General features: G+C 36.2%; 1 protein-coding gene and 2 pseudogenes across 1 annotated transcript; 2 read left to right on the top strand and 1 right to left on the bottom strand.

The window, feature by feature from the left end:
- Window positions 1–1,241: 1,241 nt before the first annotated feature.
- LOC109104137 lies at window positions 1,242–60,173 on the bottom strand (annotated as a pseudogene).
- A 1,040-nt stretch (window positions 60,174–61,213) lies between these two features.
- On the top strand, window positions 61,214–64,916 carry LOC122134004 (dual specificity protein phosphatase 19-like). The gene is made up of 4 exons (XM_019117751.2): window positions 61,214–61,936; window positions 62,596–62,642; window positions 62,722–62,874; window positions 63,613–64,916. Exons 1-4 carry the CDS (start codon window positions 61,714–61,716, stop codon window positions 63,829–63,831), a joined length of 642 nt encoding a protein of 213 aa, XP_018973296.1. The 5' UTR covers window positions 61,214–61,713; the 3' UTR covers window positions 63,832–64,916.
- A 35,563-nt stretch (window positions 64,917–100,479) lies between these two features.
- The window catches only part of LOC109095641, a 61,801-nt pseudogene continuing 40,384 nt past the window's right edge, over window positions 100,480–121,896 (top strand).

Genomic DNA, 121,896 nt, shown 5'->3' with positions numbered 1-121,896 from the left:
CTGGTTGACCAGTAGCCTATATTTTAGCCTGTGTTTTTATATTTTATTTATTTATTTACGAGTAAAATAAGGTTTATGACTAACATTCATTTCACGTTTTACAACATAAAGCACACAGTCATACCTTAGAAGTGATTTCTGGCAAAAAAAAAAAAAAAAAAAAAAAAAAAAAAAATTGTTGGTCGCTTGCAAGTTACTAAACTACAACTACCATAAGGATGTGAAGTTGTGTTCTTGACGAAGCAGACATCTGTTTGTAGTCTTTATGTAGAATTTTTTTAGCATCTTATGTTTAACGGGATATTTGAGAAATGACTGTAGGTAATTTATGTTGTACAATAAAATGTGAAAGTCTCCTCAAAAAAATGTTAACTACAAAACTTAATTTACTCATAAATCGAAAAACTGCTAGGCTAAAATCCCTTTAGAAATTTTCGAGGGAACTCATGACTCAAGAGCTAATTCTCTTCTGGGTTTTAAGACCATAAACAGCTCTCTATTAAGCAAATTAATGAAGTGATATCCGTCCACCAGAAGATACAATCGCTGAAATAATGTCACTACGTACCACAAAACATCAATATGTTATGAGAGCCAGAGACTATCTAGAAGAACAGCTATGTAGCAAATCGTTTGCATGGCGCAGCGCTCAGTTATGGAGTTTGCACCTGGAGAAATATGTTTTTGTTTCAGCAGCAACATAAAAATTAGGTTTTAACTATATACCAAAAAGGGTCATATCCAACTTAAATGTGAAGCTAAAATCAGAGTGCAAACAAAATTTAAAAAAAGTCCATAAAAGTAAATCTAGTCTTTCGAAGACATCTGGACAGTTATGGCCTTTGGCTCAGTTTATGTGAGAAGATTTAGATGAGCAGCCTCCGATCAAAGAAATAGCAATGTTCCGGTCAGCTTGGACTAAAAACAGAATAATAAAAAATACTGTATATAGAAGCCATTTTTCATATTCCTGCATGCAACCTGTTACGGGGTTCCCACTTTTTGACAAATGAATTTCCCATGAACTTTAAAGTTGCCAGTGACCTTTGGATAAGGACTTTTAATCCATCATAATAATAAAATTGAAAATGATCTATTAATAAATCATTTAGACAGATATGTGAATTGGTTTGACTGAATTATTGAAACAAATCAACTCAAAAGTACAATTTCCTGTTATTTCCAGTTATTTCAAAACTACTTTACATCACTTAAACAGCATTAAAGTGGACCAGTCAAACTGCATTTGACCTGATGTTTATTCATGTTATGGAAGATACATTGTCATTTCCAAAAAATCCAAAACATATAAAACCGGTTAAGGGAGAGGAGGGGGGGGGAAACAACTAATAAACATTCAATAAATATGTAAGAATGTTTATTATAGCTCACAGACAGGTACAATGGAGTGTCAATGCCACAAGGCATCATGAAAGTTAGTTAAAAAATTATACTATGCTTTGTACAGACAACACTAGGTTGCTTTTAGAACATGTAGTTATGCACAATTCTGCCGTTTCAATCCAGATGAGATGCTGTTATATCCATTAATTTGGCAAGTATGTCAAAGAAACACAAAATGTAATGAAAATAAATGCAAATTCACAGGGAGGGAGAGAGAGAGAGAGAGAGAGAGAAGCACGCAGTAACCCACACTAGAACAACATCAAAAAAGAATCACGGTTTCATAGAGGCATCTGTTATCGTAACAAGCATTTAGCATGATGTAGAGTTTTTAATAATTCACCCTTGCCCTCCCCCCATGTCCCAACACACACAATAACTATTTCATGTGTTTGTTTCCATGTTTAACCATTGCAAATTAAAACACAAACCAAAAAAAAAAAAAAAAAAAATATTCAAAATTATACTTAGTGTCACTAGTCCCTGGGATCAAACTTGATCACTGTAAGTGGTCGATAAACAAATATTTTTTTTTTCTTTATTCAGTGTCAAAAGTTTTGATCCCCATCAAAAGTCTTGAACGGGTAAGACTATAACATTGGAGAATCCTACAGAGGAATATGGAATGAGGGCTGAAGTATCCGCGGCTCGAGTGCTCGGGAACTCTTATGCAGAAGAAGACACAGACTGCTTGTAGACGGCGTGGTAGGCGTTCCGGAGCAGGACGTACGGGAAGCAGGATTCCAAGAGGTCCATGGTGAGGAATGGTGATTCTTGAACGATCTAGCCAAAAACAATCACGTTCAGAACAGATGTCAGGGTGATGGGATTGGGATGTTCTGCTGCAGCTGACACACGTGGGCTCATGCAGATTGCGCTTCAAAGAGTGAAAAATGCCATGGACAAATACCCCTCAAAGCCTTACAGATCAAAAGAGCTGCGTGACTCTCAAACACAAACAACAGAAACAGTCCTTAGCACATTTTCCCAGTCATCAGAACAAAACGATGGAAATATGGAGAAATCGTGCGCAACCAAAGCAGTTGGTTTGGTTCTTTTAAGTATTTTCCCCATTGATTTTCTCCATAGGGATTTCAAAACATTCTTCAGTTCTAAACACTGAACCAATCTGAGAGCAATTAAATTCTCACAGCATTTGGTTTAAAGTAACAAAGTATATGAAAAAAGATGAATTAATATCTATTCTAAGGAAATTAACTACTCATGAAACAATGTGACGTTACTGACTTTCAGTCCATTGCGAAGCATAAAAATATATAGATATTTTTTTTTTTTTGGCAAGATTTTATATATATATATATATATATATATATATATATATATATATATATATATATATATATATATATATATATATATATATATATATATATAAAATCTTACCAAAAAAAAAAATATATATATATATTTATGCTTCGCAATGACTGAAGTCAGTAACGTTTTATTTATATATATTTTATAAAATCTATTTTATATATATATATCTTATGCTCACCAAGGCTGCATTTATTTAAAAATACAGTCAAAAGAATTATTATTTATGTATTGTGAAATATTATTCTCTATTTAATATATGTTTTAAAATGTAATTTATTCCTGTGATGCAAAGCTGTATTTTCAGCATCATCACTCCAGTCTTCAGAGTCACATGATCCTTTAGAAGATCATACCAATATTCTGATTAGGTGAAACATTTCTTATTATTCAATGTTGAAAACAGTTTTTGCTGCTTAATATTTTGTTGTGGAAATCCTGAAACATATTTTCCAGGATTCTTTGATGAAATAAGCATTTTATTTAAAATGAAAATCTTTTTCCCCCAAATGTATTTTGTTTGAACATGTATTGGGAAGAAGACTTAATCACATCATTCATCAGGCTGTGATTTCTGTTTTTTTATGGTAACAATAACTGATAAGTGGACAGCCTTTTACTTCTGTAAAATTCACTGTGATCTCAAATCTTCTAAAAAGTGAAATAAAAAAAACTAATAATTATTCAAATAAAATATATATATATTAAATTGCCAAATATTTTTTTCTTTTTCAGTATATATCACATAATTAAAAACCTCATAGCACATAATCATGAAGAATAGACTTGATTTTGAATTTTGTCTCGTAATGGAGGAGTGGATTCACTCACCATGTCCAGGAGCAGGTAAACAGACTCCCTGTTCCGTGTAGTGGTTTTATCCGTCTCCTGTCCAATCTTCAGCAGGCTGGAGGAGGCGAGCTGTGGGAGAGAATTACAGGGTTTTATTAAGCTGCAAATTCCCACAGAGAGAGTTGCACAAATTGAGTGTTTATTGTTGACATGTTAACGTAAATGGCATGTTGTGTATTAAAAGTATTGGAAATTAAAAGCTTTAAGCCTGGAATTAGGACAATTACTACTAATAGTTACATACCGGCGAGGAACTCTTTGAGGCGATCCTCTATGCTGCCCTTGTGGATAGTGAACAGAGCAGCAGCAATCTGGTTTATCGCTTTAGCCAGACAGTGAATGTTGTTGCAGTGACCTTAAAAGATTTAGAGAAAGTTAACACACACACACACACACACACGCGATAAATGCCACGCACATTAAAACGCGGCGTTCCAGCGGACCGCAGTTCAAACAGCACAGATGTAATCTGATTTCATTCGCAGCGGTTCAGCGCGAGACTGAAATGTAAAAATTGGTACCTTCTATTGCGGGACTGTACTGTGACATCACATTGCTGGCTAGGGTTGGCATGGAAACGGCCACGAAGACCATCAACAGGCAGGCGATCTTGTACTCCTCCTCTGGGCTAATATTTTCTGTTACAAACAGAGAATTGAGTACATTAGTTTTTTACTTTAGGTAGCTCAGAGAAATACTAATGTGTTGCCATTGTGAGATGGCAGGGAAATTGCATTTCTCTCTCTGGACAGTGTCCGGAAATCTGTGCAAAGAGCCAAGAAAAACGGCACTAGTGTCCAAAAATTAACTCTTATTTATGTTATTAGTGCAACAGCATTTGGGAGTGATTCAATTAAGTCTAGTTTGAGTTGACTCGCTATTTAGATAGCAAACAGAAGACGTTTGGATTTAACCATCAGGGGAACAGAACAAAAACATCAGTGCTGGCCAAGAGGCCCAGGAGGGTCTGGGCTGCTCTGAGAAAATGAAAGCTGTTCACCGGAGAGCTTTGCTCAGTTCTGGAGAACTGCTATGTGGAATGAGATATGTTTAGGTGCACAAGGCTCTTCTCAGGAAGCTGATTCCTCGAACGGGCTCTAATGCCAGATGAGGGTATGATAAGCATTGCTGGACAAATGCATCTGAAAACAGCTGTGCGAGGGAAGCTACTTTGAAACAAACTTTGCAAACTACAAAGATGCACATTATTCAAGTAGTGGTTACTCTTTACAGTAAGGTTACAAAATGTTAAGAATTGTGCGATATAGTGCAATTTTACATACACTACCATTTACAAATTTTTCAGTCTGTAAGATTTTTTTTTAAATGTTTTTGAAACAAAAATACTTTTTTGTAAGAGATTTATATTCTGATGTTATTTGATAAAAAATACAGTACAAATATTGTGAAATATTACTGCAGTTTAAAAATGCAGTTTTCTATTTTAATATATTTTAAAATGTATTCTTGTAATGGTGTTGCTGAATTTTCAGCATGTTGAAAACAGTTCCCTTATTTCTGTGGACATTTTCAGGATTCTTTAAAGAATGAAACGTTCAAAAGTACAGCATTTATTCAAAATATAAATATTTTAATTACATTATAACGTTTTTTTTTTTTTTAGCAATTTAATGCATCCTTGTATCAATTCTTTCTTTCAAAAAAAAAACTCTTGGCGCCACGTTTGAATAATAGTGTAAACGAATACATTTATAACATCATGTTTTTAAAAAATAAAAATAGTTAATTTATGAGGAACAAAACTCCATAGTTATAAATTACATAAAATAAAAACACTTTATATAACTGAGCATAATATAAAAAATATTGTGATAAAACAGTAGTATTTAACTAAAAATTTCCAATAAACGATAATGTAAAATGCCTTGCATAGACTTGAATGAATCAGTGACTCTTTTTGAACCAGTTAACTGGAACAACCTGTCTGAATGAACTGATTCATTAAAATTAAGTTTGTTTGATTAATGCCTCAGTTTGCATGTCTGTAAAACTGCATTGTAATACAGAGCCCAAAAAAATAAAAAAATGCTTGCAGCATTTATAAATCAAGTAGCATTATTTTGTCACATAACATGGTTACAAAAATTTGTTGTTACTGGCAATGCTATTTCGAAGAAAACCAAGTTCCTATTACACTACTAAAAAGTTAGTAGTGTCGCTTTTAGTTAGCTACTCTTCAACACCGAAAATGACACTCATGAGAAACTAAAGTGCAGATCTGCTATGCACAGATATTTGTATTATTTTTAACTCTGGAGGTTGTGGTCAAGATAGGCCTGGCCATGTGAGGTTTTAAACTTTCTCACAGAAATAATAAGACATGGTAAACTGATACTGTGACTGAAGTGACCATGGGTGTGGATGTAATGCATGTTTCTGAGTGTGTATTTATAGTGTGAGGTTACACCATAATCACAGTGCAAGTGAGCATCCTAACACTGCAGTACTTGATCAGATTAGACCTGAAATAAACCATGTGATTCCACTTAACCTTTCAACACAAACCAAACCTATTTTACAGCCAGCTAGCTTGCATCGAAGGTCTTAATACAGGGATTTCTGGTAAATCATTTGGCATGAAATGGTCTTTAGATTTGAGCACCAAAGGCACTCTGGAAAAAGAATTCCTGTTCAGCTTTTCTTTTCAACTACGTGCACACCGACGTCAAACTTTGTTAACTACCTATTTTGTAGCAAACACTGATAAAAGGTGATTTCCCAAAGTGGACACTCTGCGTTTTAACAAATCTAGAGCAAAAACACCTGATGCATATCGACATAATCTGCACTTTCTTAAGAGGCCAAAACCAAAGCACTTCCAGTTACAGCATTTTATTTTCCTCTGAAAGGGAAAAAACTGGGCCAGTTTATATTTTGATGCCAAAAATTTACATCTGGTTTGAAATGGCCTGATGTGCAATACCATTTTGAATGGTCTGAAATAACCTACCAGACTTCTGGGAAGACAAAGCCACTACCAGAGCAGGGTCGATTTCACAGGGCAGGCCTGCAGCAGAAGACAGCTCGTACACGTTCATGGCGACCTGAGAAAAGGGAGAATTTCAGGTCCGGCGGCCCGTCGTTACTGCTGACGGCAAGTCTGAACGTCACCTACCTTCATGTCAGTTTCACGAGGAATGTGGTCTTTGAAGTCTTCCCACAGAGCTCACAAGGAAGGGAATGTGGCAGGAAACCGCACCTGGAGAAAAGGATAAATCTGTGATTAGATCTCATTTGGCCTACAACATCTTCAAACTAAGAACAGTAACCAAACTCAGAATAGTTTACTCAACCTCAACTTTTTCATTCCAATGCTGTATTATATTATTCTCTCCTTCAAACACAAAAATCAGAAGGATGTCTTAGCCGCCCTTTTCCTTAAAAATAAAATGGACAGTGATTTACAGGACCAAGCTTCAATAAGCACAAAAAAACCTACATAATTAGTCTATAAGTGCCTCACTGGTTCTCACTTCCAGTCCTGGGGACCCCCTGCTCTACACATTTTGCATGTTCTTTCACACTGATGCACTATTCAACTTGTCCATGTGACACGTGACAACCTAACCCGAAGTATCTTCAGGTGACACATTTGAAAAGTTTCATTTTTAGTATTATTTATATCATATCACAGTATTTAACAACTTGCATAGCGTTTTATTTTTCTATTTTCAGTTTTACTTTTAAATTAGAGTTTATGTGCTGCTAGCCTTTTTATTAGTTTTTATATTTTATTTATACATTTTGACTTACCGTGTCAAGAAAAAAGATTTTTCCTAATATTGTTTGTTTTAGATATAACAACAGATTTTAAATATATGAGAAGCAAAAAGTAGTACATCTGAGAGCTGCAGAAAGCTCTGTCATTTCACGACTCAGAAGATTCGTATTATGGTGCCACAATGTAATCTAGACCCTCTTATTTGGTGCTTTTTTGGGTTTGGCAGTATCAAATGATCCCCTGTGTTATTTACTGTAAATAAACCAAGAAAAAAGCTTGGAAAATCAGTGTTCAACAAAAAACGTTGGGGGCTTTGAAATTCTACATAACAGCGTTATGCATTTCATGGAAAGAAGAGAACAGCTAATAGCAGGATTTCCAATGAGCAAGATTATTTTAAAACAGCCTTGATACTAATTCTGTTGGGCGGCGCCTATCACAAGAATAGTGCAAGTTGTTCAGCTTGATAGACCCGCGATACGAGACAAGTGTACAGAAACTTTCATATAAATACATGAGAGTATGTGGAGCATGGAGACGATTTCGATATTCCACGCCAGGGGGGCGCTGTGAGTCCGGGTGCCACAACCCGGGTCCAGCCTGCGCGCCGAAATGAAGACAAGCCAGGTTCCAAGTAACTTCCAATTTCAGCATTTCTGGTATGTTATACTCCTGGAGTCTAGGGTATTTTGGGGCCGTGAGAAGTGTGTCATGACTGACCACATTTGTGCTTTTTTCAGTTTCTTAGATTCCTAGCTAATAGGCTGAAGTCTAAATTCTACTGTAATCAGGTAACAGACAGGCCATAATAATAGCTCTTAGCAGCAGTATGGTACATGATTGTGTTTTGAGAAAAAAAATGTTGCGTGGTAGGAAAAAACATAAAAATGTAAATCAGCTTGAATTAAAGGGCTTCTAAACACATACGAAAATTGAGTTGCACAGGAAATTGAACAATGTGGAGCTTGTAGCCTAGATATTCTTTTTTTTCTAATCCATGTGAAAAATCAGCGTGTGATTCTTGTCTTTTTACAGAAAACAATATACTGATTAATTTTTAAGACAGTTTTGTTGTGGGCTCTCGAAAACCTATGTCAATATGCGACCACTTGACGTCAGACATAGAAATCCGATAAAACCTGAGAGAGTGACAAAGGCCTGCATAAGAGGACTGCATTTAGTATTGTCTAGCCTCTGGTGATCAAACGATCTATGTTCCGTCTGATGAGTTCACAAGAAAGAATGTGAGGACAACTATAAATCCAATATGCCATTTCATCTTTTGTAAGATACGGTCCTATTATTAGGCGACAGCACTTATCCCACAAAAGAATGCGCAATAACTCAATGCTGGAGTGCAGTTAAACAGTTTATTAGGTTTTAAATCAAAGCGACTTTCACAACATGATTTTTTTGCATTCATTCCATCCAGTCACACAGTGTTCTCGAAATCCTTTTGATCCTCAAACATTTCTTACGGAAAACAAACAGTTTATCCTGGTATGCATTTATCCTTCATCATCATTATTATTCTTATTATTATTATTACTGTATTATGATTATAATGTGTGTCCTTGCTGAATAAAGTTCTTAACTGTTTTTAGGTTTTTTTTAGGGGGGATAAATTGAAAAGAACAGCAATGATTGTTAATTGTTACAGTTACACTTTAATAATTACATTTATATTATTTTCCAGTAAGTTTTGATGGTATTAGTGCGTATTTGCTTATAGAGTGCTTCCATATGTTCCGGCCTTATTCAAACGTGATTTACATGTAGCGTCGGAACTTCCACGTTGTGGACCATCAAGTCTTTGGAAGGGCGTCTAAATGTAAGATGTTACACGTTATGTGAAAACTAGGTACAAGTATATAAATGAATCTGGAAGCAGACGTACTCATGTTTCTGAACTCTGTGAGATAAGCTGCTTCATTCTTTTTTCTGAGGACAATCCAAAATCTCAAATCTCAACAAAATCACATTTTTGGCGGGGTGATTTTGATTATGGTTATTCCTCTCATCGCGAAGCAAACAGTAAACATAACTAATTTCTGACACAGACAATAAAGTGCGTTGTTTCTGTGGTGGAGAAACATTCAAAAGCCGCGCGCTCAGTGAAACATTGAATCCAAACTGACTGAGCCCGGGGGGGGGGCGGGGCGTGGTCGCATTAGAAGATATGACGTGAGGACGTGAAAAACGGACATCGCGTCATTTGAGCTCTATGCGGGAAAACCTTATCACAGTTATAACGTTGTTTTCAGACAGCACTTGTGCCAGTTTAAAAGTAGACCCTGTCGGCTAATATAGATATCTCTCTCATCGACTCTCGTGGACACCATTCAGTTGTTATCGTCCTTTCAGAACCATTTGATATGAAGACAGCCGCAGACAAAGGCTGCATGACAGCAACATCACTTGTTGTATGCTTATTTTATAGGTGCACACAGTTTTGTTGGTGGTTATTGCCCTCTGTATAACAAAAAAAAAGTACGGAACCTGTTGCAGATTCCATTGATGTAAAAAACTTGATATATGTCATACTTTTTTTTGAAAAACTGAAAGGTTAATTTAGTCTTTTCGGGGTTATCAGAGTAAATACCCCCAAAAGTAGATACGAGTAACCGACTGTGTAAGGGTTAAGGCAAACAAAACACACCCGGAGAGGTTTACGGACAAAATAAAAAAAATATAAGACATAATGCGTTCCAGTTTGACTCCACAAGTCTTCGCCCCTTCGGCTTGAGCCAACTATAGCTGCAAGCAGTCGGTGGCGGGCCGTCAAGCCACAGCGCCAAAGCAACCCTGTGGGCAGTCTAGGTGAAACTGTGCCCCCGCGGGCACAGCATTTACATGTAATTTGTTCCCCTGTTTGCTATTTCACATTCCTGTCACTGAAGCGTTGTGGCCAAAGACACAGAAGGTAACTGAAACAATGCGGTTTAAGTCCAAGGTGATTATTAGGGGTCCAAGCACAATGGTTTGTGTAGATGATGCAGTTAAACAATGGACGTGTCTCTTTTCAAGTAAATTATTATACGCACAACATGAAAATAGATAACAAATATAGTGTCCCTTCTTCACTTTTTCAGTAATGCGTGATAACTTGAGAAATATGTTGTCAATACTATTAAAATAAGATAAAAACGTAATGGTATTTCGGAGATGATAGTTTTTGCATAATTACTATATTGGGCTTTATTAAAGTTTATGAAAAAAGAATGAATGTATATGCATTTTTGATTTATTTACATAAATGAAACATTTTCAAGTCTTTGAACAGATCTGGAAGTATTTGCTGTCCTGTGTCGCCATCGAGTGGACAACATTAGCATTGTGCCCTTCATTTTTTGAACAACATTATGAAAGGGGCCAATATTTTTTGATTGATTATAAATATTTAATGATTAGTTTACTGATAATATACCCCACATTAAAATCGAATTTACTGATTCTGTATCTTATTTCATGCTTAATCATGAGTTTAATTTTCAACTTACATTTTTAAGCAGTGTTGAGTGATTACTATGTGAGTTGCTAAAATTTTTTTGTTTTTTACAATTATAATACATAAACTATATAATGATGAAAAATACAACAGTTATTGTTTTTCATAATATTTACTATTGACAATCGTTATTCTGTATTGTAAAGAAGAAGGTTTTTATGACAACAAAAAATGGTCATTACTAAAAATTAAACACTAATTTAATTCATAGTTTTATTTTTCTATAGGTTAAGAACCTTTTCGTAAATATGGCTGTTTTCCCAGTTTTATTTTTTGTTTTTTTGTTTTTTTTTTTTTTTTTTTTTTTTTTTTTTTTTTTTAGGATTTACATTTAAAAAAAATGAGCCTACTTCAAACATTTTAAGCAGCTTGAACAAAACCTGTTAATATTTATTATAGACCACTGTAACTGTCTATTATCGAAAAAAAAACAAATTTTTATTATGAAAATAAAAGTGTGTACACCAGTTAAACTGGACGATAAAGAAATTGCTAACAATAGTTTAATAGAGCATGTTTTAGGTTTATAAGTGTTTAGATGCAGAAATTTAATTTAATTAAATAACTATAGATTAATTCTTGTTAGAGCAAAAAAAAAAAAAAATAATAATAATAATAATAATAAAAATACAATGAATACATACAAAAAAAGCAGCCAAGACGAATGATTTTCTGTTTTTTATAGATTAAAATTAAAGACAGAAAGCAGCTGGTAAATGCAGTCACTTTAATATTCAAGTCCAGTATCATGATACACTTCAGATTTATTTCTCAACTGTTTATGTTCACGTGACTTTTTTCGTTTATATTCGCCAAGCTATTATGTATTTTGAAATAACCTTGTTCTTGATTTGTTCGTTCTTGCCAGAATCAGCGTCCTCTGGAGCTCGAGAGATCGATGTTATTCTGCCCTTAGACAGTCTCGCGCTGTCAAATAGTCTTTCAATTTTCACAATCAAACAGCTCACAAATACCTGAATTTAGCTCTTGTTGTGTTCTAATGGGTGGATTGTGTGCATTCGCGGTAATATTTTATTTTTAAAAAGCTCTTAAAACTATAAAAATGCTTTTATTGTGAGCTCGTGAGACTGCACGCGCTGCTGATGCAGCGGTGATTTCTCTCTGGTCTTTCTCACTGTTCTGGCCAGACATCAATTATTAATGAGATCTGAGCGGGTAATAATAACATATGTTGGTTCAGCTTGTCAGTGTGAATTAAATGTGTATTTATTTGTCCGTTCTCGCCGAAAAACCATCACCGTGTTCTGGAGCGCAGAGCAATCGATGTGATGTTCAGCCCTTGGCTTAGACAAAGAAAATCTCACAAGCACTCATAAACACTCATTTTCATCTCTATAATATGTTCTTCTAATTGTTTTTTGTTGATTCGCCGCTGTGTTTTAATGTAAAAGGCTGTAGTTTCTGTATGTACACTTTTTTTTCCCTTCAAGTGTTCAGACGTCTCGCGCTGTCAGACAGGCTGCAGCAAATATTTCATTTTAACATGTTAACAGCTCACAAACATCTGAATTTAGCTCTTGGTGTGTTCTAATTGGCGGATTGTGTGCAATCGCCGTAATATTTTATTTTTAAAAGGTCTTAAACAAGAATAAACTCGTTTGTTGTGAGCTCGTTGAGACTGCACGCGCTGTTCGGAGCGGTGACATATCTCTCGTCTATCTCTCTGTTCTCTGTCGCCAGACATCAATTATTAATAAGCCCTGACCCGCTAATAATAAGATATGTTGGTTTAGCTTGTCAGTGTGAATTAAATTGATTTATTTAGTTGTATTTCTAACCGATTTAAAAATGTGAAACTAAGCGAGACTCCTCCCTCTCAGTCCCGGGAATTGCTCCTGTAGAGGCGCATTTTCTCTTAGACAATGAAAGTCTCAGCACACATACACTCCTCACACAGAGCCAAAAATCCATATTCAAATCAAAATAGCCGACTTCCTGTTGGTCGTAGCTAATGACTGTAAATTAGAAAGTTGTCCGTCTTAAAAAGAACAATATATGTACCGAGTTTGGTGTCTGTAGCTAAAACTAAGCCCCCCACTTTTGACAAAAGGTGGCGCTATAGAGTGCCTCCTCCACGCCCTTTTATGACCTTTTGCCAGTGTCTAGCTATCATTAATACTGATATGTGTCCTGAGTTTCATGAAATTCTAAGCATGTTATCTGCCTCAAAATCAGAATATATTATACAGAAAAATATTCCAGTTTGATATGTTGCCATGGCAACACTATATTAGATATCAATATCCCCTCAACAGTTTTACACGGGCCGTGTTTTGTCAATATTCTGATGAAGTTTGAAGCAAATTGAGTAAAAATAAGATGCTGAATTCAAAGCATTTTGAAAATGACACACTTCCTGCTGCCAGTTGGTGGCGCTATAATTTTGACTCCTAATAGTCACATATATGCGATCGGCATCATACAACGAACAAATTGATGAAGTTTAATTAAAATCAGGAAATGTATGTGGATGTTATTAGACACTTCCTGTTTCTCATTTCTCGCCATAATTTCAACGCCTCGCCACGAGCAAACCATTCGAGATATCAAAAATCCCCTGGCAATTTTGCATCCCCAATGTCTTGAGATCATGTTGACCAAGATTTGGTGGCAATCGGGTAAAAAAACCTATGACAAGTATATCAAATTCCAGAGCATGCACTTTTTACATAGCTCTAAATAGCTGACTTCCTGTTGGGCGGAGCCTATGACATGCAATACGAAAAGTTGTTCGGCACAATGAGATCTATATGTGTACTGAGTTTCATATGAATACGTGCAAGTATGTTTGAACTATACATCAACATTTCTGACTGTGTTCCAGGGGGCGCCGTAGAGCCCCTGTGCCACGCCCAGGTCTCAGCCTCTGCAGCCTCCTAATGGCCACAGATTCTAAGGTTTGTGCAAATTTTCAAGAGTTTTTGAGCATGTTAAGGGCCCCAAAAGCCCCCACAACTTTGACGAAAAATAAGAATACTAAACCCTAAATAGCCAACTTCCTGTTGGGCGGAGCCTATGACATGCAGTACGAAAGTTGTTTGGCTTGATGAGATCTATATGTGTACCGAGTTTCATACGTCTACGTGCAAGTATGTATGATATATGGCCCTCCATATTCCAGGGGGCGCTGTAGAGCCCCTGTGCCACGCCCGTGTATCAATCTCTGCCCGGCCCTAATGGCCGCAGGTTCCAATGTGTGTGCCAATTTTCAAGAGTTTTCGAGTATGTTAAGGGCCCCAAAAGCCCCCGAGACGTTGGAAAAAAATAATAATAATAATAATAAATATAGCTGCAAGCAGCGATGGCGGGCTCAAGCCATCAGCGCAAACGCCACCCCGGTGGCATCAGGTAAACTGTGCCCAGCGGGCACATGCATTTACAGTAATCCTCTGGCACTCAGGTTTTAAGGGATACGGCAATTAACGGGTTAATCCAAAGCATCAAGACTTTGAAATCACATAAACAGAACAATATTCATTAAGAAAGTGAAATTAAATGATTAATAAACTATTTATTCGAACCCTTGCTATTTTCTATTCTAATAAGAGTCTTGGCTGTGGAACACCTGTAATAGAGTTGGCTACCTGGATGCAAATAAAGTCATGCCTTTTATTTGTTCCCCTGTTTGCTATTTCACATTCCTGTCACTGAAGCGTTGTGGCCAAAGACACAGAAGGTAACTGAAACAATGTGGTTTAAGTCCAGGTGATCATAAGGGGTCCAAGCACAATGGTTTGTGCAGATGATGCAGTTAAACAATGGACGTGTCTCTTTTCAAGTAAATTATTATACGCACAACATGAAAATAGATAACAAATATAGTGTCCCTTCTTCACTTTTTCAGTAATGCGTGATAACTTTAGAAATATGTTGTCAATACTATTAAAATAAGATAAAAACGTAATGGTATTTCGGAGATGATAGTTTTTGCATAATTACTATATTGGGCTTTATTAAAGTTTATAAAAAAAAGAATGAATGTATATGCAGTTTTGATTTATTTACATGAATGAAACATTTTCAAGTCTTTGAACAGATCTTGAAGTATTTGCTGTCCTTTGGCGCCATCGAGTGGACAACATTAGCATTGTGCCCTTCATTTTTGAACAACATTATGAAAGGGGCCAATATTTTTTGATTGATTATAAATATTTAATGATTAGTTTACTGATAATATACCCACATTAAAATCGAATTCACTGATTCTGTATCTTATTTCATGCTTAATCATGAGTTTAATTTTCAACTTACATTTTTAAGCAGTCTTGAATGATTACTATGTGAGTTGCTAAATTTGTTTTGTTTTTACAATTATAATACATAAACTATATAATGATGAAAAATACAACAGTTATTGTTTTCATAATATTTACTATTGACAATCGTTATTCTGTACTGTAAAGAAGAAGGTTTTTATGACAACAAAAATGGTCATTACTAAAAATTAAATACTAATTTAATTCATAGTTTTATTTTTCTATAGGTTAAGCACCTTTTCGTAAACATGGCTGTTTCCCAGTTTTTTATTTTTTTTTTTTTTTGTTTTATTTTTTTTTTTTTTTTTTTTAGGATTTACATTTAAAAAAATGAGCCTACTTCAAACATTTTAAGCAGCTTGAACAAAACCTGTTAATATTTATTATAGACCACTGTAACTGTCTATTATCTAAAAAAAAAAAAATTATTATGAAAATAAAAGTGTTTACACCAGTTAAACTGGATGATAAAGAAATTGCTAACAATAGTTTAATAGAGCATGTTTTAGGTTTATAGGTGTTTAGATGCAGAAATTTAATTTAATTAAATATAGATTAATTTAATTCTTGTTTAAGCAAAAAAAAAAAAAAAATAATAATAATAATAATAATAAATACATGAATACATACAAAAAAAAAGCAGCCAATACGAATGATTTTCTGTTTTTTATAGATTAAAATTAAAGACAGAAAGCAGCTGGTAAATGCAGTCACTTTAATATTCAAATCCAGTATCATGATACACTTCAGATTTATATCTCAACTGTTTATGTACACGTGACTGTTTTCGTTTATATTCGCCAAGCTATTATGTATTTTGAAATAACCTTGTTCTTGATTTGTTCGTTCTTGCCAGAATCAGCGTCCTCTGGAGCTCGAGAGATCGATGTTATTCTGCCCTTAGACAGTCTCGCGCTGTCAAATAGTCTTTCAATTTTCACAATCAAACAGCTCACAAATACCTGAATTTAGCTCTTGTTGTGTTCTAATGGGTGGATTGTGTGCATTCGCGGTAATATTTTATTTTAAAAAGCTCTTAAAACTATAAAAAATGCTTTTATTGTGAGCTCGTGAGACTGCACGCGCTGATGCAGCGGTGATTTCTCTCTGGTCTTTCTCACTGTTCTGGCCAGACATCAATTATTAATGAGATCTGAGCCGGTAATAATAACATATGTTGGTTCAGCTTGTCAGTGTGAATTAAAATGTGTATTTATTTGTCCGTTCTCGCCGAAAAACCATCACCGTTTTCTGGAGCGCAGAGCAATCGATGTGATGTTCAGCCCTTAGACAAAGAAAATCTCACAAGCACTCATAAACACTCATTTTCATCTCTATAATATGTTCTTCTAATTGTTTTTTGTTGATTCGCCACTGTGTTTTAATGTAAAAGGCTGTAGTTTCTGTATGTACACTTTTTTTTCCCTTCAAGTGCTCAGAAGTCTCGCGCTGTCAGACAGGCTGCAGCAAATATTTCATTTTAACATGTTAAAAGCTCACAAACATCTGAATTTAGCTCTTGGTGTGTTCTAATTGGCGGATTGTGAGCAATCGCCGTAATATTTTATTTTTAAAAGGTCTTAAACAAGAATAAACTCGTTTGTTGTGAGCTCGTTGAGACTGCACGCGCTGTTCGGAGCGGGTGACATATCTCTCGTCTATCTCTCTGTTCTCTGTCGCCAGACATCAATTATTAATAAGCCCTGACCCGCTAATAATAAGATATGTTGGTTTAGCTTGTCAGTGTGAATTAAATTGATTTATTTAGTTGTATTTTTAACCGATTTAAAAGTGAAACTAAGGGGCGAGACTCCTCCCTCTCAGTCCCGGGAATTGCTCCTGTAGAGGCGCATTTTCTCTCAGACAATGAAAGTCTCAGCACACATACATTCCTCACACAGAGCCAAAAATCCATATTCAAATCAAAATAGCCGACTTCCTGTTGGTCGTAGCTAATGACTGTAAATTAGAAAGTTGTCCGTCTTAATAAGAACAATATATGTACCGAGTTTGGTGTCTGTAGCTAAAACTAAGCCCCCCACTTTTGACAAAAGGTGGCGCTATAGAGTGCCTCCTCCACGCCCTTTTATGACCTTTTGCCAGTGTCTAGCTATCATTAATACTGATATGTGTTCTGAGTTTCATGAAATTCTAAGCATGTTATCTGCCTCAAAATCAGAATATATTATACAGAAAAATATTCCAGTTTGATATGTTGCCATGGCAACACTATATTAGATATCAATATCCCCTCAACAGTTTTACATGGGCCGTGTTTTGTCATTATTCTGATGAAGTTTGAAGCAAATTGAGTAAAAATAAGATGCTGAATTCAAAGCATTTTGAAAATGACACACTTCCTGCTGCCAGTTGGTGGCGCTATAATTTTGACTCCTAATAGTCACATATATGCGATCGGCATCATACAACGAACAAATTGATGAAGTTTAATTAAAATCAGGAAATGTATGTGGATGTTATTAGACACTTCCTGTTTCTCATTTCTCGCCATAATTTCAACGCCTCGCCACAAGCAAACCATTCGAGATATCAAAAATCCCCTGGCAATTTTGCATCCCCAATGTCTTGAGATCATGTTGACCAAGTTTGGTGGCAATCGGGTAAAAAAACCTATGACAAGTATATCAAATTCCAGAGCATGCACTTTTTACATAGCTCTAAATAGCTGACTTCCTGTTGGGCGGAGCATATGACATGCAATACGAAAGTTGTTCGGCACAATGAGATTTATATGTGTACTGAGTTTCATATGAATACGTGCAAGTATGTTTGAACTATACATCAACATTTCTGACTGTGTTCCAGGGGGCGCCGTAGAGCCCCTGTGCCACGCCCGGGTCTCAGCCTCTGCAGCCTCCTAATGGCCACAGATTCTAAGGTGTGTGCAAATTTTCAAGAGTTTTTGAGCATGTTAAGGGCCCCAAAAGCCCCCACAACTTTGACGAAAAATAAGAATACTAAACCCTAAATAGCCAACTTCCTGTTGGGCGGAGCCTATGACATGCAGTACGAAAGTTGTTTGGCTTGATGAGATCTATATGTGTACTACCGAGTTTCATACGTCTACGTGCAAGTATGTGATGATATATGGCCCTCCATATTCCAGGGGGCGCTGTAGAGCCCCTGTGCCACGCCCGTGTATCAGTCTCTGCCCGGCCCTAATGGCCGCCAGGTTCCAATGTGTGTGCCAATTTTCAAGAGTTTTCGAGTATGTTAAGGGCCCCAAAAGCCCCCGAGACGTTGGAAAAAAATAATAATAATAATAATAATAATAATAATAATAATAATAATAATAATAATAAAAAATAATCCTAAGGAAAACAATAGGGCTCTCGCCCTCCAGGCTTGAGCCCTAAAAATAATCCTAAGGAAAACAATAGGGCTCTCGCCCTCCAGGCTTGAGCCCTAATTAAATTGCCACCATTTTTGATGGTTTTATGTAAATCCTAACACACAAAAATCTGAAAAATTAAAACAGACAACACAATTTCTGAAAAAATCAAATGCAATACATAGGGCCCTATTATTGTTAGTGAATTACTGTTTTTATTTATTAATTGTTTTAATTATTGTTAGTGTATTTTTTATTATTAAATGTACTTAAACCATTTAAAAAAAAAACTTTGGGGGGAATTTTGGGTAATATTAACATGCAATTTGAGAAAAAATAAAATAACATGCAATTTTGGGTAAACATGGTTTTTATTAAATGCACTTTGAGAAAAAAAAACAGATTTCATAGGGCACTAGTTAAATTTGCGATACTTCATAACCATAAATACTTAAAAAAAAAACTGTTCAAGTTATAATTACATAATTGTTCACGTGAATTAAAATAGACCATTTCGCGCAACATTTGTGTATACTATGTATTTTTATGCTGTTTAGAGCATCATGTTGTAAGCTTGGCAGCATACTAATGCCAAACTGTATTTGAGTTTAGTCAAGGCTTTGTATTAGGAGTGTTTTTGTTGCTTCCTATGTGCTCTAAATGGGTAATTTAAGAGGTTCTTTTTCAGTTAGGATGTCTTAGAAGCCAGCAGTCTATGCATGCAGGACACTTGGTTTTGGAATAGAGCCATTCATCCTCACTCTGTGGCCATTCTGTGATTCTGGGTATGTAGAGTCTCACCAGTTGGTGTAGAGGCTGGTGATGGTTGGTTCTCCATGGCTGTCGAGGTGTTGGGTCTGCTGCAGCAGCACGTTGTTGAACACTCTAGTGATGTCAATCTGCACGTAATTCTCGATGGACTGCAGCACTGTCATGTAGGCCCGCACGCTGGTGAGCAGCTCTGATGGTTTGGCGATTTCCTGTGTGGCCTGGTTGTACATGGTCATACCGACTATGGACCTGAGAGACAGAAACAGTCAACAAGCACTAAATAACAAAAAAGAATCACCCCTACTAACTTTAACGTATGCCTCTGTGTTTTTTTTTTTTTTTAACACATGATTAATTGGTGCATGTACTGCTAAAGGAACAAACAGCTTGTTCTCATAATATTATCAAAATGCAACCTTCTACACCTCAGAGACATGTTCAATTTTACTCAGAAATAGTTCCCATTTAAAAGTCATTAAATTCAACATGAAATGCTGCTTGCAACCCATAAAGTATTTTATAGGATTTAAATATTTTTAAGTATAAACCCATTAAGAGATAAAGTTAAATTATATAAATGATAAACAATCAGTGCTATTTTAACATCACTGAGATACTATATTTCATTACTAGGTAATATAATTGTTATTTAATATTTTGAATCAGTTTATATTTTAGTTTAAATTAAGTTGAGAAATGTTGCTTTGGCAACTAGCTGAATTAAAACCGTTTGTATATTATATTTTCATTTAACGTTTATTTCAAAAAATATATTTTTTTGTATAGTTTTTGTTTCAATTTTAGTTAATAATAACCCTGTAAACAATAAATCTATATTAGTAGAATATTTCAGAGCAAAACAGGATATTGTATGAGGAAAAAATGGAGCAAAAAGCATATGAAAAATCTGTGATATCCAAAAAGAAAAGATTCAAAAGAAATTGGAGGAAGTTATTACATTTTGATAAAGGCTTATGAAGACAAAACATTTTTTTTCTTTGGAATAACATGCACCAATGAATCATTCACAGTAAGACCTGGAGTATATGTTAAGAAAGTAAATGGGGTCAATTTGGACTTGGTTATGTGGTGTTGTTTAGAGAGCAATGCTGGCCACTATAAACAGAGCCATAACAACATTTTTTTTATGCTTTGACCTGAATCAAGGCTATTTACCCTGTCAGATGGAAATGGGTAATAACAGCACATGGTTGGGTGGTGAGATTTGCTAACAGGGTCTCTCACATAGCCACATGAGGGGTTCACAGCCCTGGAGAGAGGGCCAGCTAATGTATCCACGTCAGAGTTTTGAATCCAACAGTGGAAATTACCTGTTATTCCTCTGCCTGATGTTTATTTAGTTGGACAAATGCTATTGTGGAACTGTGTCAAAAATCATGCTAACCCAAACTCTCACTGCTAGTCCAATAAATTACACAAATCGAACAATAAACCCAGGAGGCTCTTTAAGCCGTTGGCTTCTCAGCTTAATTAATAAGGGAGAGCTGGACAACAATTTTCCTTGACACAGAATGCAACAGTAACTCTCCCCTATGAGGCAAATCAAAATGATTGAGGACTGTGGGTAATGTAACCGATAAAACGAGCAATGACGTATATATGCAGGTAGTGGCCAAATTCAGTTCAGGCTATTGGGGTGTTTATACCCACAGGATTCAGGGAAAAAGGTCTGATCCGCATTATAGCATTTCTCACTACATCAGTTTTTAATACTGTTAATATTGCATCGTACAACCAAAGTAAATGTAAGTAAATATTAAATCTATGTATGTACGCACATATAATTTTTTTTAATATCTTTTTTATAATATAAAAAATATTTATCATAAATGCATACATAGTTTTTTAAATTATATAATATATATTCTTAATATATATTTTTTTAATTTTGTAATATAATATATTTTACATTTTATAGAAATAGAAATTTAAAATAGAAATTGAATTAAAAGTGGTACTATTATTTCAAGAATATATTTTTATATAAATACACACAAATATTCTTAATATAATAATACATTTTTAATTTTGTTTAGAAATTAATAATAATATAATTTTTATACTATAAAATACTATAAAAATACACACACACACACACACTTAGGCAACCAGTAGAGATAGAAAGTAAATAAACTCGATTATCCAAAAATTGCATTACCACATGGTTATACAATATATAATACATTCTTTTTCCATAGAATTTCCAGAAATTCATACCATCCAGCCCTATAGGGATGGTAGCTTGACTTACTTAGTGAAGCGGATCTCCAGGTGGGAGGTCAGGTACTCGCGTGGGGTGAAGGTGTGCTCCCAGACCATCATGTTGGGGACGTAGTTGATGGAGAAGCAGAGCTCTGACAAAGCAGTGTGTAGTTTGTCCAGACTGTTTAATAAAAAAAACAAAAAAAAAAAACAACAGACAACAGCCTTAAAAACTAATTTCCTTCAGATTACACAGTCAATCAAGGAAAGCTTAACCAGCACAATAGTGCTGCTCACCATGGGGCCACACCGCTAATATACTGTTACTACTGCTCATGTGTGTCCATGACAGGCTTTAGGATAAATCCATTTTATATTATAAGGAGGATCTGTTTGAATATCTGCCAAATGGGAGGATAATACGGTAAAGGCCTCCAGCAGGGTTTTGTTTAACACAGTGATTCTCAACTTGTAAGATCTAATATTGACTCAGACATGCCCTCATTGATGAAAACCATGAATTACAGAAACCAATACAAGGTAAAAGGAAAACTTGACCCAGACTGAATTAAATATGAGTAACAAGTGCTCGACTAGATCGAAGAGTGAGTTTCATCCTTACTTGGTGACCAGGAGTCTGTTCTTCCTCATGCTCTCAACACCAGGTTTCTCGGTTCACCTCTCCGTTTCACCCCTTCTTCCCCTGCTGCTTTTGTCGACTTCTTGTTCACGGCCTGACTGATGGTTTTGGCACAATGTTTTGGCAGTAGCTGTGCAGAAGAGCAACAGGAAAAAGACATTTTTAAAGTCAACATGAAATCAAAATGTACCCTACTTACTTTCTTAATACAAGTTCATGGTAATAATCTGCACAATTCATCAGTGCACATTATTATAAATAATAACAAATATGAGCATTTAGAGTTGGGAATTGAAAATTCTCTTACAATAATGGAACCGACTGATTTACATACTAAAATGGAAAAAGAAATTGAACCTGCAGCCTGAACACGATGTAATGAATGATTGGGTATCGGGAAATAATAAAGCTCATAAATAGGTCATAAATACATATATTTCTGTTGCATTATAGAAAAAAGCACATCCTGTCTCGCGGCTGACACAGAAGAGCGTACGCTGCCTGCGTACAGCTCAGATTCGCCAAAATGGTGCTATGCTGATGTGGAGTGACACAGAGGAGACAAATTGTTGAATAAAGTCGTAATTTTCTGGACCTTGACAGTGTATTTTACTTGGCAGTCTATGAGACAGTCACAAGCCTCCCTAACAACGATCCAAAATATCTTAAATTGTGTTCCGAAGACGAACAAAGCTTTTACGGATTTGGAACGACATGGGGGTAAGTGATTAATGACAACATTTTCATTTTGGGGTCGAGTATCCCTTTAAATGACTGAATCACTTGCCTTGAAATTAATCTGTGATATTGTACATCCTTGCTTTTTAATACAATTAACAGTTTTGCACATGTTAATTCAAATGAATTGAACCGAAAACCTTTTTCAACACCTCTCCTCCCATCACCTGTAACATCCACTTTTCACCATCCAATCACATTGTGATAGATAAAATCAAGACCTACCTTAAGTCTTTGCCAACCTAATACCTTGTTTCACTTCAAAATATTTCAGATTATAGAAGAAACATGGCTTTGATGTTCACCTAAAGACTGTAATTCCTGTAAATGTGACTTCCACAGTCCAGAAAAGAGCAAAGCGGGAAGTGATTTATGAGTTGCTGTCCTGTTTGCTTACAACATGACAATTACACTCATCAGAGGGGGATGAGAGTAAGTTTAAAGCTGACTGTATGTCATCGAATCAGTGCTGTCAACTGCGTCCAGGAAATCAATCACTGTTTAATTTCATTGTGCAACGGAATGGAACATTCCTTGTGCATTTGCAGAACTCTTTGTAAACCCAGTTAAGTTTGTTAAAATCCCAGATATGACATGGAAAATTCCAGAACTCCCAAAAGTCCCTCTGTGTTTTGGCAGCACTGACCTGGTCGCTCAGGGTGCACTGCTCTGTGCATATGTCTGTGATGAGGTTGCGGGCTTGCTTGGCCATCTCGTCCAGGAACATGTTGCAAAGGGACAGGCTGCGGTCTCCGATGTGGTGCCTCTGCAGGGAGGGACAGACAAGGAGACATTAGTTGAGACTACCCTTTGCACAACCCCAGTGTTAAGCCAGAATTTTGATTTTCAGTACAAGTTACGATTCACTTTGCAGCATACATTTAGTATGGGCAGTGCTAAATATAGGTGTGAAGGTGTCAGTGCATCAAGTGTGTCATTATTGCACCACTAGTGGTACCAAACAGAATTGCAGTTCTATTTGGTCCTATGATACGTACAGAAAATATATCCTTTACCTTTGGTATGAGTTGTAAAAAACAATATGTCTCAGCTGGCCACCTGTTAAAACCATCTCTAAACAAGCCTCATTCTGGCCAAGAACCACCCAGTTAAACAGGATGGGGCCACCCGATGGATGCATGAAACAACCAACAGTGGTGTTTAGGGGCCGATCAATCTGAAATGGCCTATAACTACACAGGCATATATATATGTATATATATATATATATATATATATATATATATATATATATATATATATATATATATATATATATATATAGTTAGTCAAAAGTTTCAAGGGTAAGATTATTGAATTAAGAGTTTTTAAATTAATGCGGTTCTTTTGAACTTTCTATTCAGCTTTGCCATCACAGGAACTGCATTTTAAAATATATTAAAATGGAAATGAATTTTAAATTGTAGAACTTCTTCACTATATTGCTGTTTTACTGTATTTTTTATCAAATAAATGCAGTCTTCCTGTGCATAATAGACTTCCTTCAAAATATTCCAAATAAAACTTTGTATATTCATTTGAATAAATTAAATGACTTGAATTATATGGACCAGGGTGGAGAAATGTCTTATATGTCAGCATGCCGTTAACTGCTGAGTATGTGAAAATGATCCTTGAGTGATCCATGGGCATGCTGTCAGAGGCTGAAACAACTCCAACATAAGCTGCTCAGGTGAATTTTCCTCACAGTGAGGTGCTGTTTGTGACCCGTCCATGTGTAAGTGAGGCTCTTTGTTATGGCCCAGCTGGTCTCGTCGCCCCAACTCCCTCCCTAGAGCAAACAGTGCATACTCTCTAAATTACTAATGCAAAAAAACCTTTGCCCCTGTGTGGAGCTGAACCCTTCGCTCCTGCACCATTTTGACAAAACCCAAACATCATGGAGAAGGCCTGTCCTTCGTCACAACAAACAAAAATTGTAATTTAAAACATTGGTGGCTCAACTCAGATTTGACAAGCGGTTTACCATCGGTTTATAAACCCAAATATTCTGCCTCGCTCTTCATGGGTATCTAAGGGGAAGAGTCTGAGATGGTACAGGTTGGAAATAAAACATCTATCCAACGTGATGCTGAGGCTAACCTCTGCTGAAGCGCAGTGATCATTTGTTGTTTCTCTAAACCACTGTAAAAAGTTTTCTGTGCGAGGGTGGAAATATTCTTGGAAACTTTTAGTGCTTTTCCAATATAAATAAAGCCTGCAGCTGTCCAAAGCTGTGTGGAGTGGACATAGGAGGAAGACCATTTCAGAGACATGCTGAGAGAGGGAGTTTCGTGTTTAAATAAGGGAAACCCAAGCCTTCTATGGCTCAATAAATCTCTTTTATTCCTCTAAGTGCTCTCAGAAAGCTCAATGTTCAGGCCCTGCAATGACATGAGAACTCTCATTGTGCTGTTTGTATTGGTGCCATTTGTCCGCCAATTAGGAGTGAAAATGTGGGTTTATTTAACAAAAATTAAATGTACGATGTTTGACAGGAATAAACACATGGTGAATGTGCCGGCCGTATACCGGTGGGGGGGAAACAGGAATCTGTTGTGCTCCTCGTGTGTGCGGAGGGGCTTCCATATGCCCCCGGGGAGCCTGGGTAGCTGCACCGGCGCATGGTTCAATTACAGATTTAATAAATCATGCTTTTCAGCATTTGGTTTTCTGTACACATCCTGATACAAGGACCACAGTGCTCAATGCTGTGTGTTGGGACATTCCAGCTCTAGTAAACTCGTGGAGCCTTCCGGATTCACAGTACGACTCCATCCTGAACCCTCGCATGGGTCGCGGCTAAGCCATAGCGAGACCCAACTGAGAAGAGAAAAGATCTTTTCCAAACTGCTCTTCTCAAAAGTAACACTGACCATATTCACTAGGGGACATTCACAAACACACAAAATAAAGTTTTTTTTTTTTTAAATACAGAGTCTGCATGGAAACTAAACCAGAGATCTCAGGACAAGGCAAATAGAATAAATAATCGGAATAAATTAAATCTACGTGCTTGGAGCGATCGAATAGGGAATTTGACCACTGCAAAAATGTAAAAGTAAAAATTGCAGAATCACATATTATGATATTTTTTCATGTTATATATGTAGGTAAAACATATGTATGTAAATATGGTTTAATTTTATTTGATGCATTTAAATAAAAATAGAATCATTTGTGTTTATTTAGCTAAATCCTGGAAAATGTTTTTTAATTACATTTTTACTGTATTTTACTTGCATTAAATATTTGAAAGCAAAAATAACACACACACACACACACACACACACACAAATAACTGAAAAATGTCATATGTGATTCTGCAATATATGGTAAGAAATGGCAGGGTTTTTTTTAAACTCACAGTTTCAGACATCAACAATTTGATTAAATTTAAGCTTCATCATCTTCAGAACACTCTTCTCACTCATATCTACAAAAAAGTCACGAATCACTGTTTTCAGATTAGGTTACTAAGGTGAATCTGACATCTGTACTCCTCTTGGGGCATTCTGGGCTGATTCCGGGTCAGTGTGACTCACCTCTTCAGGGCAGAGCTCATGGGTGCAGCTCATAAAGTGGGTGCAGAGCAGAGGGAAAGAGATGGAGTATCGAGACTGGGACGGCAGTTCGAGACACTGCTGGAACATCTTTTCAAAGGCGCGGCTGTAAAAGCTATCAGAGACACAGAAAGAGAGAGAAAATGGGCTGCCAGTTCACTTCACCGTCTGGTACAGTCATATCTAATCAGTTGAACGGACGGCCCTATCCGCTTTCCACCCAGCATGAAAGAGAAATATCTAAAAAACAAGAGGCACAACAGACAGTTGCTATGGCCTTCTGAGAACAGATATGCCTTCTGCCAATTGTGGAGCTGGTGTTAAACAGTGATTCCTGAGCCACTGTTGAATTGACACCATCACTGCAAAAAGGAATCATATTCTACAAGTTATGAGCTTGCAGTCTGAATTAAAATGTAGTTAGTTAAAAATGCCAGGTACCACAAAATAAAACAATTTTACATTGTCTTTGCATGCAAAAAAAAGACAATTAAATGAATAAAAGTAACTAAATTATTATAAATCAGTCAAAAAAAAATTTTTTCAAGTTTGAATTGAAATAACATCATTCAATGAACCTGTCAGAGCATCTGCAGAATTAACATAATAAACTCACATAATGAACTACATGACTTCTTAAGCCACTTTTTGCCTATTCCGTGTTTAACTCTACCACATTAATCTCTTTGAATGATCTATTCTCTCATGTGAGGTCATACCAGAAAATGGAAAGGTCAGAAGTCTCCACAAGCATCTCCACCAGAGAGTCTGCCATCTTGGTGTGAAAGATGATGGTGTTCATCATCTTTCCCAGCTCCCTGTGATCTGCCAGTCCTAGCGAGGCCTTGGACACGCTGGTGTAAGCCTAAACACGAAGAAAGACATCATCGTTAGCATTCATCTTCAAAGTTCATTCATTATTCTGACAACATTTTCGCAATCTATTCTCAAAGGCTGAGCTTGGTGGGCTTTATTTCCATGAGCAAATCCTCAAGCAAATGAAGAGCATCGAATCAGATTGGAAACTGGACCAAGGCAAAGTGCGGTTTGATGTTTTACCATATCATTAACTTCTGAGAAGGATTTCTGGGAAATATTTTTGTAAACTTGATACTGTTAAACCAGACAATGTCCAACCAACACAATTTCCTCTCTAGCATACAAAATCAAATGAAGACGGTATGCAAAACAGATTCTCTTTGGTGTTTAAGTCAAAAAACCCTCTTTTTTTGCAGCGAAACAGCTGTGCCAGCCTGTGTGTTCAGCTTTTGGACAACCTAAACATAAGAAGTGTGAGAAAACTCAAACAAAATAAGGACTGCACACGCCCTGCGCTGGCTTTCATCATCTAAAGATCGGCCAATTCAAAGAATGCGGCATGCCAGGATGATGCCACGTGACATTTAGCAGGTGCTAAACTCACAAAGCTTGTGGTTATGGAGTCTGGGGAATGACAATAAACATATCACACAGCACTGAAGTCCACTGGAGAGTAGAAAAAGCATTGAAAAACGGCTTATTTTTAGATGTACATTTTCAGACTGCTGCTGCTAGTTTAATCGGCCATACAGATAAATAGGACCGCACCTTTGGAAACGCAGAGGCCAAGTGCAGACGAGCAGACATGAACTGAGTGAACCGTTAGTTGTTATATACTGGCAAGTGCTATCTCAACAACCGGTCCATTAAACAAGAAGACAGCATGCTAAATTAAAGGAGAGAAAAGGACATCCCTGCTTCGACCGCAAAGTCAAGGCTGCTCTTCAAACTAACTTGCTGCTATCAAACCTGGAGGAGTAGTGAATGATTCTAGACATTAATGGCATTTTATTTAAAGTCTTAACGGTTTCTTTGACTAAAACAGTCATAAGTTTTAATGATTAGTTTCCCTCTATCCGACCTTTTTTCTTGCTACTATACATTTAAGACTTCTATACTTACACTACTACTCAGAAGTTTTGGGTCGGTAAGATTTTGAAATGTTTCTGAAGTCTCTTATTCTCTCCAAGGCTGCAGTTAAAACAGTAATAAAATTGAAATATTATTACATATTATTATTATTTTACATCTAATATGCTGATTTGCTGCTCAAGAATAATTTCTTATCATAATCAATGTTGAAAACAGTTGTACTGCTTAACATTTTCATGAAATCAGTGATACATTTATTCTGGATGAAAAACAGCAATGATGAGCTCGGATGAGCAACAGCAATGAAAACAGAAATCTTGTGTAACATTAGACACATCTTTACCGACACTATGGATCAATTAACTTGAGGAATGAAAATATTGCTTTCTTAACTATTAGTCACTGTAGTTGTGTCATTAGTTTTATCAAACATTAGAAGACAGAAGGAAATTCTAATTCTGCAAAAAATGTATTTCAGTAATACAATCTATTGTAATCTAATAACTAAAAGAATCTTAAGAGAACCACCAACAAAAATGAACTGATGAATTCAGTTAAAATAAAAACAAACAAAAAAAATGCATTAATAAAAAAAAAAAAAAAAGTTAAAATAACATTTCATTTTTAAAATCTTCTGTGTATAATATATATAATTTTTTTTTTTTTTTTTTGTGGGGGGTGGGGGTGCGACCTGGACATGTTTTAGTGTGATTCAGCTACATAGCTGAATACATACATCCACCCACCCACATCTGTCATCAGCCTCACACACACTCAGCTGCTCTATAGCTGACTGTTTCAATCCTTGAATTTGCTTTGTCCTGGCAAACTGAGAGCAGTCTGAGCTCAAGACCTTGCAGTGAATAAACTCTGCTGTTATTAGGGCCGTTCAGCTGATGGCAGCTTCTCCTGCTGAAGAGGCGAACTGAAACCCTCCTGTGTGAGGAGGTTCAGGCCTGTTTTTGAAGCAATCTTCTGGGTTCAACGCAAATTCAGCTCTTTTTGTGGGATTTGTGGCATTACCACAGGAAATAATCTGTCCAAAAAAGCAAAAATTGTGGTCACTCTACTGGAGGTGCAATAAACACACTGATTCAGTCACATAAGATGGTGTTAGGCAAGTGTGACAGAATCATTTACTAAACATGCCCGTGTAAAATTACATGGAATTTTAAAACATCATGACCACATAATGTCTGTAAACCAGGTAACTTTAACTTGACACTGGCAAGGTTACCAAAGAGGAACTGATTAAATAAAGCAACTTCCACAGACAGGAATTGCATCAGTAATGCACTACAAATTCATCCAAACAGGAAATTCATAGACAACATAACAAATAAAAATAAATAAATAGGTTTAACATTATAAATGTTTTTTTCTGACACTACAGATCAATTTTATGCATCCGTGCCAAAAAGTCTTAATTTCTTTAAAATTTGGAACCATCTGTTTCCATCTGATAAAGATTCACTTTTGAACCCGAGAACATTCTTTTAAGGAAGAGGTCAAATGGCTTCTCTGCTGTGGGACTGGGCAGACCAACACACAGGAAACACATTTGAGCGCTAGCTGGACCATCCCAAAGCCTGCAGTCCAGATCCACGCTCACAGATCCTCAAATCACATGAACAAGCTTGTCTCTCCATCTCCGCTTCCATTCCCACCCACCCACATGCGTATTCCACAGGGACGAAGTCTGATTTATTTGAGCCTGGATGAAAGGCGCGGGCTCTTCTTGAATAATCAGAGCTTCAAAAGAACAGCATGCATTGTGGTTCATTTCTAAGTATTTCCAAATTAAGCCATTTTTTATACAGCATGTAAAAATGTTGCTTTTATTCGGAAAACAAAGGATAAGCAAACTTTTGCAACAAACATTTGTCAGCATGAAACGTTTTGTTGTGTTGCATCTCAAACTGTGAGAGTATTAGTTGCTTTATGTTAACCGCCATCTGCTAATTAGCAAGAGGGAAGCAGAGATAAGAGCTGTTAATTATGTCTGATTAGGATCAGAGAAAGCAAACAACATGTATTGACCCAGCTCAGATGAGAGATATCATTTTACCTGAAGTCTAAACCAGTCCAGCCTCATCCCTCTGAAATCGAACACTTCACCATCTTCAACTGCAACAGACATCCAAACAATTTGTTATATCACAAAATAAAAAATATTAAGTACACCAGCCTTTATTTTATATTATAATTAAATTATTTATTCAATTTGCATTCATAAATTTCTGAAGTCCTTTCATTATAATTTTTTTTTTTTTTTTTTGCTAAATGCAAAATTTGGCCACTGACCATGATTATTTAATATATAACTCCCTTTTGTAATTTATGCAAAAATAACGACATTGTAATCCATGCTGTTACCATGAAATAATATGATGCACAGATTTTACAGATTATAAAACACACCAATAAATCTTAGAAAATAAGACCAGGGACTTCAATTCAGATTTCATGTTTTTAAGCACATTATGAATGTTTAAATAAGAGAGGTTTCACTACCTTGTTTAACACTGAGAGAGGTCATAGTGTTCACGAAGGATGACATAATAATGGACTCATCCTCTGGGCAGACAGACAGGTTCTATGAGGGATGAAGACATGATTTTTTTACCATTCGTGTGTGTATTTTAAAATTAAAACAGCATGACGAGCAAGTTTTGCTCCTAATTGGAGTCTCAAAGCTAAACGGCAATACTAGTTCTCCATCTAGTGGTGAAGTTCATGTATTACTCCTCAGTTCTTTCAGACACCCTTTTTGAGATCCTGTGAATGATTCATAATGTGACTAATGTTCATGTATGAACCACCCAACTGCACATGACTGATTCTAATCTCATGAGAGCACTACAAATAGCAACTGCTCTCATAAGGAATTGTAACTGATCTGTGTCTTTTCTTTTAGTGCAGTAGGAAGGTAATGGCTCCATAGAGCGGACAGTCTCACTGCACTAGCTCATTGAGCACCACAGCATCAAACCCAGACAGGTACTGCACATAGTACCTCTGCATCACCGGGCCGTACTTCCGCACATGTGCCCTCAACTCCTCCATGTAAAAGATCAGCTCTGCGATGTGCCTAAGAAAACAAGCAAAAATTAAGGTAAAAAACAGCCTTGCATTTTTCCCCATTCATTTTCTCCATAAAGACTTTTAAAAAGAAATGTGCAAAAAAACAAAACATCTATTATTGGTTCTAAGCCGTAAACCAAAACGACCCACTCCAAGATTAATCACATGAATTACTCATTACTCCCATGACCCAAGATGCTGTCAGGGTATAACATTACAAATTATGTAAAAAAAAAAATAAATAAATAATAATAATAATAATAATAATGTGCTGAATGATTTAATCAATTGAGAAGTATTGTTATTGTTAAAACTAAAACAATTAAAAATCGCTCTTGGTAATTGCAATAATGCTGAAATAAAATATAAATATGAAAAAATGTTATTTAAAAAACGTAAATGAAAACAAAAATGTTGCCTTGGCAACTAAGTATAAACTGAAGTACTAAAACTGAAATAAAAATAGATATACTAATAAAAATGACAAAATAACATAAAATTAAACTTTACACTGAAAATATAAAAATAAAAGCATATTCAAATTATGAATATATGTGACCCTGGACCACGTCTTAAGTCACTGGGGTATATTTGTAGCAATAGCCAAAAGCATATTGTATGGGTCAAAATTATAGATTTTTCTTTTATGCCAAAAATCATTAAGATATTGAGTAAAGATCACGTTCCATGAAGATATTTTGAAAATTTCCTACTGTAAATATATTAAAACTTAATTTTTGATTAGTAATATGTATTGCTAAGAACTTCATTTGGACAACTTTAAAGGCGATTTTCTAAATATTTTGATTTTTTTGCACCCTCAGATTCCAGATTTTCAAATAGTTGTATCTCGGCCAAATATTGTCCGATCCTAACAAACCATACATCAATGGAATTTTGAAAAATTGACACTTAAGACTGCTTTTGTGGTCCAGGGTCACACGCTATTAACTAAACTATTAAGCTATTAAAAATGATTAAAGGTGCAGTATGTAATATTGACAGCTAGCGGTTGAAATGGGTACTGCAGTCCAAATTCAAAATATTGTTTCTACCGCCCTCTCCTCCTCAGCCGTGTCCAGTGAGTTGTCAGTTTAAAGACACACAACAGGAATGAGCGCAACTGACAATGGAGGGCGACAAGCCTTACATTATAACTGGATGAGTTGATTTATCCTCATTTTAATATGCCTCTGGTCTTAGAACTTTTTAGATTGAATCCGAGGCTTTTTAGGTCGGGTAGAATCTGTGATCTCTGACTCAGTTCGTTTGCTGGCTTCCATGGCTGCGATACACTGTTTTCCGCTCTCTGGCAACCCGGGGTGACAAAATATTATTGGATAAATTGCCAGTGGACAGAATCACACAGACCAAAACAAAAACAGGCATTCCAACACAGAATGCACATTTTTAAAGTAGAATAGCTGGCTTTAGGTTTGATTTTTGGAGAAACAAGTATGTGAACTTGGCATGTTTCCTAAATATCTGCAAATGTATTATGTTGTTTTTGTGCTTTGGTACAGTGAAAAAATGACATACAGCACCTTTATTAAAAATAGTTTTTGTTAATTGGAATAAACCTGAAATAAAATAAACTTGAAATATTAGATTGAAAACTTGCCAACTAACCAAAATGTTAGTTTGGTTTAGAAAATGTGAAAATATAAAAACAAATAAATAAAAGCCAAGTCAAAATTGTAATAACTATATTAACAGTATATTACTAAAATAACATTTGTAATGCACTGTGGGAATAAATTGCAGAAAAAAAAAGTTTTTAATTTTTAAAAAATATTAAAGTGTAGCTTAAAGTATCATTAAAGAACAGATAAAATAAATAATTCAAGATTGAAGTGTAAAAACTGGATTTACTTGTCAATGAAGTCATCTGTGCTTTTCTTTTGGATGTTGTCGGCGTGTCTGAGCAGCCAGATGATCTCATCACGAGCGAAGGAGAGAGCCATGAACACAAACAGAGCCTTGGGACCCAGTAAGCCTGGTTGGTCTGCTAGCACTGTAGCAAGCTCTTTCAAGGCAGATCTCAAGAACTTGCGGCGTTCTCTGTGCATGGAGCCCCTGGATGAAATTATAAGAAATACAGATACCGTAAATACAGATGAGTGATGACTGTTTGGGTTTGGTATCTTCAGAAATACAAAGTTACCACTTACACCTTGATTAGAAATTACTTTATTAAAATTTCTTTATTAGAAGTACCACTTACGCATGTGACAGAGCAGATTCTTTGCATTCACGGATGTCATTGACACGTTTGTTGTAACTGTAGAAGATAAAGAAAACAAACACCATTATAGTATATATACACAACACAATGACATGCTTTATATGAAATGCATGAACCACATTTTGATAATGAAAACATTACATTTATGATACACACAATATGTAAATTAATTATAGAAAATGTGAGAATGTGTGTGCCGGTAGTAATCGCTGACCCGCGAATGTTTACAAAGAGATCCTCTGCAGCTTTGTGAATGTGGAAGACCTCGTCCCTGAACAGACAGAGACAGGAATTGCTCTGAAGGGCCAACTTCCACAGACTGAGAGCTGCGGGGTCAGTGTTCAGAGCCGCATGACACAAGATGAACCCGACTAGGACACAGAACAGAGAAAGAGACTCTTATATACCACATACACTACTGTTACATACAAAGACATTTCCTGTCAAATCAGTGATATTTGTAAAAAACAGCCCCACATCGAATCTGTGTCCACAGAATTGGAAGGGGAGTTGTTCACAAATATTGTTAAATATTTTGTTTAATTTGACAATATTTTAATATATTTAATACATTCTCCAATTTCCTCAAAACTAGCACAGAAAACGTGGGAAAAAACAAACAAAAACAGATTCCATCTGGCCCAGTTAAAAATTGAACCACATCATGTAAATGCAATACTACTAAACAAAAAGACTAGTGAATTTTTTTTAATCAATATTTAAACAATTGTTGCTGTCCTTCAATCTGAGGTATAACAATTATATAACAGCATTCAGAAGAAATCTAACTTTGGTAACATCCATATATGTCCAGAAAAAAAATTCAGAGGCAGAGAGTCATTACATTTCGATGAAAACTTAAGGAAAAATGTTTAAATTAACATGGACAGAGGAATCATAAACTGTATGAATAGGGATACTTATTAAGAAAGTAAAAAGGGTCAGTTTTAAATTTCATGCTGTCTTAATAACACACTTACAGACGATCCATTTCTCCATGGTGTCCAAGGATAAGTATTCACAGGGCATCTGAAACACAATGACAATGAACAATGTTCAGAAATCCAATATCACAGTCATTGGTTTTATTTCATTTCAGCTTTACTGATTGTAGTACTTCAGCTTTAACTTATTTCTGTTACATGCCATGACAAAATGTAAGTTTTTCCATCCAATAATGATTTTACCTCCGCTTTATTTCAATGAATGAAAATTCATTTTAATAGTTTTAATTAGTGCTATCAATCGATAAAAAACACAACTTATTAATCGCACATTTTTTTCTGAGATTTAATGCAATAATTTCACATTCAATCTTTAAATTGATGTACAAACCAACATAAAGACAGTATATTTGTAATACTTGTTTAATGGCATCTTTTTTTTTTAATGACTGAAGGCCAGTATCAGTGTCTAAAGACTCATCTTTTTCGTCTCCACTTAACCAACTAATACTAGTACTTACCTTTTCTTTTTCTTGTCTATCATATTCATTAAAAAAAAAAAAAAAAAACCCTGGCTACGTGTTCTGTACTAGACTAACTGAGACTTGTCATAGCACTTGTATACCGTTGTTGTTCTTGTTGATCTGATTGTTTCTACTGTTCTCATTTGTAAGTCACTTTGGATAAAAGCGTCTGCTAAATGATTATATGTAAATGTATCACTGATACCAATACTATGTCTCTATGAAATTGTTTTTTTCACCCTAATATTTAACCATTGACTATAGCCTTTCAACATCACAGTATAATTTAGAGCTAACAATTTTAACATTTACTAGACTTTTCAAAAATGACTTCTAATTTAAGTAAGCTTAAAACAAACTTCACATAAACCCATTATAATAAATGTCATATTTAGGCCTACCTGTACCCTTTAGCAGAAATATACAGTAATTGAAGTTATCAATCACTAAATTCTACATTAAATATAGATGAATCCTTAAAGCTATATAAAAAGTTATTTCCTCTTTTTTTCTTGTTTTGTTCTTGATGAACAGATATCACAGCAGCTGGGTTATTAGGTTGTTTTGCATGGTTTTCTTAAGGGCTGCCGCTGCTGAACATGACACGGATCTGAAACGCATCGTATTTTCTCACAATTCTCTTTACCGTTTCTGACTCACTTCAGGGCTTAAAGTCTCAATAATGAATGTCTCCGGGTTGATGTGACCGTAAAGATGTTCTGCGACAGAATAAATGCATTTTTTGTCAAGAGAAAAGTGACAGAAACAGCAGTTGTGAGTCGAGTGGCGAGCCCTGGCCCCGCCCCTGCATTAATTGCATTAAAATATTTTTTACGCGTTAAACTTATAAAAAATCAATCACCTGCATTAACACGCTAATTTTGACAGCACTAGTTTTAATTAATAATTACAACACTGGCTTGTGCCCCTCATTTTTAAGCATTGTAAGATGCTCTTTTAAACAGCTTGAAGATACTTAGTTTTGGCCAGAATCAAAGGCATTAGTATACACTATGTGCTTATTTGCTAACTGGTTAGTGAGCTTAGCAACATGCTTACATCAGACTACTGGGATCAACAGAGAGCATTAATTTAGGCCTGTTTGCTTCATGTGAGGAACTCATTTCTATGGTGTGCATGAGAGATGGTTAGCGGAGTTGCTACCCATGAAGAGGGTTTCAAATCAATCGCCAGACCTGACGGTTAAAATGCTGCCTTACAAGACAGCTGTGTATGACAACTGAAAGTTTTGGGACTGATTGGGAATAATTAAGGACTATAGCTTATCCTGACCGTGTCCGACTGAGCTGGGTTGAGCATGGTGCTGGGTGCACTAATCAAACTGAGCAGCTGAGCGTTCCTCCACTGATCTGCAGACAGATTTCGGCGTGGGTACACCATCTGCAGGGAGACCAGTGCATCTTGCAGCGACTGTCAGAAACAGAGAGAGAAATAGGCAGAAAATGGCAGAGAGCTCAGATTAAACCATGTCCTCCATATGTGACGGGAAACAGAGTAATAGGATTTTTATCTCGTTGTAGCAGATTTTACTTTTCCATGAGGGACAAACTCCTCCATCATCTTTTTCAGTGGGTTCTCATAATCCACAATCATCTGTCCAAGCCTGGGATATTCTCTATCACTGAACAAAAAAACATCACACAATATGTGACCTCAGACACAGCTCTGTCATTGGTCACATCCAAACGACGGCATAATAAAATCTTATAGATGTATTACCTGGAACCGTGTGTGTCATTTCGTGGGCATAGTTGTAGAGGCCGATTATCGCTTTGCGCTCCTCAATTCGAGAAAGCAGCATCATCAGGGTAATGTACGTCACCACTAAATCCAGGTAGTTCTTTGTGAGGTCAAAATTTACAGTCTGCATTGTGGAAAAAATACACTTTATTATATCTGACATGTCAGAAAATTCAAAGACAGCATGATTGCCATTAATTCAACTCACAATATCAAAGAAAACTTGACAAGCGTCAATAGTGTTCAGAAGTTCACAAACGTGGTCCTGGAGGAAAAGAAAAGCACAAACATTTAGGTTTTAAAAGACCCTCAATGTGTCTTTTATCAAGTATATTCAATATTAAATAGTATATATAATTACATTAAATTACAAGCTGAAATAAAAGCAAACAAAAATAAAAAAAAATGTAAACGAATTGGAAACTAGCTAGTTGTTGTTAGTTTAGTTTAACTTTAAGTACTAAAATGACCAAAAATAAAAATAAATCACAAAAAAAAAAAAAAAAAATCTAAATATACATAATAAATATAAATATAAAATTTAATATATAAAATAGGCCTGGGTGATATGGCCAAAAAAATGATCACAATATTTTTTGTTCATATCAGTCGATATTTAAAGCTGCAGTCGGTAACTTTTGGGGCTCGCCTCTGGCAAAAGAACATTGTAGCCGGAGCTGCTACTTTCCAATATAAACAAAATCCACTGCTCCCGGCTCTTCTGGTCCAATCAGTGCAGGGCTGTGCCACAGTGTTGTTTTGTGTTGAAAATGTAAAAAATATATATAATGAGCGAGTACATCATGAATACATTTTCCAAACCGTGTTTTTGTCTTATCCTGAATCACTACGGTACACCTATAATAAGTGTTTATATTCAGACTATTTTAGTCTGGTTGGGGTCGGCGACACTGCAGAGTAGCACAGTACCTGCATGACTCGCCATAGATGTAAACAGAGAGAAGTAGCTCCGGCTACAATGTTCTTCTGCCAGACGCAAGCTCCAAAAGTTACAGACTGCAGCTTTAAAGCCAGACCATTAATTTTCCTTAACAAAATAAATATCTAAATAGAAAAATGTATTTCTTAGTTTCTGCATGAGCTGAGTGATGTTGTTTCAAATAAAGAAACAGGTTTGGGTTGCCTGATAATAATAATAATAATAATAATAATAATAATAATATCACTTTTTTTTTAGAAATGCACATTTGATAGTAGCTTGAGTTAGGAGGAGGTAAATTTTGATTCATTATCAAAATCAGTAACATCTGTAAAAATTGTAACAACCTCAGTTTTATATGGTTAAATTGATTCTGACCAAGTTTTGTTGTATTTTTTTATTTTTTAATTAATTAATTCTCCCATAGTAGCATATATTTAAATCATGATAAACCCAGTTAAAACCACACAAATAGCACCTCAATACCATGGTAAAAATATAACTATATGGTTTTTAGGTAGCCTGTTTGTATGAAAACAGTAATCTAAAAAGATTCAGTATAAATGCACACATGCTATAGCGTAATCACAAATACATACTACAATTATATAACATTACTCTTTAATAAAATTCAGTGTGAATATCCTAAATTTCTGCCACAATACCATGGTGCACTGAGTGTTACTACAGTAAACCAATTGTAAATGATGGCGATTTGTAGACTGAAAAGCATTTTGACTGTCTCGTTGCACACAGTGTTTCCCCGTTTGGCTTTAAACTAGTTTAACTCACCGAGTCATTTGTGTTCATCGCTGAATTTAAGTGCTTCACACTGGATCTCACTGTGCTGCTTAATGCTCGCTTGACCGAGTAAACACATCTGCTCTAGTGAGCTCGCGCTACGCGGCAGTTTGGTCCGCGCGGATAAGTGATCATTGTGGCACGATTCAAATGAGTAACACTATAACCAACAAAAATTATATATAACACATACCAAACCACAAAAATAATTTTATCAATCAAAAAATTATCGCAATAATTACCGTTATCGAATTATCGCCCAGCCCTAATACAAAAAAAAGCTAATTCAAAATATGAATACTATAATCATATATAAACAATACTAAAATATCATTGTCACATATAGAAATACAAATCATGCAAGTATAAAAATAAAAATGACATCCACAGGATCTTATTCATGAAACAACAGAATTAATTTGCATAAGTGGTTTGTAAACTCTCTAACTTAAACTGCATTCAATTCACTGCAACAATTTACATGAGAATGATTTTATGAACATTTTACACAGACATTCATTCTGTTGGTGTTTTTTGAATGAGGTCAATAGAGCAGGACTGCACTCATACCTTAAATTCCATAACGTCCACAAAGGTGAAGTAATATAGAGCTAAATTCTTCAGTATTTCTGACTTTTCTTTTTGTAGTTGTGCTAGCTGTTGCTGTAAAATAAAAAACAAGTGCAAATTAAACACTGTCACATAAAACTTAGTAAAATGATTGTGATATCTGACTAGGAAACTTATCAGCAGGGTTCACATTGGATCATCTAAACTGAAAACTCTACACAAATCTCAGCCTGCTGGATTTAGTCTCAGAGCAGGGTTCAGTAATAAGGATGAGTTTCAAGACATTTGCCGGGAACTGTTACTTGCCCTTTTAGGACAGTTCTGCATTGTAACTTATGTTCACTGGTATGCATCTATTTTAAGCCTAGCAAACTTCAACAATTGGATTTTTGTGTTACACTTTACACTGTTGCTGTGAATTGTGTCAATTCAGGTGATTCTTCCGTGATGAGAATTTGTCGAAACTCAAAGACAGCGTTTCTCAGATTTGATTTTTGACAGTCAAACTAGTGAATGAACCCTGCATCAAGTCCTGACACGCACAGGCCTTTACCCTTTGTCTGTCTTTATGATATTTGCAATTCTAGAGCAAAAATGCATTACCGCTGCACCTGTGAAGATACTCAAAATAACAGTATTCTGACATCATTTCAGACATGCACATCTATTTTATATGATGTCCTGCTAATACCATTATATTTTAGTGATGTTTGGATAATATTATGTTAGGTTTAAAAAGAGTTTAAACTCAATTTAAATAAAACGAAAAAATTACATAATTTGTGCAGACTTTTCTCATTTCAGCAGTTTTTGCCAGACTGAAGCGTAGTGCAAATGCGCTCTAGAATCAAGTTAGTGACAGAATCCTTAGTATCTATCAGGATTTCCAGAAAACCAGGTTAGAACTAAAAGAGTTAATGATGCACTTCAGATACCCATAAAGCCAATATCAGAGAAACTACATTTAAGACAGAAGACACAAATTCCATCAAACCACACCATCCCCACCCTGCATTCTTTTACTGGACATATATTCACATCCTATCCTAATGAAGGATATTATTCCATTAGATTACAAGGTTACATGTAAAATGAGTCCGGTATTTAAAAACTGTAGTCCTATATGAGGTAGAGATAATATTATGAAAAACAGCAGAGAGGGAGATGAAACCGTAATAAACGCAAAGACCTGGTACCGCAAGAGTTAATCTTAAAGCAAACAAACATGTTCAGGTCACATTTCGCTCCTAAATAAAAACATTTTAAAAAATATAAAATACTTGTAGGACTTTTAGGACTATAAAGATGATATTTTCAATACAATTAATCACAATTTTTAGCAAATTATGATTTCTATAATGAAAATGAGATTTTAGCTTTTTAGCTTTTATTTAAATTTCTATATTCCCATTATTTAATATGTTACTTTTACAATTATTATTTACTATGTTAGTTTTACTACAATAATAATAATAAACATCAATAATTCAATTATATTCTTTTTATAAATCTGCATCAATTAAAGCCAGTAACACAAATATAATTTAAACAACCTAGCATTGTTTTTTTTTTTTTTACACAATATGACTGCATTATAGTCTTGAGGAATTGTCATTAAATAAAAAAAAAAAAATTAAATTAAATATCACAAAATATCCCCTCTCACTGAATACTGGGGTAAAATATGACCTGGACACATTCTTGCCAGGTTTCATGAGATTCTTCCACAAAACCAAGCAAACTGTAAATCAAAGCTACACTTGGCATAGTTGCATAGCACAGTTTAAAAAGTTTCCTTATCTCCATCTCCGCTCTTTTCAGAGTAAAGTGTGTTGGGGCACAACTATGTAATGCTGTGCACAACAGGCTAAACCTCATTTCAAACTTGTTTTGATCAGAGTGAATAAATATATGGAGGAAAGCATGTAACCATGCAGTAACAGACAAGGGTTAGTTCAACCGAAAATGAAAATCAGCCTGTTATTTACTCACCCTTGAGCCATCCTAGGTGTATATGACTTTCTTCTTTCAGACGAATCCAATCGAAGTTATATTAAAAATTGTCCTGACACTTCTAAGCTCTATCATTGCAGTGGGCGGGTGTTTCTGTAAACGTTAAATAAAGTGTGCGCATCTGTAATAAAACATGCCTCACATGGCTCTGGGGGGTGAATAAAGGCCTCCTGTAGCAAATCCATGCATTTTTGTAAGAAAAATACCCATAATTCAAACGTAATAAACACTTTTCTCACACTTCTGCTGACTGTTGTATACGGAAGCATTCTGGCGGATGACGCAGGATGTATGCATCACACGCACGCCTCTGAGATATGCTAGTCTCACGAGTTTGTTTACAGGAGAAAAAGAAGCAAAGTTTCCTTATTTTAGCAAAGGAAAACCCAGTCTCCTCTTGGCTTATACTGAAATCCTCCAACATTTTTTCTCGCTCTTCACTAATAACTCAACACCGGCGTTTTGTTTTATTCTCTCTCCGCATTCGTCACTAATCACGCAACGCCCAAGTCCTGCATCATCCGCTGGAAGACCTTTCACATAAAATACCGGAAGTGATAGAAAAGTATTTATTATGTTTGAATTATGGATATAATTTTGCATGGATTTGCTACAGGAGGCCTTTACTCACCACCCGGAGCCGTGTGAGGCATGTTTTATTATGAATGCGCGCGCTTTATTTAACGTGTTTTGGACTGTTAAATAGAAACACCCACCCCATTGCAATGATAGAGCCTAGAATAGCCAGGACAATTTTTAATATAACTCTGATTGGAATCGTCTGAAAGAAGAAAGTCATATACACCAAGGATGTCTCGAGGGCGAGTAAAACACAGGCTAATTTTCATTTTTGGGTGAACTAACCCTTTAAAGGAAGCTCAGAACACATCCCAAAATGTATCACAGCTACTCCTAATACAATTGAAGGTCATTATATTTAAAGAGTGATTTAAAGGGCCCATCTGAGATTCCTTTTGTCCATGTAGGTTACTGAAATACCGACATATATATGTGAGTACAACTGAAATGTTAAACTACATATACATAAGAGCAGGAACTAAATAAAGCAAATGGGAATTCACATGGAGTTCAAACTTACCAAAAGAATAATCCAGAAAATAGCCATGTTAAGCATGCAAAAAAATGCAAAAAAACAAGAAACAAAAAAGGAAATATAAAACAACTCTAAAAGGCAACTGAAACACAGTTAAACATGACACAGCTCCACATCATTGCGAGAAGCAGTTAAACATCTTTAACACAAAGTAGAAGGCAAAGCGGCATCTGAAATACAACACTTCAAACGGACATGGTGGTTGGTTATTACAAAGAGACCAAAATGAAAAATAAAAATAACACAAAACACACAATTGAGACATGGTATGAATATACAAATATTGTATAGCACACATGGAAAAAATAAATGTTTGGTTAATTTGTTACGAGACCATTCCATTAAATAAAATTAAGGCAAATCCAAGATGTCACGATGCTGATGATTTTCCAGTTTTTCTAAAAAAAACTCCTTTGTGGCTTATGAACAATATCTCAGGCTATATGTCATCTTTACCCCTTTTCCTCCAAAATGGTGCTGACTGACATTCCAGAGTTTGCGGATTAGGACTGGCACGAATATCCATTTACTTGACAGCCGAACGATATCTGTTTTTATACCACCACATTGCTTTTGATGTAGCATCAAAATTTATGTAAACACAAAACAAATTTATTTGCACTCAATTCACATATGACTTTTGTAAATGAAATTTTATTTATGAACAAATGGGGAAAATAAGTAGTGTCTGTCAACTGACCGTGCATCAAGACACACCAATCGGCTGCTTCCAATGTACGAAATGTTTTTGATTACTAGCGATCTAGTTTTGAAGAAAATCATGCTGGAAATGTGCAGAATTGTGTCAGAATAGGTACTGTCACTGGCACTAGGACCTTGTAGGTGGAAAAGGGGTATCAGAGACAAATAACCAGGAAAAACTACTTTTCCCCATAGTAGTACAAGTCATTTGAGTTGTTCACAGAGACCGTAATAGCAGGAATGTCAGAGAAAAACCAGTAGAGGTGTGAATCTAAGACATGCCTACATTCCTAAAGCAACATGGGCTGTACCGATGTTCCTAATCTTTTCTTAATCTTGCATTTTTTCTCTGGGTTATATGGATTGATCCACACAAAAATGATTCCACATTAACAATAAATCCTATTTGTGATGTTGTGGTCAAGTTAAGTGTGGCCAAAGGTTCCTGGAAAGACCGTCTGTCCTGGGAAAGCTCCTCTCATAAGGACCTCACCTCATGTTCTGACCTAATAAAGCTGACACTACATCAAACATTTGAAAAATAAATAAAAAAATTGGGCTGGATGACAAAACATTGTGTTTTTACAATGACCTCAAATTAAACCTCAATTTCCATATTTTCCAACCATAAGCAGTGATGTTTGAATCACTCTCTGATGGTTGAGGAATGAGCACCATGGTAACCCATGAACAGCATGCTAAACATGCTTCAGAGATGTTCAGGGTTGTGGCAATGGCAACAAAGGGTTACAGAAGGGACTGGGCTTGGTGACTGTGGTTTTGGAGGGGGTATGACGCTAATCAGATGGGAGACTAAAACTGCTGAAACACAGAAAACACATTATTGAGCACTTGTTTCAGTACTACAACAACTATTACACAACACCACATCCACTTAATATCAGCACAGGAGATGTATGCAAAGCTGTATATTTGCTAAAGATCTAAAGTCATCATTTAGAGCAGTGGTTCTCAAACAGGGGGACGGGGACCTTACACAGCTACACATTAAAATCTAAATAGCTCTTATCTAAAATAGAATTCTTAAAATAAACAAATCATATTTGTTTTTATTTTCTCTTAATTATTCTTGAACATGCAGATTTTTAATAGAGAGCTTAACTTTTGGAATCTTAAAATTAATTGTGGTAAATTTATCTAATATATTAAATTAATTAACCACTATTAATTAAGCAGCTTTTTCATAAATACAGTGCAAATACTTAAAAAACAAATAAGGGTTGAGAACCACTGACATAGAGGAACTATTCTCCAAGTATGCTGTTGAACAAACACTAACATTGGACACAGTTAATATTACTATATGTACTTCTAATATTAAACTGGTCAAAATTATCCCTTTCAGCATTTTTTATTTCATCAGCAACTCTGAGAATAGTGCAAAATATCTGATAAGATCCGGGTCACGGCACCAAATTTGAAGAGGGGCAAATTATCTTGTGCATTGATGAGTATTCTTAACATTATGTATTTTGACTGATCTGATATAGGAAAAAATTGCTGAAAAACTGGGATGATCCTTGGTAAACATGGCAATCAAAACCTAATTTACTGATGCACCACTGAAAGCAGGAGAAAACATGCAATACTTTCTTTTAACACTTATCTTGACGGATTAAAGGTGCTGTAAGAGGTTTTTAGAAAAAACAATAAAAAAAAAACAAATCCACTTGCAGCACCTTTAATACATCAAACATCAATTAGAATTATAATCTAATACATGAGTGAACCATTATACAAGCATCAATATCATAACATTCACTCAGAGTCATTGAAGCATACTTGATTCATAAAATGAAGACTTACGTTGTTGTTGCGTGTCTCGACGGCTGGGAATTTTCTAACGATGAATTTCACGGCTGACTCCAGGTTTTTGTCAATCAGGTAAGAAGGGCTTTGCCTTGGGATCTCCACAGGCCTTTACAAACGAACAGGAAAAAACATCAATGCTAAATGTGCAACAGCTCGAACAGGACCACTGTGAACGTGCAGAAAACTGACTGATATTCCACTGATCATGGAACAAAGATTCAAACTGTTTGAAAGAGATCAGAGAGGATGAAAAGTGAGGTAAAGTGCAGGGATTTGATCACAGTTAGAAAATGCAGTGGAAGAAATGTAAAAAAAAAACAGAAAACAAAACAAAAATAAATAAGAAAGAGCCAGAATGTTGAGACTGAAAATAGAGACTGAAAGTGAAAAAAGGACAGACAGAATGGAAAGTAGGAATGGGAATCAAAAGGAATTTAATGATCCAATGGTCATCACGATTTTTAGAACCCTTTAGGAAGAACAAAATAATTGATTCAAACTATATTGTATAACACTATAACATACCAAATATACTTTGTAAAAATAAATATATTTTATTATATAAAGATATAGAAATATTTTTGACTCATTTGATCAAAAACAATCTGTTCAAAAGAGAAATTTGTTTGGGAATCAAACTACAACCAGTAAGTATGATGTAACAAAACATTTTTTTTTTTTTTTAGCATATAATTTTTTTGGGTTTATTTACAATCAATTAAGAACGTAAAAACACATAATTCATTTAGTACATTGCTCAGGGTTTTGTTTTAAAAATGGTAAAGTTCTGGATTCCCAACCCTAATGGAAGGACAGATAAAAAGGGAAAAAGAGGAAAAGAGAGAGGACAGAATTGAAAATGCTCTTCAAACAGACAAGGTGCTGCGTGAGAAGTTGGAGAGCAGTTAGTGGAACACGGACAGCAGTGTATGATCAGAAACAGTCCTGGAGAGAGAGAGAGCAACAGAGAGATGGTGGGTATGCTGGACAGTGCGTCTGATTGGCTGGCTGTTCTGTAAGAGGTGAGTGTCTTACAGAGTGAAGGAGCTGGAACGCGCCAGTGGACGTGCAGCTGAGGCAGGGCGGTGTGTATGGTCACATGACACATTACATGATGCTTTACATGCACCTAGGGCTAACGCAGCATCGAAACTCAAGACCATTCCAGTGTGCACGGCAACACACAGAGGCTCTAGGTGCTGTAAGACAATGTGTTTTTAACGAAGCCCATTAGGTCGTTCCCAAAAAAAAAAAAAAAACGACACCGCATGCCTAGCAAACTGACACTCAGACCCTGGAAATAATGCAAACCGGCAATCAGCTCTGGGTAACAGAACGAAACCCATTAACATTAAATTACATTAGCTCCTGTGCCCGCTGATAATTTAACACAGCCAATCACAGTGGAGTGAGTAAATAAACCCATAGAGAATCTACACTCAAAAAATGGCTGGTTATGTTCTTCCTTGTTCTTTATCGTACTGACATCCAACTGGTGTTTTGCATTTAAAAGAAAAGTTTGTGAAAATAAGGAGGATGGTAAAAATAAAACAAACAAATAAGGGGAAAAAATGGGGGGGGGGGGGAGAAAAATAAGCCTCATGCATTAATAATATTACCCCAACAAATGTAAGCAATGGTTCATAGTTACATATATTTGGCTGGGTGATAGTAGTGAATTGGCCGATATTAGTGATTTTTTTTTTACTTTTGTCATCATATAGCTAGCGCCAGATAACACTAAATTTGAAACATTTTATGAACATTTATTCATATTTCATATTGTACATTATTATGCTTAAGGGATTTTAGGCATCACATTATAATGTACAGTAAAAAAAAAAACATGGATAAATATTAATTGATCTGACACTGACAAAACTATTGATCTTTGTTTTTAGTATAGTATAAAATTTTTACATGAAAAAATATTAGTATTTTAACTAATTGTAATTATACATTTTAAATACACAAAGTAACAATGGCTGTCGAAATAAAGGCTCATAAAAAAAAAACATAAGCTATTTCAGAATAAACATACGAAAAACTAACAAAATTATAATACATAAAAAAATCATAAAAAAAATAAATGAATAATTTAATCAATATAAACCACCAATCACAAACCAATCAACATCTGTAAGACTGGAATAAGTTTAAGACTGAAAACAACAATCAAAACAAAACTCTCTTCGCTAAAGAAACAGAAATAAATCAGTTTAAAGAAAGATTAAACTGAAGAATCCTGCAGGTGTTACGGTTTGGGAAGGGCCTTTTTTGTGAGTTGCGTACAGAAAGATCATGGGACATGAAACTGGTAGGAGAGCGGGGGGAAAGGGGGGGCTGAGATTTTAGGAAGGTGAAAAGCTGTGCAAACCTTCCAAACTTGTCCTTGCTGGGGAAGCATTGTAACAGAAAGAGAGAAAATTACACATAAACACAGGTTCCAACGTCTACCATGCATGTTCACTTCAAAACAAATTAGCTTTGGGAACTAAATGTAAGTCGTTCCAGTTAGTGTGTTGGTTCGGGTCCTAAGGAGGGACGCAAAGGGGTCAGTTGGGTCACACAGTGCATTGAGAGGCAGTCGTTCCCAGAGCTAACATTGACGCCATGCAGAATTCACTCCTCCGGGAGCAGGAACACTGTGGGCTGAGTTCAGAATTCACGTCCATGTTCAAGAAAAGACCAGGAAGTTGGTGATTAGTCAAAGAAACATAATCCATGCAAGTAAAAGGGAACCAAACATGTTCACAAAATAACTGAAATCAGATCTGAACTTAAAGAATGACGAACAGAAACAGACTGCAAGAATAGAGCGAGCAAACAAACAAAACAGACAAACAAACAAACAAAAATGTCATTATTATCTGCTTCCAATGCATCAAAGCATCTCATGCACAGAATAAGACCAAAGGGTCAATTACAGTGAACCGTCATAGACCGCAGACTGAATCTATTCTTGTCAACTTTGACTACCCCTGCCATTTCAATCCGAAGTAATAGCAGGTAAGAGTAATAGATGATACAACAAGTACTGCACTAAATGTGCTCGTTCATTTGAATTTAGTTTACCTGTTACTCTAAGAGGTGTAGCTCCTGATTAAATAATATATTTTTCCTATGGTCTGGATTTTCTACACACTTTCAGAAAAAAAGGTCACTGGGGCAGTACCTTTTCAAAAGGCACACCTTTGTACCTAAAGAGTCCATATTGGTACCTTAAAGCTACATATTAGTAACTAAAAGGTACAAAAGTGTACCTTCTGAAAAGGTACTGCCCCAATGACAACTTTTGTACATTTTTTTCTATTGTCTCTAACACCTTTTCCACTAATATGATGTTGGTGCCAGTACAGCCACACAGAGGTCAATGTTACAGGGTTGTTTTGGGTTGCTTTGGTTGATTTGAGTTTGAGTGAGCTAATTTGAGTCTGACAAGTAAGAATAAACAACAAGCTAGTTAACATTCTATCTTTCATTGCATTCAATTATATAATACTTTATTTTAGTGCGTCAACAATCAGAGCTGTTGTTGAAGAGTGTGCATAAATTCACAAGGAAACATTGTAGCATGATGCACGAGGGAACCTGTGTTGAATCAAACATCAAATAAAGCAAAATAATAGGCAACAAAAAATAGTTAAGTACTAGTCATCAGAAGCCATGTATATTTTAATTACGTAGTCGAAGCTGCTGACTTAAAGGGATAGTTCATCCACAAATTAAACTTCTGTCATCACTTACTTATCATCCACTTGTTCCAAACCTGTATGAGTTTCTTTCTTCTTCTGAACACAAAAGAAGGTATTTTGAAGAATGCTGGGAACCAAACAGTTGACCAACATTCTTCAAAATACCTTCTTTTGTGTTTAACAGCTGAAAGAAAATCATACAGGTAAGGGACAACTTGAGGATGAGTAAATGATGACTATCTTCTGATATTGTGATCTTGTAGACATTATTACTCCACCAACACCTTTGCATAACATCATTACCAACAGTCGTATACTGTAGAGCCAACATGGTTCAAATGGCGACCATGTTACTAGAATTTTGGGAAACAGTCATGACTAGCTAGTTAAGTTTCTTCAACAGTGTATCACACTACGGCAGTTAATCAGCGAGTTCCATCATTGTACAGGAAACTCATCCTAGAATGGTTCCAGGGTTGGGCACTGGCTTTGGCAACAGCATTCTTTTGGTGGAAAAGGGCTCTAAACAGACTGTGAGATAAGAATGCACTTCCTGAGGTTGTTTCCATAGAAGGATTCTGCTGTGACACAGTTTTGCTACCAACTAAAACTAAGTTATGCTAAAACCATAAATTCCAACAGCATTTACTACAACTCATGTTTAAAACTAAGTCAGTGTAGACAGTTATCAGTCTGTGCTTAAATTGCACAGACAAGATGAGAGGTGAAATAATGAAAAATTAAAAATATGAAAAACAAGCATCAAATTCTATTGGCTTAAATAGTAAACTTTACAAACCAAAAAGAGCAAGAATAAAAATGTCATTTCTAGAGATGCACCGAAATAAAAATTCTTGGCCGAAGCTGAACAAAATGAAACACTAGGCCGAAAGCTGAATGCCGAACATGGTTTTTCACGTTTTCCCCCCATTTTGCCAATTTTTTCACCATTTGTATAAATTAAATAGCCAAAATGTGTGGGTTTTTTTTTTTTTACTGTTTTGCCTTGCTTTTCAAAGAACAAATCATTTACAAAACAACAATTTAAAATATTTGCTAAACACTATGGGTGTGACGAGACACTTATCCCACGAGACGAGACATGAGGGTTCACCGGAACGAGACGAGACAAGATTTTTAAACTTTTTTAAAGAAATCCTCAATGATGAAATATATAGACTGAAAACCCAAAATGCAAAAAAAAAAATATAGGTGCATTTTGAAATCAAATTGTACTTTATGAAATTAAAAATCTATTTTAATAAATTGTATGCAGGTATAAACAACATGTAAACACTGCAAAAGGTTTTGCCACAAACTCAACTGACAGGCATGTAATTGCACAAAATTAAATAGTATACACAAAAATAAATAAACAACACAAATAATATCCCTTTAAAGTAGCAGACAGTGAAGTTTATCTAGTAAACTGATTTCCACTTTAATAATAAAAAAAACAACTAAATTTTTTTAATAGTATATACATTTTTACATCAATTTATTAAAAGTTTAACATAAAATACATGTTTAGGGCCCTATGAAATATTTTATTTTTTTCTCACCATATTATTTATATTTTTTATTGTTACCAAATTCTGTTTTTTAGCATGTCAAACTATTTGAACGCATAACACAATTTAATTTATTCATTTTATTTTTTATTAAAGTTGCCTTATGAATTTTTTTTCCCTCAGAAGTTCTGTGTTGTGTATTTACATTTTTCTGGTTATCAAATGAAGGCATAAAACATTAATTTTAATAATTTATCATTTAATTATTGAAAATTAAGCAAACATTTTTGGCAAACAAAGGGGATTTACTATTAAAATTAAAACATGGAAGAAATGTTGTGTGATTATTCCTTTTAAATAATGTTTGTTTCATTTAAGTAGTAGTAAAAGGTTCATTAAGTGACTCTCAGAGCAGTTCTGGAGATGTTGTTCATGTGTTTACATCATCATTTAGTGAGACGGCAGACGCTGAAATCATCGCGAGCATCACACAAGCTTCAGTGTGTGTGTGTTTGTGTGTAAACTGCACGTCTGCGCAATTCATTAACAGAGACAGGCAGAACATGCAGGATTCATATTTAAATCGACTTTTGCTGCTTTATATTTACAGATACTAGTCCATATCATGATTTGATTTAAGTGTAATGACCTATTTTTGGTTAATTAATTCAAAATTTGAGAAATTCTGTGACATTTCGCGTTAAACTGTGAATTCTGTTTTTATGACTGGATAAAGACTTCACTGCGTAATTTTTCCTCTTATCATGTGGCCACTTGCATAATGTGAACATAATATCTTACATACCTTATATTACATACAACTGGTGAAAGGGCCAGTGTAATGCAAATATATCTGAAAGGTCTGCACGAGGATATCGTCACCTTCTCGCGAGGCTAATCAGATCTCGCAAGACACATCAGATCTCGTCACACCCCTACTAAACACTGAACATTTTTTAACATTCTAGCAGACATTATACCAATAAAACACAACTTAAAGGGTTAGTTTACGATTCGATTCACTACAGGAGGCCTTTGTTAATAATTATAATAATATTTTTTGACCATTTTTTAGACCCCTTTCTTGAATCAGGCATGTATTTTTTAGCGTGCAAATAAATGCAGCCTTGCTGAGCAGAAAATACTTCTTTTAAAACATTAGAAAATATTACAGATCCCAGTCTGCACACTGTGTAAATGTTAAAATAAATGTATTAATAGAGCTGTTGTAATAAATATTTTTTGATTATTATTTTCTTTTTTCTTTTACAGAACAACAGTAAAATTACAATGATAACATTTATTAATGTTGATTGAGTTTTTTTTCTCAGCTTTTATTTTGGCAGAAACCCGAAGAAAGACCTCAGCGCTTCCTTTTGTTGACAAATGATTCTCATTAAGAATCTGGGAAGACGTTTGTTGCACGTATCACATTGTCACATGCCTTGTAAAAAAATCATAAAAATGTTACTGAGCAGCCGACGAGTAACACTGTTTCAGCACAGATTTTCCTTGCACTTTGAACCCTGGCGCCGTGAGCTCATGCAGCACTGTCTGAACACATGCAATTCATGCTTGTATTAGAAAAACATAACATTCTGTAGTTTATTTAATTGTTTAAGGGCATTTCGTGATTTCAATCATCATACAGCAACCAGCAACCAGCAGATGCAGTACTAAACAGCAAATGCAGTACTAAACAGTCTCTCGCTGTAGGTGCTTGTAATGATTTTTGCGTCTTTCTCTGACAGCTTTAGATGTTTCCACACTGACATCATGTTCGCTGCATTATCACGCGCCTCTATTTGATCCTGTCAAGTCATTGTTCGGTACAAATTATTCAGTCTTTTTTTTTGCTATTTTTAGGCGAATAATTTCAGTTGCAGAACATTCGGTGCATCCCTAGTCATTTCATGAATTCAGAATCAAATAAACATCTATGAACATCATTTTAACTCCCTCTCTGTATCCACCACATTGCAACATAGATCTTACAGCACTCAATGCAATGCCTGCCAGTTGCTAGGCAACAGGAATACCAAAAGCATGTATTCCAATTTCTAGTCCTGTGGAAAAGCCATCCCTCAACAAAATTTGACAGAAAAAAAACACAATATGAAATAATGGGATATAAAAAAAAATAATTGGATATAAAAAAATAATTGGAAATAAAGTGTGCTCTACCTTGTTGTATTCTGAATGGATATGGTGCATGGGAGTACAGACGAACAACAGAATATGACTAATATTGAGTTGACCCCCGATGTGAGGTCAGACATACACAAGTGACATCAGTGGGCATGGAGAGACAGGCGGCACTCCTGAGACCTTCTTGTGCTCTAAATGGGCATCACACACACTGATGAATTCACGGCCAGAGGGAGGAAAAAAATGCTAACAGTGCTGATCTTCCACTAGCCCACGTTCTGCTGTGATCTGGACTAGAGGTTGACCGATTGATCGGTTTTGCTGATTAATCGGCACCAATAGTTGATTGCTGGAACTATACTATACTATAGTGCATATTTTCTTATCATTAAGTAAATCATTTGTTGTCTAAATGCTGCATTAGTAAGAAAGGACAGCAGTATGTTTACCATCAATGCTGAGAGGATGCGAACATTAGCATTACCTCAAGCGATTAAAACAATGTGACCAAAATACACGCTAGTCTGGCCCAAATGTTTAATGTTACGATTGTTACGATCTATTTGCATTAGTTTATATCCACTGGTCACATTAGGGCTGCACGGTTAATCAAACACGATTAATCGCGATTGTCATGCACATTTTGTCAGTAAAGCCAGTTCTGTGATTAGTAGTAAATCCCCATCACCTGCTTTCAGGTGGAGCAGCATTTACTACACAGAGCCGTAGTTCTCTGACAAGCTATGCAAAATCGCGTTCATAATCGCAGACGACATAATCATAGGATTATGAAAACGATGAAATCGTTTGCGGTATTGACAGCTGTTTGCGTATCTTCTCAGTGAACAAACGGCTCTGTGTAGTAAATGCTGCTCCATCTGAGAGCACGTGAAAATACCACATTTAAAAACATGTTTTCATAACGTCAGCCGAGTGTTTGAAATGAACCTTCTGTGAGATGATGTGGCTTCTTAAACAGAATAATTAAGGCACACAATATGTCATTGCATTCTAAGCAGTGATAATGGCTTTGTCAATTAGCATTTCATTATAGATATTAGGGTTGGGCCGACAGATGATCATCACGATGTTAAGTTGACATCGTGATTCTCCCCCCCACCCACCCCCTCTCATGCAATCCCAGTTCCACGTTTGGAAAGGAAATGACGTGTACAACAAAAACCCTAAAGGGTGTTAAAGGGTTACTCCACCGCAAAATGAAAATTTTGTCATTAATCACTTACCCCCCCCATGTCATTCCAAACCCATAAAAGCTTTGTTCATCTTTGGAACACAATTTAAGATATTTTGGATGAAAACAGGGAGGCTTGAGACTGTCCCATAGACTGCCAAATAAATAACAGTGTCATGGTCCAGGAAAGTATGAAAAGCATCGTCAGAATACTCCATCTGCCATCAGTGATTCAACGTAACGTTATGAAGCGACTAGAATACTTTTTGCACACGAAGAAAACAAAAATAACAACTTTATTCAACAATTCCTCTCCTCTGTGTCTCTCCAAATCAGCGTAGCGCCATTTTGGCAATTCTGAGCTTCTGTGTCAGCCGCGCTGCGCCGATGCACTGTTTGCTTTCAAACCAAAACGTAAATACACGTAAAAAATGTATCCTTGTGGCGTGGCTGATACAGAAGAGCATACGCCGCCTGCTTACAGCTCAGAATTGCCAAAATGGCGCTATGCTGATTTGGAGAGACACAGAAGAGAATGACATGGGGGTAAGTGAATAATCACACAATTTTCATTTTGGGATGGAGTATCCCTTTAATAGCTTATGAGATATGTCTGCGGCGCCATCTTTGCTCTCGATGGCGCCGCAGACGGCTGCTTCAGTGCTTGGCTCTCCAGTGTTTGTACTGTTTTTGTTCATTTTTCCTGTTTTTTGTTTAACAAACACGATCAGTTTCACCAGGGAAGAACTGCTGAACATTCGGCAGAACACAACACAAGATCTTTTCAAGGATTTCAATTATTCAGACGTTTTACTGAACGTTGTTGTCGGCGGAGCAGCGGCGCTGATCAAACGCTTCAGGACGCGCAAACGGGGGAAGCGAGCTGGTGCGCTCGTTAGACTCAGGAAGCGCGGATTTCGAACGCCGTTGCCTAGCATCCATCTGGCAAATCTCCGCTCTCTACCCAACAAAACGGACGAAATCCTTCTGCTCTCTCGGACAAATAAGGATTTCTCACACTCTGCTGCTCTGTGTTTCACGGAAACCTGGCTCAATGACGCCATACCGGACAGTGCGCTCCATCTGCCGGGCTTTCAGCTGTTCAGAGCGGATCGCGACGCAGAATCAACGGGGAAATCGCGCGGCGGCGGGACATGCTTTTACATCAATGAACGGTGGTGTACAGATGTAACTTTGTTAAAGAAGATGTGCTGCTCAGATCTCGAAACACTCTTCATTAACTGCAAGCCGTTCTATTCGCCACGGGAGTTTCACTCGTTCATTCTGGTGAGTGTTTATATCCCTCCGCAAGCGCACGTAAGTCTGGCTTTACAGAAACTCGCTGACCAGATTACAGAGACAGAACAACAACACCCGGACTCTGTTTTAATCATTCTTGGGGACTTTAATAAAGCCAATCTCTCCCGTGAACTGCCAAAATACAGACAGCATGTTACATGTCCCACCAGAGACAGTAATATATTGGATCACTGTTACACCACAATAAAGGATGCATATCACTCTGTTCCACGAGCAGCTTTGGGACTGTCTGATCACTGTCTGGTTCATCTTATACCAACCTACAGGCAGAAACTTAAATCTGCTAAACCTGTAGTAAAGACTGTAAAGAGATGGAACAACGAAACAGAGCAGGATTTACAAGCCTGTTTTGACCTCACTGATTGGAGTGTTTTTGAAGCTGCTACCACCAATCTGGACGAACTCACAGAGACCGTAACATCATATATTAGTTTTTGTGAGTATATATGCATTCCTACCAGGACTTATTTAACATTCAACAATGATAAGCCATGGTTTACAGCAAAACTCAGACATCTTCGTCAGGCCAAAGAGGATGCCTACAGAAATGGGGACAGAGTCTTGTACAATCAGGCCAGGAACACACTGAACAAAGAGATTAGAGCGGCTAAAAAGACCTACGCTAAAAAGTTGGAAGACCAGTTTACTTCCAACGACTCAACTTCAGTGTGGAGTGGACTGAGAGCCATCACTAATTACAAGACACCATCCTCCTGCACTGAGGCTAATCAACGACTTGTTAACGACCTGAATGAGTTTTATTGTAGATTTGAAACCCCCAACACCCATTCTGACCATCTCTCTACACAACCGTTAACACCTCCTGCAATCCCCCTCTCCACACCTCCTGCTCTTCAAATCTGTGAAGATGATGTGCGCCAGGTCTTCAGGAAGAACAAAAGAAGAAAAGCACCAGGCCCAGATGGCGTTACACCAGCCTGTTTGAAAACCTGTGCTGACCAGCTGGCCCCCATCTTTTCACAGATCTTCAACAGATCTCTGGAGTTGTGTGAAGTGCCTTCCTGCTTCAAACGCTCCACCATCATCCCCATTCCAAAGAAACCCAAGATTACAGGACTTAACGACTACAGACCTGTGGCTCTAACATATGTCGTCATGAAGTCGTTTGAAAAACTGGTTCTGGCTTATCTGAAGGACATCACTGGACCCTTACTGGACCCCCTGCAGTTTGCTTACCGAGCAAACAGGTCTGTGGATGATGCAATCAACATGGGATTGCACTTCATCCTGCAACATCTGGACAAAACAGGGACTTATGTGAGGATCCTGTTTGTGGACTTCAGTTCGGCTTTCAACACCATCATCCCAACAGTCCTCCAGACCAAACTGACCCAGCTCTCTGTTCCTAGTTCTATCTGTCAGTGGATCACCAGCTTTCTGACAGATAGGCAACAGCTAGTGAGACTGGGGAAATTCATGTCCAACAGCTGATCCACCAACACTGGTGCCCCTCAGGGATGTGTTCTCTCCCCCCTGCTCTTCTCGCTGTACACCAACGACTGCACCTCAAAAGACCCCTTTGTCAAGCTCCTGAAGTTTGCAGACGACACCACACTCATCGGTCTCATCCAGGACGGGACGAGTCTGCTTACAGACAAGAGGTTGAGCAGCTGGCTGTCTGGTGCAGTCTTAACAACCTGGAGCTGAACACGCTCAAAAACAGTGGAGATGATCGTGGACTTCAGAAGAAACCCCCCTGCACTCCCCCCACTCACCAACATGAACAGCACTGTGGCTGCAGTGGAGTCATTCAGATTCCTGGGAACCACCATCTCTCAGGACCTGAAGTGGGACAATCACATTGACTCCATTGTTAAAAAGGCCCAACAAAGGCTGTACTTCCTTCACCAGCTGAGGAAGTTTAACCTGCCACAGGAGCTGCTGAAACAGTTCTACTCAGCCGTCATTGAGTCTGTCCTGTGCACTTCAATAACTGTGTGGTTTGGTTCAGCTACAAAATCAGACATCAGAAGACTACAGAGAACGGTTCGGACTGCTGAAAGGATTATTGGTACTTCCCTGCCCACCCTTCAAGAACTGTATACATCCAGAGTGAGGAAAAGGGCTCAGAAAATCACTCTGGATCCCTCACACCCAAGTTACCCCATCTTTGAACTCTTGCCATCTGGCCGGCGCTTCAGAGCCGCAAATACCAGGACAGTCAGGCACAAGAACAGTTTCTTCCCCCAGGCAATCTACCTCATGAACAGTTAAATGTTCCCCACTTATACAATAAAAATGTGCAATATCCTTATATTTTTTTTTTACCCCTTCATCCTAGTACATCCCTGCATCTTACTCAATCCAATTCCATTATCATTTATAGCACAATTGTTTATACACTTATTTATCTGCAAAGGGTTTTTATTTTTTATTTTTTTGACTATGTGTTGTTGTCTTTTGTGTACTGGAAGCTTATGTCACTAAAACAAATTCCTTGTATGCGCAAGCATACTTGGCAATAAAGCTCTTTCTGATTCTGATTCTGATTCTGATTCTGAGATGGGAGGATAAAAAAATATATATTTCAAAACTTTTTTCTTGCAATTATATCGTGGGGTAAGTATAGGTGACTATATAAATTGCGGGCATCAGGGAGCCGCTATAGAAACCACTTTCGATTTCATTTTAGAGATTCGCCCAACCCTAATAGATGTACTTTATTATGATGAAAATTATAATAAGAAGAACTCAGATAAACCATTTATTACAGTAGTCGTGTGTTTATTAGTCACGTTGAATCAATAAAAGCAGTAAAATCTTCTGTTTATTTCTTCATATTTGGATTTTCAGCGAGAGAGTGCCCTCTGGCCTTTGGATGGAGATTTACTACTGATCACAGAACTGTGCATCACTGAAAGATACACATGAAAATCGCAGCTTCTGCCTAATCGGGATTTTTTTTTAACTGAATCTCAAATTCATATACCCCACTTTGTTCATACCTGAAGTAACTTTTTGCTCATTTGGTGCTTAAATAAAGTGTTTTAGACCACCGCTTGAACTGAACGTGATGCGTCCAGTCAATACCTGCGAATTGTCCTAGATGCAGAGCTACGCTTTTGCATTTCTAACATTAGAATTATTGAAAGCTGTAGAAGTTTTCCTTGTTAGAGTGTGTTAATTTTAACATTTACTAACACACTTTTAAATGTTAATATTTCTTCTGTTAACATTAGTTAATGAACTATGAGCTAATTTTAATGATCAGTAAATAATTAATATTAATATTTTTATTCATTTACAAATTATGGTTCAGTACTTTTTTTTTATATAGTAAAGCTAGGGCTGTACAATTAATCGCATTCGATTGTCATGCGCATCTCGTCAGTAAAGCCGGTCCCATGATTAGTATTAAATCAGCATCACCTGCTTTCAGATTGAGCGGCTTTCACTACACAGAGCCGTAGTTCACTGACAATTAGACAAAATTACCCTCATAATCGCAGATGAATCGCATTCGATTTCAAACTCAATATCATCTAGCTTGTCAGTGAACTACGGCTCTGTGTAGTGAAAATAAATACCATAATTACTTGGTGACAATGAAGCACCTTCCTGCCATATACACATTTGTGCATAAAAAAACATAAAAATAGGGCACAATGTACATATTAATATAAGGAAATTTTCCATATTGTTTTTATTTATTATTATTATTTTATTTTTAAAGGTGTTTTATCTGTATTTTAAATGTTGCACTTCATTGTATTGAGTTTTAGTGTTTTAAATGGTTGAGTTTTATATGGTTAACGAAAATGTTTGGAATATTAATGAACATATATTTTTTTAGGCCAATTTACAATTTGGCCTTTTTTTCAGATAATCAGAATTAGTTTGTTTGATTGTTAGACTTTTGCTTTGCAAAAAAATTTCCCTGTAATTTTATGTAAAATAAGCACTTAAATTAATTTTAATAATTTAATTTTAATGTTGTTAATATATTTGTTTAGTGTGGCCAGACAAATAACTTGATAACTATTCTAGTTATGACACAGTGTCACACAAATAATGTAATATAATTTAAATTATATTATTTATATTTACATATAAATAAAAATTTAAAACATAATAGTAAAAATACATTAAATATATATTAGAAAAATAAATATTTGCATTAAAATAATGAAAAATTGCCATGAAAATAATGTCACAATATAAAACATTTAAGCAAAATATCTTTGGATTTTGTTTTAAAATATGACCCGGACATATTGGTGTTTCTGTGATATTCACCCAAATATGTTTAATATCCAATAATCCCATCCCATAATGCCTCTGAATCTTAGATCAATGATTTCTTGTTACAACTCAGCAAAATCAAACAGTTACACTAACGATTAAAATCACTCCTCACTATCAAAAGGAACTGATAAAATAGCAATACTGCAGGACACGACCGTGTCAAACCACCAGCAGACCCACCTCAGAACCCTACAGATCTGACATCTGTCAGACATACTGTTGACTTCAGGTATGACAGCTGAAGGAGTGCAAGGGCTTAGTGTGCTGTTTTCAACACACCCATTGACAAATCAAACAGACAGATTCGATTTATCCAGCACTGTCCGGCCACTACCAACTAGCCACAATTAGATCTTTGTAGAAACTCACGCTTTCAGAGCTGAGATGTCTGGACTGGATTATCCTCCTTTATAGATGGGTCATTATAAGTGCTTTAAAAGCGGGGTCACGGTGAGGTTCTAGTCTGGACACACAGTGTTCACAGGCCTTCTCAATCATGGCTTTGTGCACTTATCCCTGAATAGACAGTGCCAGTAAATAGATGTTTAGCATGGTATCTTTGCTTTATGATCGCAGGGGAGGTAAAACTAAGACATGACCTATCCTCATCTCACCAACTAATATGGATTAGATCGACTCGTTTCGCCTGGAGATTCACTAGCCTGTGCTAAATCTCATTCAAAATGAGCCAGTAATGCAGAATACAGCGTAAACATTGATTTATGGCTGTGTCGCGCACACACACGCACGCACTCAATCAGGGCCTGGCCTCATCAACCCCGTGTGTGTATTTGTGTGCGCTTACTGCAGTCGTCCGAAACACTCATGCAAGAAGCTCTTATTCTCACCTTCTTGATGTTGTAGATGCGCGTGAGCATCCCGATGCCGCGGTCGTTGAGGATCGTCAGTTTCTCCGCCAGCTTCTGCTGGCTCGGCTGCAGCGCGCCCCGAGACATGGCTCAAACGACCGTTAAAATGAGCTAAATCACAAGCCAACGGATTCCTCGTGTAGTGTTAAAGGGTAAAGTGCCAAAACGAGTAGGTTTTTAGTGTTAAAATTCGCCCATATTACGGGCTTGAGGCGCGTCGTCGGGGATGTGTGTTTTTTTCTAGGTGTTGCCCTGACGGCCAGAACGAGGCTACTTCCGGCAACGACGTCATTGCGTCATGTGACCAGAGCCCTCCGCAGGACCTCCGCCCCCCTCGTGCTGTTGAAAAGATGTGATTGTTGATTCTGAAGTTATTTTGAAGCTTTATTTGGTTAATTTAATACACAAAAAAGCGTTTTCTATATTTAAAAAAAAAATCCATTTAAAGTGATTTTGTTTTGATAAAGAAATCGAGATTATTTTATGTTAAAGAGTTTAATAGCTGAAGATTAGAAAATGCTGTCATGAGTAATGAAAGAAACAAAGATTTTCGAACTAATTGCTTTGCAAAATGATTCAATTGCGAAACTCTGAAAACATGCGGATCAAAATCGTGTAAATGCAACGTCAACAACACAAATATGCTTAAGAAATGTTTTTATGAAAGTGTAATTATGTAATTCACAAACCATTAAAATTTTATTTTAAACATTTGTAGTGCTTGTTTAATGTCGGAGTCTAGTCTTTGAAGAAGTCTTTATAAAAAGTTTAAAACCCCTGCAAAAAAAAAAAAAAAAAAAAAACACAGCTAAAATCAGCATAAGCTGGTTGGCATGGACAGCTAAAGAAGTGGCCAAAACCCATTTAAAACCAGTCTGCTGACCAGCTATGACCCGCTATGACCAGGCTAGACAACCAGCTAAAACCAGCCAACCAGCTATTTATTCAAAATAGAAATCTTTTGTAACAATATAGCTACACTACACCGTTCAAAAGTCCGGGGTCGGTCATTTTTCTTTCTTTCTTTCCTTCATTTTTGAAAGTAATTAATGTTTTTATTCAGCAAGGATGTTAAATTGATAAAAAAAGGTGACAATACAGACTTATATTGTTTGACAAGATTTCTATATTAAATGCTGTTTAACTTTATTCATCAAATAATCCTGAAAAAGTATAACAGGTTCCAAAACAATATTAAACAGCATAACTGTTTCCAACATTGATAAATCAGCATATTAGAATGATTTCTGAAGGATCATGTGACACTGAAGACTGGAGTAATGATGCTGAAAAATCAGCGTTGCATCTCGGAAATAAATTATATTTTACATTATATTAAAATAGAATACTATAATAATATTTTACAATATTACTGTTGTTTTCTGTATTTTTTGGTCAAATAAATGCAGAAAATACTTGAAAACACATCTTAGGCCTACTGATCCCAAACTTTTGAACAGCAGTGTATATCCCCAAAAACTAAAAAATAAAAAAATAATGTTTTTTAAACTTATTCGAATGGTTAGCTAACTGGGCTCCACCAAAGACCATTTGGTTTTGGCGAGACGAACGTCAACCGATTGCACCCAGAAAATTACTGCCCTGAAAATACGTGAATAATATTAGTTTAAACAGGCTCATATGCAGTTATACTTCTCTCCTTTGGGTGTCACTATAGTTTCATGTTCCCCAGGTAATTATGCTGAGGTGCGCTAATGAATCTTCTCAGTTTTCAGGTAGTATCCAGGTCACAGAAATGTAGACGGGCATTAGGCTACTAGTGAGGGAGCAACGAACGGTCTCACAGCACTAACTTAAATTCGCTCCTTTACATTTCTGCCTTGGACATCTCCACCGCAAATGTGATGCAGTCGCTCGCACAAGAAATAAAATCCTTCTCCAAAGCTAATTTGCGGAAACAATGCACCAGAGTAACGACTTTGAGCGGCAGGCGCATTATTGAGACATGGAAAGGTTCCACTGTACAGGTGGTTGAGGAAACAGTACAGCCTGAAACTGCATGTGGATATATTCAGGATAATAACTGGGACCTTCAGGTTGGATATATTAAACCATATCTATTACTTGGTGAGTAGCTGGTCTTCTCATTTGACACTAGAAAAGTATGAAAGTAGGCCAATATGTAATAAACTCTCGGAATGGGCTGTTTGCTCATTTGGAATAGACATTTTAATCTTTATAAAATGTTTACAAATATGTACTATATAATTGTAGAATTATATTTTACAAGTCATTTTATGTATCATTTTTTGTTGTATATTGAACATCTAAGGTATGCATTAAATAAAATGTATGTTTATCTAATTGTATCTAATGTAAAATTATAAATAAAAATAAAATACAGACGTTTTATAAATAAAAATTATAATTAAAATTATTTAAAAAAATACAAATTATATAAAACACTATTACAAATGATTTTATATACATTTTTATATATTGTAATAATACATTTGTATTTTTAAAGACTTTCATAATTTAATACTTAATTTTTAAATTATTATTGTTATTATTATTATTGCTATTATTTTTGAGTTATGTGGTATATGTTATATGTATCTGATGTTGATTGCTGGGTGTGGTATTAGAGTCTAAGACAAATTTCCAAAAAATGGGACAATAAAGTCTATTATTCTATTCTATTCTATTCTATTCTATTCTATTCTATTCTATTCTATTCTATTCTGCTGTAATAAGAATTAATTTGAATTATGTTTATTTCAAAGGGTCACAAGATGCCGCTCATGACTTTGGTACTTTGAGGAAATATAAGGTGAGTTTATTATTTTATGTTATTTTTAACATAAAATAACTTTGTTTTAAGACTTATAATGTGTTTCCATTGATTTCAGGTCACACATATATTAAATGTTGCGTATGGTGTGGAAAATGCCTTTCCTGACCTGTTCATCTATAAAACACTGAGCATACTGGATCTACCTGACACTAATATCATATCATATATCGAGGAGTGTGCACAATTTATCGACCAGGCTAAAGCTGAGGTAACATTTGCCTTTTGTTTCATGGCGTATTCATGATTACATTTGGTTAATATCATGTGATTTTCAAGAATGTTTTTGCACAATTTTTGTATAATGTAACACCAGTGTACGGAGGTCATTATAAGAGGAACATTTCATTCTCTCTGTGTAATTTCCTGAGTGTTGGGCATTAGCGCCTGGCCTATGTGATACGGCACGGTCATCCAATGGCTAATTCCGTTATTCTAGGTAACGGTGTGGCATGCTGAATAATGGATGCTGAGTTTTCACAATGCATTATTTAGCCAGTTGTAGAAAGATCATATCACTAACGGGCCATTGTTTGTCATACAGCCTCTTTACTAAATAGTGTCGCAAGTCACCCTTAACCTGACACTGCCTCATGATTCAAATTCACTAAGGTTTATGATTACAATGGCTGCTGGAAATAAGTTTCCATTCCTTTGTGAAACGAACATAGTGCCTCCTGTCACCTAATTTACTATGTCGTCTATGTTGCAAAGGGAAACAACAGCTCAGTTAATGAAATAATGTTCTTCTCAACTAGGCAGAAAGTGGTTCTCTCACCCGTAACTTGCAATTTTGTAATTCCTTGCAATTAGCATAGGATTAATTACATGCTTTATAATGGAGCATGTAATGATGTGAAATTAAATGCCTCCATAGAGGGATTCCAGTAGCTTCTGGAAACAGTTTATTTTAATGCTGTCTGACTGAACAATTAGTTTCTCTCTTTAGAAAGGAGTTGTACTTGTCCACTGCAATTCTGGAGTTTCACGTTCTGTTTCGGTCGTCATTGGATATCTGATGTTGAAGGAAAATCAGCCATTTGGTGACACATTTGCACTGGTGAAGTCAGCTCGACCCGCCTCGTGTCCGAATCCAGGTTTCATGGAACAGCTGAAAAACTTCAGACCGCAAGATGCTACACAAGCAAACGGTTTGGGACACGCTTGAACATTATTTTACAGCTGCATCCATTCAATTGCAAAGGGATAGTTCACCCCAAAATTAAAATTCTGTCATAATTTCCCCGCCTAATCCCATTTAAAGCTTTGTTTTTTGTTGTTGTTGTTTTTTTCCATTGAACCCATATGGTGATATTTATAGAGAATGTCCAAGCTGCTCTTTTCCGTGCAGTAAAAGTGAATGGGGACCATGGCTGTCAAGTAAGTTATTTGATGAATGTTTGAGGTGGTTTATTCCTCACACTTACTGTAGCTTAGAATTCACAAAACAAATAATATGGGTTTGGAATGTGGAATATGATGGTGGTAAATAAAGACAGAATTTTATTTTTTTATGAACTGACCTTTTAAAGCCACCAGTGCTTCCATTGTAGTTTCATATATGGCTTTGATTTAACACTTTTGAATTGTCAAAGGTGCTAATATGAAAAAAAGAAACATGGCTGCCTTTCAGTCGAAATTTGAATTGAACTGGCTTCACAGGATGTTGAACTGGAATTTGAATTGAAAAGACAGGAAGAGGAATTTACTGAATTGCAGTACAAAGAAATTCACCATCAAAGAAGAATTGAATTTCATTAGTTCCCATTCTCAGCCTATTCAATTTTGTTTGTAATTTATATGTTCAATTCAATTACAATTCTCATCCTGTGTGCTACTTCGATTTCATTTTCATTTTGGGAATTTACATACAAAAGTCATTCAGATCCAGACACTCATTTCATAATAAATTAAATCTTCAAATGAATCTTAAAGTGTATCATGCGGTTATTTTCCAGTTCTGTTATGATCAGCAGGCATTTAGAATCAACTTTCCAGATAGTGACATCTTGTGGTCAACATTCACATTTAGCATTTTCATTTTTCTGGAAAAATAATTAATTTATTATTATCATTATTATTGTTATTTGTTATTTTTTTTAAAATAAAGACCTGTTTCTTATACTAAGTAACTTGATAGCAGCTCATTTTGTCCTCACTTAACATCCTTGACCAGCATCTGAGATGTTAAGCTGTAATTGTGCAATATACAGTAGTATATAGTATACTGTAGTAACTTAAAAATCAACCAAGAGAGAGGAACTAGTTGAATAAGTATTTCTGTGACATCAGATCTCAGTTCATTTTCTTATGTAATTTTGTAATTTTAATTACATATTTTGATGTTTTTTTGTCCATAGATTGCATAGTAATATAGTGATTTTTTTTTTATTTTTTTTTTAGATTCTTGTTTAATCCTGTTTTTCACTGTTGTGGTTTGTTTTTCTGAAGGAAGAAAATTGTCATTAAAAGCTTGTGAGGATGTTTGACATGTTTGAAATTTATTTAAATTTTTTAGAACTTCTGGGATTAGCTTTGTGGTGTAGACCGAGCCTTGACTTTAAAGTATGGATGTGTGAAATGGATTGTATTGAATAAAATGTGTACATATATACAAAAAATGGCTACTTAAATTTTCTAACAATAATGAATGTAAAAATATTTGAATTTGATTCATAAAGTAGCCTACTTAAAGTAAGAATTATTGTATACATTTTTAAAACATTTAAAATAGTGTCTGTGCAATCAGTTAAGTGTCCCCAACTAAGTGGTAAGTAATGTTTATTTCTATAGCACCTTTCAAGAGCAAGTGTCACAAAGTGCTTTACATCAAAATTATATATTAAAAAAAAGTTTAAAATGGACATGGCAATTAAAAGAACAGATTAGACTAAGCAAACTAAGCAAGCCAAAGGCGACAGTGGCAAGGAACCAAAATCGGTGCCAGAAATGGAGAAAAAACTTCAGCCAGGGGGCAGTTCTCCTCTGGACAGAAGAAACCAGCATGGCAGGGTTTAATTCCAGGTTGCAACACAGATCAGATACAGAGAAAACAGATAAAGAGACAACCCTCTTTCGTGACGCTCTAAATAAATCTGCTCAATACATTTTTTGGGACTGTTTTTATAAAACGGCTCCACTGGTCAGAACAGGCAGGGTTATAGCGCCCCCCTGTGCATGTAATAGAAATGTCACCCTCGAGGTCGCGCACGTCCGCCAGTGGCGCTTTTAACTGGGCTGCCTATATTAGGATGTTATGGTTGCACTAAGGTGACTTGTCTCGAAAACACAGGGAAATTCTTTGGACAGCTGTCGTCACTTCAACTTCCTCTCCCATGTTGTTGATAAACTCGGGGATTTGCTTTTCCACATGGGCACGTTCTCATCCAAGCTCTCCAGGAGAAACATTGTGACCGTGAAGCCCAAAGAGTCCGATGACGGCAGGACGAACCGGGACCTGACCGAGAGCCAGACTCGCGTCATTAAAAATGCAGTTCAGAGGGTCACCCGGGAAGTTCAGAGGGCGTCTGTCAACACCGAGGGAGGCAAGTGATGAGAGCTTCACAGCTGTTTTCAACACTGTCCGTGCTGAAGAAAAGTTTGGCATGGTCAACACTGATGGGTTTGTGTATTAACTTTAAAGATAAAATGATTTCAGACATTTGATTAATGCAGTTATATCAAAGCTAGGGTTTTATATCAAACAATTAATTCACAATTCATTACACGGGATTGGTTTCAGGGTGTGAATTATGATTTGAATCTCGACAGAGGAGGATAAAAAAATTATGTGTTATTTTTAAACACAACAATAGCCTTTTACATTCTTTTACAGTAGCGTCTTCAAACCACTACATAAGCATACAAGTTAGACAAACTACTTGGGCATGGATACTGTAATAATTTATTATTCTATTATTATAGTTGCAAACAACATAAAAATATAACAAAAACTATTAGTGTTTTATTTAAAAACATTTTTTTAGGGTTAGCAAACTGTGCTAGACATTTTTGGCAACACAGAATAAACCTATAAGGCTAATTTAATGACAGGAATTTATTTAAAACATTGACCCATCTGAAACCTAATGAACAAACATAATATTTAATAGCGTACTTAATACTTAGGCTTCTTAAGAAACTCAGGTAGCACTTTTATTTAGATATTCACCAGGGATTTGTTCAGCAAAAGCTAGAACATTTGTAGAAAACATGCCTAATATCTTTTGGGTACAGTTGTTTAGGTGGAAATTTATGGGTGGAATTAGGAGTTTTAAAACTCACTGAATAAACATCATTTGTATGTTTTTTTTCTTTCTTTTTTTTTTTTTTTTGATATGAGAGACTCAGGTAAGCACATTTTCCTTTATACCACGTTAACCAGGATTACTTCAGCAAAAGCTGGATTCAGTATATTTATTGTGTTATTGGGTACATTTGTAAACAATGTAACAAAAATAATCAAATTTGAAAGTATTTTGTGGATGCACTGGTTTCAGTGGTCATTTTATGGGCAAAATTTGACAGTGTACAGTTGGTCAATTACTCATTAATGGCCACAACCAGAAATTTAATTGGCTTTTTCTTTTTTTTCTTCCTTTTTTTTTTCAGCAAAATCATCTGACAAATCAAAATTAGTCTTTAGATATAACTCATCAAAAAGCTTAGAAGGTGTTCAAGAATTAAACATTTGAATGGTTGATTTTATGGAAGGTGTTGCTCAACAAGTTGATTGTTTTGTAAAGGAATACAGACAAATGTACTCAAACATCATGTTAAACAGGCTTCATATGTGGCCACATGCAAGAGCTACACAATATGAATATTAATGCACTTCCAAGAATGACATGACATGGTCAGTATTTCACTGCTGTCTTTGTCATGGCAACCCCTGTACAGTATTAAACAGAGTGTCATGGGAGATCCTGTTTCTTTAGAGAATGCATTATAATGATTTGAATCTTACTATTTTATTTCAAGCCTCTTGGACGTAAAGGGGTTGAGTGGGCAGAACAAAGACGGTTGCATTCATTACGAGGCCTCTCTACATCGTCGATTGGGATGCTGCAGATTGGGGGCTAATTTGCTCGCTGTTGTTTTGGTTGCCAACTGTGCTGGATGGCTGCGAGGAAAGCAATTAAAGATTTTGTCTTGAATAGCAATTAAGAGGAATGAATTCAGCCTCTTTATTTCACAATCATACTGAAGAGCTGTTGGTGGTTAGATTAGCATAAGTGCTGTCAGCGTGCTTTGTTCCCAGTGTTTTTCCACCCTTTGACTATAGTAACTTCCAGAAAAAAAATCTACTGTTAGCTCACAAAAAGTATTTTCAAATTCAGTATGTTACATCTGGTTCTTAAAGGAATAGATCACCACAAAAAGAAAATTCTCTGAAAATGTACTCACCCTGAGGCCAACCAAGATGTAGATGAGTTTGTTTCTTCATCAGAGCAGATTTTGGAGAAATTTAGCATTACATCACTTGCTCACCAGTGGATCCTCTGCAGTGAATGGGTGCCGTCAGAATGAGTGTCTAAACATCTGCTTAAAAAATAGAGATACATGCACAGATCAAGCACTGTTAAGGGCCAAAACAGTCCTAAACAGTTCTAAACAAATATGTCAGCAGATTTTGATGTGAGAGGACAACAGGGCATGGACATTTTCACTGGAGGAAGAGTTGTTATGGATTATGGACTCGTATTTTGGCCAGAAGTAATGGTTTAATGTTAAAATGCCTTAACGATGGATTTGTTTCTTACGAATGCAGCTTGTCACCTCAAAAGATGTTAATTAATGGCCTGGAATAATGTGGATTACTTGTGGATTATTGTGATGTTTTTATCAGCTGTTTAGAATAATTTTGACGGCACCCATTCACCGCAGAGGATCCATTGGTGAGCAAGTGATGTAATGCTAAATTTCTCCAAATTTATTCAGATGAAGAAACAAACTCATATTTTGGGTGAACTGTTCCTTTAACCTATAACCGAAATATGTTTGTTAATATTCTACAGAGCATTTTTCTTAGGTTATTTTGCTCCGCCAGCCAAAACAAGTTTTGTCTCTGCAAATAAGTAGGCAGAAGAAGAGAGCTTGAGTCACTCTTCCTGTGACGTGAATGCATTAGTGTAAATTCAAAGTCTATTTCATTGTTGCTGATAATTAGATGACCTTGTTTATGGCCAGGACAGTTTCATTAGACCAATTTGCATGCTCATGTTTGATAAACATGCACATTATTTCTAGAAACAAACTGGGTTGTGGAAAGTGACAATTATATTACTGAGAATCATCAACCTCCTCTTGTGTTATGATAAAAAGTGTTCCTTTAGACAATAGACAGTGCAATTGTGATTCATTACTGTGTTGTTTAGCCTAGCAGTGATACACAATAGATTTGTTCATTGTGTGACTTCTCTTGCTTTAAGTAAGTGATTTAGTTGGAATAGCATGCATAAAATAGTCATACAACCTGACAGATATCACTGGAATATGTGTCCAGCACAAGAAAGCACAAGTGTCACATTGGACACATGTGACCCTGGACCACAAAACCAATTGCTGGGGTATATTTGTAGCAATAGCCAAAAATACATTGTATGGGCCAAAATTATAGATTTTTCTTTTATGCCAAAAATCATTAGGATATTAAGTAAAGATCATGTTCCATTAAAATATTTTATAAATATCCTACCGTAAATATATAAAAACTTCATTTTTGATTTGTAATATGCATTGCTAAGAACTTCATTTGGACAACTTTAAAGGCGATTTTCTCAATATTTTGATTTTTTTTGCACCCTCAGATTCCAGATTTTCAAATAGTTGCATCTCAGCCAAATATTATCCTATCCTAACAAACCATACATCAATGGAAAGCTTATTTATTTAGCTTGGTTTTGTGGTCCAGGGTCACACATATTAGCTATATCTATTGTAATAAATTATAATATCATATCCGCTGATTGGCTTCATCACTCTGTCTCCTCTCCACCAGTAAGCTGGTGTGTGGTGGGCGTTCTGGCGCACTATGGCTGCCGTTGCATCATCCAGGTGGATGCTGCATACTGGTGGTGGATGAGGAGATGTACAATGTAAAGCACTTTGAGTGCCTAGAAAAGCGCTATATAAATGTAAGGAATTATTATTATTATTATTATATAATAGAATAGAATAGAATAGAATAGAATAGAATAGAATAGAAAATATATTAATAATAAAAAATATATACAATATTTTACAATAATATATATTATTAATATTATATAATATATATGTTATAATATGATATATAGAATAATATATTTTTAGTCACCAGAAGAATTCTTCACATTCCTTTCTTCGTTATTTTAAATAGCTACAATATAATTTAAATGTACTGCTAAATTACTTAAAATGGAATCTTTAGCAAGATTATCTGTTTAATCTACCATATAATTACTAACCCACATCATATAATTCCAGTTACACCCATAATTTTAAAACAACAGCACTTGAACTAGATTGAAATGGAAATCTCACAATGGCATATTAACTAACATTACAAGTTGAGATTTTAGTCACCAGAGGGCTCCCTTTACCAAAAATTCCTGAGAGATTGTTGGAAAAAATACCATCAGTTTAGTGTTTTGAAAAATGCCATGCATCTGAAAAGCATTATAGCAGTATTATCAGTAAGGCTCTTGTGGAGAGTTATGCATTGTTTGAAGAATGTTCCCACATAGCTGTAAATCTAGGGTGACAATAATACAGTGCAGACAAACTCGAAGTCTTGTACATGATTGTTTGGAAAACAGGCAATGAATAACACAAAAAGAAGGATCTAAAAAAAATTGTAATTTTTTGCATATATTATTTTATTTATTTTAGAGTGTTTAACTGACTTGGACAGATATAACAACATTGGCTCAACAGTGTAAGTTTAGGGTGGGACTACATGTGTATGGGCATGTTTGAAAATAGTTATAAATGGTTATAATTTCACAAGTCGTTTATTGGTGGACTGGAGTTGTGTGGATTACTCGTGGATTATTGTGATGTTTGGACTCTAATGTGTAACCATTTTTTAAGTGATTCCAAATTATTTTTCATCATTTCTAGTATTTGTACAGGCTTTTTCAATGTCAAGAGTATTGTAATTAGCAATTCATTTAATTTTAAAGTGGATTTGTTATAAGTGACAACATTAAAGTTTCACCACATGATCCATCTTAAGACATAGCTAACTGACTGTTTAAATTAATTATGCAACAAAAAAAAAAACATTTTGCGATTTTTGTGAGTTGAGTCAACATCTGCGATGCATCAAGCCACCCGCATAAAAGCTCACCATTGAAATTAATGCACGACTAAGACAAACTGTACTTTACTGCGTGTATGACTGCAATAATGAGATAATTATTCCATCACAAATATAAATATTCAGTGTCTATTATTATAGATTATGCAACATTTTATTGCTACACAACACAGACAACACATCCAAATCAGCAAGTGCGTTCCATACAGAAAGCATTTTTTTTTGCATTCCACCTAAACAGATCTTTGATCATTGCGATGCATCTCAGGGCTTTTTCAGCATTTCACGCATAGATTAACTAAAACCATAATAAACTTTGACTGAAATAAACATTAACAAATATATATATAAAAAAAAAAAAAAAAAAAAAAAAAGCCAACATCTCATTTTCATGTAGTTTAACTTTGTTTACTAAAATAACAAAAACTGAAATAAAAAGTATACAGACAATAGTTTAAAAAAAAGTAAATAAAAAAAATTATGAAACTGTAATGTTATAGTTCAAAGATGAAGAAAGGTTCCAAAACGATAATGTTTATTAAATGAAACAAACTCAGTTAATAAAAATGACAACACTTTACAATAGTGTAATTTAAATACATTTGTTACAGTATTTATTAATCTTTGTTAATCTTAGTTAATGAAAATAGTTATTCATTGTTTGTTCATGCTAGTTCACAGTGCATTAACTAATGTTAATAAATACAACTTATGGTTTTAATAATGTATTAGTAAATGTTGAAATTTACATTAACTAAGACCAATAAATTCTGTAGAAGTATTGTTCATGCTTAGTTCATATTAACTAATACAGTTAACTACTAATTAACCTTATTGTAAAGTGTTACCGAAAAAAACAGCATGAAACATATGACACGACAATACCAGATAAAGATAGGGAGCAATCTGAGGAAGTTAAATACACAAGATAATAAACAGAATCAAATAGGTGAGATCTAAGTAAATGAGTTGTCATAGAAACGAACTAGTGTTGGGAAAAAGAGAATGAAGGAAAACTAAAGCAGACAAAACGGGAACTGAACTAAAACAAAGCAAAAGAGAATGTTCATGGAACAGAAACTTATTTTTAACTTAATTTAAAAATATTACTAAAATTTGAATAAAAAAACTAATTCAAAACTACAATAGTATTGCAATTATACTAAAATACCAATGGCATGAGCCACAAGAGTGTTAGTTTTAACTTTTAAAAACTTCTCTTGATATATTATGAGTTCTTTTCAATTCTGGACATTCTGAATTTCCCCCTAAGTGTGTTGGAAATTGGAAAAATACAGAAATGATTCAGTTGTCTTATCTAATCTTCTCTATATCTGTCTCAGACTTACCGGCCACCATGAGAACCGCTCTAGGCTTTGGGCCAGGTCAGATCCATCCCCCTCTCCTCAGGGTATAGACTGCCATTGCTCTAAAGATGGGAGTGTGATTGTTACTCACGGATCATGTCGGATATAGCATTTGACATTTGAGCTTATTAAATCAAGAGAGGAACATCTACTCACCTTGGGATGATCTTTGATAAAACATTATTTTACTTATTGCTTATTGCTTTCCCTCGTTTTTTCCGGACTTTTGTTAAATCGGTTCCCTTGAAGGTCACGTGCTTTAAGATTTAAAGACCTTTAATGTATTTTTTTTTTTACATAGAAATGAATTAAGGCAAAGGTCTGATCATTCCACCAACATAAAATTAGACAGAAATGATAAGAAACACAAAGTGAGGCCCAATCAACAGCACAAAAGCTGCCTATCCATATGAGGATGATTTATCCTGCCAGGAAGAGGAAATTGGGCTCATTGTAGCGTGTGTAAATCCGGATTTATTTCCTCAATGAACCGGTGAGATATAATGAAACACTCTGTGAATTTATTAATATCTGCCTCCAAATGCCAGTCGTCAATCTCAGTTATTCAAGGTTAAAAACAACAACGTCTTTTGAGTACAACACTTGCATGCTACTTTCAGTGTTTAAACCCAGGTGTGTGAGCATGATTCATGCCTTTTATCGCAATAATTCATTCCAGCATTTAAAAAAAATAGTTATGTAATGGTTACGCAATGATTACTTTTTATGTAATTCATACACATTTGGTCCAGGCACATGCTACAATTTGAAATTGTTGTTATATTTTACTTTAATGCTTCAATCCATGTTAATAATAAATAGGTTTCTGTTTTATATTTATGTTAATGACATAAGCTTTCTTGCCAGAGTTACTTGTCTATAAATTAGACTAGTCTATATACTGAATATTCATTAGGCAACGTCATGAATATCAAATGATTGTAATATGGTTTTCATTTGGCCATTACAGCTCTGGGGGGTGAATAAAGGCCTTCTGAAGTGATGCGTTTGTATAGGAAAAATATCCATATTTATAACTTTATAAACTGTAATCTCTAGATTCCGCTAACTGTAGTACACGTTCACTAAAGAGTGGCATTCCAGCAGATGATGTAGGACGTAGACAAACGCTGTGACAAATGCAGAAGCGCAGAGGAGAGAGCAAAACAAAACAACGGTCACAATTTAGAAGTACAAAACGAGGATTAGTAAAGAAAAATGTCAGAGGATTTCGATAAAAGCCAAGAGGAGACTGGTTTTCCTTTGCTGTAAGCAAAACTTGGTTCTCACAAGACTAGCATATTCTCACATTACACCTACGTCCTACATCATCCGCTCAAACGCCACTCTCTCGTGTACGTGCATATGACATTGAACGGAAGCTAGAGATTATGGTTTATAAAATAAAAAGTTTATTTTTCTTATACAAATGCATCGCTTCAGGAGGCATTTATTCACCCCCTGGAGCTGTGTGGGTTACTTTTTATGATAGATAGACACAAAACAGAAATACTGTCTCTGAGTTTCTACATTAACAGAAGCAGTTAAGTATGTTTATTTAGTTTTTAAGACTAAGGTTTGCAAGTTTAATTTATTTATTTATAGTAAAGGGCAATTACACATTTTACACTATACAGATGAGCAAAGATCAAGTCAAAAGGCAAGTTTTCTCCAAGATAGTACTCTGCCTCAAATATACATGCAAAGCCAGTGCTGATACATTTGCAGTACTTGTGGTTCTTAAGAATAAGCACACCACACAGACCCCGAAATTATACATAATCAAGATAAACAAAACCTGACCCTCGGCCGCAGCAGCTGCGAGGAAATGAATGAATTTTCTTGGTCTTCTTTGACTCACTAAACCAGCAGCGTTAACACAGAGACTGATTCACAATTTGAATATTATGTCTCTTGCAAACAATATCATCTCAATATCTATCTATCTATCTATCTATCTATCTATCTATCTATCTATCTATCTATCTATCTATCTATCTATCTATCTATCTATCTATCTATCTATCTATCTATCTATCTATCTATCTATCTATCTATCGTTCTATCATTCTATCGTTCTATCATTCTATCTATCTTTCTGTAGTTCTGTAGTCGTTCATTCTTTTGTTCTATCTAATATTCTATCTATCTTTCTGTAATGCGCATAGCAACATCTTAGAAACCAAAAAACTCCAGCCACTCAAACTAACCAGTCTTGGCTGTGTGTTGGCCACCAGGCCAGGAAGATGCAGAGATGTCTAGAACCAGAGTTTGTTTCATGACTTTTGAGTCAGCTTCAGTGAGCAATGAGGCCCGTGATTATAATGACAATATATGAGCTTTCCAATTAGAGCTCTATTTTTGCACTGGCAGAAGTGAGGTATAACATCCCTAATGTGTCATATTTTATTCAAGACCTACATCTTCTCTGAAAGATACATTCAGCAGAAATGTAGTTTAACTTAAATTTCGGAGCAGATGCTATTAATCAGACATGTGACAAGGTGTAGTATATTTAGACAATTATATTCTAGTCCTGTTCTATTAACAAAGAGAACCTGGTCTTCATCAGTCAATGGTCCTTTGAGGTCTTCAGTATTTCACAGCTTTTTTTTGTCGAAGTCTGTGTCATATCTTGCTGTGTTTACAATCCTGTTGTGACTGTCCTGTTACCTACTATAGCTTCAGTATGTGGTGCTAATGAAGGCCATTAACACATGCCACAGCATGAGACTCTTAGTTTTGCACACACAAAGGAATCCTTGACAGTCATTGCAGTCTCCAGCTTGGAGATCTGTCTGAAGAATGACGTTGTATTACTGACAGGGCACTGGACATCACATCTTATCAACTCCTGAGGGTGTTTTAAGGTATTTAATGCACCCAAAGTAGGTTTCTTATGCTATAAAACATTTATTTAAAAAAAAAAATTTAATTTTAATATGTTTTCCAATGTAATTTATTCCTGTGATGCAAAGCTGAATTTTCAGCAGCCATTACTCCAGTCTTCAGTGTCACATGATTCATCATAAACTTGAAAACATATTTTCTTGTACTTAAAAACAAACTTAGAAACATATTTATGCCTATATATATATATATATATATATATATATATATATATATATATAATATATATATATAGATATATATATATATATATATATATATATATAATATGAACCTGGACCACAAAACCAGCCATAGGGGTCAATTTCTTTAAATTGAGATTTATACATCTAAACTGAATAAAATAAGCTTTCCATTGATGTATGGTTTGTTAGGATAGGGCAATAATTGGCTGAGATACAACTATTTGAAAATCTGGAATCTGAGAGTGCAAAAAAATCTAAATACTGAAAAAATCACCTTTAAAGTTGTCCAAATTAAGTTCTTAGCAATGCATATTATTAATCAAAAATTAAGTTTTGATATGTTTACGGTAGAAAATTGACAAAATATTTTCATGGAACATGATTTTTACTTAATATCTTAATGATTTTTGGCATAAAAGATAAAATTATAATTTTGACCCATTCAATGTTTGTTTTTTTTCTTTGGCTATTGCTAAAAATATACCTAAGTGACTTAAGACTGGTTTTGTGGTCCAGGGTCACGTATATGTGTGCGTGTGTGTGTGTTTATTTATTTATTTGTGGTAAGCACCACAAATGATTAAAATATTAATTTAATATGTTAATCTAAAATAAATAAATATCCAGATTTTAATTTTTTAATTTTTTAATTAATTACCCTTCAGCCACAAATATTTAAGTCATTTTTCTAGTAGCATCTGTATTGAATAGACTCACACTGTGAGTAACAGGCGTGCCGTTTCCATCAAATCCACTGAAGTGTAACCATCTGCCCTTAGAAGAGAGACTCACACACCTCAAATCTCCCAGGCTGGGAACTGCAGGAAATGAGCTTGCAGTCCGACTGATGGGTGACTTTCATGAAAAAGTGCGCACACATTTGTGAGATCCTTTTAAGATTCATTCTGTCAATTAATTATTGAATGTTCTCTTTCAGAGAATGCTCAGGAACCACTTTTTCTGTAATGTGTATTTCATTTACTTTTAACCAGTGTCTTTATAAGCACAAAGCTCTTACAGAGTTCTTTGCTCAGGAGCACACTGGTTGTAATTAAACCCTCATCGAACCTTCAGATTGATTGACTTTGTCCTCTCAACGGTTCTCGAGATGAAACCTTTACATTTCGACCTGCAACAGGAAGCTTAAAGGAACAGTTCACCCCCCAAAAATTAAATTCTGTCATCATTTACTTATTCTCATGTCATTCCAGACCCATATTTCGGACACAAAAATGCAGTCAAGATCCAAAAAAAGCTTCCACGCATGCCTTTATGTACCATATTATATTTGAAAATACACAAATGAGACTTGAGAATTTTGAGTGAATTTTCATTTATGTGTGAACTGTTTTTTTAAAGCTAGACTTTCTGATGCCAAGAAGCTCCAGGTACAGTATGATGACCCCCTCTTAAAAATATATATTTTTATGTATATAGACCCATTCTGCTGTGTAAAAATATATAAATATATTTTTATGTATATAGACCCATTCTACTGTGTAAATATATATATTTTAGTGTGATATTTTAAAGACAGCATGTTTGCAAAATATACTGTTATACTGCCATTGAACTAAAGCTAAAAGAATTGATTAAATTATATCTGAACAATATTCTTTTATCTTTAGAAAGCAGAATGAAAGACAAATAATATCGAATTAAGATATTTTTATTTTATTTTTCTAATAATGTCTGTGTGCCTTTAGTGCCCCTGGGTTTGGGTTGACATAAGGGTGAGTAAATTGATGACAGAATTTTTATTTTTGGATGAAACATTAAGTTCAACTGAACCTGGCAAGAAAACAATTTTCAGGGTGCGCTCAAACACAAGCTCTACCTGTTGCTTTTCATAGTGACAGAACTTGAGTAGGTCGTAATGTGCGGATCATCTGTTTGGAAGTAAGCCACTGGACTCAGACGTCATCTTACTTCATGTGATCGTACAGGCACTTCATAAACACTCACTTGAAGGCTTTTACTGTGTGAACATAGCAATCTACTACTGTTCTTACATTAATGTAAAACCTGTGCTTTTTTTGAACCTTGAAAGGATTTTCACTAAGTGTCTAGAATGTCTGTTCCTCTTCTTCTCCATGGTAACATGAAACATGTCCTCACAGGTCTGGTTGAACTGCCACGAGCAAAGCAAATTGACTGCTAACGGTCTGCAATGTTTAGACGCCTCTTCTTTTCCCACAAGTGTGAATTATTGTCAGAAAAAGGATGAATTCACTGTGTTGTGGGATGAAGGGGAAATAGGGAGATGTTCCTTTAATGTCGCAAGGACGTAAATTGTAGTATGAGTGGGAGGGAATCTTGGGTAATGTAGTCCGGAACACGCATGGTGGTGTGTATAGCCTGGAATAGAGCGGATATGTTGTTTTTTTCTTGTTTTTCCTGTTTTATTCATTAGAGAAACACTGAGTATGTGTGTTCACTGCAACATTGTGGGTCATGTGGATGCATGCCGGAGAGATCAATAAAGCAGCACACACTCAGGACACTTTGTATAACTCGTCATTTGCACGGATTTGAGCAACTGGTAAACTGTTACGCACACACATACGGCTGCTGAGACGGAGAGCGCCGAAGTGAAAAAGATAACATTGGGGGCATCGTCCGGGATCTTGTTCGTCGCATTTGGTGAGTTATATGGACAATCTGAATTGTAAACTGAAACAGATGTTATCAGAGAGGGAGAGCAACATGACGGATTCTGGTGAAAGAGTTGGGATGACGAGAAAAAAATACTCTCAGACAAATAAGAGCAGTCAATTGAACCATGCTATGTCTGTAATGACGGAGAATGAGGAAAAACGGACGCACATCTCATTCGCGGATTGGTTAAATGAATTGGAAGTTAAAGTGTCCAATAGTGGAAGTAAAAATAATCCGTTCAAGCAAAGTTTTGTTCCTTGCCCTCAATCAGCTACAGTTAACGGACCTGCGCGTTGCTTTGAGCCGGGAATACCACCACAGATTATGAGTGAAACCAACCCTTTCAAAAGTGTTGTGGAAAGTGAGTTTACATGTGACAGTAGAATTGACACACCATGTTACATACAGAGCACGCCAGCAAATCTGAACTACTACCCACAAACTGTGTACAAAGACCTAACTGCTAAACCAATGTCACCAATTAATCGCTTTCCACATGAGAGTGGTACAGTCCAGCATAGCGTTCCAGAGGCTGAAAATAAAACTGCTTATATGAATGCTGATGAGAGTTGTTTTCCTGAGTTTATAAGACATCGCCTGCAGGGAAGAAAACCACGTCAGGCATGTTATGATCTATCATCTGACAGTGGAGAGGAATGCAGTACCCCAAAGAGAAAGAATTCCTACTCTCCGACCAGGTCAGTTTGATGGATCAATGTCATGGAGAGAGTTCTTAAATCGGTTTGAGGATTGTGCCAGAGCTAATCACTGGTCTGAAAGGACAATGACTGTGCAGATGAGGTTTTGTTTGGTCGGAGCAGCAGGTGCAGTGATACATAAAAACCCCAGGTCGGGTAGATGGGATTATGCTCGCATTGTGGAGGAAATGGATGCCGCGTACGGCCCGTCATCTGAGCACGCAGCTGCCATTGGAATAGAGCTGAGGCAGAGGGTCCGCAAGGCAGGTGAGCCGCTACATGTGTTAAGAGATGATATCTATGAAAAAGTCTCCATTGTCTATGCAGATCGCTCTGAAAGAGAGCAGGACTCCATCAGCGTTGAAGTGTTCACTAACGCCATGGGGGACGCTGACATTGTGCAAAGACTGCTGGAAGACCGCCCACGTACACTGTGTCGTGCTTACGATATTGCTCATAGATATGAGACCACACGACGAACTGCCGCTAGTGTAACACAACTCATGCAGTCGGCCACAAGGCCAATGGAACGGAGAGCCAGAGCAGCAGCAGTCCGTGAATGCCCCGAACCGAGTGAAAGTGAAGGAGAGGGTTCGGTGTCGCCACACTCTGATCAGAGACAGAAAACATTCAGAATGGAATCTAAACCGCGCCAATTAAGATTCAATAAACGAGGGAAAATTAATTGGGAAGAGATCGTATGCCACAACTGCCAAGGCATTGGACACATGAGACGGAACTGCCCTTCACCCAGGCTCGATCTGCCTCGTGTAGCTCCAGTACTACACCATTGTGCTGACATCCAACCTACCTCCACCGTTCTCCAGGTAAAGGGCGCTGGTCCTGAGATGTGTATACACACATTGTTATACAGCATGGAGCTATGTGCTCTCTTGGACAGTGGAGCGAGAAGGAATGTGCTACCCCGTCACTGCTATGAGACTATTCATGAAGGAGTTCGACCCCCACTTGAACTATCGACAGTACAGGCTCTGCAAGGAATAGGTCCTATAAATGTGAATGTTCTTGGGAAGTCCACGTGCCGATACAGGTTGGAACACACACAGTCAGCGTTAACTTCATTGTGGCCGATGTAACCGAGGAAACAGAAACCATTCTTGGACATCCGTTCCTGGAACAAGCCCGAGCACGTCTCGACTTTGGCAGTCAGAAAAATTGTACTGTTCGGTGAGCAGATACCTTACTTTAATCCCAAAAACAAACCCAGGGTCCACATTGTTAGAATAGCACGCACCGCTGTTCTGGAAGCAGGACGTGAATATATCGTGCCAGGAAATGCACATTTCCGAGAGCATGTGCAGGGCAATGTGTTACTGAGTCCAACAAAAGGGTTTATGGAGAAACACAGAGTGTTGGTGGCACGGATTGTAGTTGACGCTCAACCCAATAAACAGATTCCAATAAGACTGTATAACCCAGGCACCATTGCCGTGCAAGTAAGGAAGGGGGCCATTGCCGGGTTTCTACAACCTGCAAATGTCGTAAAGGTTGCCAATTCCGAGCTGCCAACTGCGAGCCCAACCACTACAACTGTTCCAAGTCATTTACAGTCTTTATATGCTGAGAGTATAGTGCATCTGGGGAAGTCGGATCAAGAAGAGCTAGCAGAACTCCTAAGCACTTATGGTGATGTTTTCTCAGCTGGACCGATGGACCTGGGTCGCACAAACCTGGTGCAACATGACATCCAAACACGACCATGTCCGCCGGTAAAACAGCAGCCCCGAAGAATGGCCTTTGAGAAACAGCGCAGTGCAGACGAACAGATCCAGCAAAACCTTGACACTGGTTTAGCTGCCCCTAGCCATAGCAGCTGGGCTTCGCCAATTGTTATGGTTCGGAAGAGGAAAGATCAGACATACAGACTGTGTGTGGACTATAGAATCCTGAATGAACGCAATATCAAAGATGCTTATCCCCTTCCGCGAATCCAGGATACTCTGGACACTCTGTCTATGGCGAAATGGTTTAGCACCCTGGATCTAGCTTCAGGCTATTGGCAGGTGGAGTTAACTCCAAGGGCACGGCAGGCTGCTGCGTTCTGCAGCAGGAAGGGGTTATTTGAATGGAATGTGATGCCATTTGGGCTGTGCAACGCCCCAGCGACATTCCAGCGCTTAATGGATCGTGTCCTGGCTGGATTACAATGGGAAATTTGCTTAGTCTACTTGGACGACATAATTGTTCTGGGGAAGGATGCCAAGGAAATGATCCAAAGACTAGCGCAGGTATTTGAAAGGTTGCGCCAGGCCAACCTCAAGTTGAAACCTGCCAAGTGCTGCCTCTTCCGCCGCCAGGTGATTTATCTGGGTCATGTAGTTTCAGAGGAGGGCATCGGCACTGATCCTCAGAAGGTGGAAAAGATTCGAGAATGGCCGCAGCCTACAAGTGTTAATGGAATCCGACAATTCGTTGGTTTTTAGCATCTTACTACCGGCGCTTTGTCAGAGATTTTGCCACCGTGGCCAAGCCCCTTCATGATCTGTTGCGAAAGAATGCCAGATTTCAATGGACCCCTGAAAGTAATCAAGCATCTGAAAAACTGAAAGAGCTACTCACCACCACTCCGGTTCTGGGGTATCCTATGGATCATGGCGACCTCATTCTCGATACGGATGCCAGCAATTTTGGAATCGGAGCTGTGTTATCCCAACTCCAACATGGCAAGGAACGCGTACTAGCCTATGGCAGTCGAGGATTGACACTAACGGAGCGAAATTACTGCACCACACGGAGAGAGTTGTTGGCTGTAGTGGAGTTCTCAGCACATTTCCGTCAATATCTTTTGGGCAGACCTTTTGTCGTGCGGACAGATCATAGTAGTCTGCAGTGGCTGATAAACATGAAAGAACCAGAAGGACAGTTGGCTCGGTGGTTGGAAAACCTTGGAGAGTATGATTTCAAGGTTGTGCATCGGCCTGGGCGCCAACATGAAAATGCAGATGTGCTATCCAGGAGGCCATGTCGTTCAAATTGTGCCTGCAGCCTTAACGAACCCTTCTTCCAGTAGCCCTCAGGTTTGTCATCAGGCAGTTAAGTGTGATTTTGACATCGGACCTGGAAATGATGGAACTGGAAACCACAATCCTGAGTTCTGTCCAGTGGGGGTAGTGCAGCCTGTCATGACGGCAAGTACTGCTTCATTTCTAGGGTGGACTGCTGAGGAACTTCGCTCCACTCAGGCAACTGACAGCGATATTGCCCCAATCAAAAGGTGGATCGAGGAAGGTGGGGAACGGCCTCCCTGGGGTGATGTCTTGCCTTATGGACCGGCGACTAAAGCTTACTGGAGCCAGTGGAATAGATTGTATCTAAAAGACGGCACCCTGGTAAGGCGTTTCTACCTGATGGAGGGCCCTGAGTTTTATCCTCAAGTTATCTTGCCAAAAGTCTTTCGGAAGGATGTTATGCATCAGATGCACGATGGACCAGTGGGTGGACACTTTGGGGTGGAGCGGACGCTGTCCCGATTACAGTCACGGTATTACTGGTACCAGATGCGGGAGGATGTGTTACACTCTGGTGTCGCACGTGTGCCAGCTGTGCTGCAAAGGCTCGACCCACAAAGACCCCGCAAGCGCCAATGGGCACTGTTCGGGTGGGGGCTCCCATGGAAAGGATTGCTGTTGATTTAATGGGCCCCATGAATGAAACAGAACGATTCAACCGTTATATTCTTGTGGTGCAGGACTATTTCACTAAGTGGGTGGAAGCCTACCCCCTGCCAAATGACCAGGCGGTCACTGTTGCAGAGGTTATAGTTACTGAATGGGTCTGTCGCTACGGAGCACCATCAACACTGCATAGTGACCAAGGCTCTAACTTCGAATCTTGTGTTTTCCAAGCGATGTGTGAATTATTAGGAATTGAGAAGACTCGAACGACACCTTTCCGACCCCAGTCGGATGGACAAGTGGAGCGGTTTTAACGCCACCCTCCAGAAAATACTGGCTACCACTTCAGAGCGGTGTCACTGGGACTGGGATCTCATGGTTCCCATGGCTGTGATGGCTTACCGAGCTACCAAGCATAGCTCCACTGGTTTCACCCCAAACATGATGCTTTTCGGCCGGGGAGTTGACGGAGCCTGCTGATCTAGTTGTAGGGCTGCCTTTTAGTGAAACCTCAGCTCCCCCACTCCCCCACAATATGTTGCTGAAATGAGAGAAAGGTTGGGGTTGGCACATCAAATTGCCAGAGAGCAACTGGGTCGTTCTGTTGAACGTGCCAAAAAGCAATATGACAAGAATGTGGCGAGGACACATTATAAGGTCGGTGATGCTGTGTGGTACCTCATAAAAGGGACTAAAAGGGTGCAAAATAAGATCAGGAAATTCCTACCTGCGTATGAGGGTCCTTACTTCATTCTAGGACACTTGGATGATATGGTGTATCGAATTCAGAAAGGTCCAAAGACAAAAGTGAAGGTCGTTCATCACGATAAGCTCAAGCCGTATCATTCCCGACAACCCCTGGAAAATAGCTGGGTGTTTAAAAGTTTGGAAGCCTGGCAACCCCAGGAGGTTCCTACTCCCAGTCTTGGAGTTAACTTTAGTGACCTTGACCTTGGCCTCACTCACCTCTTTGCAGAGGAACCTGTAAATGACAGCGGCATGGAACAGGTGCCTGTACTTGATGTGCCAATGACTAAACAGGAGGATAGAAATGTGCAGTGCGGAGAAGGTAGCACGGTGCAACCAAGTCAACCATTGACTGTTAACGGCCAACTCGGGGGTAGGCCACAACGAGTTAAGAGACCACCAAAGTGGTTTGGTGACTGGACAGACTGATGCTCGAGGAAAAGAGACTTTGACAAACACACCAACTGTTCTACTGTTAAAAGAGAGTTAATGTTGCATTAATGTTTTTTTTTTACTTTCTATGTTGACCCATGTGGATGTTATTTGTTGTGCCTATGGGTGAGTTTATCAATTACAAGATATTATTAGTGTTGCTATTGTGTGTAAATGCTCAGCTGCTATTCCCTCCTTAAAAAAGGCAATGTAGAAGAGAGATTCCATCCACTAATTGGACTGCTTCCAAAAAGGGACTGTGTGTAAAGAACTTTTATGTCATCCTTTTTCCCCATCCAAGCACCGTGCTACCCTCTGCCTTATGGACTGTTTACCCTGTCACGTGGGGCTGGATTACAAAGGCTAGAGTCTTATTGAGTGGAGTTCGCTAACATGGACTGTATGCTCCATCAAGGGGAGTTGCCTCAAAAAAAAAAAAAAAAAAAAAAAAAAAAAAAAAAAAAAAAAACGAAAAACAGGAGGCAGTATGTTGGATGTATTTCTTCCTGTTATTTGCACTGTGAAATGTTGATACATTTTATGTTGTTATGCAAGGGGTGCTGGATTGGTATTATAGTTAATTACCATCCAGAGTGGGGGTAGTGTTGTGGGATGAAGGGGAAATAGGGAGATGTTCCTTTAATGTCGCAAGGACGTAAATTGTAGCATGAGTGGGAGGGAATCTTGGGTAATGTAGTCCGGAACACGCATGGTGGTGTGTATAGCCTGGAATAGAGCGGATATGTTGTTTTTCCTTGTTTTCCTGTTGTTATTCATTAGAGAAACACTGAGTATGTGTGTTCACTGCAACATTGTGGGTCATGTGGATGCATGCCGGAGAGATCAATAAAGCAGCACACTCAGGACACTTTGTATAACTCGTCATTTGCACGGATTTGAGCAACTGGTAAACTGTTACGCACACACATACGGCTGCTGAGACGGAGAGCGCCGAAGTGAAAAAGATAACAACAGCCTTAATGTATCACATACACAAGGTAACATAAAATATGTGATCGCCTCGATTAACATAAAATAGGTAACAGAGCAATTTTTATGCACAATAATTGACTCACCGGCCAGATTTGCATAAAAGACACACAGAAAAGGGAAAGAAACTCACACGCCTTCTGTATAATAATTAGCTTGCCAACTTTTTCCCACTGTCATTATTAGCAAAATGTTAATCACAGGCTTAATTTGAACAAAAGGATGGTGTGTTTTCTCAGAAAAAATTGCAATAACTTTATTTAAATGTCTGGTGCAGCACTAAACCAGCACAGATATCGGAAGGTAAATAAGTTAAGCAATATAAGAAGTTAATATTAAAGTTGCATTTTTCAACAAATTATTGCTACTTGTCTGTTTTTGCTTTGAAAACAAAAAAAAACAAAACAAAAAAATAATTATTTGAAAATAATTTACATTTTCTAACAAAAAGGGTGTTCTGTTCCTAAATGAATCAGCATTTTTGAATGATTCATTTGAGTGAATGAGTCAATGCAGTCACTTGTTTCACTTTTGAATAAATCAGTGTGTTTGAACGAATGATTCAATGACTCACGCATAATCACTTAATTTGTTCCCGAATTAATTTTTTAACCAATCATTTTTATAAATCACATAATCTCTGAGTAGATTTTGAACACATAGTTACTTTGCAACCGCTATGAATATGTTCTATAATTTGAATGTGTGTAGTATGAATGTAATCCGGATGCACTACATCATGTCATCGTTATTGTGACCTATCAGGATCAGTTGTGTTGCTTCACTTTAGAAATCATACAAATACAGTTTTTTTTGCCTACTATACACCAGGGAAGTATGCGATTTTGGATGCAGCCATTAAATGATAAAGATAGTCATGTGTTGCCACCTACTGGGATAACTGCAGAAAATACCTGGTTTGCTTTTTATCAAACAGTTTAGTTTAATAAAAATCTTCAATGCTTTATAAATTGTTACATATAATAATAATAATAAAATAAGTAATAATGAGCAATTCTCACACCAAGTAATACATTTAATTAGCTTAACATTAGGCTGTGTAAAGTTGGTAAGCAACATAGCAACTTGGCACATTGATATAGAATATGTGGTCATATATAACACCATAATGGCTTTAAATGTGGCTCAACCAATCAGAGTTAAGAGAAGCTATTCCATTTTATAAATGTGATTTTGCAGTATGCTTTTATTTCCTGCAGGCTTCAGAACAGTTTGTCTGTGAGAGGTAATGCTGTGACCTCAGCTGCAAAAGCTCAGTTGGACACAGTTGTTTCTGCAGATGAGAAGTGAAATTTTAATCGAGGCGATCGTGGTCACACCTGCCACTCGCATGCGGTCACATATACTGGGTATCTTAAACCATACACACACAGCGTTCAGAATAGCCCTGTGTTTACACACAGAAATCTTCTAATTCGTGGAGTGCATCAGCCTCTACTGATGAAAAATTTTGGACAACAACATTTGACATTATGGATGAATAGCTTTGCAAGGAATTTTCAGAATATATCTCTTATGGCAACCAGTAAAGCCCAATTTCACAGACACTGAATCATAAATTAGGCCATAATTGTTGTGTCCACCCAACTGCTCTCTCTCACCATATTTAGTCACACATGCTACTGCATTCTCACACTTGTCTCTGTCTTCTCTCTTTCACTTTCTTGTTTTTTGTTCTCTCTTTGGTGTACTGCCATGCAAACACACTTCAAGCAGAGTTGGGCTAGAATTTACTAAGAATAAATGTGATCGCTGATAGCAACATTTATTTGAAAGCAATGTCTGCATTGTTTTTGCACCTGCTTCAAAAAAAGGAATTATGTAAATCATGTAATGGTAGAAATGGACCTTAAAATCTGAACTGAACACAATTTGCATGGCAATTTCCAGGCTTGCTGTTTGGAGTGCACATGTAGATTGCTGCAGTATGTCATACTTTACTATGTTCTCTTCTCTGCTTCAGTCAACTCTTTAGCTCAGTCCCAGCTAACAAGGAATGTTCTCTGAACATTATTATCTGTTATCTGGTGTTTAACAATGTTCTCAAAACATAAGCACAAAACTATTATTTATACATTGTTCATGGAACATTTTATTTCTGAAAGATTTTAGTTGGACGTTCATCTTGTTCATCTTACTTGTTTCAGAATATTTATTGAATATTCAAAAGTAACATTGGATTATGTTTGGAAATGCAATGTTCTGCTAAAGTTCGCAATAAATAAATTAATTTAAAAAATCAAATGAAAACATTTTAAAAAGTGGATGTTTTGAACGTTAAGATAATATTCAGAAATTACATTTTCATAACTCAATGTGAATGTTAGCAAAGAATATTTTTTTGTTAGCTGAGGACCTGACATATGACAAAATATAAATATTTAAGTAAATTTACTTAAAAATCATGCATGTTTTTTGGTGTATCATATTCAATAAATCAGGTAGTTATCATTAGTTATCACAACAAAAATATATCTTTCATTGTATTGATAAAAACATTTTAAATGATTTAATTATTTTTTATACATTAAGAAATTTTTTAATTTTGCTTTGTGGTACTCAAAAACAGGAAACAATGAAACCAAATAAATATCGTATGTGCATAAAAATATGTAAAACAAGAATAGTTTATAGTGAAAATGAATGGAAGTTTAATAATGATAGAGATAAAAATCAATAAATAACATGTCCCACTATTAATATATCTTTAAATTATATTTAAATTTTTGCATCATTTCATTTAGTGATGGTTGAAATAAATACACCTGCTTTGGGATTTAGTATTTAATTTAGCACCTGGTTAAACTGGATTATGGTTGGTTTGTGATAAAAACATTGCGTGTGTGTGTGTTACAATACCATGTGCAAAAGTGCTGCAACTGTTCAGTGAATTTGACCCCTAGCTGTTTTTGTACAGATTGCAAATGGAGACAAGGAAAGGTACTGCACAGTGAAACTAAGTTTAATTGAATTAATTTCTCCTATCTGGAGCTTCAGGCACATTGAACCCTTAGAGAGTGTCTGAAATAATTCTCAGAGAGATTAATGAAGTCCACATCTAAATGCCAATGGAGGGTAATAATTAGAAACTTCAGCATGACAATAATACATTCTAATTCTAATAGAATGTCAAATCGCCATATTTCTCCTCTGGCAAAGAGGAAACGAGCAGAAGTCTCAGATTGGAGAGCTTTTAAATATCTACTGATCATGGTTTGAATTATTGACTTTAATTTTAACTTCTCACACAAGCTGTGTGAGTTATGATGAGTGAGAAACTAATTGAGTGAGGGGACTTTCAAGAAAAACTGAACTGAACTGAGTATCACGACACCAAAATTTCAGTAGTTAATACCAATACAGTGTTTTTTTTTTTTTTTTTTTTTTTTTTTTTATGAAATTGAATTTATAGTGATTTTATTTTTATATTTTCTGTTTTCACTTTATTTCAGTTAAAATTTTAGTAATTTTGTTATATATATATAAAATATATAAATATATATATATATATATGCTAATAAAATGACACACACATATATATCATTAAAATATTATTTTTATTAATTAGTTTTAGTTTTAGTTAATTAGTTATTTATGTAGTTTTAGTTCTTTTAGTACTTTAAGTTAGACAAAAAAGTAAAAAAAAAAAAAAAAAATTTTTTTATTTGTTTACAAATAACATTTTATTTCAAGTAATGCAAATTTTTAATGGCTTTTTTTTTTGTTTAAGGTAACTATATAATAAGCCTGTACTAATACCAGTGAAATTTCATTATTCTGTTTATTTTAAATGTTGAATATTAATACAATTATAATACAATAATATTAACAAAATAAAATATAAATAAAATAAATATAAATATTAACATGCATTTTAGCAAATAATCGTTAAGTATTTATCAATTAAGTAAAAAAAGTAAGTGATATTTACATTTTTTTTTTTCAATAATCAGTCAGTAATATGATAAAAACAAAGACAAACAGTATAAAAGTACAAACAAGTATTATATTATAGCAAAGAAATAAAAAAGGAACTCCATACATATTGAGTCAATCCTACCAATACTGTTACTGTTCAGATCTTTTTTTAATTTAAAAGTGCTTTTGACATTCCTAGAACTGATATTATCTGTATAAGGTGTGTTCATAAAGATTTCTTATCTTCATTATCAATGTTTATGTCAGTCCTCCATCATAAAAGTAATCTAGAACATATTGTTTCTCCCTGCAGGTGACTCTGTTCGCTCGATGACTGCTATGCAGACCAGCTCTCGGGCCCACAGGCACAGGTGGGGCTCAGTGAGGGGCCGAGGCCGAGGACTGGTTGGAAGAGAAATGATCGTGGCCAAAGACCCCAGAATTAGGTAAGAGTCCCCTGAAGGGACCAACTGCCACCAGACTAATATGGCTTGTGTGTTCCCTTTATTCATCACGCTCAAATTGTCATGCCAATGCAGCTTCAAGCTTTGTGTGAGAACACCATATGCTGCATTTGGACAAGTGAATAAACACTTAAGGCACATTATGCACAACTTAAATTTAGTTTTATTTTCTCACAGCTTACATTATTAACCTATCGGTAAGCCCTGCCTCTCTTAGTTACTGTTGCAAACTCGGAGTTGCTAAATGTCTTACAATGACAGCTGACATCATGATAACCTTGTCCCAAGATGTTTTTGAAAAATGTTAGACACAGAAGGACCACCATTCAAGTGGGACTTAAATATGACAGAGGGATATATAAAAGATTTTAAAATAAATATGGTGGGTAACAAGATTAATTTGGTAGTCAGGGTTTAATATTACAGATCACAATGCAAGCGGGAGAAGCCTCATTACAGTCGTCATGATCACAGATGACATCATCCAGTTTAATATGGAGAGGCACTGAAATGTAGACCTTCGTTTATGTGTTTTTGACCTAAACTGTACATGACGTGAGAACAGTTCGCTGTTTAGATTTGTACGTTAGAATGGACTCACTAACTTTATCATTAGCTAGTTTTAGCTGGAGATATCTTGTTGAAGCACAAGATGACATTAACTTTCTGCTTGTGCAGATGAAAATTATAACTTGAGTAACAGAGTGTGACAATCAGAAAAATGAACGTTTTCGTCTTCCTTTGGGATTGGGGTTGAATGCTTAGGGACATCTTGTTTTGGTTTAGGAAATGGAATAAAATAAGTTCTAGTGACCATCCCCTCAGGATACCTGGAATCAGTGTTACAAGTACCCCAGGCACATTGTTTTGCCATTTTTGTAGCATAAACACCATCAAACCAATAAGAGCTTTGGATTTTCCAATGTTTCTCTATGCCGCTGAAACCCAAAATTGTCTGAGTTCCAGTCCCCACACAGCTGATACTCAACTGCCATTGGCTCATCTGCGTTTGAGGGGTGGGGCTTACCGATAGGTCAATTACATGGAAATTATACTTGCAATTCTGTTTATTTGCACAGAAATGACACATCTTGAATGCTATACAGACTATTGCATGTCATATTACCCAGAACAGTAATTACATATTGAGACTAATTGCGGTTTTGTGGATTGTGGGCGTTTGATGTGTACAGCGCCACAGTTTCTCCATGGAGAAACATTTCAGGTAGCCATAGCAACTCGACCTCTTTACACCTGACTGATGCGCAGAATGTTGACAGTCATCAGGGTTTTGTCAATCTCTGGAAATGGGCACAGAGGGTTTATAAAGCACTTCCACCACCGACGGAAAATGTGGTGATTGGACTGAAGATTCAAGATATGCATGAGAAAATCCTTCATTATTAAACAGTATGCTGTTTTGGAAGATAATCTTTTTTTGCTTGAACCTTTAATGGGAATTTGCTACACTGAAAAAAAAAAAACTTTAGCACCCATGATTCAGACACATGGTGCTCATATGGGAGACACAGATTTGAATACAGCCTGTGTTGTGTCCAGATCCCATTCTACCCCATAATTTCCTCTACTAGGTTTCTGCAATATATGGCTAAAATATAATTGAGATATTTAAATATAAAAATGTCTCTTGATATTTATTTGTACACTCCTGCTCAGAAGTTTGAGATTGATAAGATCATAAAATGTATCTCAAATTAATTTCTTATGCTCAAGGCTGCATTTATTTGATAAAAAAATCAGTAAAAAACAGTGATATTGTAAAGTGTTATTCAAATTTAAAATAACTGTTTTATTTTTAAATATACTTTAAAATGTATTTATATATGTGATGGCAAAGCTGAATTTCATCTTTCAGAAATCATTTTAGTATGCTGCTTTGCTACTCAGGAAACATTTCTTATAATTATCAATGTTGAAAATAGTTGTGCTGCTTAATGTTTTTGTGGAAACCATGATTTTTTTTCAGGTATAGAACAGTATTTGCAATAGAAATGTTTTGTAACATTATACATGTCTATACTATCACTTTTGATCAATTTAACGCATCTTTGCTGAAAAGTCATTTATTCAAAATAAATAAAAGATCTTTTGAATGGCAGTGTTTTGTATTTAACCTAAGATCTTTTTTTGCAGAGCAAATTCAAAATGCTTAATGCACAAATTGAAAGAGGTCTTATATCCTGAAGGGGGTAGATATTTTTACAAAAACATTTTAATACATAAAAAAACAACAACACACAGGGACTTCCGTGAACATCATAGAATGATACGAATCACTATCAGTGTTCTGAATTGTTTTTTTCTATTGATGAATCAGTGATTCATTGAGATTCACAGAAATGAATCACTCCTACCAATTCTAATGAGCTGCTTTAACTTTCATACTTCTAGAAAAGAAGCAGTCACGAAATTAGTCTAATAAAAGTTTTTTAAAAGAAATTATGACCAAATAAAAGGAACATTAAAATATTAAAATATGCTTAATATGTATTAATTTATTTTCAGCAAAATCATAGTAAAATTGTGAATATTCAATAAATCACCTTGTCCTACTCTGTACTATGTCTATAATAAAAAACAACAACTTACACACAACTTTAGGATCTTATGCTTCATTCATCCCAGGTGATTTCAGAGGTCTTTACCTGAACAGTGTTTGTCCCGCACAGAGCATTCTGTCTCTTTTAGTTTCAGAACTGTCTCAAAGTCACGGTACTCATCTGGTTAAAACATTAATCATGCAGCGATATGAAAACTGGCCAGCGCTCAAGTGTGAACCGCCTCTGTTTGCATGTTTCTATCTGTCTATAAAATACAGTAAGAATGACTTGGAGCTTAAAAATCCCAATAGGTGACGTTAAGCATTCATAAACCGTTTCATAATAGTGGATATGAACAGCCCAAGAAAGAGAAACCTGCTCAATGTGCCTACACACATAATTGAATTGTCTATTAGGGAAATGGCTCAGAGTAATGACACATCATTACAGACATTAGTGTTACTGATCTTCCAGGCTTTGCAAGAATTCAAGCTTCATGCTCAGGCATAGGCAGAGAAATAAGTTGTTCTTCCGCTTTTTTCGTGGTCTGGCTAAAGTCAGACTGACTTTATGAATGAAGAATGACATCATCCACTTGGTGTCAGACTCTGTTCCATGTCCCATGTTGTGTTTTCCTTCCCCACGTGCTCCAGTTTTATTATTATGGCCATATTTCCTGAGTCAAGCCCGCTGGCGTTCGCTCCAGTATTAGATCTATCCTCTGACCAGAGTCAAGAGTTGGCTCTAGCCCCAGACCAGCGTCAATATAGGGCTGCAGTTCCAGAGATTAGCCCACGGAGGGCTCCTGTTCCCGAGATTAGCCCATGGAGGGCTCCTGTTCCCAAGTTTTGTCCACGAAGGGCTCCTGTTCCCGAGTTTAGCCCACTGAGGGCTCCTGTTCCCGAGATTAGCCCACGGAGGGCTCCTGTTCCCGAGATTAGCCCACGGAGGGCTCCTGTTCCCGAGATTAGCCCACGGAGGGCTCCTGTTCCCGAGATTAGCCCATGGAGGGCTCCTGTTCCCGAGTTTTGTCCATGAAGGGCTCCTGTTCCCGAGTTTAGCCCACTGAGGGCTCCTGTTCCCGAGATTAGCCCATGGAGGGCTCCTGTTTCCAAGTTTAGCCCACTGAGGGCTCCTGTTCCCGAGTTTAGCCCAAGAGGGGCTCCCGTTCCTGAATTAGGCCTGGAAAGGGTCGTGGTCCCTATGTCTGGTTTACGGAGGGCCTCAGAGCCCGTAATCTTCCCCAAGTATTTTTCTGGGAGTGTTATAGGGCTCCAGCCGTAGAGGCCGGGGCGGGGAGTGGGGCCGCATCCTCGGAGACTGCTCCGCCATGGCCTCCTGGACTGTCTGATCTGCCCTTGGCACCCCAAACGGGTACCCCCCCTCCCCGTTGGATGTTGTGTGGCACGAGGATGCACCTTCCGGGAGGGGGGAGTAATTTCAGACTCTGTTCCATGTCTAGTGTTGTGTTTTCGTCCCCCACGTGCTCCAGTTTTATTATCATGCCCATATTTGGTTTTTCCTGTTCCCGTTCCCATTTAGTTCTATTGGTCCCAGGTGTATCCCATTTGCTCCTGTGTATTTAAAGTGTGTTTTGCCCCTCGTTTTCCATGCACTGTTATATGTCATTTTGTGTAACTGTCTTCCTGAGTTCCTGAGTATTATTCCGTGTTGGTTCATTAAAGACTGTTGGTTTTGAGCAACTCCTACATCGCCTCGAGTCCTCGTTCCCTTACTCCAAGGGAAGAGTGACACTCAGGTGACATCATTAGCTTAAGATTCCTCTCCGTTACACTGACCACATGTCCTGACACTTTAAAATTAAGGAAAATTATTTAAAAATATTTATAAATAAACAAAAAAAAATTATATACTGTTTTATATATATATATATATATATATATATATATATATAAATATATATATATATATATATATATATATAGTATAAGTTTATGTATTGTATAAAAAGATGAATATTATATATATATATATATATATATATATATAAAATTTTATGTATATTAACAGTTTATTTAAATAAAATAAAATTATATATATATATATATATATTATTTAAATAAACTGTTAATATACATAATATTTTATATAATAATATGATAATTATATATTATGTGATTATACTTATAATAAATAATAATAATTTTTACAATAAAGGACTCATCACATAAACTTTATTGTGGATCTGTTTATTTTGTTCAGTATGGGCAGCAGTAGTCCAAACGGTTCAGTGTGTCATTTGGAAGAGGGGCTCAATCAATAACTATAGGATAGAGGTGGAGTCTTGCTGTCTCTTGTTCAATGTGACGCAGATCAGACAAGCTTTGAATTTGCGGAGTGACACACAAAAAAGCATCTGACAATAACTCAGGGTTCATCTGTGTGTCGTTTCAGTCATGACCCTTGAAATATGGAAACAACAACTTTAAGTTTGAAGCTGTCATTATAACCTTTTCCCCTGCCTCTGCTGCTTTCAATATGTGAAAAAATGAAAGCATTGTTTGTCTGTGGTCCGATGCCTTTATTTTGTTTACCACTGACATCTTTCTAACTCTTTCTAAATCTTCAAACTGTGCCTGTAAGCCACGGTACTGATCGTGTCATTTGCATGCTCCCGTGAGATCCTGCCGAATGCCCCCACATTCGTGACATTCAGGGTATTTGTTTTTCACTCTTGCTGTCTCCATGTGAGGTATCCATGGTGACAGTCTTTGGCCTCTGCATTAGGCGATCGGAATAAAGATGTATCATCTGTATCATCGGTTTATTAGTCTCCTGAGAATAGACTGATAAAGTTCCTCTGTGCTTGTTGCTGGAACACTACGAAAGAGTTTTACTGCGTATTATTGGCTGTAATGTTTTTTGCCTTATCTTTATAGTGGTTACATTGATCTATTTTATGCTACTGTATATTTACATTATTTAATCTATATTTCATTTACATGAGTCATGTAGCTGATACTTTTATCTGAATTGACTTACAAGTGAGGAAAACAATTTATCATATTAGAGTAAACAATATTAGCAGTATTAGCAGTATTGCAATACTGAATTTCAGGAGCAAACCAGAGAAGTTGTTCGCTGAAAATATACCAGGTCATCTAAGGTAAGTTTGTTTCTTCATCTGAACAGTTTTTGAGAAATGTAGCATTACATCACTTGCTCACCAGAGGATCCTCTGCAGTGAATAGGTGCCGTCAAAATGTGGGTCCAAACAGCTGATTAAAACATCTTATTAATCCACAAGTGATCCACACAACTCTAGCACCGCAATTAATGGCTTGTGAAGCGAAAAGCTGCATGATTATAAGAAACAAATCCATTATTAGGGCATTTTGACTTTAAACTGTCACTTCTGGCTAAAATAACAGCCTATAATCCAAAATAACACTTCCTCCAGTGAAAAAGTCCATGCCCCGTTGTCCTCTGACATTGAAATCCACTGACATATTTGTTTGGAACTGTTTTGGACTGTTTTTCATTTTTGTGGTCTGTGCATACTTCTCTGCTGATTCAGACGAGATGAGCTTTTCATTGGAGAATGCAACATTATGGATTATGGTATGTTAGCTGGAAGCAACAGTTTGAAGTTAAAACCTCTTTAATCATGGACTTGTTTATTACAAACATGCAGCTTTTCACATCACAAGACAATAATTGATAGACTGGAGTGGTGTGGATTACTTGTGGATTATTGTGATGGTTTTATCAGCTGTTTGGCATTCTGACAGCACCCATTCACGGTAGAGGATCCATGTAATGATGTAATGCTGAACTTCTCCAAATCTGTTCTGATGAAGAAACAAAGTCATCTACTTCTTGGATGACCTGAGAGTAAGGAAATTCTCAGCAAATTTTATTTTTGGGTGACCTATTGCTTTAAATATTAAACACATGTGGGTGCAATCATGTATAGCTGAATATACAAACTTCCTGTCTGAATGTTTTAATGATGACATCTTTAGAGATCATCAGTTCAGCTAAATGTACGCTATATTCATTAATTGTTCCCCTCTGGTTTTCTTGCTGTAATGGCCTGTGTATTGATTGAAATAAAATGACCTTTCTGTTAAATGTAATTAAAACTGAATGTTCTGTAATGTTCTACAGGCCAGGAAAGAGGACTCACACACCACACATGATGGATCCATAATTATCCTCTGATCTTTACTGAGCTGGGAATAAACATTTTGTAATGTAAACCATGATTGGGGCATGGCTTAAAAGACTGATAAAAAGGCATGAACCTAAATATTTATTAACTGAGCAATTAGGAAGGTCATAGATATAATTGACACTTTGCTAAGCTCCGCCCCCTGGGTTACTGTTGCAGAACACTCCACTGGAATGAACAAGATGTTCAGCTGCGTTATTTTAGTATTATTTATATAATTATATTTAATTATATTATAATATTTAAAATTGGCTTTTATTTGTATATTTTTAATTTTTCATTTTGGATTAAGTTTGAGTAATTTTGTTATGTGCTTTAGTCATTTTTTTTTTGTTTTTCCAGTTTGTTTTAGTGCTTAAACTTATTTTTAAGTTGCCATGGAAACACCTCAAATAAACCTCTAATTTCTAAACTAATAACAATTAAAACAAAACACTGATTGAAGTCCCTGATTGAAATCTCTGTTTTCTATCCGTAGATCCAGACTGATTTTCAATACAGTGTGCTGTAAAATTGATTTAGGCTGACCAGATATCCCAACAATTCCTAAAATAAAAAAGAAAATTGTAAAAGTCAATCAGTCAATAATAATAACAACAACAATAATAATAATAAAGTAAATAAATGTTTTATATAAACTGATAATATGTAATTTTATTTAATTTGAATAAAATGATTTTTCTCTAACAAAAAAAATGTCTCTATTTTTTTATTTTTTTTTTTTTAGTTAACAATAACACTGATTTTAAGTAAAATATGCTGTAAAATTGAATCAAAACTGCAGAGACAAATCAGAAACCATTTGTTGAAGTTGCTTTGCAAAGGGTCATTTGGCAGATCTAAGTCATTTAGAGTTTTTTTTTAAACATGTGTGGCCCAGTGGGTAATAAAATAAGGCATTGTTCTCACATCGATGTGGGTTTGTATCTGGCCATGTGTCATTCTTACACCAAGCTTACATTGCTTTCCTGTCATATTCAATAAAAACAGTAATTAAAATTAATTCTAAAATATATAAAAACAGTATTTTCAGTGAAGGAAAGTGTCATTCAGTGTTCACATCTTTCAAAGACTAAATTCATGTGTTACATTTTCTTTGTCACATGTATAAAAACTCCAATGCATTTTCAGTTTTAAGCTGTCATAAGTAATTAAAAGCCAAGCTTGTCAGGAGTTATTTGAATTAAACATTAGCCGCCCATGTATTTAAAGTGTCAAATGTATTATACAGCATATGTCATGCTGTCTGGGTGTTGGGATAAATATTGTCTAAGCTTTGGCTTTTAAAACTCCATTTAATTAAGAGGACAACCAAAAGGAAACACCCACTCACACATTATAACAATCACCTGCTTGATGATGATTGTTCTCTGACGTCAAAGCTGCACGTCCGTCCATGAACTGAGAGCTGTCAAGATTAAAAACAAATGTTTGTAAATGACAAATCAGGGTCATTGGGTGAATTTGGGTGACTTACAACATCTTTAGGTCTCATTTCACCCCAAAATTCTTTAAAAAAATATGATGTTATATATGTTATACCATATTGTACGAAAAAAAAAAAAAACTAATTTAAAACTAATTTATTTCAGCTATTTGCCAAGGCAACATTTCTCATTTTCATTTGTTTAACTTGATGTACTAAAATAACAAACAATAAAACTGATATAAAAATTATATAGACATTTTAAAAAATGACAAAAAAATACACAACAGTGTTACTAATACTTTAATATTAGTAATATTATGGTATTTTTAAATGGTATTTTTAAATGTTCATATAATATTAAAAACTATTATATTAACTCAAAACTAAAACAAAACTGATAGGGACATTAGCATGTTTCTTGTTATTTTAATGACAAATTAAATACATTTTGCCCTCAAATTGTTATTACTGTAATGGATCTAGATATTTACTTTTGAGTTAATTGTTTAGAATTTCCATTATTATCAATGGTGAATCCCATTAGATTTTTTTTTACTGTAATACAATGATTTTTATTTATTTAAATTGTCATTAATAAATGCTATAACTTTAATGCTTTATGATTTAAATAATATAATACAGTATACAGTATACCCAAAAATCAATTTTCTCTACACATAAATACTTCATTTTTTGTTTATTTTGATCTTGAGGCGAAATATGAGTTGGACAGGTTTTGTGAGATTCACCCCATTATTCTGGAGGCTGGAGCTTGTCATTGTACAAAAGTGAAGGTTAACACACAGCTTTTAACACACTTAAGTGATGGCTGTTTACATGCATGAACACGTGACCTGCTGTATCCACCCCCGTATCAGATGTGTGGTTCTGCTACAGAATAAAGCCCTGGATGAAAGAGTGATGATGAGTTCATCAAAACAGTGGCTATGTTCCTTCTTAGGCAGTAAGATCATGCTGCCTCTTAAGATGCCTTTTGTTGGCCAAATTATAAGGCAGCATCACATGTGTCTTTTGCAGAAAAGACAATCCCACAACACTTTGCTACTTGCTCAGTATAAATAAATAAATAAATAAATAAATAAATAAATAAATAAAATGACAAATGAAACACAAAAATTATAAATGTAATGAAATATGTAATTCATCCAATAGTGTTATTTTAGTAGCCTACTATTGTGGTATTTATTAATATTTTGAATTAGCTTTTGTTTTTATATTTTCATATATTTTTTTCTATTTCACTTTTACATTTATGCATTTAGCAGACACATTTATTCAAAGCAACTTACAGTGCATTCAGGCTATATATATATATATATATATATATATATATATATATATATATATATATTTATTTACCAGTATGTGTATTCCCTGGGAATCAAACCCATAACCTTTTGCACTGCTAACGCAGTGCTCTACCACTGAGACACAGGAACACTTTTAGTTTTAGTAATTTTATTATGTTCTTTTTAACACATTTATTTAGCTTTCATTCATTTTATAGTTATTGTTATTTTTATATTATTAATTTTAGTACTTATTTTCAACATTTCAACATTTTCAGTTCTAATAATTATATTTTATTTTAGCTTTTCAGTTAGCACAACAATTTTTAAATATTTTTAGTTTTAGTTAACAACAACAACACTGATTCAATACTAAAAAGACCATTTAACAAAATACATTGCTACAAGCTCGTGATAAAAAAACATAAAAGAAGGCGGCCAAAATGGGATAAAGAATATAGACATAATTTATTCAATACAAAAAAATACTATTTTACCCAATATTTGTGTGACTATATCTTGCTATTGCACTAACTCTTGAATTAAAAACAGTCAAGTCTCCCATGTGCTCTGCATAAGAAGCATTGTTAATATAACATAGATTTAGAGTGTTCCAAATCAATCACTTACAAGGTTTCACTTCAGTTAGAATGATGCCTTAAAAGGCAGTAGACAGCAAGGGTGTTGGAGCAGAGCCATTGTGTTTGGTTAATGGAGTTCTGTGCACTGTCTAACCTCTGACACTTCTCTGACTTAACGAATTACAATGGTACGACACATCAGGATGTCCTGGAAGTGTTCGTCACAACAAGAACCTCTTAGGTGATCGTACTGTATGTGTCTAGATTGTATCTGAATAATCTTTACTGATCGTTCGCTAGCTGTCGAGCACAAAAGCTTCCCTGATGTGTTAAATCAAACTGCACCTTCTTACTCTTGTCCTACTTTACTTTTGAGTCAATAATCACCATCATCACAGCGACAATCATACGGGATAAGTGGACCTAGATAACCCAACACAGTTGTTGTTGCCGCTCTTTTCTATCTCGGATTGTCTGTCTGTGCGTCTGTCTCTCCATTAGACCTTCAAGTCATTCTTTTACAGCCATAATCATTCCCTCCAAAGCCATTTGTATGGCAGTGTGTGTTGCCATGGCAACACCTTTCATCAATCACCATTTTAGTGCCGAAAGTGATTATGAATGATGTTTTATTTACACACACAGTGTCCCATTTTATGCATTTCCATTTATCAGAACTGTTTTAGATGAAACAAAGGGCTAAATCAACCTTCCAACAGTCAATCTTATCTCATTAAATGGAAAATATGTTGAGAGGCTATTTTTCCACTTAATGCAATTTTAACGAATCGTGGTTATCTTATTACAGAAAATGGCATGGCAACTGTCTGAACCACCTTTATGTGACATAAAAAAGGATTTACAGTCATCAGAGGCTCAGACTATTCTCATTTCATATGTGATGAAATGAACTAATGGGGAAAAAAAATGTTTTTGTTCCTATGCTAATGTAGCAATGATTAAGCTGTTTTACATTGTAAAGTGTAATCCAATAGACCAGTAACCCCAAAGAAGTGATCATTAGGATTCAGTCTATTCATGCCGCGGATGCTCCGTAGGCAGGACATGATGTGCCCTTCCCCCTAATGAATGAAAATCAGCCATGCCTGGCTGCAAAAGCATTGAAAAACCCCACAATTCCCTTCTTATTTACAGAAACGAAATATAGGGGTGCTACTATGCTAGGCAAGGTGTTCTTGTCTCGGACTGGAGCACGTTAGCTGATTTTAGTCTCCTCTGAAACCTTTCACAGTCTCTCTGAGTATGTGTCTGTCTAATCAACCCTTTTGTACTTCACAAACAATCATGAAATTTTTATCAGCACGCTGCTTCTTGCAGCTGCACTGGAATGAAGGTGATTAGAGCATGTTTAAACTAGGCTGTCATGCGCGAGATGATAGTGCGCAGGTTAATTTCATTAAAACGCCAACTCGGGACTAGGAGATGCCACTGGGGCAGCTTATTGCTCAGCTCAGTCGCGGTAAAATACGAGGGCTTCCCGATGGCTTCTTTTGAGGAACGACGTGTTGGTGGAAGGCAGGTGAATCTCGGTGGGATGATGATGCTGGAGAGGATGTGAGGCAAAGATTCTCTCTCCTTTTCTCTCTGCGTTAGTGCAGAAGAGGAGGGGGAGACCGCTGATCTGCCTGCGCCGTTCCGTCTCCAGCCAACAGATTCCATCTGAGGGGCGACACAGGTGCCCATTTTGGTAGTTAAGGTGTGTGCGTGTTTCTATGAATGCATGAGATTAGAGATGTCAAGAGGAGGCAGCGCAGCCTCCATCATAAACTGATTGAAAGGTTGAAAACAACAGGGTGAAATTTTCAGATAGATACTCATCAGGCACACCGCTGCTTTTCCGGTCAGTGGGAGAGCAAGAGAGAGAGAGAGAGAAACATTTGTGTGACGTGTGTGTGTGTGTATGTGACAGCGTTCCCTCAGTGCATAGTGGAGAGACAGGTCTGTGCGCTGACACTCACTCAAATGGGCTGATGCTCTCTGGAGCTGCGAGCAGGACCCTCTGGGAGACGTGTGTCGCTCGAACTGCCAGAGATGCTTTGAAGACCCGGATATCTGCGCTACACGTGTTGACTCGCATACCTGCGTATCACTTTGCATCTTAGAACACTCCACACGCTTGTGCATTTGTGCAAACCATGGATTCTCTGGCCAACGACACGGACGGACTGGAGAACTCCTTGAAGTACTCTAAGTGTTGACCAGACGGAGAAGATGTGGATTAGGCTGAAAGGAATGTAAGTGCTTCTTGTTTCCTACTCTTTCATCAGCACTCGGTTTGATTCCTGGCAAGAGAGGGGATCGGCAGAGCTGTTTTATGAGCAGTGTGGTTGTGTTCACTGTACGCTGTGATGCTGGGAGTGGGTGAATCTTGACTCTTGGGGCAGCAAGTGTGTGAATGTAATACTAATGAGACTGTCAAGGCTAATCAAGCAATGTTGTTGTTTACATACTTGCTTCTACTGACAGTTTTTGCTTAATGAATTCAAATCAGTCTTGTAGTGTTTCGGGTTCAGCGGTGTTTGGATTGTGTCATTTTGTGGAGAAACTTTAACAATCCAAAAATCATTTGTGGATTTAATTTTTAATGCAGACATCGAACACTCTGTAGTTAGTACAATTATAGCTAGTACTGGTGTTGTGCACAATACAACACTACTTTAATAATAATTTAACATAATTTTAAGATAAAAAAAATTCCAACTTATTTTTCAGCCACAGTAATTAAAAATAGATAATTTATCACTCTTTATACTACAAACAGAAATAAAAGGATGCATAAAACCACAATCAATATAGTTGGAATATTTATAAGTGCCGTTAGTTGATGTGCAATCAAGCATTTCAGCTTATTTTTCTGTCATAATGACTGAATAATGAATAATTTGGCAAACTTAATATCAGTGTTATTCTACTATCATTGATATACTGTTATAGTTAAAAATATTTTCAGTTAGATTTTATATTTATATTTTCCAATGTCATTTTAAGTTTTTGTAAAAAAAAAAAAAAAAAAGCTAAAATATGTCTTCATAGTTTTATTTTATTTTTTTATTTTATTTTTTTATTTTATATGTTGATTTGGCTACTAGCTGAAATAAGTTTAAGTTTTTTTATGTTAAATTATTTAAGTTTTTTTCTGGTTTTAGTTAATAACCGTGCTTCATATTCAAAACAGCAATAAAATAATGTTTTCTTGACTCTTTATGGGTATCGATGATGTACAATATTAATTTATATTTGTTACAGCAATAAATTACCTTCCAAATACCTAATAAATAACCTTCAGTGTGATGTTAAACGCATTGGTGCTGAAGCAGAGGGCAGTTTAATCAGATGTTGTGACCTACAGCAGAAGCAAATTTGTGGAAGTTAGAGTCACTGAATGGCTGACCCCAAAATTTAAACCAGTCTAGCTCCATCACCTCCCTGCAAAGCTCATCCAATCTTCTTTGGTGAGTTCCATCTATCCCTATACTGATCACACTCATCCAATTTCATCTGTGGTGGACAGTGTTGTTTTGGGATGTGTTGAAATGACCCTACTGTTCAATGTCCAGGCCACAAATGTTCATCAGAAACTCCCAGTTGGAATAAACACCATCAAAAGCAAAATTAATTATGCAGGTGGTTTGATACATAATGAAATATATTAGCTAATAATTTGCGATTTGTTCCAATGTCTGTGTGCTCAGCGGGAGCCCTAGATTTTTAGTCTAAATTGCATCAGATAACAGCAGCTTCATACGATGACTAATTCACTGCAGTGGGAAAGTGAGAATTACTTGATATCCTGGCTTTGTTCACACTGGAAACAAAGCATGCTGTTCTTGTCAGTCCTGAACTGTACACAGGTAAAACTACTTTCTCCCATGGCATGTGCTTATTATGGCTTCAAGCTAATGTGCTTCCATTTTTTGTCTTACAGGCAGAAGTACAAAAGTACATCTCAAAGGTAAGTCCAAAGTTGGTCTCTGTTTGTGCCACAGCAATTCATTGGACCAAGTGAACATTTAATGCATGACAAGTAATGCAGGCTAGATGAATCTAACCGCAATCTTATCACTCCAGCTGGGTCACTAATGGTTTCATTGCCACCTCCATAGTGTGGCGGTTGCGTAATGGGTAAAGATCTGGCATGCTAACGTGAAGGTTGTAGCTAAAATCAAGATTAAATGGGCTGATCAAGGAACTGGAGAGATATTGACATTACAGTCCAGCTCTTTCACCTCTGCCAATGAACATGGTGCTCCAAGGAGACCGTCTCTGTAATTAGGCTTTGTTAAACGGCTAAGCATCTCGATCCAGACAAAACATCAACCGGGAATGAGACATTGGTGTTCTTCCATTTCCATGTGTGACAGCCCACACAATACAAACTGCACTTGCTGGCTGATGCTGTTTTATGATGTACGGATTACAGAAGTGGGGCAGCTCTGGAATGGAACGCTGAAGAGATTATCGCAACTCGTGCATGGCAGCTCTATGTTGATATTCCTTAAACATTCTGCTTTGGGTCAGTTCTAAAGCCCTGACACTAAGTATTGAACTGGAGCTATTGTTTCAGCCTGAACCGTTTAACATACTGACTTTATTCACACTGTTTGGTGGATAATATTAATTTTGGGTGTACTTTTGTAAATTATAAGCTTTCATAGAACATTGATACAGTTTTAAAAGTAAAGGTTCTTTTGTTGGCATCTGTGGTTCCATGAAGAGCATTTAACATCCATGAAACCTTGGAATTACACAAAAGGTTTTTTTATCGTAGAAAAGGGTTCTTTAGATTATTAAAATGTTTTTTACACTATAAAAAAAGGGTGTTATTAAGAAGTGTTCACTGAAAGGTTCTTTGGGGAACCAAATGTTTCTTGTATCACATTTTGTTGCTTTGTAGCCTGAAATGGAGACAGACACAGTTTTTGTTTCATCCAGCTGTATTTACTCAGTGAGACGTAACACCAACATTTCAGAAAAAAACAAAAAACAAAAAAAAAGAAAAACAGAATCACTGTTCATAAATGAAATAAATTTCGGAATCAAACTCAAGTCACATTTATTAAATAGTGCTTTATTCAATGCAGATTGTTTCAAAGCAGCTTCACATTAATAAACAGGAAAATAACAATGATGTAAAATTCATCAATTATGAAATTATTTCAATTCAGCTATAAGCAAATGATGCAGCAAATTTAGAGGCAAATATTAAATGAACAGCCAAATAAACATGAATTAATAATATCTGCCAAAGCGTTCAAAGTACTTACATACAGATGCAGTGCATTAATAAAACACGTGTCAACGCATTTTCTCTCTCGCACACATAAACACACAAAGCATTACTGACTCTGAAGAGCCCTGATGCCTTCACTGGCCCTCCTCTGTCTGGAAACCTCTGTCAAGCTCCTATTTGAAGGCCAATCAGTGCAGTCTAGTTCAGGTGAAGTGGCCCTCACACACCCCCACATTACCGCTTCTGATGCTAAACACTCGCCTGCCCTCAGTAACAGCCCAACATTTATGTAATGCATGCTGAGAAGTGCTATTCAACAATAGCCTTCCTTCAAAGCACAGCTCTCCACTGTCAGTTATAGGCGGACCTCAGCGTGTGCACTTCAGAGAATCTCTGGAGAGGACGGAAACATCTCTGCATCAGTATTCACCTCAGGAAACAAGAGTTGATTGGTAATTCATGTGTCAAAAAAGAAAAAAAAAAGAAAAAGTAATCTCCCGAAGGTGGCAGAGGTTTATGTGAAAAACAGTGGTTACTGTAATTGGGTGAATCTCATAAAACATGTCAGGAACAAGTCCTGGTCACATTTAACCCCAAATTCAAAAGAAAGAAATAAGATGCATATTTTGCTTGGAGACAAAGCCTTCTTAGGACCGTTGCAAATTTTGTGGCATTATTTCCCCTATAAATTAACAAAACAAAACAAAAAAAAAAAAAGTAAAAAATGTGTTGTGGGAAAAAAAGCTAACTGTATGTTATTGTTTATGTCATGGTGGAAATATATGTATTGCATTACAGTATTTTTTGAGACACTATATAATGCAGGAGATAATCAATCCATCTAATTGTATCAGCAGTGCTTTAAGCACTGGGTGTTCAGCAAGCTGTCAGTAATGAATAATGTATGGTTGTCTCATTGATTAAAAGTCTCTAAATGATATTGAGTTAGATGGTGTTAAAATGAAGGATCCTTACTCAAATCTTTGGGAATATAGAAGATGTGAGTAATGTATCCACTAGAGGCCCCCATTAAACTGTCCCAACAAAGTTCATTGAAAACATTCACACGCATAATGTGGCTTCTTACTAAAAAGCATATTAAGAACCAACCTTATCCATCTCACAACCACACTCTCTATTGGCATCTATAGTTCCATGAGAAACCCTAAACAGCAATGGAGTCTTTACAATGCGCAAAAAGCTTCTTTCTAAAATGGTTCTTTTATAGAATGACTGCAAAAAAAGAAAATAAAAAAAAGAAAACCTTTTGGAACCTATGTGTTTTACTGTCAATGGCAAAGTTACCATTATTTTCATGTGGCATCAACTCATTTCCACATGAAAACAACTGCATAGATTTTCTTTTCAAACACTATTCTCGGTTTCATAGATTTCATACATTTCTCGGTTTGGTACACGAGGACTGGAATTGAGAACCACTGCATTAGAACAACGCTGTCTGTAAGGCTGTTGAGTATACATAAAAGTGTGAAGAGCTGGATGTTCATGTGAGAGGCAGCATTGTGCTGGCCCTCTTTCTCTGAAAACACAGTAGAAAAGGATAGAGCATAGCATGAGTGTCGAGCAGCCATCCAACAATTTTGTGTCATTAGCTGTTGAAGTGTAAAGGACAATGTATAAAACAGGCTTGTGAGATGAAAACATTTTCCATCATTCTCTGAGATAAAGCATCAAATCCACACAAAATGTGCATCATTTGCATTTGTTATATAAGTGGTAAATTTGCTTTTTATACAGTCAGTAAGTAAAGGGAAAAAAACACCTAATGTGCATAATTTGCAGTTTTTTTTGCACAAATACTAAAATAAGCTTTCCGTAAATGTAAGTAAAAAAAGAGAAAAAATATGAACAGCAATTTATTTTTCTGACAAAAAAATAATAAAATAAAAACTTACTAACCCAGCTCACAGGAAACATTATCAGAACTTTGGCTAATAATGTTTTCATAACTTAATGGAACTTCAGCAAAATATTCACAGAACATATTCTTGTGTCTGGGTTAACAAGTGTCTGTCAGTTCTGAGGTCATATGTTGATTTACTAATAAACATTGACAAAATTAATGTTTAGCACATATGTACATTTAAAATGTAGTCTTTCTCTTTTGGGAAAAAATGACATATTGATGCTCATCTTGTACTATAGCTCTTTATTCAATCAAATTCTGAAAAATTCACCTTCTTGTGATTAGCAATAGCAAGTAGCAAATTATTGTTTATGGTTATTTAAAGTCTATTTGTTATTTAAAACGGGCCAACTTCTTAAGCCAATGGCAGAATGAGCCCACAAGCGCACATTTTTTTAGTGTTTCGATCATCATGCTGTGTATTTTAAAGCTAGCTGCTAATGCGAGAAAGAAAATGTGACATCTGCACAGTAGACCTTCCAGATATTTCTGTATTGTGTTGTGTGGGCTTCCTGTCAACAGGTTCCTGTCTCAGGCCTTGTACCCCCTCTCCAGCAATTGCTAAAACATTCTGGTGAGGTCTCCTGGCAACTGAGTGTTTCCTGTTCTCTGGATCTGTGTTCATTTCCAGCTGTCCAGAAATTGGCAGATGTTAACAAACAGGCCAGTATCCTGTGAGCTTGTTTGGAAACGTGTATCTTAATAATCTACTGTTGTTTCGGAGTTGTCAGAGAGGTGACCATGAACGTGCCAGAAGTGAGCGTCTGTTTCTGCTTCTTGTCAGAAATAAGCCACACACACTCTTGCATGTGGTGAGAATGAATGCTGTAGTTTATTTAATCCACTTCCTCTGCATGTCTATGATTTACTTGAGAGAGCCATTTACATTTGTTCCTCATGTGTTTAATAAAGCAAGCTAAAAAGCATGTTTAGGTTAGTGCATTTTTATTTAAAAGGACAGTTCACTAAAAAATGTTCTGTTATCATTTACTCATTTACCGTTATGTCATTCGAAAGCGAACAATGATCACTGCTGTCCTCGATCCCAATCCACTTTTATTTTTTGAGGATTTTGTTAAATGTATCGCTTTGTGTTCCATGCAAAAAGTCATTCATAACACAATGGTGAGTAAATGACAAAACCTCTATTTTCATGTGAACTGTCACTTTAATTCCTTATTTACACTGACAGCAACTTGCAGCAACAAAGTAACCAACAATCATTTTCAATGAGATTTATCTATATAAACTAATATAATATAATATAATATAATATAATATAATATAATATAATATAATATAATATAATATAATATAATATAATATAATATAATATAATATAATATAATAATAAGGCATGTTTCTTGTGCACCAAATGAGCATATTAGAATGATTTCTGAAGGATCATGTGATGCTGAAGACTGGTGAAAATTCAGCTTTGCATAACAGTAATAAATTACATTTTAAAATATATTCAAATAGAAAACAGTGATTTTAAATTGTAATAATAAGTCACAATATTACAATTTTTACTGTATTTTTTAATCAAATAAATGCAGCCTCACTGACCATAAGATACTTTTTCTTTCAGAAACATTAATAAATCTTACTGACCCCAAACTTCTGAAAGGTAGTGTAAAAACTTTCTTTTCTGCATAATGTTAATTTTAGCTGCTAGAAAAAATAGAATGACATCTTATTTTTATCTCATTTGTGATCAGATATTTCAAAAGCCCACAAATAAAATCAAGACATCCCATAGCAGGAGCGCCTTCACAACCAACAGTGCACAAACCTCCAGCGGTAAAATTGCTGTCAGTGTGAACGGGGCTTCAGCTGGCAGCTAAACAGTTTGTTTAGTGGACTGGAATACCAGAGCGTGACACCATATGTGCGTCCAGAACAATAAGCTTGTACGACAGCTATCTGCGTCTGTATTTAGAAGCCGTCCAGTGATCTGAGCAATTTCCTGAGTGCAGTTTAGACCATAATTTGTCCTTGCTCGTTTAATCTCTCTCTCTTCTCATTTTTAGCCTCTCTTACTTTGTGTTTTATATCCACCTGATGTTGACTGTCTAAATAGGGCCGGCTGACTTTGACTTGATTAGATCATGACCTGGAGAGAGAACGGCTCCCTGACAAACAATTTTGCCTGAAATTGAAAGTGTTGCAATGCAATTACCATTTTCTCACATTCAATCAGCGAATGCTCGAGGCCTCTAATAATTTCGGAAAACAACCAAATCCTTGCTTTCTTAAAAAGGCTTTTTCTGTGTGATTGTAGAGGAATAAAGGAAGTGCATTCACGACAATATGTCATCAATACGTTGAGAGCACCTATCAAAAAGTGAAAATGCCAACTCTCCGTTCTCAATTATTTTATAACTTGCTATCAGTGTAAAGCTGCAAAGCACAAAAGCCGGCTGTGAGCTAAAAAGAAACAGAAGTGAACAGAAAACAAAACAAAAACCCATTTATTCTTGATATCAGCACTATCCGCTCCGCGTATGTTGGTTGCTATAGCAACATGAATCACAGTGTGAGGCTATAAGGTTGAATTATGATTGCTTTATCAGTTTTAGATCGGAAGAAAACTGCTGTGGTTGGCTATGAAAAAACAAACAACAACTTAACTAGCAACTAAACGTGACAAATTTTTGATTCTCTTTCTTTCCATGACATCATGTCAAATTTTCAGAGCTAAATTCAAGTTTTTTTCAAGTTTGTGAAGAATAAGAGAACTCAAAGCTTAGAAATTGTACTGCTGGAAGACTGAACAGCCCAGAAGAGAGAGAGAGAGCGAGAGAGAGAAAGAGATACTCAACCCAGGGGAAAATTGCATTTCTCAGCGGTGGCTCGTTCACAGCTCATAAGACTTAAAGGTCTGGTAAGCGATTTCTGGTAGCCAGTGTTGACATTTCAAATTACCAAAACAAACACGCCCCTACCCCAAAAGGGTCTCGCCCCGATTTTGATACGTACACAACCCAGGCAACGATTAGTTCTGTGAAACAAAGCAAAACCAATGTTACACCGTCAAAATACAATGTGCGAGTGGCGCTATGGAACTCATTATAATCAGTGATCCTGTCTACACCATAGATATATATATACATATCTATGGTCTACACTGGATTTGGTGTGGCACGACACAACAAATCCCAGACAGAAAACTGGTGCTGCTTTCTATTTATGACGTACTATTTACACAAATTTCAAATGATTTTCAACAGTCACTTTGTCGCGTCCAGTGTACTAGACAGACTTTAGCTGTTGCAGTGCAGACACGGTGTTACTCACCTATCAAGAAGAAACAAAGCAACCTCAGAGTCCAATCTCTGGCCTTCCGCTCCTTGAGTTCTGTCCAGCACTGGAAAGCTGATCCGATATTTACACGGGTCCTACTTCTTGCTTTATTGCCTTAAGCCTTCTTTTGTTCCGCAGACGTTTTCCTCTTTTGTTTTTTATCTGCCATCTCTATCTTTCTGTTGCTCGGCTCGGCTAATGTCCATCCTGTGCACTGAACGCTCTCTTCCTCCACATCATGAGTAGACACACCCCTTACTGCTGATTTGGCTACAAGTTTGTTTTGCTACTCGGCCCGAATCAGTTTTCTAAAGCGTTTTTAAAAAATTACTTACCCACCATTAAGGAAGCAGCTCACCCCTATGAAATGCATTTACCCACCCTTATACTTTTACAAATCCGTATGACTTTCTTTCAAAAATGAGTCTTTGAGTAATAAACTGAGAGGTATTTTCTAATATTCCAAGTCTGAAAATGCTTTAAAATGGATTTAAAAAGCCATGCAAACTACAAAAACTGGAAATTGACATTTGCCATTGATTTTTCTATCGCTATAGATGCATATAGATGAATTGACATCATAGCTGTCATGTTTGATTTGACAGGTGCAGCAGATGAGAATATTAATAGTGAATTTTGACTTTAAAGGGATAGTTCACCCAAAAAATGGAAATTCTGTCATCATTAATTACTCACCCTCCACTTCTTTCAAACCTGTACGAGTTTCTTTCTTCTGCAGAACACAAAAGAAGATATTGTGAAGAATGTTTGTGACCCAAGAGTTGATGGTATAGCCATTGACTCCCATAGAATGGCTGCCATCATCTGTTTGGTTTCCAACATTCTTTAAAATATCATCTTTTGTGCTCAACAGCTGAAGTAAATTCATGCAAGTTTGGAACAACTAGGGTGAGTAATTGAAGACAGAATTTTCATTTTTGGGTGAACTATTCCTTCAAATTATTGTCTGTTTGCAAGTCACATCATATGTCTTCAGTAAAATTTGTGTCAGATGGACTTAATATTAATTTTTTATCCTCAGAGAATGAAAGAAAGTAGAAAAATATGGATTTAAAACAACACAAATGCAACTACATGATAACATAATAAGCATGTTTGTGTAAAATACTTCTTTAATAGAGTTCCCAGATATATTCAACTTTGTTCTTAAAGCAATAGTTCACCCAAAAATGAAAATTTGATGTTTATCTGCTTACCCCCAGGGCATCCAAGATGTAGGTGACTTTGTTTCTTCAGTAGAACACAAATTATGATTTTTTTAACTTCAGCCGTTGCAGTCTGTCGGTCTACAATGCTTGTCAATGGTCACATAATCTATGAGAGAAAAAAAAAATATGCACAGAAAAATCCAAATTTGTGTGTTTTCATAATCAAGAATCAACAGCTAATATTACCTCATTTTGATATAAAATAATCAAATGTTTAGTCAAAAGCCATCAAGGCCATTAGCACAGAAAAACACAATCTGAACAGTCTTCACATTATCCTTATGTTGGATTTAGTGCCACCTTGAATCACAGAAATGATTTTATTTTATGTGCGTGCAGATTTTTTTTAATAAGAAGTTCCATGCTTACTTGAAATGTCAAATCAATTCTCATAATATCATCATCTAAGGAATTTCATCAAAAAGGCAGTTACCACTAGCAACACACTCTTTAGCCTCATAATGGCACGAGTGATGTAAAAGGAGCCTGAGTGATGTTTTCCTCAGCCTCCTGCGGGGAATGACTCATGCTTCCCAAGGGCTTTCAGTCGGGGCTCAGTCTTAACAGAATGTGCTACAGACAAGCTAATTAACAGCATGTTTGCCTGTGCGTGCTAATTAATCCTACTTCTTGCTGTCTCAAACTCACAGCTTTGTGTTCCACTGCCCCACAAGAACAGTTCTGTCATTTATTTGCACATAAAGCACAACACTGTTTCCATTCAGGACACTTAATGAAATCACATGACCAGGCCACATGGCTCTGGAGAGTGCAGGAAGACCATTGAGATTTGCAACAGTGATGGATCTCACATACCTAAAGAACAAAAACTATAACAATAAATATAGTAAATTGCAAACCAATGTATGATAAATTTCTGTTGATTATAAAGTGCAGTTTTGTCATACTTTCACATTACCCCTCATGTTCTGTCATTTTGATCTTGACATTTTTTCCCAAAAAATTGGCCTAAACATTGGACTAAAATGTACTGACTTTGCTCACACAGGGTATAACAACTTAACAAATGTTTTTTTGTTTTGTGGATTTTTTTCTACATCTTACTACTGTTGTGGTGTTCTTGGTCAAAAATGACCAGCTTACAAAAAAATGCTTATAAATTTTGTTATGCTATATTGTTACCAAATATTGGATTCAATCTTTTTATCAGCTTGTTTTCTTTCAATTAGCACAGGTTTTGTATTCGTTTTTGGCACAGACTGATCATAGGCCTCAATTATCGGAGCTTATGCATATCTGTTTTTGAGTGAACATTGCTAATATTATCCACAAAACAAATGCTTTTTACACTCAAAAACTAAGGTGCATAAGCTGAGAGCCACCAGTGGAAGTAGATGAGGGATGTAGTCACACTTCAGCAGTTTTGTGTGGGAGGTCACAAGCTTCTGTGATTATGACACATATGAAGTAGTGCAGAGAGAAACCTCCCATAGAAAAGAAAAACATTTCTTTAATGTCTCAGTTGTTTCTCCTAGACAGCATATCAATCAAATGCAGAGTTCTCTGCTTCTTCTCCTGAGAAAAGACCCTAGAAATATCTCCTAAAGAAATCTTGTTTAGAGTTTCATAAGAGATCTCAATAATATCTCAAACTGTACTCAGATTTGCAAGATGTCTTGTGCAATCAGAAATAGAGATCTCAATGTGAACTCATACATTTCTCATCAAATTATCTGAGATATAATATCTATATTATTTTTCTGTTTTCAAAATGTGCTCAGTTTGCAAATATACCTTATTCACAAGTCAGAGATCTCAATATAACCTCATTGAACATTTCTCATCAAATTCTTAAATAAAAAAAAATCTGAGATATAATATCCATGAATGTACTATTTTAAAACTGTGCTCAAATTTGCAAAAATGAATTGTGTAATCAAAAAATTTCAGTTGAGATGAGATTTCAGTATAACCGCAAACATTTCTCACCAAATTCTTTCAAAACCAAAATATCTGAGACATAAGATCCATAGTAATTTCCTAGCTGAACTCATTTGTGTGTGTGTGTGTGTGTGTGTGTGTGTTTAAATTTCTCCTCCACTGTCAAAAGAAAAAAAAAAAAGCTTGTTACTGGGGCAGTTAATGTACTGTATATTTGTATATATTGTACCTTATAGTAGTATTAAGTATTATTATGTACCCCAGTGAAAATTTAAAGGGGCACATATGGTACAAAGTCGCCACTTTAAGGATACTGCCACAGTGACAAGCTGTTGTACTTCTAAATATACACATTTTGCACATTTTGTGCAAGAAATGTTAGTAGAAAAAGAGCTAACACGTCGTTGCAACATAACTTAGAGCCCTTGTACTATGTCTGTCCCTGAAAGTGAAATTCCTGACACATGTTCAAGCTGTTTTTAGATGCAGTGGTTACACATTTGATAAAGAGTGCATTTGTATTGTGGAACAAACGTTGTTAATCATGAGATGATGAAGGAACTTCAGGACCGGAATACGGAGAAAGCAGCAGCAGTTTGTTGCCATAGAGACCAAAAGGCAACTTGTGATGCAAGAGATTTGTTCAGCGTTCTACCTGCAGTTAATCTAGATTCAAAAAGACATAAACACCTTTCAAGAGAGATATATAGATAAAAGAGGTTAAGGAATGTAGGTTTACAGCACTTCTATGATGTGGAGCTCTGGTAAACAGTGCACATAAAACTAGAGAAAAAAATATTGAATAAATGTTGAACGGGGAAATAGAAATCAACCTACTTGATGAGTATTTTGGTCAAATTTCCAGATAAAATGCCTAAAAATCTTGAAACTAGATCACTTTTACTTAGGCAACACTGCAAAAGATGAAAATAAAAAGTTATTTTAATTGCTGTTTTTACTGTATTTTTGATCAAATAAATGCAGCTTTGATGAGCATAAGAAACTTCTTTTGACCGGTAATGCACTTTTAATGCATTTAATTTTATAACTTTTACATTCCACATTTACCACTTTTTATAGATAGTTACAGTGTGGTGTTAATTTAGTTTTTTGAGTAACATACAATTTATAACAAACCTAATTTAAATAAAAAGGTCTGTGTTTGCACTGAAAAGAAGGACAGTGACTGAATTTAAATACTCAAGAATTTACATTGATTGTTAATACGCTTGGATAGACTTGATTGCAGTTGGTTAGTAAATAATACGCAAAAGTGGCATTTGTAACTCTGCTCAATAGTGTCTGTATAATGAGCCAAAGCATCTGCAGGATGTTAAATCATTTCATCTGCTTCTGCAGCCAGTTGAGGTCAGTGTTGTGGCTTTTTGACCAGACATCAGCTGACTTCTCAACATAAACTTGAGAATCATATCATAGTCCTTGGCATCAGACAATCTATTCATCACACACACACACACAAGTGAGGACACACACAAAAAAAAAAAAAAAAAAAAAAAAAAAAAAAAAAAAAAACACACACACACACACACACACACACACACACACACACACACACACACACACACACACACACACACACACAACACAACACACATAAAAACAAAGCAAACTTTGATTGGTCTCTTTTTTCTTGGCCAGTAATGGGATTAGTTTCACCATTACTATAATGCAGGATGGTGGTGACCTGTAATAAAAAAAACATATTAAACCCAATGTTAGTGTCGTGTGGCTTCTCTAGTGTGGTACCCAAGAAGAACAGAAACCACAAGCTGTCCGTTTGTGCTTTTAACATTGCCTCTAAAGAAGTCCAATAATAATCCTTTAAATCTGTATTGTCCGTTTGAATATCTGCTGTATCCTGGAATGTAAAGTCTGTTGCTATAGATACTGTGGCTGGAGGCTTTCATTGGGTGTTAGACTTATCTTCCATCTTTGATCCCTTCATTGGCTACTTTCGCTTGTATTATACCATATGGATATGTTCAGTCATGTCTGTATGACATTTTATATTTGGCTGAGGTAGTGTTTTCCACATTGTGGTGATTCCATCTTCACGTTTCCATTCTGGCTTTAAAAAAACATCAAGGATTGTGGCAGGATAAGTTTTCTTTACCACAGTTTTAAATATTTTTGGCTGCATATGGTATCCTGTACTTTTTCAAAAACTAACATGCAGTAAGTGTACAAGACTTGTTTGAAGGATGAAGTATTTTCATATGTGATTTGGAAAATGGCAGATGTTTGTACAGCTGTTGTTTTTAGTCCATATCTAATAAGTTACTCAAAAATTAATTCAAAATTATATTCATACAGGCAGTTATTTGAATATACTTTTTCTGTGATAAACATATTGAGGAATGCACCGATATAACAGTTCTGATTGATACCAAAAAGCCAATCATTATTTTAATGTTATTGTGTTTAAAGTAAATGGCTGATGTTAAAATCCAACAGCATTTTGTCTAAATAAATTATAAATAAAACACCAAAAACTAAAATCAGTTGTTGTAAAAGCTACAAGACAAGTGAATTTAGGCATATGATAAAGTACAGTATGAAAAATGGACATTTATTTTCTAAAGTAAACATTAACTGTTATTATAATTATTAGTGTTTTTAAAGATTAATTTTGTGCATGATGTAAAAATTAGGTAAATGAGCTTGCACAATTAAATAACAGGCCAATGTATGTATATATTTGCTGTGGAGTCAAGAAATCTGTTAATATGATTAAAAGATGAATATGAGACAAAACTACAGAATGTCAGATTTTATTATTGGGTGATTCGACACGAAGATGTTTTACCAGCTAAGAAGATCAGCACTTTTACAGTTTCATCTCCCTATCTGATGTGAGCATAAGTATTGGAGCAGTTGCCTCACAGGTCTTTCTAAGTGTTCAGCTGTGTCCTGTTGCATTAATTCTTCAGATATTAAAAGCAGAGAATGTGTCTTATTAGTTATATCCATTGCTTCTCCATTCTAAGTCTTGTATTTGATGATGACACACACAAACCAGGAAGCCGACTCTGAAAGAAAAGCAAGCAATTTGGATGCTAAAAGAAAAGAGGAAGTCAATTAGAACTATAGGAAAAACAAAGGGCATGGAGAAATCAAGAGTTTGGAAACTACCGGCGACATCAGCAAAAAATGATGACCTGATCGGCTGAGAAAAACAACAGTAGTTGATGACAGACAAATCATAAAAGCTGTAAAAAATTAACCCTAAAATACATGTCTGTAAAATCACCAACAACCTCCAGAAAGGTGGGGTGATGCTCTGTCAATCTACAGCCTGCAGGAGAATTTGACACAGAATTAGGCAAGATTCTTCACAAATGTGAGCCAGTAGATTTTTGGAACTGAGTTGATGGACCGATGAGACAAAGATTAACCCTTATCTAACTGATTGGAAAGCAAAAGTGTGGAGAAAAATGGGAACTGCAAATGATCCTAAGCATACAACCTCATCTGTAAAGCTTGGTGGAGGTGGTGTCATGGCATGGGCATGCATGGCTGTCTCTAGAAAAGCACCTCTTAATTTTAATGATGACTTTAATGATGTATGATGGCAGTAGCAGAATGAATTTGAAAGGGTACAAAATCATCTTGGCTACCAATATTCAAGAAAATGCCACCAAACTTATTAGAAAGCACTTCATATTGGATCAGGACAATGACCCAAAACATCCTGCCAGTTCAGTCAAGGACTTTATCAGGGCAAAGAAATGTAAAGTCTTAGATTGCCCAAATCAGTCTCCAGATTTAAATCCGACTGAACATTAATTTCACCAGCTGAAGAGGAGACTAAAGACACAAACTTAACAAAACAAGCAACAGTTGGAATTGGCTGCATTAAAGGCTGGGGAAAAGCACTTCAAAGCATAAGATCAAGAGTCTGGTGATGTCTATGGGTTGCAGACTCAATGCTGTGATTGCATGCAATGGATCTGCAACTAAATATTAGCTTTTAATCTTTTACATCTGCCTTAAATTCAACTGTTCCAATACTTATGCTCACATCAAATGTCTTGACTCCACAGCAGAGAAAGCAATTCTGTCTTTACTGTTCCAATACTTATGGAGGGCACTATATATATATATATATATATTTATATATATATATTATATATATATATATATATATATATATATATATATATATATATATATATATATATATATATATATATATATATATATATATATATATATATATTGTACCTTTAAAAAGACTTTAAAAAGATTATGATTACCACTTGATATACCATTTGATTCATTAATTCTATAGAAAATGTTTTGTAGAATTTTGTAGAAAATAGTGTAAACATTTTTCAAAAGTGCATGAAGCCAACAGAAACACAAAGATGGCATTTTCTACGAACTTGGCACATACATTTAAAACTAGACTTTACATTTACATTTAATGCATTCTTATTTTCATCATCATCTCCTTATTTATTATTGAGCATTATGCAGTTATTAAAATGGCATCAGATATGCAAGCAATGACTGCCTAAGTTGTATGCTGTATTCTGTCTTTCTGAGCCTCATAATAGATGAGTAAACAGTTTGGATTGTTTGTATTTTATTTTATTTGGCCAGTTAGAGTAACTCAAACATTACTCAGACTCTGGTGTCCAGTGTTGCCAAGTCCGTGGTTTTCCTGCGGAATTGGGCTATTAACACTGTTGCCGCAGGTTGTTTATCATGTCCGCGGGTTGAAGCAACCCTAATAACGTTATATTTAGCTGCTGGAATGTGAATTTTACTGGAGCATCCCTGCCGAAAAACATGTATTTTACCCCTCGGAATGCGATTTTTACTGGGGTACTCCCCTCGAAACAAAGTTGGGCTAGTTTTGGGCTAGTTTTGAGTAGCAATTGGGTGGGTTTTGTTGCGAAAACCAGGCAACCCTGCTGGTGTCTGCCCCCTCCCCCCCACCCCCATATTCTGTTTCTTTGAAAAATTTACATTATGTTTCATCTGTAACTGATCACAGTGCCTGTATGGTTTCTGGATTACCTGAAAACATGGGATGTGTTTGCTTGTGAGGAATTTCCTACATTTGAGTGCACTTTACTTTAATAATCTCTTCGACATTATAACACTTTTAGCCCATTAATACATTTGATTAGCGTAAGCTGACAATATAGTACTTCATCATTTTAATTATGGTGATTTGAAAGGATGTAATTTTATTTCTTCAAAAGCTTATTTCTTCAAAATCTTACAATAAAAGCTATTTTTCATGAGGTTGTGCCTTGCATATTTTGAACTGTTGACAGACTGTGAACCTGGAAACATTTATGTGTTCCTTTTTTTAAAAGATGGTTTTAATGATCCAGCAAACGTAGTTGCCAGATATGTGTCTTTTTTTTCCCTCTCTCTTTTTGATGTGTCTCCATCAGTGTACATGCCGTTAGTCTCTGAGATTGGCATCTCGTCTCTCTTGAAGATCATTTTAGTGTTTGCAACTGTTCCTGAGTCATCACTGGGTGCTCTTCTGCCCTGCTTCGGCTAAAGAGCCAAGTTCCTTTTGATTAAAGCACGAGAGACTCCACTGAAGAGGTCTTATCTTTCTTCTTTTCTCTTCTTATCATTTTATGTTCTCTCTGAGGTCCACTTATAATGTTAGCAACATTTTTGTAGTGCCAAAAACAGTCAGTATTTAGTTTTCCATGACAATTTTCCACTCTCTCCCTGACCCTTCGACTGTGTCCTAACCTGGCATGATGAAACAAGCTTCAAACCAGTTTGTCTTTTCACATGCAGAAAACATTTCTCAATACCAAACTGCCATTGTTGAGGTGAAAATATATGTTTTGTGTGTGTTTGTGTGTGTGTGTGTGTGTTTAAATGCGACAACAGAAAGTTGTAGAAGCTGTTTTAGCATCTGGAGAAGTTATTCAGAGTTTTAAAAGTTACAGTATCTTTGCAAAGTACACCAAAAAATGAAGGAAAATCAGATTCCTCATGACACAACCATTTTAAACGCACAACTCCAAAAGAAGGACCCACTCTTCATCACATAACTTTGTCCACACATCACACTAAACGCAAGCCAGATTGTGATATAATTACTGGCATTTGGGAAGTGTTTTTTGAATGAGGGACAGAGATAAGAGCTGCCGTGAAGAGTTCAACGCTGGCGCAGGAGCTCTGTTGGGCGCCTGGCTCTCTCTCTGAGTTTAGCGTTTGGTGTTTGCCTGAGCGTTTTCTGTGATGTGGCCTCTATGGCCTTTTGCACTGGGCCGTCAGTGAGAGAGAAAGAGGAGAGGGAGGCTGGATCGGGCAGAGCACACGGCGATGTGAGGAGCAGCTGGGGACAGTCTGAATGAAACCTCAGTTCACACACTCTCTGGACTCGTGCTCTTAAATGGATGAGTATGTGACCATCAAAAGGAAGCTTCTCCATGGACCTATCTTCAGGTAAGAGGCATTCAGCTGCGGCTTCCTGGTTGCTCCAGTTAAATGTGTAAATCTTTTGTGATTGAGTTTGTCAGGGAACTCTGTTTTGAAGTTCTGTAGTCGTAACTTCTGTGGTGCTTTAGCTTGTATTGTAATTAAGTAATCTGCTTCTTCTTAGATGTTTCTCCTGAGAAAAAATACCTCACATGTGTCACTTCTTGAGTTTCAAAAGAGATCGGTCTCAACAACTGTGTTCAGATTTGTTAATACACCGATCAAAAGTCAAATACCTCAACGTGAACTCATCAAATTTCATACAAGTCCAAATTATTTGAGCTATTCATGTGAATTTTAAAGCGATTCTATTCTCTTACTTAACATAAACGGTTGCCCCATTTAGCTTTATTTGTCTTAAAAATTGTAGGAGAAACATCTGAGACAAAGTCAATACATAAAACTGAGATCATTTTGAGCAAACTTGAAAGCAAATAGTGCATCTAAAGTGTAACTTTGATTCCCATAGGCACTTCCAACCTTATCTGCATTTGCTCTGTTATCAGCCACAGTGCATTTCAAAGGAATGGGAGCTAAATACCCTTCGCTAAATCCCCCCGTTTAATGTGGTTATGTGGTCATTAGAGGCAGAACATTAAGCTGTGGTTCATTGCATTCTCTGTTATTTCAAGCAGGTTGCTAATCGCTTTTTTGCATGTAAAACGGAAGCAGATGTGCAACAGGTTCTTCTGCTTTTGTTAGACATGTCAGTTTAGCAGTCTCAAACTGGACTTACAGTGCTACAGTATGTTCTTAAGGATAAAGTGACTAGCTCTGTTTTAAAACCTAGTGAGCTGCCTGTGTACATAGTACTCAAGGTACTAACTGATATGAGACCTTAAGTGACTGATTTGGAACGCTCTTCATAGACAACAACAACATGCATCATAAAAATAGCAGTTCTCACACAAAGCTCAACTGATTTCAGTAGAGTTTGGCACTAACATGTTATGCTAAGCTAATGGTAGATAAGCATAAAAAACCATAGCATGCACACATATTCGGTACATTACTTTTATAGATATTTTTTGTTATTGAATGAGTTGTAAAGATGTTTATGATGCTTTGTTTAGCATCTTGAGTGGAATTTTCCCTGAGCTTGTTGCAGTGCATTATGGGATTGCCTTCTACATACATTTAGCGAAAAGTTGTCTTAAAACTTTTTGATACAGTCTTTGTGTTAGAAGCCAGCATGCAATGCCTTAACTTCCAATGTTATTTTAGTATTATTTGTATATTATTATAGAATTGATTCATATTTTGAATTAGCTTATATTTTTGTTTTCAGATTTCATTTTAGTGTAAACGTTTTATTTTATTTTAGCTTTATTAAAAATACATAGAACAGTTTTGAATAGTTTTAGTTTTTGTTAACAGTAACATCACTGCCTTCATATGCAGCTAAGTACATTTTAAAACAGAACTGTTGTTGCTGAGTTTGCAATAAGGTTGTTTGAGGGACTTCTGGAGTTCTTGGCTTTTCAGTTATCCTGGGATGTATTTCTGTGTGACTCTTGTTCTGTCTTGGGGGTTTCATGTTATGTTTTGTACCCCTGATGTTCCCCTTGAGGTTCCTCTCCTTGCTGACTCCAATATCAGCCTGCTGGGAGGCCCGCATGAGAATATACGATTTTTCAAACTTGCAGGCTAAGTTCTGTAAATTGTGTTTTTCCTACCATTTGTTTTACATCCCATTGGGCAGTTCTACATGACATCTGCAGCCCATCACATGGACTGCTTTAAAGCATGGTTGTTTACTATGAGGACCAAACAGACAAACTTAATCTGCTGTGATTCAACCAACCAACCAACCAACAATCATCATCTCCTTTTTTCCTTTCCCTGCTATATTTCCTTGTTGATCCAGACTGGTTTATGCTTATTTAGTGCTGGTAACTTAGCTAGTGAAACTGTTTGGCCTGCTTGGTAAATTTTTAGCACCCAAAGGAAATCTTGCTATTTAGGTAAAAGATTAGTGCACCAAATCTCACTCACTCTCATGTCATTCTATATGACTTTCTTCTTTGGAACTCTAAAGAAGAAATTGTTGCTCTTTTCCAAGCAGTTATAATAAATTAGGATTTCATGCATCTAAAAGGATGCAAAAGTACCATAAAGATATCATACGAATATTCCATGTGTGATGTCTGATCAAAAGCACACTGGCTGAAACCATTTAGTGGTGAATCAATTGTTGCATCTCAGATGAAACCTTTATGATTTGTTTATGGTGCTTTTTCAGTCTTATCTTTGTGGATATGCAAGAGGAGTGTTTTGAGAAGAGTCATCTAATTTAGTCTTCAGTTTAGAGACTGAAGACTAAATGTCACGGTGTCTGTTCTGTGTCTCCCTGGGTGGCCACTAGAGGTCTCACTTCCCCTTATTGTCACCTGCGTCAGAACTTCATTTCCCACTAGCCTTAGATGCTCATCACTGTTCATTGTATTCAGCTGTCACCACTTACCTTGTTTGCACCTGTCTTTAAATACCCTGTTGTTTCTGTCATTGTTACGGAGTCCTTGTTGAATGTCACCCTGCGTTTTCCTGGTTCCCTGGGTTTTCGTGTTTCTGGATGTTGTCTATGTTTCTTGTTTTGGACGGATTATCTGGATTTTGACCTTTGCCTGGATGTTTTCTGATTTTGGATCACCCCAATAAACATACTGCTTTTGGATCTACCTGTCTGTGTGCGTGTCGTGACAGAAGGACTCCGTCAATCCTAGATCCAG

This window comes from Cyprinus carpio, chromosome A9 (genome assembly GCF_018340385.1).
Source record: "Cyprinus carpio isolate SPL01 chromosome A9, ASM1834038v1, whole genome shotgun sequence".
Taxonomy (NCBI): domain Eukaryota; kingdom Metazoa; phylum Chordata; class Actinopteri; order Cypriniformes; family Cyprinidae; genus Cyprinus; species Cyprinus carpio.
This window is presented reverse-complemented; position numbering and strand designations above follow the sequence as displayed.

Bases quoted from the DNA above. Each gene is read 5' to 3' on its own strand.
- LOC122134004 (XM_019117751.2), top strand. From the start codon at position 61,714: ATGCAGTCGCTCGCACAAGAAATAAAATCCTTCTCCAAAGCTAATTTG. The intron at 62,643-62,721 runs GTGAGTTTATTA...CATTGATTTCAG, and splicing joins GTACTTTGAGGAAATATAAG to GTCACACATATATTAAATGT. The intron at 62,875-63,612 runs GTAACATTTGCC...TTCTCTCTTTAG, and splicing joins TCGACCAGGCTAAAGCTGAG to AAAGGAGTTGTACTTGTCCA.